Source organism: Aegilops tauschii, chromosome 7 (assembly GCF_002575655.3).
Source record: "Aegilops tauschii subsp. strangulata cultivar AL8/78 chromosome 7, Aet v6.0, whole genome shotgun sequence".
NCBI lineage: Eukaryota > Viridiplantae > Streptophyta > Magnoliopsida > Poales > Poaceae > Aegilops > Aegilops tauschii.
This window is the reverse complement of record NC_053041.3, coordinates 63,229,999-63,374,177: the sequence shown is the minus strand read 5'-3', so window position 1 is coordinate 63,374,177 and position 144,179 is coordinate 63,229,999. Positions and strand designations below refer to the sequence as shown.

Genomic DNA, 144,179 nt, shown 5'->3' with positions numbered 1-144,179 from the left:
TAGCCAAATTTCTCCGGTCCATTTGACGCATGTATTAACTCAATCAAATCGACACTTTTCCAAAAATCTCAACTCCTAAAGGGGAGTCGGTAGTCTCGGCTCACCTCCCACCACAGTTCATCAAACCCTATATTACGCCCGCGACGGTCTTACAGGCGACCTTTCGCTCAACCGTAGCCGAATTTTGCCGGTCCATTTGACGCATGCATTAGGTAGATGTCTTCAAATCATCCATTTATAATCTTTACTCCGAAAGAGGGAGTTGGTAGTCTCATCCCACCCTCCACCACCCTTCGTCAAACCATATATTATGCCCGCGAACGTCTTACGGGTGACCTTTCGCTCAACCGTAGCCAAATTTCTCCGGTCCATTTGACGCATGTATTAACTCAATCAAATCGACACTTTTCCAAAAATCTCAACTCCTAAAGGGGAGTCGGTAGTCTCGGCTCACCTCCCACCACAGTTCATCAAACCCTATATTACGCCCGCGATGGTCTTACAGGCGACCTTCGCTCAACCGTAGCCGAATTTTGCTGGTCCATTTGACTCATGCATTAGGTTGATGTCTTCAAATCATCCATTTATAATCTCTACTCCGAAAGGGGGAGTTGGTAGTCTCGTCCCACCTCCCACCACCCTTCGTCAAACCATGTATTATGCCCGCGAACGTCTTACGGGTGACCTTTCGCTCAACCGTAGCCAAATTTCTCCGGTCCATTTGACGCATGTATTAACTCAATCAAATCGACACTTTTCCAAAAATCTCTACTCCTAAAGGGGAGTCGGTAGTCTCGGCTCATCTCCCACCACCGTTCGTCAAACCCTATATTATGCCCGCCATGGTCTTACAGGCGACCTTTCGCTCAACCGTAGCCGAATTTCCACGGTCCATTTGACGCATGCATTAACTCAGGGGGTGTTTGTTTCCAGGGACTTTTTTGTGTAGGGACTAGAAAAAGTCCCTCTTAGAGACTTTTTAATCAAACGGGAGGGACTTTTTAGGGACTAAACTAGGCATTTGGGACTAAATGAAGAAGACTCTCAAGGAGAGTCTTTTTGGGACTTTTTGGGACTTTTCCAATAATGCCCCTCCATGCACCCATTGGCCTGCCACCACATGGTGTTGTTTGATTGTTATTTTTCTATATACTAGGGGCAACATGGTCATTTAATAACCTCTAGAAAGGGACTAGGGACTTTTTAGTCTCTGGAAACAAACAGGGAGGGACTTTTTAGGGACTAGGGACTTTTTAGTTGGGACTAGAAAAAGTCCTAGGACTAGAGAACCAAACACCACCTCAATCAAATCGGCACTTTCCCAAAAAAAGTCATGTATTAACTCGTTCTTATCAAATAACTTACCAAAACTTTAACTATAATTATAGTTGACAGGCCCATTTGGCGCATGCGCGTGTTTTATTTTTGGTTTCTCTGTTTCATTTTTTGGTTTTCTTTTTTTTTTTGTTTCATTTTTGTGCTCGACGTTGTGAGTTGGTGGAAAATTTGGCTGGCCCATTTTTTGTCTCATTTTTGTGCTGCACAATGGGCGCTAGAATTATCTTGTGTAATACAAGTGAACATTTATCTTAGAATAAAAAATGTATCAAAATGGTGTGTAAGACATGCAACATTTTGTTGCCAAGCATCTTTATATCTCTCCTGGTTTTATAATGTATTATATTGAATAAAAATGTATCAAAATGGTGTGTAGGACATGCAATATCTCGTTGCCAAGTATAAGTAAATCCGTTTTGGTAATATATAAATCTATCATACACGTACTCTGGCCAACCATTCGGTGGATATATTAAATAACATAAATGAAACACTTCCTTGCCTGTGATTGAAAGATAAGATGGCATGCAATCAGGAGATATGATTTTCCTAAGAAAAAGATAATGGGAGTGCGTACAGGGAACCAAGCATTCCCATATGCATCAGCCAGAGGATCATGGGGAGGAGGAAAAGGAAAGAATAATGTGTGGTGTTTCTTTCTAGATTTGGGACGTCCTCACCAGCGATTCTTTCCTTTTCATATTCTTCTACTACACAAGGCGAGAAATGGTCCAATTACTTTCTTTTCTTTTCTGCTTTATTACAAAGCAACAACTGGTCCAGGTGTGAGAATGCATGCGATTGCGAATAGGAAAAGCGCATGTTGCATGTAGGCATGCGCCCATACCTGTGAGATTGGAAAGAGATTATTTACTGGGCACAACAGTTAAATCAAAATGGTTCAAAGATCAATTATTGGGGAAAGATTAAATGCCTCCGCAGTTGAAAATCACGTGGAATCCAACACTGGCTTTGATTACATGACGGTAATTATGTGGAAGGCAATAATAAGTCTCCAGAAGAGATGCTTTCCCACACCGATAGGCGCTACCAAAAGTGAGGTCGAAGACGCTGGCTAATTAATCTCCAAGAAGATGCTACTTCCCAGAAATTTGCTATTTTATTACAAGTATCTTGCTTATGGGTTAATTTATTACTAGATCTTGCTTATGACTCTCTCTTAAGAACTGGAATATTTTGTGTTGGGATTTTCGTGGTCTGAATTTGGATGTGATAAATACTACTTCTTTCGTAATGCTATTGATACTTCTTTATATCGGCAATGCTATTGATGTTAACCAATATGTTGTTATTGCCTCCAGGAACCAAGAAGCAGTCCTTTGATCGTGCTTAAACTTTCTGATTAATTTATTTGCATTCTTTCACGTGGTGCATCCACTATTTGGAGCAGTGTATAGCTGCTCACAAAGATTTTCCATAACTATTTTGTTTATTCATTTGGCTCAATCTTACAATATCTATGATCCCTGACAAGGAGAAGATCGTGACCATTTTTCGATTGGACTTTTGGCGTACATAATACTTTGGACGACATTGGCTTCTATTCAGAGTTATTAATTTGACCCGGTCATCTGCTAACAAGAATAAAACCCTCTGTGTGTGTGGGTTGTGTGTGTGTGTGTGTGGGGGGGGGGGGGGGGGGGGGGTAGGGGGGTGAGGGGGGGAGGTTGATGCCTTGAAATCATCCATTTATAATCTCTACTCCGAAAGGGGGAGTTGGCAGTCTCGTCCCACCTCCCACCACCCTTCGTCAAACCATATATTATGCCCGTGAACGTCTTACAGGTGACCTTTCGCTCAACCATAGCCAAATTTCTCCGGTCCATTTGACGCATGTATTAACTGAGTCAAATCGACACTTTTCCAAAAATCTCTACTCCTAAAGGGGAGTCGGTAGTCCGTAGCCAAATTTTGCCGGTCCATTTGATGCATGCATTAACTCATTCAAATCAGCACTTTCCCAACAAAACGTCATGCATTAACTCGTTCGTATCAAATAACTTACCAAAACTTTAACTATAATAAAAGTTGACAGGCCCATTTGGCGCATGCGCGCGTTTTTAATTTTGGTTCCTCTGTTTCATTTTTGTGCTCGACATTGTGAGTTGGTGGAAAATTTGGCTGGCCCATTTTTTGTCTCATTTTGTGCTGCACAATCGGCGCTAAAATTATCGTGTGTAATACAAGTGAACATTTCATCTTAGAATAAAGAATGTATCAAAATGGTGTGTAAGACATGCAACATTTTGTTGCCAAGCATCTTTATATCTCTCCTGGTTTTATAATGTATTATATTGAATAAAAATGTATCAAAATGGTGTGTAGGACATGCAATATCTCGTTGCCAAGTATAAGTAAATCCCTTTTGGTAATATATAAATCTATCATCACTAGTAGAAAAAGAGGGTTCCATACGCCCCCATTAGTCCCCAAAATAATCGAACCGCGACCAAAGGGGTCTTTAGTCGCGGTTCGGGAGGAGACCCGCGACCAACTATCTGGGCCCAGCGCACTCGGTCGACAGCTGGCGGACGGGAGGGGCTTTTGGCCTGGCCAACCGGGACTAAAGGTCCTCAGGCTGGCCCGAAGGCCTTTAGTCGCGGTTGGCCAGACCAACCGAGACCTTTAGTCCCGGTTGGTCTGGCCAACCGCGACTAATGGGATTTGAGGCATTAGTACCGGTTCATGGCATGAATCGGTACTAAAGGCCTCATTTTCAAACTCTACCCCCCCCCCCCCCGATCGCCTTTTCAGTTTTAGAAAAAACAAAAGAAAATGATGGAAATGTCAAAAAAAATAAAAAAAATAAGTTTCCCATGTGATATGTGGTCTAGTTGTTGGGAAAATTAACAAATATGAATTTCGACTTTATTTGCAAAATCTCTCTGTAATTTCTTAAAATGGGCATAACTTTTGCATACGAACTCGGATGAAAAAGTTTTTTATATGACAAATCATCTACTCGAAAAGTTACATCCGAATTTACTTGGGGGAACCCCGTTAAACATTTTCAAAATCCTCAAAAACCTAACAGAAAAAAAGATACGGGGCTTTTAAGATCTGGAGAGGCAAAAAAATTCAAAAAATTTCAAATTGTGGTCAAACTGTGGTCAAACAATGGTCAAACTAATTATTCTAGAATATTAGTGTTACTAAATAATTATTTCAGTTTTTTTAAAACTTTGGTCAAATCTGGTCAAACTGTGGTCAAACTAATTATTCCAGAAATATTAGTGTTACTAAATAATTATTGTTTTTTAAAACAATAGTTTCAAACTCAAACAGTGAAATGTGTCACTTCGTGCTCAAGCTAAATTCCTGAGGGTTAATACAATTGACATCCTACTATTGTCAGGAAAACAACAAGTGCAGACTTGGAAACGAGGGAGAATAGAACCCGGAAGTTAAGCGTGCTCAGGCTGGAGTAGTGAGAGGATGGGTGACCGTCCGGGAAGTTAGATGATTTGGAATGATGAGGGGTGATTAGAGATTAGAGGATAAATTGAGCAGTGATGAGGGGTGGTGATTAGAGATTAGAGGTTAAAATAATTCAGAAATTTGAAAATAAAAAAAAATTAAAAAAATTCGCAAAGAAACCAGGTTTAGGGGGGCTAAAACCCTAAACCTGCGGAGGAGGCCTTTAGTCCCGGTTAGCCACGAGAACCGGGACTAAAGGTCCTCCGCCCCGACGGACCCCTGGCGCCCACGTCGCGGTTCTTAAGAGGCGCGACTAAAGGGGGGTCTTTAGTCACGCATATTTAGTCCCGGTTGCACAGCCGGGACTAAAGGCCTTTGCGAACCGGGACTAAAGGCCCATTTTTCTACCAGTGCATACACATACTTTGGCCAACCATTTGGTGGATACATTAAATAACAAAAATGAAATACTTCCTTGCCTGTGAGAGAAAGATAAGATAGCATGCAATCAGGAGATATGATTTTTCCTAAGAAAAAGATAATGGGAGTGCGTACAGGGAACCAAGCATTCCCATATGCATCAGCCAGAGGTTCATGGAGAGGAGGAAAAGGAAAGAAAAAATGTGTGGGGTTTCTTGGGACGCCCTCACCAGCGATTCTTTCCTTTTCATATTCTTCTACTACACAAGGCGAGAAATGGTCCAATTACTTTCTTTTCTTTTCTGATTTATTACAAAGCAACAATTGGTCCAGGTGTGAGAATGCATGCGATTGCGAATAGGAAAGCGCATGTAGTCATGCGCCCATACCTGTGAGATTGGAAAGAGATTATTTACAGGGCACAAAAGTTAAATCAAAATGGTTCAAATATCAATTATGGGGGAAAGATTAAATGCCTCTGCAGTTGAAAATCACGTGGAATCCAACACTGGCTTTGATTACATGACGGCAATTATTTGGAAGGCAATAATAACTCTCTAAAATTATGTGTCAAACAAGACGCGATCCTTCTTATAAACTCCGTCGGGCTCCTATTTTATCACCCACCTCAATCCACATATTCCCTCACGAATTTTCGTTCACCGATGACTGATGGAGGCTGTACCCACACCCCAGCAGGGTGTGGCAATGGATCTCAGGCTCGCACCACAGGAGGATGTGCTCGCACCACAGGGCAACGTGCATGCCATGGAAGATGCAGTCATGGAAGATGCAGTCGAATACATATTTGACTTTATAACTGTTGCCCAAGACGAAATGGCATTAGAGTAAGTTCTCTTGTTCTACATTTTTCCTATATAAATCATTGTCGAATATGATTCCTTGGAATTGATCCAAGTATCCAATTGGTAGGATTGAAATATAGAATCCCTACAGAGAAATTTTAGCTGATTGCTACCAAAAGGCATACATGATTGGCTCGGTTATCTTCAACCGTTGTCCGCGGGATGCAAATGTGATGGTGCACAATCTTGCTGGTTTGCTTAGCAAAACAAAACTACATTAGTCTTGGGATGGTAACCCCCTATCTTTATTCTCTCTTATATTGTAAGCGATGTAACAATTATTTGATTCAGAAACAAAGTGTGCTAGATGGCATTCCCCTAAAAAAATTAGCCGAGCTTCGTGGCGTTAGAATATTACCAAGTAATGCTCACTTTTGAATTGGAAAATTACTTAATGTAATGGAGTTGTCCCTGAGGTGCTTACGAATTGCCCATTATGGAGAGTATAAAAGTATTACCACTTAAAATATCCTCACTTTTTTGTAAAAAAACATCATGTAACATTATATCTAGGACAAATGCCAGTTTTGGATATTTCTTTGCCAGGTTTTGTGGTTATGTTCCTCACGCACTAATTAGAGTTGATGTCGTCCATGGTGCTTTAAAATTTCTGTGGTGGCACATTTCTATAAATGTGGTAGTTAAGCAGGACAAATGCCATTTTTGGCTATTTCTTTGCTAGGTTTTGTGGTTATGTTTCTCACACACTAATTAGATTTGATGTCGTGCATGATGCATTAAAATTCCTACGGTGGCACATTTCTATAAAATACGGTAGTTAAGTGATGTAGTGAATAATTCCGTAATGAACCAAATAATCTAAGTAGTTGCCTCTTTCATTTGCTTCCGTTAAACTACTGCTAAATGCCAAATTGCAATGCAGTAACTTGCTTAATATCCTTTATCGGTGTAGATTATGTCGCAAAGGGGCAAAGCGCTTTGCAATAGATACAAAAGTTTCCATATTTATATCGTTTCAATGATATGCCCTTGGGTAAATTCGTCATGTTTTATTCCATGGAAACGCACAGACATCCCTAACGACGGCTCATCAGGACCTCACCAAATGTGATGATGATGTGGCTAGCCACGTCGTCAGCGACGAAGGAGGGGCATGGGTTAACGGACTAGAATGCGGGGTGCAGGAGGTCATGGACGCTAGAGATGGTGTCATGGTTTAGAGGGCTAGCTGGTGGCGGAGGCGGCACTTCTTTTTTGCAGTGGGGGCTTCCACTCAGTAGAGGGAGATGAGGTAGCGCGTGGTAGCACTTGCAGACCCTAGATGGCGCTTTCAGGTGGTTGGACAGGTAGAGGTGGATGGGTTGATACAGCGGATAAAGAAAATGATAGGCAGTGAGAGGATGAAGAATTGTAGCAGCGGAGGGTTGTCGCGGGAGGAGGCGATACAAGGGGTTAATGGACTCAGATGTGGGATGCGGGAGGTTGAGAGCACCGAGATGGTGGAAGGGTTTAGAGGGATGCCTGGTGTCATCACTGGTGAAGGTGGCGACTTGAGCATGGGGCAACATACGACAACACCAGCTGGTTGAAGGGTGGCGGTGGCTGGTGGTTAGGAATGGGGAGGTAGGTGGGTCGACAAGATGAACGAAGAAAAGAGCAGCGGCGGGAGGAAGAAGATGCACTAGTCGTAGAGGATGGTTGTCGCTCACGGAGAAGGGGCAGGGGATTAATGGATTCGAGTGTGGGATATAGGTGGTCTCGGGCGGTGGAGATGGTGGTAGGGTTTAGAGGGATTGCCGGCGTAACATGCAATAGCATTTCGTTTGCACAATTCATCCCAAGCAATCATAGAAATAGAGAAAATAGGTGAGCCTATGTTAGAAAGATCTATTTGGGTGGAGATATGAGGAAGAATGCAGCTCATGACAATGACGTACAAACACCATGATAACTTTTTGACCCCCGTTATAAAAGTTGTTGAAAAGCATACCCCCCAGATAACTTATGTGCAAATAGCATCGTAATATGTGCACAACAGAGCTGATAACTCATGTACAAACACCGCGATAACTTTGACTAGAGGGAATTATTTTTCTTTCAAAACTTAACTCTGATAACCTTTATGTAAATGATATGGTAATATTCAACCAAATACCTGATAACTTACATACAAACACCATGGTAACTTTGGCCTGAGGAAAATAAGTTGTTGAAAAGCATACTCCCGGTAATTTCTAGGTAAATAGCATGGTATTTTACACATCACGGACGTGATCATAGGTGCCCAACGGGCCTGGCCCGACACGAGCTGCAAAGTTCTGTTGATAAGCAGGCCCTGCCCTGACTTCACGGTGACCTCACCTTGTGGCCCAAGCATGACACCGATGCTGGAAGGTGGTATTGCCAACCTAATAATTAACTTACAAATATCATGGTAATTTTTTACCTAGGCAAAAAAGTAGTCGAAAGATACCCTCGGTAGCTTCAGTGTAAACACTATAATAAATTAAATACTACAGGCATGATAGCTTACGTAGTCTAAGCGTGGTAATTTTTTACCAGAAAAAAGTCATCAAAACATACCAACATGGGATTTACACTAGTAGAAAAATGAGTTTACGTGAGGCGCATTAGTCCCAGTTTGGAAACGAACAGGTACTAATGTGACCATTAGTCCCGGTTTCAACGGCTTGGGCGCGGGCATCATTAGTCCCGGTTCGTGGTGTACCTATAGTCCCAGTTTGTGTCACAAACCGGGACTAAAGGGGTGGTGGCAGGCTGGCACTATAGGTTAGACCTTTAGTCCCGGTTGGAGCCACCAACACAAACCGGGACTAAAGGGGTTCTTTAATTTTCAAACTCTACCCCCTATCACCATTTTAGTTTTGAAAAAAAAACAAAAGAAAATGATAAAAACTTCAAAAATTAAAATCCTTCGAGATGTAGTTATGTTACTACATCTACTAGTTAGAGAAATTTAAAAACATAAATTTTGTCATGTTTTGCAAAAAAGTGTTATGAAAAAGTAAAACGACTATAACTTTTGCATATAATGTCGAGAAAATGTATAATATATCAAAATATTCAGCACGAAAAGCCGGTGCCGATTTCGACGGCCTTAGCTGAAAGGAAAAAAAGTTATGCTCAAATTTCAGTTTTTCTTTTGTATTTTGGTCAAACTCTGGTCAGACTGTGGTCAAACTATGTTCAAACACTTATTCAAGAAATATTAGTGTTACTAAATAATTATTGTTTTTTAGAATAATAGTTTCAAACTCAAACGGTGAAACGTGTGACTTCATGCTCAAGCTAAACTCCTAAGGGTTAATAGGATCGATAGCTTATTATTGTTAGGAAAAGAACAAGTGCGGACTTGGAAACTAGGGGGAATAAAACTCAGAAGTTAAGCGTGCTTAGGCTGGAGTATTGAGGGGATGGGCGATCGGCCGGGAAGTTAGACGATTTGGAATGAGTGCTCCACACTTGAGCAGTGATGAGGAGTGATTAGAGATTAAATTGTCAAATAATTCGGAAATTAGAAAATCGGAAAAAAGTCAAAAAAATTCAAAAAAATCAAAGAAAAAAATCAAAGAAATTCCTTTAGTCTCGGTTGGTGTTACCAATCGGGACTAAAGGTCCCCCAGCCCCCACCGCGGGCTCGTGCCACGTGGTGGGCCTTTGGTCCTGGGCCGTGATGAACCGGGACTAGGGGGGCTTTAGTCCCCACATTTAGTCCCGGTTTCTAAACCGGCACTGAAGGCTGAATCGGGACTAAAGCCCGATTCTGCCATAGTGTTAGTTTCAAAGATCTCATCGCGACGATTTTTTAACGTAAAAACAAATTTTCAATCGGAGTGACGGTTTGAGGTACAAACATTTTGAATTCGGTGAAATCTTTGCTGAAACCTGCATTTTCGTCTTATATGCATGAATGCAACAATTAAGGACAAGAACCGTTAGTATAATGCGTAAGCATCATTTTTCCTATCGCACGCATGGAACACACGATCATCCAATCCTTCACAAGGCCTCAGAAGAAACCTACTTGTTGGTATCTGTTACCAAATTCAAAACGTTCGATACTTAGTCCAGTCATTTAAATATTCCTTGTAGGTACTCCTATATATGCATTGGAAACTCCATGTGTTGCTAGTGTTGTGAAATAGTACTACATTAGATTATATGCGATGCGATCTATGTGTCGTCACATTCTTAGTAATGTGCCTTACAAGATTTAGTTATGATTCAGCTTAAATTTTTACTCGTGGGCACTGTCTTAAGAATACCAAAAAAAATGTATTTCATTAAGCGATGGACATCCGTGTGACACGTGTTGTGCCATACACATCATCTCGACATCGTTTAGAGGTGCATTGGGAGACCACATGGCAAATAGCACATCGCAGATTCTAGTGGCATTGCACGACCACGTAGCTAATAGCACATCACAGATTCTTGTCCTGCCGCCTCCATATGAAAAATGGTGACTAGAAGAGGCAGAAGCCGAGGTGGTGCTTCATCAGCGTGACGCGAGCGACAGCATGACACCTCTTCCAAAGCCCAATTTATCGCCTCCCATCAGTGCTCTTAATTAAAAACCTTGGCAGAGCAAAATCGTGCGCCGACACTCCTCCGGCTTGGTTTCCGACGCAATCCTTCCTGCAAATACGCTCATTTATTGTGCAGCCCTCCTCGGAAGCCAACGAACACACTCCTTACTAAGCGCCGACGTGAACCACCATGCAATGGTTGCTCAGGTGGCCTTTGTCTCCTGGTGCATTCTTGCCCACATCGCAACTAGGAGGCTCACCTTGCAAGCCCATTCCAACCTCTCCCAATCACCTCGTTCCATACCTGAGTTGAGGGGTGGATTGGGTCTGTGGAACGGTTGGAATGTAATGGATGGGGCTTTTCTAGGGGATCCCCGTTTTACCATGACCCAAATCGGTTGATGGGGGTACCACAGATGTAGAATTGGGTCAAACGAGTCTCCTCCCATGTGGCAAAGCGATGGGTCCACGTAAGGACGAATGGGTCGAAGGAATTGGCAATGAGAGTGGGATGACGTCAACTCGTGAAAACGGCGCCTAGGAGCTCATGCCCAAATTTTTTGCACTCGTTATTTGCATACTCACAATTCAAAATCTTAGTTGCGGCCATCAAATATCAGATCTGAGTAGTGGTATAACCTTAATTTTCCCTATTGTGTCGGCCTTAGTTTGGTGGCACCGCCTTTATTCTGTCAACCTCAATCTGCTTTTGGGTATAAGATGCTGCCTCAAAAGCTGGAATTAGTTCGGCCAACTTTTCTTAGGTTTTACAGTCTAAAATATCATGCATTCATGCATGGACGTGTTACGTGGGGATATCGCAAGAGTAATCATGGACCATCACTGCATGGTGCGAATTTTTTGGTGTCCCCATCGCTTTTGACATCGTACACTCACGAACCACCAGACCGATGCCGAGACCGACAACCCCGCGTTGCACGTTGTGTACAGTTCTTGCAGTTTTTTATCTCTCAAAATCAACAGGTCTGCACTTTTTTTTTTACCGAGTGTTCACTTTGTAATCAGTTTAAAGCATCTTGTTTATCGCAGCAACGAGCTAGAGCTTTTCGAAAAGCATATAAAAACTGTCAATTTTTTAAACCCCTCCAATATGTAAAACCTACCAATATTGAAATTCTAGCGTCAATAATTAGTTTGGTATGGTTTTTAAGTCAGCAGTAATTGTTATTTTTGGTCCAATAGCAAACATGTGTTGTGCTGCTGGAGTATATATGAATAAAAGGTTAAAAGAGTTCACCAGTCGTATTTGGTAAAATCAGTTAATCGACTTTGATGCTCAACAGTGGACAGAAGGTTTGATCCGTGACTTATTCAGTGCTAAGAGCATATCCAATAGGTCCCCTAACATAGCGCACACTTGGGGCCAAAAAATCCCCTCCATATCTGCCCTATCATAAAAAAAAATCCTCAATTTTTTTTTGGGTAAAATGCGGCAGCTGGTGCTGCAAATATACAACACCGCGGGCGGCCGCCACAAAATAGAATGGCCAGAAGCCGCCCCCGCAGCCTTCATCCACATCGACCCTTGACCGCCTCCCCTCACTCGCGCCGCCGCCACTGTACCCCTCCATGGTCGGATCCACTCACCTCTCTTCGTTGCCACCTGCTTCACCGATCAAATTGGTATCCCGCGCCGCACCGCTACCGTCAAATCCGCAGCATTCACCAAGCCGCCGTTGCATTCTTGTTGCCTCCATCCCCGGCTGTCCTTCATAGCCGGACCCACCGCATACTCATCGCCTCCATCCTCGGCTGACCTGCAGCAGCCGCCAGGCCTAAGGCCATGACCGGGTTCAAAGGGGTGCGGCCATGGTCATCCGGCCGGTTCGGTGTCTTGTTACGGCACATCAGCCGGCGGGTCAGGCTCGACACCTTCCCGACGGCGGACATTGCCGCCCGCGGCTATGATGCCGCGGCGTGGAGGCTTGGCTTGTCGCGTGAGAGGCTCAACTCTGCAGAGATCGAGTCTCAGCAGACGAAGGAGCTCGTTGGGCCCTAGTAACCATTGAGTCCATCCCGATCAGGTCGACGAACCGCATTGTTGTCGAGGAATGGGACAACACCTGGGAGAGTGATGAGGAGGTGATGGCGTGGTTTGCGCGGGAACACCCGGAGAACGTGCAAAATGGGGTTCTAGTAGAAGAGGGATCTCAACAAGTCGAAGCGCAAGAATGATGGCAAGGAAGGGACTTCACAGGTCAATGAAGAGGAGGATGCACGCCCCCTGGGTGTGGTCAACCTTGATTCCGACAACGGGAGTGACGTCTCCGACGAAATTGACTGGGACAGCCTGTAGTTTTTTAGTTCAAGTTTGCCTGTTTAAACTTTGAATGTTTAGAACTTTGATCGAAGTAGGAATATGAACGAAGTAGTATGAATGTTCGTTTAAAAAAAAGTAAGGTTTTGCTGTTCTGGGTGCCCTATTTTAGAGCAACTTTTGAAGACGCCACTTTGTGGTGCCAAAAAAAGAAACACTTTTCAATCTCCTAAGTTCTATTCCACACACGTTTTGGTGCCCTAAAATACTGCAGCTATTGGAGATGCTACAACGATGCGGATGCAATCTGCAACACTGGAATACCTGCTACAGAGACGTAGCCAATTTCATTGCGTGGCAGTGGCACCGTGAAAGGTGTTGGAATCTTTCTGCCAAGGGGTGCGTACGAGCTTTGCAGCCCAGCTCCAGCGCAGAGAGCAGTACTAGCAGGGACCCACCCCATTGAAAATCAGGGGGGATAGAATTATCCTAGAATTATTGTGGGAAGGTTACGTAAGAATTTACGTTAGCCTTCGTAGGTCTATCATTATCGGTACTAGCAGAGGGGATGAGACCGCAGTATCGGGAATATGATTCGGAAATCAAAATCCCACCCGAAAGTTGGTGGCATGGAACACGAAAACGCACGCTTGAACATGACGCTTCTACCTACCTGTACCTTGTGTGGGAATGCAGTGGAGGATGCCATCAGATCACCCACGCGCTCACTGTCTGCACCAAAGCCCGGACACTTCCACGTGAATACTCGTCGACAGTGGAATGCTTCGAAATGGAATTAATATTGACGCTTTTCGTGGAGGACTGGCTGTTGCTCCTATACTCTATCTATATACTATATAAAACCTAGCGTGTAGCACTCGCTCGTCATCCGGCAGCACGCACTGCATTAGTTAGCAATGGCTCACCTGCTGGGCATGGTGGCGCTTCTCCTCCTCCACGCAGCGTCGGCAGAGATAGCCCAGGCGCGTGCGGCGGAGGGGAAGTACGCCGTGATCTTGGACGCCGGCAGCACCGGGACGCGTATGCATGTCTTCCGGTTCGACAAGCGGATGGATCTAGTCAAGATCGGCAACGATATCGAGGTCTTCGCCAAGGTACGCACCATGCATCCATGATATACTCCATCAGAAAAAGAAGCCATGCATGCATGGTAAGGATGACACAGTCGATCTTCATCATCTCGTTGACAGCTAGTCTTTTCGTGTCTCTTCTTTGTTTGCAGGTGAATCCTGGTCTGAGTTCGTACGCTGGACGCCCCAAGGAGGCTAGCAAGTCCATGCTACCGCTGCTTCAAAAGGCCAACAGCGTTGTGCCTCAGAGGCTTATGAAAACAACTCCCGTTAAACTCGGGGTATGCAAAATTTAATACTCCCTCTAATCTGAATTAATTGACGCAGACTCTAGAGAATGTCCTGGGTCAAGATATATAGATCAGGCCTTGATTTAAATGTGCAGGCCACGGCCGGACTCAGGCTCATCGGAGATAAGCAAGCAAAGCAGATACTTGACGCGGTAATTACCTCAATGATCTTGTGATTTATATTTATCTCATGCATGTAGCTAGGACGCATGGATATACAGTAACCACGAGTTAAGTATTGATTCTCGAATTGATACGCCCAGGTCAGGGGCGCTGTCCACAGTAACACCAAGTTTCAGTACAATCCCAAGTGGATCAATGTTCTCGAGGGATCTCAGGAAGGATCCTACCTATGGGTATAATTCACATGACCGATCAACACATGAATTTATGCATGTGGCACGAATTCTTATTAGATACAAACACCGACACTTCATTGTGTCTAACCTCTTTTTGCATGGCATGAGGTGCTTGTAGGTTGCTCTGAATTACCTGCTGGATAAGTTGGGAGGAGACTACTCGAAAACGGTAGGTGTGATTGATCTTGGAGGTGGGTCTGTGCAAATGGCATATGCCATTTCTCCAGCCGCCTCTGCTTCCGCTCCACGAGTGCCTCACGGCAAGGATCCTTATGTTACAAAAGAGTATCTCAAGGGAAGAGATTACAACGTTTATGTTCACAGGTTTGAAGACCCTCTCATGCATGAATGTGCTTTGGTTTATATGTAGTACTTCTATACCTAAATAGCTAGTTTTCACTAATATATTTCTCTCAACATGCAACCATGCCATCTCAACATGCAACCATGCATAGAAAAGTGACACCTGAACATGCAAACATGCATGGTAATTTTCGTTTATTACGTTATTTTATATTTATTGAATATTTACAACTATACAATAATAATTAAACACAATGAATCATTTTGTAGTTTCAGTTTTTTTTAATATATTGCAAAACATTCTCCCAAGGTATCACCTAGTGTTCAATATGGCAAGACCCTGCATGTGCTGCCTTACTTTTGTGGTTAATTATTGAAAGTGTATCTTACCAGAAAACTACTCAATGAACAAAATAAAAGGGGTGTTGGTGTACTTCCCAAATGAAGCCTGTGTCGTCCTGAATGAACTTTGTAACAAACATTTTTGGGGCCTTTTCCAGTAGGACAAAGCCCTGCATTTTATTTTATTTTCTTTATCTAAAAGCAAAAGCAAAGGACATGTACAAGAGTTAGGTACGTGAAAAGAAAGATAAAGTAATACCAAGGCATCTAACCATTTCATGAGAAGAGGGACATATTGCTTTTTGATTTATAAAGCCATATGAGCAACTTTGTATTGTATATCAATTATAAAATGATCAGGGGAGGCCTTTTTCTTCTGTGCTTGCAGCTACTTACGCTACGGCGCCTTAGCTTCTCGTGTAGAGATCTTCAAGGCTACCGAAGGACCATTTAGCTACTGCATGCTTCGTGGCTTCAGTGGTAAGTGGCCTACGTATGATCCATAGTCATAGATCAGTATCAGTAGCCTTGGTATTCATCCATATAAGTAATATAACCAGAAACCCCATAACTGATTGATGTATTTTATTATTTCTCTTTCCATTCGTTCTCCAAGGCAAATACACCTACAACGGCGAGGAGTACAATGCTACCGCGTCAACGGGAGGTGCACAATACGGGAAGTGCAGAGGTGATGTACTGAAGGCACTCAAACTTGACGCGCCTTGCCAAGCCAAGAAGTGCACCTTCGAAGGCGTGTGGAACGGCGGGGGCGGCCCTGGCCAGGCCAACCTCTATGTCGCGTCTAGCTTCTACTACATGGCCTCGCAGGTACTCCCTCCGTTCTAAATTAACTGAAATATTGTTTTTCTTACGTCTATACATAAATATATCAACAGTTAGTTTTGTTAGAATTATCACAAAATATATTTTCACACTATATATATTCGATGTCGTGGATAGTTGCATATTTTTGTACAAACTCGCTCACACTTAAATTAGTTGACTTAGGACAAAACTAGAATTCAATTTATTTGGAATAATGTAGGGTTCAATTACTTGAAGACCCTTAAATTAGCTAGCTAGGAAAAATTAATTTGGTTATATCATATGTGTACTCCAGCTGGATGATTTGAACTTGTCTATGTCGATCTCCATCGTTCCTGGACAGGTTGGCCTCATCGACAACGATGCTCCAAGCGGGACGTCCACCCCAGTGGCTTTTAGAGCCATTGCCCAGAAGATATGTAGAATGAGCTTGAAAGAAGTGAAGGCTAAGTACCCCAAGGTCCGCGACATACCCTACGTTTGCATGGACCTCGTCTATCAATACTCCTTGCTCGTCGATGGGTTCGGTGAGTTTCTCTACCACTACTACGTACAAACATGTGTATATTATAAGAAAATGTGTGTAAAGATTTATTTACAGGTTTGGAGCCCACCAAGAATATCACACTTGTGGAGAAGGTGAAGCATGGGGAGTATTTCATTGAAGCGGCGTGGCCTCTAGGAGAAGCTATTGAGGCAGTTGCACCCAAAAAGGGCACTTGACAATGGATGTCACATGATACGGCTGGGTTCCCTTAGAATTACTAGTAAAAGAGCCCATGCGTTGCAACGGGAGAAAAAAACACAACACACACTCTTAACCGAACAACCATCACTCAAGACTACAATAAGTCCATCTCCTTTATTTTAGCGATGCATCATATATTTGTGTTGCCGCTTATCCTTCTTCTCACCCTCGCCGGCGATGGCCTTAGTGTTCACACAAACCAAAACGTGTTTGAATGTGGTTAATCCTAAGACGTCTCTCTCTCTCTCCTCCCTCCCCTCTCTCTCTCTCGCGCGCGCTTTCTCTCACACTCGCGATGAGAAATCTGTTGTTTTCCCCTGCGATGTATTCAGAGGTATGCATGTGTAGTTCTCGATGTTTTCTTTTACCTATATGACTATAGTGGGTGTTTATTTGCAACCCGGATCGCCGCCTGTACAAAAGAAAAATGGATCGTGCGCTATAGTTATATGTTTGCTTCCAAAACAATATCTAAAAAATATTTAACAGGTAAAATTAACATCATATTCAGATTTCACACTTTTTCTAATCAAATTCCATATATAACATGTTAAAATCGGAGTTACGGTTTAAAAGATACGTATAATTTAGAGAACCATTTGTTTGACTTAAATATCTTCCAAAATAATATTTATAAATACTTAACAGGTTAAAATAATCTTATATTCATATTACATATTTTTCTAATCAAATTTCATATATAAGATGTTTAAATCGGAGTTACGGTTTAAAAGATATGGATGGTTTAGAAAAGCATTTGCTTGACTTAAATATGATCTGTGCATGGAATACCTAAAAAGTCAGGGGGTTTTCGAAAAATTGTAAAATAACGGTTCAGTGTGACTTAAATCCGGATTGTGGGTTGATTTCATGAAAACTCAGGGGCTTTTTTGCAAAACGGTGCAACGGACGGGCAGAAACCCTACGTGCTTTATTATTAGGTAGAGATTGTTGGAGAATCACTAACGTATGCATCAAATCACACAACCATAAGCTTCCCATAGGATATATGCATCATGGCAGTTTGCTATTGTATTACTCCCTAGATTGATTCTCCTTTCTAAATTCTAATAATGGCTTTGATAACAAAAACAGTTAAGAGACCTGTGCCGGAGTTGATTCTGGCATATCTCGGGGTAGGGATCCTAAGCTAGGCATCTTGCAACGATGGTAACAATGACACATGGATTTTACCCAGATTCGGACTCTCTCGAAGAGATAATACCCTACATCATGCTTTTGATTTTATTGATATGAGGCATACTATAGAGTACAAGTATCTACCAAGAGATTGTTGTGTAAGATTCTAATGAATATGAGATGATCTATTGACTAGCCTAGCCTCGGTTTATATAATACACCAGAGGCATAGGATTTAGAAGAGTCCTCGTCTTGAGCGCCATGTTTTACGGAATCTTCTTTGTAGACGTCATGGGATAGCCGAAGTGGCACATTAGTGAACCGCCATGGGGTCATTGGCCCGACACGCCTAGTTGGGAGACGACGTGGTGAGTACCCACTAATCCAGGACTCCATCAACCCAGTCCTTAGTCGAGGATTGCTCGCTCGCTCCTAACTATATGAAGTGCAAACTTGGTTTCCAATACTCCTTTACAATACATGAATGCATTTGACAGAAACAGAATAACTCACCAGGTAGTGTGAGCCATCACTTGAAAAGAGTTGGTGCATGCGTTAACTATTCACATGGCTCAGGCTGACATATGGATCCCATAAGATATGACTAGCAATTTTTTTAAAGAAAGTTGTTTATCCATTACAGATTTCTGCTGACGTTCTTTGAAACAGTCATAGATGGGCTTAAATCTGTGATGAATCTAGAAGTTACATCACAAATCAAAAATGGGCTCTCGAGGCCAATTGGGCGATCTTGTTTACACTACAGGAAAGGTCGTGTACGCCGACTACCGAAAATACTCGACGAAGGTAGAAAAACACTCAACAAAGACCATACACATTTCTTTCTAGACTTTTTCTAGATGTTCATTATGCGACCACGTGGACAAAGCACATTGCAGGTTCTAGGCCCATCGTCACATTTCTTTCTAGGAGTTGCATACTTCTGAGGCTCCTACGACAAGCGGTGACTGGAGGAGGAGGAACCTGAGGCGGTCCTTCGCTCGCATAACGGGAGAAGTAGCATGACGTGGGGCAGGGTGGGATGCCGAGGGGGTGGGGGCACACTTGCAGTGGAAGCCTCCTAGGAGGCGGTACCAATGAGAGGGTGAGGATAACCACCTGCATCACTCCGGGGGCACCAACCATAGGCGATTCGATGCATCATTTGGCAGATGCGAAAGGTAATGCGGCAGGATGCACGAGAGGTGGGGAGAGGCCGACAGCAACAAGGAAATTATCGGCAAGAAGGCCATGGATCACAAAGGGGTGCACCGGCTAGTCTAAGACAGCAGCCCGAGTACAGCGTGGAGAGGCGCAGGAGCGTGAAGTTTAATTCACGCCAAGGCGGGAGAATACATTGGACAATCTATCCATGATCTTTTCGGCATGAATTAAACTTCACGCTCCTGCCTCTCCATGATCTAAATTTTTGGGGGATATGGGTTTTCAACAGCTCCACTTTTCCCAGTAATTTCCTGGTATTGCGATGGGGGTTGGGTCAAAAACCAAGCTCCAACAACTCTCTTCAATAAATTATTGGTTGTGTCTAGAATTAAGTCGACTGAGATTTAACGAAGTCTCCGTTGGCGTGGTTTTTTTTGCTACAAGCGGCACGGCAGGATGCTACAAACGGCGATGAAAAATGTTGCGACGGTATTGCAAGCAACAACAATAAATGCGACAACCGTTCTAACTGAAATGCTACAACAGTCAATGAAGGATGCTGCAACTGGTGAGATGACATGCTACAACCTATGAGAGACGACATGCTACAAACCAGCAAGACCGATGTAACCGTAGGAAAAAAATGTTGCAAGCGATGGCATAAAATGTTACATGGTCGGCTAAGACATAATTAAATCTCAGTCGACTGCATTTTCGTAGACCCGTAAATTATTGGTGATCACCAATAAAATTGTCCCTCTCCCTCCTATTTTGAGGAGTAGTTGGCTATCTCCCAATCCCCTCCCCAAAATTGTCATGTTCACACGTCGCCGTCGGAACACCATCGTGGGGCCGCGCCACCACCGTGCGTCAGCAGCGTGCGTCGCTGTATGTCAGATTGACAGTGAGTCCAGTATGCCAGGTTGGTTATTGTTGGTGGGGTTATTGGATGGAGCGTCCATGTCCAGTAACTAAATATAGTATCATTGGTTTCTTAACACTCATTCCGTTCCTTTATGTAAGGTGTATAATTTTTGGCACGACGACTAAGCATAGAATTATAGATATGATAGGACAAAATTACCCTTTGCAAATTAATTAGTTAAGTGCCAAGTAAATCAGTTAGTCCAGAAAAGTATCAGATACATGCAATCGACAGAGAGATATTTTTTCTTTTACTACAAGGAGAGATACACACAATCAGGAGAGAGATATTTTCCTTTTTTCTGTAGGGCTAACAAGGGAATTATGCGGAATTAGAAGAAACACACATTACAATTTGAAATTTTATCAAAAGGAAAATACACCTTATATAAAGGAACGAAGGGAGTATGTTGTTATTGTAAAGGTTTTTCTGGTAAGCCACTAAAGATGATTTTATTATTTGGTAATGCTACAATCTTATATCGTGTTTTTAAGGGAAATGTATATTTCTGATTCCTTAACTTTTTCGATAGTACAGCACTGATCCCTCAACACTAATACCAGCAAAATTTAGTCCCCCAATTGTTGAAACCAGATATTTTTCATCCTTTCGGTTGCTTCGGGTTGTTTTGTGCTGACGTGGCATGGTTTTGACCACTGACCTCATTACCATATTGTCCACCTCACTATCATCTTCTTCCCCTCACTTTTTCCCTTTGTCTATGCCCACAGTAAATGTTCGGACGTGTTGAGCCATCTAATATGGGTCTGTATCGGTCTGTGAAGCGGTCCGACGTATATTTATTATTTGGTAATGCCAAAATTTCACATCATTTTTTAACACAGTACAGACGAAAGCGCTCATATAAACGCGCATACACTTACCCCTATGAACGCACACACGCACACCCTACCCCTATGAGCACCTCTGAAAGACTGAGCCGGGATATCATCTTGAAATTTACGAAGTCACCGTAGGCACCTCGTCATCAACGGGAACGTCTCCTCCCACTGAATGCGCATTGCCGGAAATCCTGAAATAAATACAGGAATAAATGCGAGCGCCAGGACTTGAACCCTGATGGGCTGGGGATACCACAGTCCCTCTAACCATCCAACCACATGTTGGTTCACCACATATTTTTAAGCATGGCAAATTAAGCACGTTTTATTGCAGCGAAATTCCCGGCAAATGAAGATGCTGCTTATGCTGAGTCTATTTGTGCAACAGAAGATTTGAAGTTTTACAAAGATAATGTTGACCCGGCGGCGGGTTAACTCTTCTGTTGCACAAACAAACTTTAACTCATCATACTTTTAAGCATGGCAAATTAAGCACTTTTTATTGCAGCGAAATCCCCGGCAGTATTGACGATGTAGGATGCCAACGCTGCTTCCCCCTACGTCCAATCCCTGAGGTTCTCGGGTCCAGTCGAAGAGTAGAGAATGACAGTTATTGGGAAGAAATGGAAAGCGCCCATTCCGGAGGCAAAATCGCCTTGCGCCGTCGCGAGCCTTGCCTTGGAAGGAACCAGAGTAGTTCCCAGAAACCCTACCCGTGGGCCGTGACGATATATAAATACATCGTTCCCCAGACTCACCTCCCGATCTATATCGATCAGACAACCTTATCATCGATCGGTCGCTTGTGCTACTCCGTCATCATCGACATCCATCAGGGTAAAACATCTATGTACCTAAAACTGCCGTTGATCTCAATCTCTACAACTTGCATACTCTTTTATATTGCTTAATTATACCCATGACCATCCATCGATGGGTTAATCTGGGGAGATTGCATGGCTGATAAGATCTGTGCTTCCTGGGTTCAACTTATAATGTATCCATACGCGTATTGAGTTTGTTCGTCGGTTTAGTCTCTGATGAATTGACTTTTGTACTAGCTACTAGCCGTACTAATCTAAACAAATGTCATACTTGTTCAGATCTCTTCCCATGCATGCATGATTTTACTGTATGTCCCTGCAAACTGCTCTTGATCTTCGGTGCTCTCATTCAACAGATGAAGCTCTTTGTTAAGACCTTCATAGGCACCATGATCAGCATCAATGTCGACCCATCCGACACCATCAACGTTGTCAAGGCCAAGATCCAGGATCGGCAGCGCCTTACCTTTCGTGAGGACGAGCTGGAGGACAAGCATACCGTGGCCGATTACGGCATCACTTTTACAGTAGTTGGCATTTTTTGGAGCCGTTCGTTTGTCTCGATCTAACGGTGCACACATACGTAGTACTCGAAAGTATTCGGATGAAAGTACTCGAAAGTACTAATGACAAGGTGGGGACACCTTTTAATCTAGGGGCATTTTAGTCCTAGGAAAAATATGATAAGGTGGGGACACCTTTTAATCAAGGGGCATTTCAGTCCTAGGAAAAATGTGCACGCCCCTCTCGTCCAATACAAAACTGCCGCCCCTCTCGTCCAATGCAAAGCCGCCGCTGTGGTCCTTCCCCTCTTCCATCACCATTACAACCGCGGCCATCTCCTAGCCTTCTCCTCCTTCTCGCGGCCGCAACTTTGCTCTTCTCATCTTCCACATCCACCCCCCTCTTCCATCCACGCAAGAACCTCGATGGAGCAGAAGATCACCGGCGGCGAGAACGCCGACTTCGTGGAGATCGCCGGTGGCGAGAATGCCGACTTCATGGAGATCGCCAGCGGCGACCAGGTCAAGATGGCCAGGTTGACGGAGATCCGTTCTTGGTTTCACAACACACTGTAGATGAACTGGACGGCAATGGCCACTTTGAAGCAAATGGCGAGGAGGGAGAGGGCAAAGCTTCCCCCCCCCCCCCCCACCCGCACAACCGATGCACAAGGTCGAGATCCTCCTCTGGGCTATGGAGAAGGCCAATTCGTCCAGCCCGTGGACCAGGCAGAGGTGGTGGGTGTTCAAATCCAGGGTAGAGCATCCACTGGATCAGGAACCCACGGTGCGCGAGGTGCCGTTGCAGATTGTGGAGCCTCCAACTGAGTCGGAGACTCCGAAGCGCAAGAGGAGGAGGACAGTGGTCGCGACCTCACTTCCCCACCGTTCTCCACGCTTCCCTCGCCGCTCTCCTCGCCTGAACGACGACCGCAGATATGTTTAGGGTAAGATTGCTGATTTATAAATCATTACTTGCCACTTGCTTAATTTGATTCTCTGCAATATGTTCTTGCTACCTGTGTACTTCAATCCGTAGCCTCTGGATGGCAGCTTAGTTCGATCGACGAGGATGGAATGAGAGTAGGCATATATCATTAATATGTTTACTTGTATGTTTTGATGTGCTGGACTGGTATCCATGATAGGAAATTGTGTCTGTCACCTCAAGAGTTGTGTTCAAATTACGTGATGCAATCTGTGTAAATTGAACTTGCAATATTTTGGCTGCGAGAAGTGCCTCCAGACAAGTTCAGTACACAGTTTAATAGTGATAGACTCTGGGTTGACACTGAATTAATTCAATACTGCATGTTCAGTACATAGTTGTAGGCATTGAAATATTTCAGTACTGACCGGTTCACACTGAAATATTTGAGTAGTGCAATTGCAGTACACACGGGTACACACTGAAATATTTCAGTAGTGCAATGCAATTTCAGTACACACGGGTAGACACTGAAATATTTAGTACTGCAGTTTGAGTACACGCACGCAGCCCCTGAAATATTTCAGTGTAGCAGTTTCAGTACACACGCGTAGCCACTGAAATATTTCAGTGCTGCCATTTCAGTACAAGCACGTAGCCGCTGAAATATTTCGATGGTGCACTTTCAGTACACGCACGTATCCACTGAAATATTTCAGTGGTTCACTTTCAGTACACGCACGTACCAACTGAAATATTTTAGTGGTGTTGTTTCAGTACACGCATGTAGCAACTGAAATATTTCAGTGGTGTTGTTTTAGTACACACACGTAGCCACTGAAATATTTAAGTAATGCACTTTCAGTAGAGAGATGTAGACACTGAAATATTTCATTAGTGCCCTATCGGTGATCTTGCATCAAAATATTTAGGGCTTCCTAATGATTTAACAAAAAAACTAGACATAAGCAGTGAAATAATTTTAGTAGGGATGTTGGCTTACCCATGTTGCTGTGCTGTACAACCTTTTGCTTCACTTCCTGTAAGTGCTTCTTGCATCTGCTGTGGCCTACATGCTGTTTACTCACATCACAGCAGTGGTTTTGCATCTTGCAAAGGTCTTATTAATTCAACATTGACTTCTATGAACTTTGTATTCAAATTCGTATCCTCCTACAGTTGTTGTGACAGATTTCCTTGGCATCTTCAAATTACCGTACTGTCATTTTTCCAATACCAACTGCATTCAATCTGAAATTTTCAGTTACTTATATGCTATAGGTGGAAGCATGGATAGGTTGCTGAAGATGCTGCGCCTCACAATAAAAGTCCCTTGCTCAACCTCAACATCAGAAGCTGTTTTGCATTTCTAGTTGTCTCAGTATTTCATGTGATGTATTTGAATACCAAAAGTTGTTATGCATTAGAAGTTCACTCAGATAATCGTAGTACCTGCAGTCTGTGATTTGTGTTATCTGTTTTGTATTGTGTGGTGTTTGCATGTATGTGTGGGATCAAAATCTAATACGGTTCTGATTCCTGTTTTCATGGCCTTGATGCTAAGTTAAGTACATGCCGGTCAGAGTGATCAGAGGGAAGGGTGGCGCTGGTGGGAAATATTTTAGGGTTTTATCATCGTGATAACCCTAGAAAATTAATAAAAACGTCGAAAATCAATGGAACTAGTCATGGATGCTTCTCATGTTTGTACAAGGGTGTAGAAAGAATATAGGTCCATTTGAAGCATGTCGAGAAAAACCCGTCCTTCCACACGGACCCTTACCTCCTACCCGAACGGCCGCCGGCGAAGGATGTGAATTTTTTGCCATGTTAAGAATGACACAAAAAATTTCCTTGTTGTGGGCATGGACACCCCAGTGGATCGACAACGTGCGCTTGTCGCCTCACCTCCGAGAAGTATTTTAAGCATTTAATCGTATTAGAAAATCCATACAAATGCCGACAACCTTACCAAACTAGTCATGCTTCCTTCTCATGTTGATACAAAGAAGTAGAAATTTTTTGGGTCCATTTACATCATGTCATGCAAGTTTGTTTGTACGTGTTCTCCGTGTGTGTGAATGACATGTGGGATCCACATGTAAAAACCCCATAGGCAAAAAAGAGTGAACTAAACTGCCCGACGGAGTTTCGAACCAAGGGCATTAGTATGTGATTGGGAGGGTGTTACCGCTGGGCTGATGATGCATTTTGATACAAATTACGTGCCCTCAGATTTAAGAAAATCATTTACCATATCTGTCATGTCTAACCACTGCTGGTGTCCACGTGTCAGCAGTTTGAAGGGCGGCGCGGGGCAAACCGCACGCGAGGTGCACTGCGCGGGGCAAACCCCACGCGTCCTCATTGTGGAAGGCCCTGATAGGTGAGACAAATCACCCCCCCCCCCTCGACCCCTCGGTAACTCCAAGAGGGAGCAGCATTCATTTTCTTCCCCAAATCGGTAGAAAACCCTCGTCCTCTCCCACTCCAGCCATACCACCTCGTCCTCTCCCAAACCCTTGTCCCTTCCTCACCACCCCACTCCTCTCCTCCCTTCCAACACCTCCCTCCTCCTCTCGTCGACCGCCGATGAAGCGCGGCCGTGAAGATGCGGCAGATGAGCCGGAGGCAACCATCGGTGGAGAGCAGTTTGCTACCGTGGCTGCCGCCGCGGTTGCAGAGGCTGAGTCTGCCGTAGCGGCGACGGCTGGCGGTGCAGCAACTGTTGTGCTTCCTCCCGCTGCCATCCCAGCTGTTGACCTACCAGTCGGCGAGCCTGTGCATGAGAAGGTCGGGGAACATCTAGACGAGGAGAAGGCGAGGCTAAAGCGCGAGCTCTATGACAAAATCGAGGAGGAGTTCTACGGGGGGGGGGGGGGGCGACGTGGACGAGATAGAGTTCGAGATGGCTGTGGATCACAGGAAGGGCAGCGACTTCGACGAGGATGTCATCGACGAACTCTCAGAGGTGCTACTCTGATTTTTTCAGATTTATTTTTCCTTCAAGTACTCTGTTTTTTCTTGGCATTGGGGTTTTTCTTGTTAAGTACATGAGCATCAATTGCATATGGGTGTGCTAGTTGAATGGATCTAGCATAGATTTTCTTGCATCTTGAATGGCAGTTTTTGAATCTGAATCATTTTCTTCACGCATGGATGAGGTATTTCTACTCATGTACTGGCCCATCCATAATGTTTGCGTACATGTAGGATTGTAGGGATCTAGCATAGATTTTCTTGTTGGATGGTGGTTTTATAATCTGATTCATTTTGTGATTTGAATAGACAGAAGAAAAAAAACCACTAGTATAGCTAAAACAGAGATTCATTATCTGATTCCATCACTGCATGCTTTATTGATTAAGTAAACTTACATTATTCACAAGAGATACATGAATGAAAGAAGTGGGGTAATCAACCCAAATACAAGATAGATGATTCTCATAGCTATTTCTAGCGATATCATGTGCGACACCATTGGCTTCCCGAGGACAGTGAGAAAATGTGGCAGTTCCTATCTCCAGAACTAGATCGAAACAATCAGCAATAATACGTGATCCACCATGTGTTACCTCCAGTAAAAGCTTGAACAACTTGTAAGCAATCCCATTCTACAATAATTTGATGATAGCCTACAGATGCTACCAAAGATAGGCCTTCTTTCATTGCCACCCACTCCATCAAGCAGGAAGATGATGCGTTTGGAATATAATGGCAATTTACTGAATTGACACAGAGTTGCCATACTGATCTCTTAAAACACCACCCGTCGACTCATCTCCTTCTTAACTATCATATGATGCATCTACATTCAGTTTTAATTGGTAAGAATCCTGTTTTGACCACTTGATTATTTCTTTGACAACCCCTGTTTGCAAGACAACATTTCCTTTTCTGGCAATTGGTATGCCTTGTTGCATGAGGACAGAACCAATACCTTGACCTGATGCATCTGTTTAAAAAGTAAATGGTAGGGTCAAATAAGGCAAATCCATAACAAGAGCAGTGACCAGACAATTCTTCAATGTTGTGAAGGCCTCAATTTGACCATCTGACCAATGGAATGAATCTTTTTTTAGACAACATGCCCTAAATACTCAACTTGAGGGACAGGAAAACTGCATTTGCTAATCTTAGCATATATTTGTAAAACTAGAATTCAATTTCTGATTCCAATAAATAGACAAAAAAAACTTTGTTTTGCATGACATCATTTTCTTTTCCAAGTTAAGTTCCTCCAAAGTATTTTCCCCACCGGTATCATCAGAGTCACAAGATAAGGGATAAAGATAATAGCCCATAGCTCCTTTATCAATTTCCTTCTCATTAGTGCAGAACAGGCCTTTATCACCGGTTCGTAAGGGCCTTTAGTGCCGGTTCTGCAACCGGCACTATGGAGTGGAGACTAAAGGCCTCCCCCCTTTAGTACCGGTTCGGCACGAACCGGTGCTAAAGTGCCACCACGTGGCACGAGCCAGGCCCGGGTGCTGGTAGACCATTAGTACCGGTTGGTAGCACCAACCGGTACTAAATGTTTGGGGGGGTTTTGGTTTTAATTTTTATTTTTCCATTAATTTTGTGTTTTCCATTTAATTCTTTTTTGTTTGCTGGTATTTTACGATACTACATATTGTACACGTTATGCATATATATAAATAGATTTTCTCGTAGAACTGATCATATATATATAATCGAATGTCTCACAACCACCATTAATTATTCACACATACACATGTATATATATACAATTTCTCCTACATGTTGCCTTGGTGCCTTCGGAGCACGATGACAAGTGGTTCATGGGGGCGGTAGCGGGTAATAGTATTCTCCTTTGGGATCTATGACCTGGTCGAGCAAAAATCCCGCTATTTTCTCTTGAAGTGCTCGTATGCGCTCCTCTGATAGGAGCTTGTCCCGCACCTCTTTGAACTGTTAAGAAGGAGATCAATATGCATGTGTATTAGTTGTGTGACTAGATATCGACAATCATGTAAGATTTGTGAATAGTGTTCTGACAAACGTACCCAGTCCTGTCTATCAGATCTGCTCCTTTCGGACGCCATCATGCGAATGTTCTCGCAAATGTAGTATGCACACACTTCAGTCCCCGGCGCCTGCTTCAGGGCCTTTACGACAATAGAATTTAATCAGATAATAATTAATCAAGCATGTTAATTAATTAATGGTATTGAAACAAGAATTAAAGAGATGGTAGCTAGCTAGCTAGTACTACTTAATTACTTACCTTGGGTCGATAGCAACATAGCTTTTGTCGCCATTTTCCTGGAGTCACCTTGATGTACTTTGCCCAAGCCCTACCCGCCGGCAAAGAAAATTAATAAAGGAGTTATTAAACATAGTTCATATCAGGAAATGACGAACTAAATAGGCCAAGATATAGTTAATAATGATTGAAATAACATGTCGACTATCCCCTTCACGATGCTGTAGTCACTATTTTTTTAAGTAGTGAGTCCAGTACTTCAACTTTTCCTTCGTCAACTTTAATGTCTAACAAGATCCAGTGGAAGCTGCATGCGCATACGTTTGCATGTATAAATTAAGCGGGCGTGTGCATAACACTAATCAACTATAACCCTAAACCCTATACACTTATTAACATGTAGATACTAAGCAAAAACAGAATTTGTAGTACAAGACAGTGTGACTCAATCGAAGTTGTAAGGAAGTAGTATATCTTCATTGCTATTGAGGCGCTTCAAGAACTCTACCATGTTTTTCTCTACATCTTGTCTACACCATTCCAATTTCCATGTGTATTCATTAACGGTATTTGGGTCAATGAACCCAATGCCATAGTGTCCAGCTTTTTTCATTTCATACATCTTCATCCTGCATAATACCACAGAAAAAATATATAATGAGGATATATAATTACAGGTAATTAATGATCAATCAATGAGCACTAGAGCTAGCTTGAGACTTAAATTACAGAAAGAAATCACTTACAGACAATAGCAACTGACGATAGATTTGTCGAGTGCATCTTGATTGAATAACTGAAATAGTTCTGAATACTCAACGGCCAGAGCTTTCTTATGGAAGTAATGATCTTCCTCGACTTGCACCATGAGGGCTCTCGATTGTAAATCTTGGTAATTTTCATGTACCAATCATGCAATTCATACATTCTCGTTGGGAGGTTCTTGACCTCCTCGGACTCGACCAAAGGTTGGCCCCGGACATATTTCGTTTTATTTCCTCCTCTCTAAGCGGAGACATGGGCTCGATATCGAGGAGTTGTCCAACAGTGATGTTGAGCATTTCAGCCTGCATTATATGCTCCTCGGTTATTACCACATCGCCCAGCTCGGGAACGTAAACGGTTTGCCCACAATAATATTGGGCGTGCGTACTCTAATGTGTTGTTGGCACAACAAGCGGGGGGGTCGATTGCGCCGCCTGTTCTCCCAGCTGGGGAATGGTTTTCCCGCATTTTTTGACAGCTGCTTGTTGGCTCGAGCTCGAGCTCGCTTCTTTCTGTAGTCGTGCTCGATGTGCCTTCCTGATTTGGCGCTCATAGTCTGAGTCAACAGGCTTGGGAGCTGGTGGTCTAGCCATATGAATGAAGTGGTCAATCTTTTCCTCAGGCACTTTCTCCCTCGGCGGCGTTGCCGGTTTCGGTCGAAAATGAGCGTCCACTTCGGCCCGCACTATTGCATCATTTTTCTCCTCGGTCATGTCGTAAGGCCTCTGAGGAAGAGGAGCGAGGTTGCTTGGACCATATTTATATCGCTTGTCTCCGCCTGTACTTTCTGTACTACCTCGACTCGTACCGCTACGCACCATAGCTGCGGCGTGTCTCTTCTGTGATTGCTTAGGCGGCGGAGACAGCTGACGTGGCTTAGTTGGAGCAGGAGGAGTGGCCTGACGTTGTGCCGGACTTGAAGCAGGAGGTGTGGCCTGACACGGTGTGGGACTTGAAGCAGGAGGTGTGGCCTGACGCTGTGCCGGACTTCAAGCAGGAGGTGTGGCCTGACACGGTGTCAGACTTGAAACGGGACGAGTGGCTTGACGCTGTGCCGGACTTGAAGCAGGAGTCTGCTCACGCGTTCGTGGACTTGGAGGAGCGGGAGTCTGCTGACACGGTGGCGGACTTCGAGGAGGAGTCGGCAGACACGGTGTCGGTGGACTTCGAAAGATGATGCAATCCTTTTTCCATAGGATGAAACGATGTATGGCCTCTCCCAGTGTTTGCTCGTCGTCACCTCCAGGAATGTCAAGCTCTAGCCCCGAATATGGGCCCACCACCTCATCAACCAAGACACGAGCATAGCCCGCTGGAATCGGGGCGCAATGGAAGGTTGCTTCGGGGGTAATTGTAAAAGCAACGACGTTCGCCACCTTCATGGATATGTTCTTCATTTTGAAGTGTAGCTCACAGTTAGTGTTCTCTATGATGTCATCCACAGGGTATGTATCCAGCAGTGCGTCGCCCGGGGCGGAACCAACACTGCTTCTCGGCATGGATGGGATGGTGCTATCCAATGCTGGATGATCATCCGCTTGCTGCTGCCGCTGCTGAGACCCCCTTTCCTGGCTAAGTGAGTCGATCTGCTGCTGCTGCTGCTGGAATTTGAGTGCCAAGTCCGCGTGCCTTGCTTCTAGGCCTTGAAGGCGTTCCGCGTCCTGCTTCCTCTGCTCCTCCTCCAGCTTCCTCTTCTTCTCCTCCCCCATCTTCTTTCTTGCACGGGTCCTGTAGTCGTCGTTCCATTCCGAAAAGCCCTCATACCAGGGAATAACGCCCTTGCCTCGTGTTCTTCCCGTGTGTTCAGGATTTCCCAGGGCGCGCGTAAGCTCGTCGTTCTCTCTGTTGGGCGTGAACACCCCCTTTCGAGCATCTTTTATTGCGTCAAGTAACTTTTGTTCTGCTCCTTTTAGACTTGCCTTCTTCGAAACCAGGCCTGTCTTCGGGTCCAACGCCCCCCATGCGCATAGAACCAAGTTCTGCACCTGGGGGGCCAGCTCCTAGTAACCGGAGTGACCCCTGCATCCTCCATCTCTTGCTCAGACTTATCCCACTTAGGCATTGCCACCGCGTAGCCACCTAGACCCAGCCTATGGAACTGCGTCTTTTTTGCGGCATTGGCCTTGTTTTTTCTCGACCGTTCCTTAGATAATTCTGATTCCTTGAATTTCACGAAAGCGGGCCAGTGTTCTCTTTGCTTCTCCAGTGTTCCCTTGAATTCTGGAGTCTTCCTTTCTGCAGCGAGGTAGTTGGCCCATATAGTTTCCTTGTGTGTGTTGACTGCAATTGCCATCTTCTTAAGAGCGGCGTCCTTGACTTTCTGCACATCTGCATCAGTGAAATAATCTGGTAGGGTGAAATGTTCCATCAGAGATTCCAAAGCTTTTGTTTTGCTCTGTCGTCGACCCAAGTAACATCTGGGCGTTTAGTTTTTGGCTCTTTCCATTCTTGAATGGAGATCGGGAGTTGGTCCTTCACAAGAACTCCGCACTGACGAACGAACTTGCTCGCAATGTTCTTAGGCGTGAGGGGTTCGCCACTAGCTTTGATGGAATCGATGTTGTACTTTACACCCTCCTTCAACTTTTTGCTCGGGCCGCGCTTTGTCCTGCTGTCTGTAGAAGCAGATTTGCTCGATCCGGAGGGCTGAAAGAAGAAAGATCGATTCGTTAATATATCTTCAAATAAAAAAACATGTGATGATCACTAGATGCCTGCTTATATAAATATACCTCGCCGGTAGTCTTTGTTATTTCAAGATCAACATTGTATTCGTCATCATAATCATTGTCTGCGTCATCATAATCATAATCATAGTTCATGACTTCATCAGCTCGGTCGTCGAGATCGAATATCTTATCATCACCCTCCCCGGTATTGTTCAGATCTTGGGAGCCGTCATTTGCTTCATTCAGATCATCTGGCCTGCTAGGGCTGCGTATGATCTCGAACAGGGCCTCTTCTCCCTCTCTGCCGGTATTGTCCGCCATAGCTTTTATTTAACTAATACAGAAGAAATATAAAACAATTTATTATTCAAATTACAATGCATGGATGCAATCAATAAGGAAAAACTGAATCATATAGTACATAATATGCATTGTCTCGAATAATATATAATCTCGAATACATCGTCTCGAATAATATATAATCTCGAATACATCGTCTCGAATAATATATAATCTCGAATACATCGTCTCAAATAATATATAATCTCGAATACATCACTGGCTAGGTAGCTAATAAAGATCGAATACTATAGAAGAATCTAGGCCACTCGCGGTTCCTGGGCGCGGGCGATGGATGCCCAAAGACAAGGAACCATCACAGGATCATATCTCCGGTCATCTGCCCAAAGAACCTGCCAGGTATTGGAGAACTGGACGTCCATAGCATCCATGTAGCGATGGACGTGCTCGTCCTCCTCCCTGACACGACGACGCACCACCTCCGGCGGGGCCGGCTCCCTCTGCACCGAATGTGGCCCACGCGAACGCCACCAAAGGAGATCAGGGTCGACGACGGGACCCGAGGCCGGGTTCCTCACCAAGCGTCGCGCCCCTCCAGGTAGCACCTCCCAGTGCCAGCCCGGCGGAGCCCAATCCCGGACATGGGTCCTCTGAAGCAGGACGTCATCGCGAACGGGTCGACGACGAGGATGCGGGCCGGGCATCGTCGACAACAAATACTATATGCCGCAAAAGTAAAGTAACATTTTTTAAATGATTGGATTGTGATTTCTTATATGCAAATTCTAAATTTTATAACTAAAAATATAATAAACTAAAAAAACATCGACCATATCTAAAACTAACATTTCTAACATTTCTATAACTAAAATTGTATAACTAATTTTTCTTTAACATTTCTATATAACAAACATTTCTATAACATTAATACAGAAAAAACTAACATTTCTATATATAACTAACATTTCTATAACATTAATACAAAAAAACTGAAAAAACTAATAACTAATAACTAAAAACAGAAAAACTAAAAACTAAAAACACAAAAACTAAAAACTAAAAACAGAACAAAAATTGTGTATGGTGTGTGTGTGTGTGTGTATGTGTTGTGTGTGCTGGCGACGGCGACAGCGAGCCAAGGCGACGGCGCCGGCGGCGCGCGCGGGGGCTTCGATTGGAGGGAGAGGAGAGGGGGGGACAGAGGCTCACAGCGCGGGCGAGGTCGAGGTGACGGCGACGGCGACGCGGGCCGGTGCGGGGACGGGGACGCGGGCCGGTGTGGGGATGGGGACGGGCCGGCGATGCGGACGGCGCGCGGAGTCGACGGGGGCGGCGCGGAGTCGACGGGGACGGCGCGACGGCGGCGGCGACGGCGCCGGACGGGGCGGCGGCGACGAAGCAGAGAGAAGTGGGAGGAAACTGACGAAATTTTCGTAAGTGTTTCTTATATAGGATGGTCCTTTAGTACCAGTTGAAGGCACCAACCGGTACCAAGCGGCGGGAAGCGCCCACCTTTAGTACCGGGTGGTGGCACCAACCGGTACTAAATGCCCACCCTTTAGTACCGGTTGGTGCCACCACCCGGTACTAAAGGGTGTGCGCTGCCAGGCGAGGGGCGCAGAAGTTTAGTCCCACCTCGCTAGTTGAGGAGCGACAGGACCAGTTTATAAGCCCCGACGCGGGTACTGAATTGAGCTCCTCTCAATAGCGGGCCTTCTGGGCCTACCTCTCCTACTCTGCCTGTGGGCCTACTGGGCTTGCGGGCCTGCATCCTGGCCCAACTATAGGTTGGGTTTCTAGTCGTATGCAGGCCGCTCTGGCCCAGTAGGTGGGCTTTTTTATTTTTTTATTTTTTTTGCTTTATTTATTTTTGGTTTATTTATTTTTGAGTTTTTTTGCTGTATTTAGAGTTTCTTTGGGAATATTTTTGCTTTAGGTACAAAAAATTACAAACTTTTTGTTAGTGCCGGTAGTTTACAAATTTGAATAGTTTACATTTTGAATTATTTGAAATTTGTGTGAATCACTAGTTTGTGAATAACTTAACTTTGAAAATAGATTTTCAGTGATTCTTTTTTCTTATGTTTAATATTAGTGTGTTTTATCATTAATTCAATTTGGTAATGCTTAGGTTATTTAAAAAATGAAATCCCTTTGTAACGGATGAGTTTTCGTTCGAAGCCCTGATACTTCGAAAGAGATTGTCCATTTTATACACGAAGTGCATCCAGTTTTTGCGGTAACCCTCTCTACTTTTTTGCACATGCTATGTGGGTGAAATTATGATACCATGCCAACTTTCAACCTTTTCTGAGTTCATTTGAAATGCTTTTCAATTTCATGGTCATTTAGCTGAAAAAATCAGTAAATGCATGAAAGAATTTGTTTGCACATAAAATTTCTTCGCGTTTCAAATGCCAAAACACATAACTACCCTAACTATTAAAGAGATTCCCTCCTGGGGGTGAAACACAGAAGAAAGTGATGATAGTGAAGCCGGTCACATCCCAGATCTTTGGGTGTGAAACTTTTTCTTCGCGTATGTCCCTTTGCGCCGTAGCCATGGAAAATCTTCATCATTTAACTGGATGCTCGAGTCAATATTCACTGTGAATGGAGCAATTTCATCAAACTTTTCATAATCTTCTGACATGTCTGTCTTGTCATCCACTCCCACGATGTTTCTCTTCCCAGAAAGAACAATGTGGCGCTTTGGCTCATCGTATGATGCATTCGCTTCCTTATCTTTTCTTTTTCTCGGCTTGGTAGACATATCCTTCACATAGAAAACCTGTGCCACATCATTAGCTAGGACGAATGGTTCGTCTACATACGCATGATTGTTGAGATCCACTGTTGTCATTCCATACTGCGGGTCTTCCGTTACCCCATATCGTGTCATATTGACCCATTTGCACCGAAACAAAGGGACCTTCAAATCACGTCCATAGCCAAGTGCCCATATCTCCTCTATGTAACCATAATATGTTTCCTTTCCCGTCTTGGTTGTTGCATCAAAGCGGACACCACTGTTTTGGTTGGTGCTCTTCTTATCTTGGGCGATCGTGTAAAATGTATTACCATTTATCTCGTACCCTTTGAAAGTCATTATATTCGAAGATGGTAACTGGGACAGCGAGTACAGGTCATCTTCAATAGAGGCGTCATGCATGGTACGTGTCTGCAACCAGCCGGCGAAACTCCTGGTTTGTTCACGTGTAATCCAGTCATCAGACCGCTCCGGGTGTTTAGAGCGTAGAAAATTCTTGTGTTTGTCCATATACGGAGCCACCAAGGCGGAATATTATGTATAACTGTGTAGTGTGCTTCAGTGAGAGAATGTCCGTCCATACATATTTTTTGATTCCCTCCTAGCGTGCCTTTTCCATCCAGTCTGCCCTTATGCCGCGATTCAGGAACACCAATCGGCTTAAGGTCGGGAATAAAGTCAATACAAAACTCAATGACCTCCTCATTTTCATGGCCCTTGGAGATGCTTCCTTCTGGCCTAGCACGATTATGAACATATTTCTTTAAGACTCCCATGAACCTCTCAAAGGGGAACATATTGTGTAGAAATACAGGACCCAAAACACTAATCTCTTCACATAGGTGAACTAGGACGTGCATCATGATGTTGAAGAAGGATGGTGGGAACACCAACTCGAAACTGACAAGACATTGCACCAAATCATTCTCTAACCTTGGTATGATTTCTGGGTCAATTACCTTCTGAGAGATTGCATTGAGGAATGCACATAGCTTCACAATGGCTAATCGAACGTTATCCGGTAGAAGCCCCCTCAATGCAACCGGAAGCAGTTGCGTCATAATCACGTGGCAGTCATGAGACTTTAGGTTCTGGAACTTTTTCTCTGCCATGTTTATTATTCCCTTTATATTCGACGAGAAGCCAGACGGTACCTTAATACTGAGCAGGCATTCAAAGAAGATTTCCTTCTCTTCTTTGGTAAGAGCGTAGCTGGCATGACCCTGATGTATGCCGTCTTTTCCATGCATACGTTGCTGGTCCTCTCGTGCCTCAGGTGTATCTTTTGTCTTCCCATACACGCCCAAGAAGCCAAGCAGGGTCACGCAAAGATTCTTCGTCACGTGCATCATGTCGATTGCAGAGCGGACCTCTAGATCTTTCCAATAGGGCAGGTCCCAAAATATAGATTTCTTCTTCCACATGGGTGCACGTCCGTCAGCGTCATTCGGAACAGGTTGTCCGCCAGGACCCTTTCCAAAGACTACCTTCAAATCCTTGACCATATCATGTACATCAGCACCACTACGGAGGCGAGGCTTCGTCCGGTGATCCGCCTCACCTTTGAAATGCTTGCCTTTCTTTCTTACGGGATGCCTGCTCGGAAGAAATCGACGATGTCCCAGGTACACATTCTTCCTACAATTGTCCAAATATATACTGTCGGTATCATCCAAACAGTGCGTGCATGCGCGGTATCCCTTGTTTGTATGTCCTGAAAGGTTACTGAGAGCAGGCCAATCATTGATGATCACGAACAGCAAGGCCTTTAGGTCAAATTCTTCCCCCATGTGCTCATCCCACGCACGTACACCTGTTCCATTCCACAGCTGTAAGAGTTCTTCAACTAATGGCCTTAGGTACACATCAATGTCGTTGCCGGGTTGCTTAGGGCCTTGGATGAGCACTGGCATCATAATGAACTTCCGCTTCATGCACAACCAAGGAGGAAGGTTATACAAACATAGAGTCACAGGCCAGGTGCTATGGTTGCTGCTGTGCTCCCCAAAAGGATTAATGACATCTGCGCTTAGACCAAACCATACGTTCCTTGCGTCATCTGCAAACTCCTTCCCGTACTTTCTCTCAATTTTTCTCCACTGTGACCCGTCAGCGGGTACTCTCAACTTTCCGTCTTTCTTACGGTCTTCTCTGTGCCATCGCATCGCCTTGGCATGCTCTTTGTTTTGGAACAAACGTTTCAACCGTGGTATTATAGGAGCATACCACATCACCTTGGCAGGAATCTTCTTCCTGGGGCGCTCGCCCTCGACATCACCAGGGTCATCGCGCCTGATCTTATTGCGCAATGCACCGCATACAGGGCAAGCGTTCAAATCCTCGTACTCACCGCGGTAGAGGATGCAGTCATTAGGGCATGCATGTATCTTCTGCACCTCTAACCCTAGAGGGCAGACAACCTTCTTTGCTTCGTACGTACTCTCGGGCAATTCGTTGTCCTTTGGAAGCATATTCTTTATCATTACCAGCAACTTTCCAAATCCCTTGTCAGATACACCATTCTCTGCCTTCCATTGCAGCAATTCCAGTGTGGTGCCTAACATTTTCTTGTCAGGTTCGCAATTCGGGTACAACAATTTCTTATGATCCTCTAACATGCGCTGCAACTTCTTCTCCAAATCACTTGCGCGGTTTCTCTTTGCATCGGCAATGGCCCGACCTAGATCATCAACGGGCTCATCTGATGCCTCTTCTTCAGCTTCTTCCCGCATTGCCGGCTCAGCTTCTTCCCCCATTGTTGTATCATCGTATTCAGGGAACCCATGGCCAGGATAGTTGTCGTCGTCCTCTTCTTCTTCATTGTCTTCCATCATAACCCCTCTTTCTCCGTGCTTGGTCCAAACATTATAGTGGGGCATGAAACCGGACTTAAACAGGTGGACGTGAATGGTTCTTGACGTAGAGTAATTGTGATCATTCTTACAGACTAAACATGGACAAGGCATAAAACCATCCGCCCGCTTGTTTGCCTCAGCCGCAAGCAGAAAAGTTTGCACGCCATTAATGAACTCGGGAGAGCATCGGTCATCGTACATCCATTGTCGGCTAATCTTCATTACACAACACCGAATAGACCAAATTAATACAAGTTCATACATAAAGTTCATACATAAAGCTCATACAAGACTTAAATGCAACAAACAAATAACTCTCTAACTAAAGAATTTAAATGCAACAACAAATGCGATCAAGATCGCAACTAAGGTAACAATTGATCCAACAGCATAATGATACCAAGCCTCACTATCAATGGCATATTTTCTAATCTTTCTAATCTTCAAGCGCATTTTCTCCATCTTGATCTTGTGATCATCGACGACATCGGCGACATGCAACTTCAATTCCATCTTCTCCCCCTCAATTCTTTTCAATTTTTCTTTCAAATACTCGTTTTCTCTTTCAACTAAATTTAACCTCTTGACAATAGGGTCGGTTGGAATTTCCGGTTCACAAACCTCCTAGACAAAAATATCTATGTCAACTTGATGGGCATAATTTGTCATAAACACGAAATGCAACAACTAGTTTTAAAAGAGAATATACCACATCCGAATCATAACAAGGACGAGGGCCGACGGGGACGGATATCAAAACCATGGCACTATGTATAACAAACAACATACGGGTAAGATAATTATACGAGTAACTATATATCCAATCACACAAACATCAATTTGGTAATGTAAAACATTCATGAACAAGAGGCTCACCACAAGGTGGTGCCGGCGACGGAACGGTGCGGGCGATCGACTGTGGTTACGACGGAGATTTAGAAGGCACTAAGTAAACCACACCTAGATATGCAAACTAAGTGTTAGTTTTGACCACAAATTGCATATAAATCAAATACTAGCACATATATTTTCTACCAAATTACTAAACTCATAAATTAATCACTATACAAAGCATTGCAAGAGCTAATCTAGCAATGAGAGATGAAAGGACAAAGTTGCTAACCTTTGTGATCATTTGAATGGATGGGGGCCTTCAAATCTTGACAAATTTTGGGCAAAATGTGTGATGAGCTCGAGAGGAAGAGGGGAAGAACAGAGAGGAGAGGGGAAAGGGGAAGAACAGAGCGAGCTCGGGTGGACGAAGGGCTTATGTAGGACGACCTTTAGCACCGGTTCGTGCCATGAACCGGTACTAAAGGTGCTGGAGGGGCCCCGGACTGACAACATCCTACCACCACTCACTTTAGTACCGGTCCGTGGCACGAACCGGTGCTAAAGGTTGGCCACGAACCGATACTAATGAAAGCGGCTAATGCACACATTAGTGCCAGCTCAAAAGCAAACCGGCACTAATGTGCTTGACATTTGACCCTTTTTCTACTAGTGTCTGAAACTTATCAGGGGCTAACAATGTTGGAGAATTAGTATTGCTGCTCTCAGAAAGAATTATGGTTTCTTGATTCCAGTAGATAGAAGAAACCCCCCTTGTGTGTAACATGGAGGGGTATAAATGAAGCCTTTTTCTGATTCCAATCAGAATTACACCTATAACAAGTATCAAGTATCATTAAACCAAGCCACATCATGAATTCTTTCATGTGTTAATTATGTACTTCTTGTGTACTAATCTATCAATGCAACTATTCCACTGTCCATATTTATGCATGTCAAATTATTTGGCTCAATTATGTATGTGCATATACGCCTTATTTCCAGCAAATAGATAGTTGTCATGCTACACGTCTATACTTTTCAAACATTCTAATTAAGAGCAATGTAGCAGAATAGATTAACTGAGTTCTTCTTTGTGTACTAATTCACAGGAGGAGGACGATGATGTGGGGTATGACATGGACAGCAGGCACAACAAGAGCCGCTACATCATGAGGCAGCTGATTGCTGGAAAATTCAAGTGCCATTTCTATGGCATGCTTGGCTGCCCCTTCTGTGGCAAGGCGATCAAGGGCGGCATAGATGGCTTGATGCAGCATGCCGTCACCATTGGCAACTCCTACAGTAGGAAGCATAAGGTCAGTACTCTGGCTAAACATGCGGCCTACGGGCGCTTCCTAAAGATAGTCAAAGTCAATGAGCCCTACTACATCCCGCCGCGCCGCCGCTGAACAAGGGAGACAAGTGATGTGCTGCTAGACTGCTGCTGCTGCCCGAGGACCGCCGTGTCCTTTTATGTTATCTATATTCGATGGTCAACTCTAAAACTTATGGTCTATGGCGTGTAAGAAGTTATGTCCTATGGTCTATGGTGGGTGTGAACTTATGGTGTGCGGTGGTTAATCTGCCGTTTATCTAAGTGTTTGCTGCTAATTTGCTTAAGTTGTCTAAGTTGTTATTAGTACTATTTTGCTGATGCATGTTAGGCATTGTACAATGGTAGATGCTAAGGGTGGTGCTTAGAAAAATAAACCGGGTTTTTCTGAAGCACCATTGCCTATTTCTATTGGACATATGCCTAGTTAAGCGTCTACCCTGTACAAATAAGCACCGGTGCTTAAGAAAAGCCTGGCTATCTCTCTAAACACCTCGTCTAATCACCTTGCATTGTACAAGGCCATAGCAACTCAAGTGTCGTACGGTGGTCTATGTTATGTTTGTTGTGTTATTCTACCATTCTAGAATCGTACGGTGATGCATGCTAGGAACTCTACTACTATGACTATGGTAGTTATAGCTTGGCATGATTATGTTCAGTTTATAACTCAGGATGTTCCAGCCATATCTATGACCAGTTACAACTGAACTATGCATTAGTTTTTGCCAAAAGTAAATCATGCAAATGATTGCCAATTCTTCCTATTGCCAATTGAAGCTTTGTACTGAGGATGCATTAGTTGCAATAAGTAGAGGATGCTCATGTTTCCCAATAGTGCCTGTTTCCACTTTCTGGTAAGAACTGAACATGTATCAAATTATGCTAAAAGTAGAGCATGAGCATGAACATGTATCAATTGCTGCTTCCTATTTGTGTTTGAATGGGCTCAACATATCTGGTGATGGTTTAGGGTCTCTGCGTGACCATGATGATAACTCAAGATGTTCCAGCCATATCTATGACCAGTTATAACTCAACTATGCATCAGTTCTTGCCAAAAGTAAAGCATGCAAATGATTGCCAATACAACCGTATTGCCAATTCAATTTTTGTACTGAGGATGCATTAGTTATAGCAGTAAGTATAGGATGCTCATGATTGCCAAAAGTTCATATATCCACCTTATGATAAGAACTGAACATGTATCAAATGATGCTAAAAGTAGAGCATGAGCAAGATCATGTATCAATTGATGCTACCTATTTGTGTTTGAATGGGCTCAACATTTGTTTGGCTATGGTCTTGCTGTCAAATTTAAGTTTGAGTTCTACAAGGCTTTTCTCCGTTATGAAGACTTTTATATGAAACTGACATTGCTGGCTCATATGCAATGATGCAAACCGGGTCAATTAATCTGAAGACAATAATTCAAAGATGTATAACAAAATTAGCAGTCAACTAATATTAAAAAAAATAAGTGGGTCATTTAACATATGATCCACTTATGAGTTTAAGCACACAACCTATTTGGTCGTGCATAAAATAAGCGCAGTTTAACAAGGGTATCCAATTGCTTAACCACGTGAAGTTGTGCAAACCCTATGAGGGTTCAACTACTAAAAGAGCGGCCGACAACAATTAAAGAAAGCTACGATCAGGAAATACCTTCTCTCGGAGACGGCGGCGCCGAGTTGATGGCCGCGGATAGTGCGTCGCAAACTAGAAGTGCCCCTATAGCGCGGTAGACAGCGGCAAGGGTAAACAGCACGTTCACGCGAGGAGGGGGCGGTGAGAAGAACACTGAAGTCCCACACCTCATGGCGGTGGGCGGTGGCCGGCGACTCCTGTAATCCGTGTGAGCTCGGCGTCTCCGATCTGATCTTGCAGTGGTCGTGGGAGCTGCGGATGGCACGACCGGGTGGTTAGAATGAGGCGCTGTAATCGCGGGATTTAGGGAGGGGTGGGCCGCGTGAGTTATGTGAGATTTCAATAATATCACAATGATATCCCAAAAGATCTAGAAAATATTGTCCTTGCTTTTTGAGTATTAACAATGGTTTCTTCGTGTCGCATATGCCCGAAAAATGCCATACGTGACAAAACTTGCAATAAATGTTGAAAATGGTCCACATTGTACTAATGACCGAAAAAAATCACGCATGTGACGAAACTTCCAAAATTTGTTGAAGATGGTTGATTTGGAGATGGTCTACAAATTCACTGCAATATCTCAAATTTATTTTAAAATTAAAATTCAATGATGCAAGGTTTTACATGTATTTCAATTGTTTTCAAACTTAAACTTTTTACACATGTCCAAGAAAGGCAATGTGGCAAGGTTTTACATGTTTTTAATTGTTATCAAACATAAACTTGTCACATAAGACACGTGTACCTAAAAAAGGAAGTGTGATTTTAGTATAAGTCAACATGTCACATAGGCAAAAAAAAGATTTTATAGAAAAAAAGCCCACCTACCTAACATGATATTTCACACACCACGGCCCGCATACGACTACAAACCCAGTGATATGGGCCAGGATGCTGGCCCGTGGTGGGACTAAACTCAGACGCACGCCCACCCAGCAGTGCATAGAGCGCGGTTGCCACGACGGACTGCAACTGTGCCCCACCACCACTACCCCCACGTCATAGACGAACCGCCTCCCCCACGTCCCCATCCTGGGCGTGAAAAGCCCCAAATCGATCAACTACATCACTGCCTCATTCCGAGAACCTCCATTGCCGCTTCCATCTCTTCTACAAACAACCCACAAACATCTCTCTTCGAAGCCTGCAGTCGCAGGAGGAGGGCAATGGCGGAGGAAGCGTCTGCCAAGCGTCATTGTGGCCAGACGTCCGACCAAAGCGGCAACCTCGACGTCGTTCACGTTCCCGGTCAGAAGCACGAGTACACCGTAACCCTCAAAGGGGTTGAGCTCCACAGCAAGGAGACGCTGGAGGTCGTCTGCACCAACGAACCAGACAAGGCCGATGAGATAATCTTTAGGATCAGGAGGAGCACCTGCAGTTCGTATCCCCACATCATCGGCGTTGACACTACTAGGGAAAACCCTAGTAGTAGCGTGGGTTTTGAGGCTATCAGCAGCGCGGGCAACCGCGCTACCAATAAGGCGCTACAGCTAACTGTTAGTAGTAGCGCGGTCTGTACCCGCGCTACTACTATGGACTATATCAGTAGCGCGTTTCCGGAACGCGCTACTATTAATTAGCTGTAGCGATTTCCTGGCCCCGCGCTACTGCTATATCTTTCATCATTTCCCCCTGGCTTCCTACCCCATTTCAGCTTCAATAAACAGCAATTTCAGATACTAGGTACTACTAGATATCAATTTCATAAAGCATTATTGGTACTAGGTAGTACTCCCTCGGTTCCAAATTACTCGTCGTGGTTTTAGTTCAAATTTGAATTAAAACCACGATGAGTAATTTGGAACGGAGGGAGTACTAGATAATAATTTCATATATACTCAACATGCATCCTCAAGCAGTACAAGGTGATATCGACGACGGTCATCATATGTAGTTCTAGATAATATCGACGACGATCATCATATGTAGTTCTACATGATATCGACGACGATCATCATATGTAGTTCTAGATGATATAGCCACACACACATATGTGTAGTTCTAGATGATATCGACGACGATCATCATCCTCAAGCCTGGGTGGTGGGTGTTCCTGATAGTAATTAGGATGGCCTGTCCAACACGAAGATTCTTGCCAACGAGGAATCTCTTCCACCCAACCGAGTTTAAGTGTGTGCGACCGTCTGTGTCCATGCGGTAAGTACAGGTGGTGACGGAGCCCCTTGCGGTAAGGCGTAGTCCAGCTGAGCCTTCTTCATCAGGCTCGATACCACAACTCACAGATAGGTTCTTTGGCAATTTCTGAATAAGAAAAACATATCAATTAATAAATAGCCTCGCACATACTCTTGCAAATATATTTCTATTAAGTCTAGATTTCTACACTAGCAAAAGACACAGTACTATGCAAATATATTTCTATTAAGTATATATGGATTATCTACACTATTAATAGTTCCTTGGATTCTACACTAATAAGAGCATGTGATCAGACTCTACACTAAAGCATATCATCGACTAGATTCCATAAAGCATATCATTGGACTCTACACTAAGCATATCATCGATTAATTTGCATTTGTAAGTACAACAATAAAGCATATATATATATATATATATATATATATATATATATATATATATATATATATATATCATCAAATTAATATAGGCAGTACGTATAACATACCATTTCATGCCGATCGACCATGGTACTTGTCAGGCGGGTCACGAATGGCACCCTGACAAAGTCATCACGTGGCGGAATTATGTCCCATAGGTTGCACACCTCCTCCTTGCTCAGCCTCATACTTTGAGCTATGATGGCTTCATGAAGTGGGTTCTCATCATCTTCATCGAGTGGGTCCTCATTATCTTCATCATCTTCGTCATCTTCGTCATCTTCCACCAGGTTGAGATAAATGACAGCCAGCTTGGGTCTTTCTGCTCTGAAGGAGAAGCTGATCAACTCACCACCAGTAAGACGCATGTGGGCAAGGAAATGGGCCCATCCATCTCCTCCAATCTGTGACATATTGCGTCCTTTCTCGACCTCCATAGTGTACGGCCCCCCAGGAGCCTCAAATGTCACAGTGTCTCCTGTCAGCTTGTTGAATTTCAACCTCACATTGCATGGGACGATCTGTGTCAAAAAAGCAAAATGACACAATGCAGTAACGCCAATACTAAAAATAAAATAGTTGTTACATTTCATCTAATTTCTTACCGCCGCATGACGAAAACTCGGCTGGAAGTAGATGCCGAACAGCTTGCTAGTTGCAAGGCTGCTGGCGCACCTTGACTTGCACAGTCGACATAGTGGTGGTGGTGGTGGCGCCATTTTCCTAAAGCAATATGAGCAAAGGATTAACGATTCACTTCACAGGAAAGAAAAACAGTAGCATGTGATATTTTTGGTTCTTCCGCGAGAAGCAATTTTATGGACAAAGCATTTCGGTGGCACCTATTGCCGAAAAAACTTTCCACAAATATGTACCAAATAAGGGTACCACCTACCAAGACATTTCATCTCATTTGGCCCCTATTGCCTAAGATAATTGATTAAAAAACAAGTGGCAAATTTAACTAAATTGGCACCTACATTTTGCCAAAAAGTAACTTATTACAAAAAAACAAAAGCATCTACCTATCCATGTACAGAAAAAATAAGAATAAAATGGTGCATACTAAATCAACTAGCCTACTAAATCCACTAGCATACTAAATCAACTAAATCAAAATGTTCTAAATCAACTAGCCTACTAAATCAACTAAATCAACTAGCCTACTAAATCAACTAAATCAAGATGTTCTAAATCAACTAAATCAACTACATACTAAATCAACTAAATCAAAATGTTCTAAATCAACTAAATCAACTAGCCTACTAAATCAAAATGTAGCAGGGAGGAGTGGTTGTGGATGGAGGAGGGAGGAGGGAGAAGAGAGTAGGACGGAGGAGGAAGACGGAGCGAGGAGGGGCCAGCCGGCGGCGAGTAGAGGGAGGACGGAGGAGGAAGGCGGAGCGAGGAGGGACCGGCCAGCGGCGACTAGAGGGAGGACGGAGGAGGAGGCCGGTACCGAGTCCAGCGAGGAGGAGGAGGTGGCGGCGGCGCAGATCGGAGGAGGGGCGACGGGGGAGGACCGGCGTGGGGGTTGAGGGGGGAGATCGAGTGAGTGTGAGTGTGAGTGGATCGGATAGGTCGGAGGGGGGGAGATGGAATGGCTTAGCAGTAGCCCGCTATAGCAAAAGGCGCTACTGCTAAACGACCTAGCAGTAGCGCCTTTCGCAAAGCGCGCGCTACTGCTATGTGTCAGCATGTAAAAATAGACATCAAAAATACATTGATCATCAATGATCTTTTTGTGTACAATCTGATTTGTCAATATGAGCCCTCACCAGTTTAGGAACCGGTGAAGACTCATATTGCGGCCACAAATTCTACACATAGAGTTCAATGAAGACCAAGTGGTTGTGAAAGTTTGAGAAGTAACATATTTAAGGTGGTAAAAACTCTGTTCACAAAGCGAGGTGGGACTAAATTTTTTTAGTAAACTTAGCAGTAGCGGTTATTGTGTAAATGTGCTACTGCTATGGTCCCTAGCAGTAGCGCTCTTCATATTAGCGCGCTGCTGCTAGAACTAGCCCCGCGGCGGCGTCGTAGCAATTATAGCAGTAGCGCGTCTTATAGTGGGCGCGCTACTGATACATTTATTTCAGCAGCGAGGTCTGTGCGCGCGCGCTACTGCTAGTTAGCAGCAGCGCCTTATTTTAAAGCGCGCTGCTGGTAAGATTCTGTGTATAGGCTTTTCCCTAGTAGTGTGATGTGGGTTTTACCAAAGAAGATGAACCTCCGCAGATGGCAGCAGTTCTGCAGTTAAGCGTGGAGGGTCTCTGCCTCGTGTGCCACATCGCCGCGGCCACAAAATGGTGAAAAACCCTACTCATTCACCCTCTTCCATTCATCAATACTGCTCCCTCGAAATTTCATTTGACTAGTTTCCAACTAGATGTACTAGTGTAGTTTGTGAAAATGGATGCACTAGTGCAGTTCCTCAAAGTAGATGCACTAGAGTATATTTTGAACATGATGCATTTGATTAGTATCTGAAACTGTTGCACAAGATTAATTTGTGAGCTTGATGTACCAGTGTAGTTTCTCATCTTGATTCATTAGTATAGTTTCTGAACTTGATGTAGTGAAGTAGTTTCTGAACTTGGTCTGGTGTTATTTTCACCACCAAAAAAACTTAAGAACTTGGTGAAGTAGAGGTATATGTTATTTTATTCAACAAAATAAAACTAAATTGGCACTAAGAAAGCAAATAGATCATTGACTCAACTATATATTCCAAAAAGAAAAATAACATGGTGTACTTGATTTTAATATCAGAACTTTGTGTACTAGTGTCTGAACTACATTCATCCATGACTTATAATGTATAAGCATCTACTCCATGTATTCATCACTTGTAAACCGTAAAAACAGAAGATTAAATCTTGAAAAACAAACACTAGTACTCCATGTATTCATCACTTGTCTCTCCCCTAGCAGGCCAAAGCGCCTCAAAGTGCTCCTACAGGAGGAGAAGTTGTTCACCTTTGCCGGTTTCAGCATTCAAAATGACAAGGACAAGCTGAAGATGTATGGTTTGAAGATAAACCCCAACAAGCACATCGACATTCAGCGCAACTGGAGAGTTCCATACAACGGAAAACCGTACGACTCCTTGGCTGATGTTGCAGCCAGCTTCATCCACCCATTCTACAGCAAGATGAAAAAGAAGATCGATAAGAAGGCAGACCATAAACTGTGGGGGGTCAGCCCACTGCCAGATTACCTCATCGAGTACGCAGCAATAGATGCATACGCCACCTACAAGTCGTGGAAGATAATCGACAATATCAAAACAGGTCTGGAAATTTCAAAAGAGCAGGAAGAGGACCCCTTCTACCACTGCCACTATGCGGGATGAGGAGACATCGAAGTCTGTCTTCGTGTTGCTAGCGCTTGTGCTTGTCCTTTATCTTGTTGTTTGATATTTGTAGTTTGCTTTTCTTGGGTTAAACCAGCTTGTTTATGCCATGTGTGTCAGAGTTGAACCAGTTTGTTTATGTCCTATTTGTCAGGGTTGAACAAGTTTGCTTATGTCATCAAGTACATAGTTTGCTTATCTCGTTAAATAAGTTTGCTAGCTTCCTATTTTGTTTATCCATCAAAACAAAAATTCAAGTAAATTGTGAATGGAACTCTGTGGCTGCTCTTCAATACTTCCTCCGTAAACTAATATAAGAGCATTTAGATCACTATTTTAGTAATCTAAATGCTCTTATATTAGTTTACAGAGGGAGTACTAGTTATCAAAGGAACTAATCACAGAAGGTTGTGCCATGTGTAGTTTTGGTTCAGAATTGTATGGAAAAGAAAACAATTAGTACAATTAGAGTAAAATCCATTAACCGAACCTACGAAAAAGGGTCACCCAACCCCCCAGCTTTATACTATAAAGCAACAGCACCAAGCATCCAACAACAAGTCAAGACAGATTCAAGTTCAAGAAAGTCTCAAATAACCGCTGGGGCAACAGCAAAACAAGCCCCAAACATAACAAGTTCATTTCACATCAATACATGGCCCATTTACTGAACCTTGATATATATAGATAGGTACGGTAGTACCCGACAAGTACTCGGAAACAAGAGCTAACATACCAAGTTCATTTCACATCGAAACATGGCCCAACCAGTTCTAAATGAGGTTGATGGTGATCATAATCCTCAAGTCACTGCGACGGGTGTTCGCAACAGTGAGTAGGATGCCCTGACCTACCCGAAGATTCTTGCCATGAAGGAACTTCTTCCACCCCGCCCGGTTGAAGATAGTGCGACCATCTGTGTCCACTGCGTAGGCACAGGTGGTGTTGGAGTCCGTTCTGGTAAGGCGTAGTCCAGCAGCCATGCCTTCTTCATCCGGCTCGATGCCACAGCTAACAGATAACCTCTTAGGTAATTTCTGAAAACAGTTGATATGATATATGAGCATGTCACGTGCAATTATCAACAAAGCATACACTTCAAGACACATATATCATTGGATTCAACACTGAGCATATATATCATCACATCACTACACTACACGCTAATCATCAAATTGCTAAAGTACTTAAGCATATCATTAGATTACTACGTACACTAACCATATCATCGCATATTACTACACTACATAAGCATATATCGCATCTATAATACCTAAATAGTTCATCCCCACTATTTTATTTCCCTAGACATGCAAGCTATCCACGTCAGCAAGTCACTTTCCCACATCAAAAATGCTACGTAAAGGAAGAAATCAACAAGTGGTGTGATTTAATTTTTCTTTGGCCAAGTCTAGCGAGTGGCCGGCTGCTCGCTTAGCCTACGCGAGCGGCCGGCCTAAACTGGAAATTTTGTGTCCCCTTCCTAATTAACCATCCTAATTAAGAAAGCTTTTCACCTGGTTCTTAAATGTCTGCACAGCCATCCCTTTGGTGCATGTGTTTTATTCTTTGCTTTATTTAATTCGTGGTTTCAAAAACTAAAAAAAGCATAACTTTTAATCCGCGTGTCGGAATTAAGATCCGTTTTCACCGCTGGAATCCTCGCGACGCGCTCTTCGAAACTAGATCCCGCATGGGGATGTTTCGACGAACTAGTCTTTCTGCCAACTAAACATCAATGTGTGTGCAACTAGACTAGATTGCCGCGCCAACTGAGCACATGTGTGTGCAACTAGTGTTCTGCCAACTAAACATCAATGTGTGTGCAACTAGACTAGATTGCCGCACCAACTGAGCATATGTGTGTGTGCCAAAAAAGTCCTGCCAACTAAACATCAATGTGTGTGCAACTAGACTAGATTGCCGCACCAACTGAGCATATGTGTGTGTGCCAAAAAAGTCCTGCCAACTAAACATCAATGTGTGTGCAACTAGACTAGATTGCCGCGCCAACTGAGCATATGTGTGTGCAACTAGTGTCCTGCCAACTAAACATCAATGTGTGTGCAAGTAGACTATATTACAAGCCAACTGAGAATATGTGTGTGCAACTAGTCTTCCTACCAACTAAACATCAATGTGTGTGCAACTAGACTACATTACAAGCCAAGTAAACATCAATTTGTGTGCAACTAGACTATATTACAAGCCAACTAAACATCAATGTGTGTGCAACTAGACTACATTACAAGAGGAGGTTGCACATCGACTTTCGTCGAGGCAATAGACTAGTTGCACATCAAAGTTGTCGTGGTTACTATGTTGCAACCTCATACGAAGGTGCAGCTCCAAACATTAGTTTTGGAAAAAAGTTGCACGATGTAGTAATAAAGTTGCACAATACAGTAATGGAGTTGCACAATATAGCATCAAAGTTGGCATCAAAAAAAATTCGTCAAAACATATCCATGCGGGATCTAGTTTCAAAGATCTCGTTGCGAGGATTCCAATAGTGAAAACGGATCTAAATTTCGAAGCACGGTTTAAAAGATATGGCTTTTTAAAAATTAGAAAACCCGAATAAATGAACATGCGCATCCATGAAATAATGCGGTGTCTTGCCCATGTGACCATCCTAGTAGTACATGCCACGTCATAAATAAAGACAAAATTTAGACCACAAAATTACTTGCATGCGTGTGTAAGACGGGCCACTCGTTTCCTCTAATTAGTGTGTATGCACTTTTTAGAATTTAGGTTTTTCTTTTGTACTCCGAACAGAGCGGCCACATAGCAGAGCGATTCTCTTCCGCTTCCATAACGGAGAGACCATCCAATTCTCCAATATAGCAGTTTCCCTCTTCCATGGCGAAACGACTCCCCGTCCATAAAAACGCACCACCAGTCGCATCTGGTCATCGGCTCATCGCATCCTCATCCTGTCTCCACTCTCTCCATATCCCTCATCCCGATCTCTCCCGTCTTTCTCTGCTCAAGCCATCGATTGCCCCATGGTGTACCACGCCTCTGCCCTCATCTCCTTCTGTCCCCCTTTGCGCCTTGCTCTTACCGACGCGCCGAGTCGTCGACTTGCCATTGTGGAGAAGCTGCGACCTGGCCAGCTGCCCTGCGCGATTCAAATCCTGGGAGAGCGGCCCCACGCCCCCACCCTGCCTAGAGTGGTCGCCGGTGGTGCCATCTCCTCGCATTGCCGGCGTGGAAGGTGGGAGGGGCCAGATTTGGACTTCTTTTTTGCCCTTGTGGATTCAAAATTAAGCAGGTGAACCTTCAATCCTATTTCCGTTAGTGAGTTTAGCAATTGATGTCCTCGTTGATTCGTTTGGTAGTAATAATCAACAAACAGCAGATTGGTCGTCACAAGTCCACAACTCTGACTCGCAACAAGCCAACAAGTGCATCCACCATGGTAACCACAACACCGGCACCCAAGAAACCCTCCCGGCCGCGAGGCGCATGAATGGCTCTACGAGGCGAGGCCAGTGGAGGACAAGCGTGGTACATGTTCCTTACATACTGGCGTGGTATCATCTCGGCTGCGTTGTGCATTTGTCTGATTTGAGTTTGTCCAATGGAATTTATGCATGAGCACGTATTCATTGTTCAAGTATTACATTAACAATAAGTAATTTGTTCCTGTTGAATAGCTCTATGTGCCACCATCTGTAAGTAGCCTCTCTCAATCTTTTTTTTTGTTGTTAAATATCTTCCTGGATGTATATACAGGGAATCATAAATTATATTGCTGCTTTCTGAAAAGCGTACTGAAGACTGTCTTCTTTCCTGCTTCTGGTCACTGTCATCTTTCATGCTTCAGGTGGACTGATTGTAAGCCTTACGTCCTAGGTGGTAAATAAAACAACTCAACCAATTTCAAAGTGATGTGTTACTTGGTGCAGTCCAACTCTGAATGTTTTTCTACCTTTTATTTTCTTAATGAAGATTAATTCCCACACACGCTGCAATCTGAAGGTATATGCAAATTTTATATTTCTGAGTTGATGTACATGTTTTCCTACAGATCATGATGGCCTGCTTCCTTTTTAATTGAAATTCCACAATAGTTCCTCTCTACTTCCATCTATGTAAGTATTCCATGGCAGATCACACTGAAGAGTTTCTTTTGTTTGGTCGATGGCAGATCACCAAAACTGAATGTTCTGGAGTTTATATATTTCCTTAGTGAAGAAATTCCACAAAGGTAAAAAGCATATATGGATACATAAATAGAATATTATGGAGTTGATATATTTTCTTACTGAAGAAATTCCACAAAGTTAAAGAGCATATACTATGGGTGCATAAATAGAATAATCTGGAATTTCTTTTGTTTGGTCAATGACAGATCACCAAAACGGAATAGTGTTCTAGAAATTATGAACTTTTTTTGCAGGGAAAAAAATTATGAACACTATAGTCTCTTAAGATAAGGATTTAACTTTGTTGACTATTCATGTGCTAATTTTGCCCATTTTATTTGCTTAGCCACACTGAAGAGTTTCTGGTGTCACAAGCTTGTAACGACTATCTAGCCATCTAGGTACACCCCAGATCCCAAAATAATCATTTTGTTAGATGTGTATAGTCTTTTTTCGGTTTATCCCCATTGTATAAGGGGTTTCCTGCACTTTACCACACATGTATATGTATTGGCCTTTGGCCCTCAGTAAAGTAAGTTGCTCATTATCCAACATGGTATCAGATGTTAGGTTCCCCTCTCTCTCGCACGCTGCAACTCCGTGCTAGCTTCTCCCCCCGATCCGTCCCCTTGCCATCCGGCTGCCGCTACTCTTACTCGCCGTGGATCCGGTCGTCTCCCCTGCACGGCTCGCCCCCGGCCTCCCCGTCCCGTCTCCTGTCAGGACCGGCCCGGTCGCCGGCGTCTCCTGACCGGCCGACCGCCCCTCCACCTCGCTCCGCTGGCCCTCTTCGTCGCGGATCCGGCTGCCTCTGTTGCGGATCCGGTCTTCCTGACCCGTCCCGTCCGCTGACTCCACTCCCGGATGGTCGCCGTCGCCTCCTGCGGGTTGGCCGTCGCCGCCCCTTGGATCCGGCAGGGGCCAGCTCCCCTTCGCTCCCTCCTGCTGGCCCTCTTGCTTTGGATCCGGCCGGGGCCAGCTCATCCCGTGCCCCCTGCCTGGCTCGCTCCCTCGCCCGTGCGTGAGTGCGTGCACTTCTGCCGTTTCCTCGATCCAAATCGAGTCTTGAGCAGTTGACCTAAAAAAAACGATGGCCCCAATCCCACCAGTGCCGCCGGTCCTTGCTGCTGATGCTTCTCAGGCTGACCGGGATGCCGCCAAGGCACTCGATGATGCTGCGGTTGACGCTTATGATCAGCAGGTATCCGCATATTCTGATGCTCTTTCTGTCTACCGGGATGATCTGTCTGCTTACACTCAGTGGTGCAATGATGATGCTCGAGCTGCTGCTGTTCTCACTACGAGTGTCCTTCCTCAGTTTGCTTCGGAGTTTATGGGCCTCGGCACTGTTGCAGCAATGTGGTCCTACCTTTGTCAGCGCTATCAGCCCTCTGGCGATGCTCTATACCTCTCTGTGGTGCGTCAGGAGCATGCTCTTCAGCAGGGTGACCCGTCTGTTGATGAGTTCTATTCACAGTGCTCTGCCATCTGGCGTCAGCTTGACTCACTGAGGACAGTTGTTTGTGGCACTTGTCGTTGCTGTCAGACTACGCGGTCTGACTTGGAGTTTCAGAGGGTTCATGAGTTCTTATCTCGTCTCCGCTCCGAGTTTGAGCCCCGACGGGCTCACTTACTTGCTCGTGGTCGTGTTCCTATCTCGGAGGTACTTGCTGAGCTTCGTGCTGAGGAGACCCGTCTTCGCTCTGCTGGGTTACTTGTAGTTCCTTCCGTGTTGGCCACCCGGGCTCCTGTGTCATCTGCTCGCCTCACTTCTCCACCCACTACTAGGAAAAGGGCTATAGATGGAATGGCCACTAATGGCGCACTGTGCATGTGTTGGTGCGCCATTAGTGTGCAAATACTAATGGCGCACCACATCCACGGTGCGCCATTAGTAATTTTTTTTTTCAAAACTAGTAATGGCGCACCGTGGGAGTGGTGCGCCATTACTAAACCGTGGGAGTGGTGCGCCATTACTAAACTAGTAATGGCGCACGTAATGGCGCACCACTCCCACGGTGCGCCATTAGTAATTATGTTTCAAAAAAATTCAATTTTTTTATTTTATTTTTTAAACTACTAATGGCGCACCGTGGGAGTGGTGCTAGTAATGGCGCACCACTCCCACGGTGCGCCATTAGTAATTTGGCCCAAACATTTCCCCGAATGCACCCCCCCGGACCGCCTTTTCAGTTTCAAAAAATAAAAGAAAATGATAGAAATGTCAAAAAAATAAAAGAAAATAAGATTCCCATATGATATGTGGTCTAGTTGTTAGCAAAATTTACAAACATGAATTTTCGACTTTTTTGCAAAATCTCTCGAGAATTTGTAAAAATGGGCATAACTTTTGCATACGAACTCTGATGAAAACGTTTTTTATATGAAAAATCATCTACTCGAAAAGTTACATCCGAATTTAACGTGGGCTTCATACGTCTCCGCCTGTACAGCGGACATCAGTGCATTCGGTAGTGTCATGACACATGTGAATAAAATAAAATATCCATGCTTTTTCGCTAACTGTTATGGGGTACTTGTATGTTTCCATGCGAAGACTGTTGCAATCTGAACGCAGCAAGCTTGAAACTATTTTCCAGCTAAAAATATCTATCTATGACTACATTTGATAAGCGACACATATGTCAGCACATCGTTCAGTCATAAGATATTCTACAATAAAATATAGTGTTTGACTCACCTAATCCACTTTGTCGGTAAATACTTCACCGTTCCATGTCAACATGTACTTCAGTGTGAAGAACGCACATGAATGCCTGCAGTGTTTAGTTTAGGTTTTAGTAAACTTGGACATGTCGGCAAGGAATAATTTAGGAGGTCGTACGTACCCGTCATTTTGTTGCGGTATGTCGTCATAGCGTACTACTTCCCAGTCGGTAAATTTGATGGGCTTACCTGGTGTTACCAAGCCATCCTTCACCGCTTCGTCCATCACTACTAGGAAAAGGGCTACAGATGATATGGACATTAATGGCGCACCACACATGTGGTGCGCCACTACTATATACTAATGGCGCACCATGTGTTGGTGCGCCATTAGTGTCCAAATACTAATGGCGCACCACATCCACGGTGCGCCACTAGTAACAATTTTTTTTATTTTTTTTCAAAACTAGTAATGGCGCACCAGTGGATAGTGCGTCATTACTAGTTAAACTAGTAATGGCGCACCACATCCACGATGCGCCACTAGTAATTTTTTTTCAAATTTTTTTTATTTTTTTTCAAAACTAGTAATGGCGCACCGTGTGTGTGGTGCACCATTAATAACTTGGCCCAAAAATTCCACCGGATGCACCCCCCTATGGACCGCCTTTTCAGTTTTAAAAAAATAAAATAAAATGATGGAAATGTCAAAAAAATAAAAGAAAATAAGTTTCCCATGTGATATGTGGTCTACTTGTTGGGAAAATTTACAAATATGAATTTCGACTTTATTTGCAAAATCTCTCTGAAATTTGTAAAATGGGCATAACTTTTGCATACGAACTCGGATTAAAAAGTTTTTTATATGAAAAATCATCTACTCGAAAAGTTACATCCGAATTTAACCGGGGGAACCCCGTTAAACATTTTCAAAATCCTCAAAAACCTAACAGAAAAAAGTTACGGGGCTTTTAAGATCTAGAGAAGAAAAAAAATGGAAAAAATTTCAAACTTACTAGTGGCGCACCATTTAGTAGGTGCGCCACTAGTAACAGAAAAAAAATTGGTTTCGAACTTTTTTTTGGAATTTTTTTTCAAGAAATGATACGTAATATGACCGGGAAGTTTGAAATATTTTCCAAAATTTCATCGTACTCATGAACATGAACAAAGTCGTAGACATCAACAAGGTTTAATAGGATTGATATGATAGATATATCAACAAGTGCCTGTTAAGTGATGTGGTGCTGGGGTTGGATAGAACTACAAAGTTAAGCGTGCTCGGGCTGGAGTAGTGTGAGGATGGGTGACCTTCCGGAAAGTTTGACCACTTAGTGCGATTTGACTTGAGATTAAGCATATTGACCCAAGATTAAGCCATAGTGACCCGAGATTAAGAAAAAAACGAAAAAAAATTGAAAAAAAAATTCTGAAAAAAAATTGAAAAGAAATTCTTAGTAATGGCGCACTTCTATGTGGTGCGCCATTACTAAGTCAGATAGTAATGGCGCACCGTGTGATATACTAATGGCGCACTCCCTGGTGCGCGCGCACCAGGGGTGCGCCATTAGTATTAAATTCTAATGGCGTGATGCTAGTGGCGCACCTGTAGTGCGCCATTAGTAGCCAAAACAGGTGCGCCACTAGCAGGCCTTTTCCTAGTAGTGCATGCAGGCCTGAATCGACTCCACCTAGCATAATACGAGTATTACGAAGGGTTACGGTGATTTGGAAGTTCATGTGCCATGCGACAGTAAAGAGGCAGCAAGATAAAGCTTATAAGCGTAGTTTCCTTGGACTCGGAAAATGATTTTTCAAGGAGTTTAGGATTTGAATCTCTTCTTTGTCGAAATTGAACACCATTGTCATCCAGTGGTTATCATGCAAATTCAATGGGATGTGCACCTGCCGTAAACTCAAAGAGGACTCATTCCACATAATAATGTAGATAAGGTGACAATTATGGTTCGGGGGACCCCTGAAATATTTCATCTACACTATCTATTACGATATATGAAAGTGAGGAAAACGGGTACCTTCCGGTGTCCTACAAATTTATTTGCAACACGCTGAACCCACGAGCTTCCACGGCCCTTTGGAATAACCCCTTTTGTTTCTAAAAGCTTTCTGGTTTCATTGGGGGATATGACTGAGGTAGTATCAGTCTCAACTCCACTGATGTGAGCATACGCCATAATAACCTGCCAAATTTGTAATCATATAATGATGTGCCAACAGTTCAAATAGTTGATGTACAATGGAGTACAAGGGGCTTACATCACCACAGATGTATTTTTTATCGTAAATTGGCTTCATTTGTTCCGCTCTTAGGGGAATGTCTCTGATTTGAACGACTTAATCATTATTTAACAGAGGCTTCAACGGTGTGATTCGAGGATCGTCCTTGTTTGGCAGGACGTGTCTGGCACTTGGTGTTGGAGTCGAAGTATGTGGCGTGGATGCGTTGAACTTAGGATTCGCCATGAAGGGATCACTGCACACATTGACTTGTTCCTACAACAACAAAAAATGGTCAATTATAATTAGTTTGGTAATACTACTTATGTGGTGGGCCATAATTATTACCTCAACGCCTGCTTTCTGTGACTCGGATTGTCGGCTGACTTTAGTTTGGTTTTTTAATTCCTGTAACAATTATAACAATAATGAATATGGAGGAACATATTCATCACAATAAAAAATGCACAACATGACATACCTTCAGTTCCCTCCTTAAGTCCTTAATTTCGTCCTCGAGCAGCGAGAGCCTAGGATTACTGCCAGATTTACTCTTAATGTCGATTAACTCTTCGCTCAGGGTGAGGAATTTCGCGTCAAATCTATGCTGAAATTCCATTAACTATCTGCCTATCTTCTTTTCTTGCTCAGCACAACGTGCATTCAGGGCTGCAACTATCATTTCCACCTGTGCAAACGAACTAACACCCCGTTCAGAACAAAGCAAAATGAATGAGTTTCCATGCGACCTTTTACTGATCTTGGGAAATGAAAATTGTCTTTGTTGGGCTTACTTGGTGGCTACTCATATTTTGACCTTGTGATTGTGCTCGAGATGAATCGCCTTCGTCCACACGTACAAATTTTATGCTTCCTGGATCCTTTCTATTGTTGGCCTCTGGTTGTCGAGCACAAATTTCCATCACAACCTTTGAATCAGCTACAATGAATCAGTAGTAGCAAATAAATAACCGGATATATACATGGGTCAAATCTAGAAACACACCTGTCCTTTATGAAGAACTCCTGAGGTGTAAGCTTCTGCTCTTATTACGCACGTGCATTCGTCCCATCGTGCGACCAATGGTGGGGGTATAGGAGTATACATCAATTTGCCGGAACGCAGGTGCTCCCAGTACCAAATCTTCATAATAAATTACTTCGTCAATATAGAGAGATATAGAAAAGAAAAAACAATTGTAGAATGTTAACTAGTGATGTTGCACTAACCTGAAGCAGAGGTAGATTTCCCTGTAGAGATACTTGATCAAGAGAGTTAAATTTGTGTATGCACCTGAACAAGTGTTTCATTGTGAAACATCCCCAGTTCAATCTCCGAAGGCTTTTAATATCCGCAACAAGTTTAAGATATTTCGCGTCGACATAACATTGTGCTGTTGGTGCTAAAACTGTGCCAATAGAGAATAGAACGGACCACGCCAGGAAATCATTGTCCGGAGTTTTGGAACTTAAGATCGTTGTCTCAAGGTCAGCCAGATCAATGCTCCCATTGTTTTGAAATGTGTTAAACAAATTTGGATCCAGTGTGCTTTGCAGCTTTTCATCAATATCCTCCCCTTCTATCGCAAGGCCAAATATATGGTGCAAGTCTTCTGCGGTGATAGGAATGGGTGTTTTACCTATGGTAATGGACGATGTCTCACTATCGAAGCTCATTGCTAGTCTTATCAACATAATGCGCCGGAGTTTAAATTCATGAATCTTGTTTAGACACCCAAGACCGGTATCGCTTATGATTTTCTCTATGTGTTTTGCTGACAACAATTACATGAATTTGGCGAGCCTTGACGGTGAGCACACTAACTTCATATGGTCGTGCTTTGAAAAGATTTCCTGCAAAAGTGGCAATAGATTTTATCGAGTATGAAAGAAGTGTGTGCAAGTACAGTTTTCAAAAGAAATGTCAACTACGTACCTCATCGGTCATTTCGGAGATGTGTTTTTCTCCATTAGCAGCACTTTTAACAGTAGTTTCCATTTTACTGGCACCTATGGAACAGAAGCAAAACCGGTTCAATTTATTTGACCTTCACGTTGATAAAAATGTAACAAAAATAAAATCTTATACGCAGGCACGGATGAGTTTATTAAATAATATGAACTACATGTAACTTTAAGCACACTACAGATTTTGGTCATGCATAACATTGGCACAGTTCAACTAGGGTTTTGGGATTGCATAAACATACGACGTGTTATTTCATGAAAGAGATACCCTTGTTGTGGTATTACCTCTTCAACGTTCGTGTAGTGTGCCAAGATTGATTACAAGATAGTTATTAATGAGAGCTATGATCAGGTAATCTTGATGACTGGAATAACTTGTGGGAAACCTATTAGGGCTTTACTAGTAGATGTGCGTGTCTGAGAAAGATTAAAAAGAGCTATGGTCACGTAACCTTCTGTTGTCGACAGTGGCGGCCCAATGCTCCACGCGGATAGTGCGTCCCACACTAGATGTGGATGTGTGGTGCTCGACGACAACAACGGGAGCAGCGGTGTGTTGACGCGCGTAGGAGGCGGCGACAACACCACTGCCGTCCGACCCCTCAAGCCACGTTCCCGGTGGGCGATGGGTGGCGGGCGGCGGCTACAATCTGATCTTGAAGTGGTCGTGGGAGGTGGTACGGGACCTGGATGCCGTGGGTGGTTATGAGGGAGGAGCTGTAATCGTGGGATTTCGGGAGATCTGGGCGGTGTGAGTTATGGGAGGTTGAAACATTAGCATATAATTGGCCAAAACAAATGTAATGTTCCGAAGAAAAAAAATGTGTCGTCGAGAAAGGAATGCATTTTTTAAGTGGTAAAATATGTCGTTTGTTCTAAAAATGCCCAAAAATTGGCCGTACGTGACAAAACTTGCAACTTTGCTGAAAATGGTTGAAACTTGAACGTACCCCAATAATTACCATGGCTTGAAACCCTGCAAAGTTGGGTTGATTTCAGGTAGGTCAACAAACCAGCATGTGATTTCGGAGGGTGCCAGTCAAGGCCGCAAGGGCGTGTTTGGGGGCACCCCCATGTTTAGTAGATCATCTACAATACAAAATGATGTCTACTATTTCCCATGGAATCCCATGACCAAAACAAGCTGCCATGCGAAATGCTTCTCAGTTTAGACTAAGATTTACACATGAAAAAACTTGCAAACTTAGATGAAAATGGTTCAAACTTGGCATATGTATCCCTAACATGGCCATGGATTGTAACCCTACAAACTTGGCGGTCATTTAATATAGGTCAATAAACCAACATGTGCTTTCGGAGGGTACAAGGATAGCCCGGAAGGGCCCGTCTCGGGCCACCTCCTTCAATACACCATCTACATAGGATTCCAAGTTATTTTGATACCATCCCATGAACCAAATCAAGCATGCATGCATAGTGCGTTCAAGGTTACACATGATTTTCATGATATTTTCATTTCCTCTCGGTCTAAACCCCTAGACAACCATCGAAAGTGGTAGCACATGATGCCTTCAAGCTTCTTTGCCTAAGGGTGGACCTAATTGACACCATACCAGTGCGAACATTGGTTCAAACTAGATTCCATCCATGGAGTCGATGCGGTACACGCACTGCCTCCGTCGAGAACCTTCGTGCTACACTGTCGAATGTACAAACCAAGTAGATCATGCTTCATGTGGAATGAACCCAACTTATGACATGCAATGGAAAATGTTACATTACAGGCTTCCATGACAACATTAAAATGAGTTTCAGCAAAATTTGCAAGTTTTGGCAATTGCGGCCACTTTTCGGGCATTTATGACCGAAAAATGGAAGAAAATGGAAAATCTAGTAGAAACTTACAACCATTGTGCATGCATGCTTCATTTGGTCATGGGAGGCCATGAAATATATTTGACAAAATATGAAGATGGTGTGAACATGGAGGTTCCCCGACAAAAGCCCTTCCGGCCGAGCCTGGCGCCCTTTGAGAGCAGATGCTATAGTAGTATCCTGACCTGTATGAAATCAACCCAACTTTTTGGGGTGAGTATTGAAGGCCATGTTAGGCCTCCATGCCATGTTTGAACCATTTTTTTGTAAAGTTTGCAATATGATTCACGTGTGGCCAGTTTTAGAGTATTTTCGGCCGAAAAAATTACCATACATGCTAAATTTTGTGTAAACTAAATAACATTTTTGCATGCTTGCTTGAATTTGTCATGAGATGCACTTTAAAAGCTTGGCGGAATTTCACAAATTTCATGTTGTACTTGCTTCACAAAGTGGATAGTGCAGTTTGAAGGTTCTAGACGGGAGCAGTTGATGTGCCCGAGCTTTCGTACGACATGGAATCCGGTGTAGGCCAATGATCCAACTATGCTTGGTGTGTCAACTAGGTCCACCATAAGACAAACAAAGTGTAATGCATCATGTGCCCCCTGCTTTCGATGTGTGGCTAGGGGGTAGACCCTGCAGGTGATGTTTCTTTTTCGCTTCGACATTGCAGAAGGATTATAAATGTTGGCCAAATTAAAAACCATTGTGAATGCATTATTGATTTTCTCATGGGAGATCATGAAATAAAGTTGGCATCATTTGTGGATATTGTAAACACGGAGGTGCTCCAATACGCGCCCTTCCTTTGGGCTAACATGGCATCCTCTGAGAAGACACATGCTGGTTTGTTGACCTTCCTTAAATCAACACAAAAAATTTGGGGTAACAACTCATGGTCATGTTAGTCCTCCATGCCAAGTTTGAAGTATTCTTAGTAAAGTTTGCAACTAATGTCACGTGGGGCCAGTTTTCGGGCATTTTCTATATATAAAAATCCCAATACGTGGAGAAGTTGTCGAAACTGAGAACCATATTTGCATGTTTGCTTGATTTGCTCATGGGAGGGCATGAAAAAAAGTTGGAATCATTTGTATGTGGTGTTAACATGGAGGTGCTCCCAGACTCGCCCTTCCGGGCTAGCCTGGCACCCTCCGAAAATCCTCGATGGTTTGTTCACATATCTTAAGTCAACCGAACTTTTTTGCGGTGACAATTCATGGCCATTGTACACCTCCATGCCTAGTTTGAACCATTTTCGGCAATGATTGCAAGTGTTGTCACGTGCGGCCACATTCGGGCATTTTCGTCCGAAAATGAAAAACTTCGCTAAACTAAAAACCATTTTGCATGCTTGCTTGCATTGGTCATGGCATGTATAGTTGGACAGGAACGAGCGGAATCAATGTGTTCCAATTTCTGGCCTTGCACCGACCATCCAACGGACCATGGACTAAACAGCCACTGCCTGAAAGGACTATTTGGAAAATGGACAAGGCCAATTTTGGAATTATATATCGTTCATGCTTGTTTGGAACCAAAAACCTAGTTCACCCTTATGAAATGTATGTTTTAGCACAACATAATGTTTTTTTAATCTTGATGATATATGTTAAAAGATCCCATAACTCACGCACGCCACCTCTCCCAAAATCCCGTGATTGCACCGCCTTCCTCCTAACCACCCGTGGCATCGGGGCCTCCTACCACCACCACGACCGCTCCAATATAAGATCGGAGACGCCGGGTGTACGCGCTTTTCGAAATCTCCGGACACCGCCGCCGCCATCATCAGCTTAGGGGTCAAAAGTGACTGCTCTTTTCGCCCCCTCCTCCTCACGTCTCTCTCTCGAGCAAAAATGGTTAAGGAGATCAGCGCGGTACGTATTTGCACTATAGAATCTGTCAGATCTGAATTCAGCTGCTAGCACTAATCTTTAAGACTGTACGTACTAGTAATGAGATTGATCTCGATTCACGGTGTGGCATTTGTTTGGACACCAAGGGTTTGTGCCCCGGTGAGCATCGTATGAGGGAGTTTTGTACCGTCACCCAGCGCGCGGAATTTGCAAACATGATAGTAAGATCCAGTCTGACATCACCCATAGCAAATATCATGACAAATTTAGTACTCCGTCCTGTCCAAAATTAATGTGTTAGATTCATGTAGATACGCATGTATCTAGTCATGTTTTCTGCATAGATACATCTGTATGTACAATTCTTTGTCCACAAATGTTTGGACAGAGGCAGTAATATTGAACGAATATTGTACTCGGACCCTTTGAACTCAGTCAGTTGTTTATAATGTTTACTGCAAAAAGATTTATATCGCATGTTGATTTCTTAGATGATAAAATGGTTTTGTGTACGTGCATGTAAATTTAAATCTTCTATGGGGTTATATGATAATACTGCTAAGAAGTAGTGAACTACTATGCTAGTCATCTATGATTGGACAAATTCTTTAGATTAACAGGCAGTTCATATATATTAACAATCGTATGTATGCTACTCAGGTAATCCCCTGCTACGACAGATACAGTTTCACATAGAAATTTGGAGTGCCCTTGGGAAAATATGGGAACTTTGAAGCAAGTTTCAGTACCAATGAGGGGTTTGAATTCCCATGTGAGACTACCAATGACAATGAGTTGACATACATTTCAGGGGAGTCTTGGAAGGAATTTGTTAGAGTTTACACGCTACATGTGGGTTAGGAGATTACGTTCAGTACTGACAATTCAGAAGTAGCAAGTAGCGTTGTGACAACTGGGAATTTGCCTATCATACATCTAAGTAAGATACTTTTTTGCTCCTCCAAGTTTTATTACTCTAACTTTATCATATACCATATATAATAAATCAAATTGTCTGTGCTATAATATTGTAGCATACTACCAATTGTCCAATGAGAAAAGAGATATTATTGACAATGTCGCTGTAACTGAGGGGACAAGCTTAAACTGGAGAATGATGGAGTATGTCATACGCCAAGTGATGGACCTTGACAAGTTAGTGGAGCGTCATGATGCTGGAAACTATGATCAAGGAAGAGCATATGCATTCCTCCATACGTTGACATGGCCAGATTGCAACAAGAACTTCTTGGTAACCATCTTTTTGTTCTTCATTTACTTTGTGTCATTTCAGTATGTTTTTAGCTTTGTTCCAAATTAATTGTTCTTCCTTTACTACATAAGAATAAGTTGCCACGTGTTGATGTAACAAATATTGTTTTCAAACAGAAACTGCCTAATCGTGTTGTCCCCGAAGAAATGGAGGAATATGGTGCCATAACCATTGTTTGTCATCCACACAGTACTGTGTCAAGTACATACACCATTTCTGATATTGACGGTCATGTCTGCATCAACAAATGGAATGAGTTCATGAAGAAGGAAAAAATATTGTTGTTAGGACAGAAGGTGCTGATGTTGCTGTACCTGGGAGATCATAGGATTTATCTGTTTGTTTCCCATGTTCCTGATGTGCCTCTTGAGTAGTTTTGGCAAAACGTAGTGTGCGAAAATAAATTAAGGGATTTTTAAGTCATTGCTGTAATGGCGTACTTTATTTTTATTTCATGGTACTCTTGTGTTTGTGCACAACATAGTGGGCAAGAATTTAAATGGTTGTTTACGTTTTTCCATTCGATTGCCTTCATTGGAACTCGGTTTATTCATTCTTTTTTAGCAATTTTAACATGCTCCGTCTTACCCCTTATTTTCTCATAATAGTCAAGAAGGTAAGAAATAATCAAAACAACTATTTCATGCAATCATCGTGTAAGATTTATTTCTTACTCTTACCTGTCATGTTAAAAGAGGGGTGTGGGGGGAGGGGGTGTAAGAGGTATCATGTTAGAACACCTCTTCTTATTAAGCTGTTATTACATGTGACCATGAGAATCGCCTTGATATGATCACAAATATATCATTTCTTCACAGTCAACATCAAACACAACACACACAACACCATTACACTAGTCGTCAACAGCTTCGGCATGAAAACAATTTGTCTCCTTAGTCCTAACATCGTATAAGCTTGGTGCTTCGTAATGGTTGCCACATTGCTTTGACTGTAATTTGTCATGCCTCCAATGTTGCCACTCTTGGTACATGCATTCTTTTCCCACTGTTTTTTTGCGCGTTGTAACTGTTCCCTTCTATCCTGTGCCGCAGCAATTGCATCAAGGGCATAAGCACCAACAAGGACACTTGTACCAACAAGATGATCCATGTACTCTAGTTCCCAGCGCCAGAAATCACATGGATCCTATGAATCAAGTGAACACAAATCAAACCAGCACTAACGAAACAGTAGAAAAAATTACTCATGCAGTAAATGTCAACCCAAAGTGTAAAGGGATTGTACATCGTGGTGCTTGCACTTGTAGAACACCCAACTATCGTGCTCTTCGGTACTGGAGAGATAGAATCTAACCGTTTCGCCACAGTCAGGGCAAGGGATCAGGGGCACATCAACTGATCGGCCCCTCAGCACGCACCTAATCGAGCTCGACGACGACATGGTTGATTTGGTGTCAGCCGACTGCGGCAATGACAAACGGTGGTCGTAATCCTTTGGGTAGGAGAAGAACTAGGGACTTCTCCGCTGGGCTAACAAACCCTAACACCAGCACCAGAGGATCATGCTCCCTCTAAATAGGCTAACTAACAAATCTTCCAACCGACTAACCGACCCTAAAATCACGGACGGACCATCCATGCGCATTACTTGTAAATATATCTTCAGATATCACGGGAGATATGTACCCTTCCATCGTACCGCATATCCCTCCCATCTTTTCTTTTCGCATATCGCTCCTTCCTTAACCGCCTAGAAAGTTTTGGTGTCCAGAGGTAGCCGTCGCCGGGAGTCGCGCCATCGCTCTGCGGAAGCCCACGCCGACGCCGGAGTAAAAAGAAAAAGGTATCATCCTCCACGTCTCCTCCCATCTCTTGAAACGTTCATACTTTTTTCCGTTGATTGGACCAAAAAGGAGGTTCTGATGAGATTAGAGATGCCATATTTGTGTGCACACTACAAGAAATGTGTCAACTTGTGACCTTGACTATTGGTCACTGAAAGGTCATTGTTTTTCATTTGTGACCTTTTTGTGACCAAAAACAGAAGGTCAAAAGCTGGCAGTCGTAAACTGAGAAGGTCGTAGACGTTTACGACCAAAACAGAAGGTCGTTGAACCCATGACCTTTTGTTTTGGTCACTGGTTGTCTGCCCAGGCCACGTCGGATCCGACGTAGCAATCTGACGTGGCAAAATTACGACCAATTGCAAAGGTCGTTACTTAGAATCAGCCCGGTCCATTTCGGTGCTTTAGATGGGCCGAGCCCATTAATTCAGCCTTTTTATATATTTTTTCTTATTAATTTTGGCCGGCTATATGGGCCAAGACCTACAATTCAGCCTTCTTATTTTATGGGCCTAGGCCATTTCACAGTCCGTTTCATTAAGCCTTTTGTTACCGGTTTTTCATAAATGCACAATATTCCAGCCCAATATTGTTTGGGCCATAGCCTTTTTAGAGCCCAAATATTATTCGACCCAATAGAACAATCAATCCTTTTCATTCACAGATTTTAATTTTACACATTTCAACAGCAAACAATCAATAATTCTCTCAATTAAATGATCAAATCCAGAAATCTCTCAATGAAACTCACAACAGCACATACATGTTTGCACGATCCAACAAGTGTACGAACAATCAAAAACAAATACACAGGCACCAAAACATGGTGGCAACATCAACTAAAACTAAGGTGCACATCTCTAGGCTTCTTCTAATCTTCGGTAAGAGCAGCAGCCACCTCGACAACATTAGATCCTGATCAACATAAATTAGTAGTGAGATATAGTGGAAGTTAAATGATTGACAATAAAATATATCCATTCAAGAGAATAAAATTTATACATAAATGCCCAAATGCCTCAGATCAATAAACAAGAAGCATGGCATAGCAAAACTTCTAACCTGATGATGTTCTACTAAGATATTCAAGTTCAGAAAACTTATAGCACCAACTGTAAATCACTACAGAGAACATAAAGGTTCCATTTTAACTTCAATTTTATTAAGTACCGGACATCTCAACGAAAGCACTATAATCATACATGACACCTTGTTGTGATGTAACAGCATGCTACAACTGACTGCTTCCAGAACAAAGTGTTGATTATATAGAAGAGTAGAGATATGTGTCCCTTGGAAGCACATCAAATGTAAAAAATCTGGACTGGTTAAATAATAATTGTATCCCTCTCTACAAGCACATGAGTAGTTAATAAGTACTAATCCTATCATGTATGGCAGGCTTGCAAGATGGAGATTCATACATGACTAAACGCTAACATATTATGGTATGACCAGGGCGAGAAAATCAACAACTCGGTCGACCCAACATTGAAATCAGACATGATATCCTAAAATAGCAAGAAACAGGAAAAGTAGGCTCATACATCAAGACCACATCACAACCATGGTCCAGGCTCATACCATAGTATAGCTGGAAAGAAAAACAACTTCAAGGTGCAGGCTCTCCTGCGCCGATCGTGACCATCTAGCTGATCATACAGCTTCGTGTACAAGTCACCTGCGCCAAAAAAACACCCAGCCGCCACAGGCCGTTGTTAGTCAGCAGCTAACACAACATAATTAACATCCAGCTAAAGCTTAATACAAGATCTTTTCATAGCTGGCATGCATCAATACATGAATCTACAATGTTGGATAAGGTGATAAAGAAAAATAGAAATAGTGGAGTTGGAAACATATGCAGCATAATGATAAAACAGAACAATGGATTTATTGTGGCATCCATGCAACACACAAGATATGTGATCCCTCATCCAAAAATATACGTAATAATAGTTTCCAAGTACTTGCAGCTAGAGCAAGTATGCAATAGAAGCGACTGCATTACTCCTAATTGCTATCTCTAAAGACAAAGTGCACCTACTATATACACTACTTTAATACAACAAAAGGCTAGCACTAGAAATAACATCTTGCTTGCTCTGGCCATGGAATATTATACTCTGGACAAGAAATACACAGCACATTTTCTGGACAGAGAAAGAGACTAGTATCTCAGCACAAGTAACTGCAAACTAACAAAAATGCTCAGGGCAGAACTATCAAAGTGTTTTATTAACCTCTAGGTTGAAACAACCACATTTTTATTGTCACTTGTTAGTCAGAAAATCTAGCTATCTCTCCTGTGTAAATATGTACATGTTGGCATTAATTGAAAAAATGGGTATGAACAAGCATGCGCTGCTGCACAATAATGAATGAGAACAATCAGGTACTGGCAGGGGTATATGGCTGCACCATCAGTCAATGCAGGACACTGCCAGGAGCGTAAATGCAGTAGCAACCCTTCTGATGTTTGAGAGCACTCTCACTGTGCTATAATTAACTGCATTTTCATATTCAGCAACACTTATGAAGCACTTAGTTCTAAATAGCAGTCATGAAACTAGGGAGACCCATCTATGTGAGATTTGGCAAACCAGAAACACAGATAGAGCATCAGTCAACTTCAGGTTTACAGTGAATTACAAAGGTACTATACACTGTAACTGAAAGCAAACAAACATAAAGAAGGACTAAAACAATAAACCTTTGTAACAAAGTAACTAGAATTAGCACCAACTGCAAGATGACATGTGGTGCAGCAACTAATTATAGCTAAATGGGTTGTCCAAATACATAGATTATCATTAGATGGATGAAACCAACAAGATCCGATCATACAAATATTCCAGGGTATCCGACTTTGTTATCCAGAAATATCGCATGGGTGTAGTGCACACCAGGATAAATTGCAAGACGGAAACACTGGGAGCAAGCAACTGATGTAGTAATAAGCTTTCATGGAATTTTATTTTATGTCATGCTAAATGCAGCAGGCATGCATAACTTGATTCACAAGGCGGCACGCAACATACACAATGAACTCTCATGAACAAACACACCACAGCTTTAAAAACGAAATTTCAAGCATCACAGTGCACCATACGGATCAACAATAAAACACTATAGTTCATCAATATCACTAGGCCCAACTAGTGTGTGGTGGGATATCGAACCATTTAGAATTTTTTTCAGTGGATTCCATACAGCAAGGGGAATTTTCCACAACTAGCTCTCAAGAACAAACACGCCAAAACAAGGAGACGGTGAGGGTGATCCCCTTTGCCGAAGTCAAACCCACGGCTCCTGCATAACAATGCCCAAATACCGTCAGGAGAGAGACAAAATCAATAGCAATACAACATGAACGAATGTGTCATCACGATGGCATAGCAACAACAGTAAATAAATGCAACTAGGTGATCGGCTGTAAATATAGCGAAGTGAATCGCCCACAAACAGCGGATGTCGTTTCTCCTCGGGGACTAGCCGATCAGCGATGATGCTCGGCTAACACAAGTACTACAAATTGAAAACATTTATACCACAGGAACAAAGCTAACACAAGTACTACAAATTGAAATCCTTTATTCAACAAGTGCAGAACACAAGTGACAAGTGTAACTAATTACCACACATAAGAACAGAGAGTCATATGCCATGATTCAGTTCACGGATCAGCAATTTAAAACCACACATCACAAGTCTAAAACTGAACATATCATATCGTTATACAGTACTAGTTCTATTGAATTACAGAGAAAGAGATAGAGAGAGAGAGAGAGAGAGAGAGAGGGAGGGAGAGAGATAGATAGGGAGAGAGCGCAGCAGCAGCAGTAGGGGGTTCAGACTTCAGAGAAGATCAGCAGCGAGGTTAGGAGAAGAAGAAGCAAGCGTGGGGATGGAGAGATGAGTAGCAGCGAGCAGCAAGAAAGAAGTTCAGAGAAGAAGTGAAGCAGCAGGTTTAGTGGATTCAGAGAAGAGGCAAGCAGCGGGAGGGAGGTGTGGGGCACACGCGCACGCGCACTCGCGGAGCCCAGTGCTACCAACCCCGTGCAGAAATCGCCACCGCGGCGGAAGCAAATCCCAGGCTTGACGCTGGAAGTTTGACACGCAGCGCCACCGCCGTCGTCGCAAGAATCAAGCACAATATCTCTACGACTGTGACTGCACCAGAACTTCCGTCGATGAACAAGTCGATCGATTCACCACGAGGGAGGGGAGGGCATGGGCGCTGGGGTCTCACCTTGGGCAGGCGACGTCGACGGTGGCGACGGCGGCGGCCGCGAGGTGACCGTTTCCGAGGTCGACATCCCGCCGAACCCGGAGGAAGACCCGTCCTCGTCCCCGACCTCCTCCTCATCGCGGCCGCAGGACTCCTTCACCTCCACGCAGCACCGGATCCATGCCATCTGCAAAGAGAGAGTGGGGATTCAGATAGAGAAATCGAGAGAAAGAGGCAGTGGGGGAAGACAGAGAGAGGGAGAGGAAGGAGGCTAGATCCGGCGAGGTTCGATCCCACGCGGGTCAAATTTGTCAGAGAGGTCGATACGGGTTGCAGCGGCGGTTGGATCCGGATGGGGATGGCCGTGTGGCTGTGTGGCCGTGTGGCCATGTGGCTGCGGAGGCAGACGTGGCCGCGCGATGAGGCGCGCATCCAGCTCGACGGCGGCGCGAATCCAGAAGGCCCGCTGTGGCCCTGACGGATCTGGCCGCGGACAGACCCCGTCGGCTCAATCTGGCGCCATGGGAGAGAGGGAGAGGTACAGCTGGAGAGCGGCACGGAAAACTTGGAAGCGAGGGCGGAGGCGACGGTGGCGACGAGGTGGTCACGGAGAGGGTGGTCGGCGGGGAAGGAGAGGAGCGAGGCGATGAGGAGGGGAGGTGGCGTGCATGCGCGAGCTGCGGGAGCAGGTGGTCGTCGACGAAGGCGGGAGGAGCGGCTTGAGGTGGGAGTGAAGGTCGCGGCGGGATCGGCCGCCGTAGGTGGCGGTGGCGGCGGCGGTCCAATCGGGGGAGAGGGGTCCGACGGGAGGGTTAGGGTTTTGGATGCGGGTCGTGGGGGAGGAGTGGTGTGCTGGGGAGAGGGGGAGGGGGAGGAGTGGTGTGCGGTGGGTGAGTGGTGTGCGGGGGAGAGGGTGGTATTCGGCCACTGACAGGTGGGCCCGCGAGGAATTAGGCCCACATGTCAGTGCCCTCAACGGCATGTGGTGTACGTGAGGGGAGCAGCTTCCGGTTGGGTGTGGGTGGGGGAGAGGGTGAGGGGTGTGGGCCGTTGGATCTGGTAGTATCCGACGGTCTCTAATGCTTGATCCGCGTGACATGCCCATAGACTAATCAGAACAAAGTGCAGGCTTATGACCATCTAAAATAGTCGTAATTATTAACAATAGGCGCTACCAACGCAGCACCACGGCGCCCAGCGAAACTCCATTACAGTGTGAGCTCCAACGCAGCACCACGACGCCTAATGGTAAGTTTCCTTCTCTTTTTATGACAATGTTTGTTAAGTTTCCAAATAATTAGTAGTGTTATTCCTCGAATAACGAAAAATCAATTTTTCATTTTTCGAGTGCCCCAAATGAGGTTTTTTGTGAAGAACCTACCAAATAATTGTTGCAAAATTGGACCAAATCATTTTTCTAAAATACTAGGCCATATTTAATGCACAATTGACCAAATGGTTGGGTGTAAAAAGTTTTGATCCACCTCTGGTGAAAAAGACAAATTTCCGCTGATTCAGTTGGAAGCGGGTCAAATTTGAACTGCGGCTGCCTCATCGTTTGCTCTTTATTTTTTCCAAAAATCATTTCTAGGTACATAAGTATCTATTTAATTAGAGAAACATCAAAAAAATTCCAAGATTCAACCACTAGCTAGGAACGGTCAAGCCCGCTGTTTTGACCGCATTTTGAAACGGGCATAAAAAATTCAAAAAAATAAAAAAAATTGGGAAACCTTCGCATTGTGTCATTATATGTGGCCAAGTTCCCAGGAAAAATAACAAACTTGTAATACGGCAATTATTTTAAAAAAAGTGTTCTCAGAAACGAGCTATCACGTGTGGAGATCAATGGCTTTCAAGCCAAATGATCAATCTTATGGCCACATTCATGGCATAGTTTGTTCAAATGATCTCATATTGTGCACAAGGGTGCATATTGGAATGGCAAAAAAAGTTGCCTAAGGAAGTTTTCATTTTCTTTGGACGAAAAAACCATTTTCCATTTTTCGAGTGCCCAAAAGAAGGTTTTTTTGTGAAGGACCTCCCAAATAATTGTTGCAAAATTGGACCAAATCATTTTTGTAAAATACTAGGCCATATTTAATGCACAATTGACCAAATGGTTGGGTGTAAAAAGTTTTGATCCACCTCTCGTGAAAAAGACAAATTTCTGCCGATTCAGCTGGAAGCGGGTCAAATTTGAACTGTAGCTGCCTTGTAGTTTGCTCTTTATTTTTTCCAAAAATCATTTCTAGGTACATAAGTATCTATTTAATGAGTGAAACACCAAAAAAATTCCAAGATTCAACCACTAGCTAGGAACGGTCATTCCTGCCGTTTTGACCGCATTTTGAAACGGGCATAGAAAATTCAAAAAAAATCAAAAAATTGGGAAACCTTCGCATTGTGTCATTATATGTGGCCAAGTTCCCAGGAAAAATAACAAACTTGTAATACGGCAATTATTTTAAAAAAGTGTTCTTAGAAACGAGCTATCACGTGTGGAGATCAATGGCTTTCAAGCCAAATGATCAATCTTATGGCCACATTCATGGCATAGTTTGTTCAAATGATCTCATATTGTGCACAAGGGTGCATATTGGAATGGCAAACAATGTCGCCTAAGGAAGTTTTCATTTTGTTTGGACGAAAAAACCATTTTCCATTTTTCGAGTGCCCAAAAGGAGGGTTCTTTGTGAAGGACCTCCCAAATAATTGTTGCAAAATTGGACCAAATCAATTTTATAAAATACTAGGCCATATTTAATGCACAATTGACAAAATGGTTGGGTGTAAAAAGTTTTGATCCACCTCTCGTGAAAAAGACAAATTTCCGCCGATTCAGTTGGAAGTGGGTCAAATTTGAACTGTAGCTGCCTCATAGTTTGCTATTTATTTTTTCCAAAAATCGTTTCTAGGTATATAAGTATCTATTTAATCAGAGAAACATCAAAAAATTCCAAGATTCAACATCTAGCTAGGAACGGTCATTCCCGCCGTTTTGACCACATTTTGAAACGGGCATAAAAAAATCAAAAAATTGGAAAACCTTCGCATTGTTTCATTATATGTGACCAAGTTTCCAGGAAAAATAATAAACTTGTAATACGGAAATTATTTTAAAAAAGTGTTCTCAAAAATGAGCTATCATGCGTGAAGATTCATTGCTATCAAACCAAATGATCAATCTTATGGCCACATTCATGGCATAGTTTGTTCAAATGATCTCATATTGTGCACAAGGGTGCATCTTGGAATGGCAAACAATGTTGCCTAAGGGAGTTTTCACTTTCATTGCACAAAAGAGCCATTTTCCATTTTTCTGAGTGCCCCAAATGAGGTTTTTTTATGAAGGACCTACCAAATAATTATTGTAAAATTGGGCCAAATCATTTTTCTAAAATACTAGGCCATATTTAATTCACAATTGACCAAATTGTTGGGTGTAAAAAGTTTTGATCCACCTTTGGTGAAAAAGACAAATTCCCGCCGATTCAGGTGGAAGCGGGTCAAATTTGAACTGCAGCTGCCTCATAGTTTGCTATTTATTTTTTCCAAAAATCATTTCTAGGTACATAAGTATCTATTTAATAAGAGAAACAGCAAAAGTTTTCCAAGATTCAACCACTAGCTAGGAACGGTCAAGCCCGCCGTTTTGACCGCATTTTGAAACGGGCATAAAAAATTGAAAAAATTGGAAAACCTTCGCATTGTGTCATTATATGTGACCAAGTTTCCAGAAAAATAATAAACTTGTAATACAGAAATTATTTTAAAAAAAGTGTTCTAAAAAATGAGCTATCATGCGTGAAGATTTATGGCTTTCAAACCAAATGATCAATCTTATGGCCACATTCATGGCATAGTTTGTTCAAATGATCTCATATTGTGCACAAGGGTGCATCTTGGAATGGCAAACAATGTTGCCTAAGGAAGTTTTCATTTTCTTTGCACGGAAAATTCATTTTCCATTTTCTGAGTGCCTGAAATGAGTTTTTTTTTGAAGGACCTACCATATATTTGTTGCAAAATTGGACCAAATCAATTTTATAAAATACTAGGCCATATTTAATGAACAATTGACAAAATGGTTGGGTGTCAAAAGTTTTGATCCACCTCTGGTGAAAAAGAAAAATTCCCGTCGATTCAGGTGGAAGGGGGTCAAATTTGAACTACAGCTGCCTCATAGTTTGCTATTTATTTTTTCCAAAAATCATTTCTAGTTACATAAGTACCTATTTAATCATAAATACATGGTTTGGTGGCGATACGTCGAGGTTTGGACGGTGGCCGAGGGCCCCAACTCTAGAGCGCGTAAACTCGCATGTCCGCCGCGTGGTCACCGCATGACCGTGGCGTTGCCATGTGTTCCGGGCGGCCTAGGCATGTCTAGTGGGTTGGGCACTCCCCAGGTAGGTGCTAGGAAGAATATCACAACATAAGATTCTCACGAGGAGACCGATCGATGCTCAAACATGAATAAGCAGCCAAGTGTTTGATTGGCGGTACAGGAAATGCACATGGCTAATGGGCGTGAGTTTTGGTTGAGCATGATCAGTTACTAAGAAGACCGTCTTCACAAATTTTCAGCTCAAAAGGAGGAGCCTAGGTGGTACTTGCTTTGCAAAGTACCACACTGGACATAAATACGAATGTTGAAGCTGGGCTCAAAATAATGAATGGATTGAGCTGGCATTTGGTGGAGGATGGTTATTTGAGTAGAGGAAAGCACTGTAGAAAATGGATACCATTTGGACATGCCAAAGTGGTACTTCCTTCACAAAGTGTTTTTCTGAACAGAATAGGAAAATGAATATTTTTGAATTATGTTTGAACTAGGCAAGGAAGGTTTTTTACATATTTGACGAAGATATGACCCAAAGAATTTATGAGAATTTTTTGGGAATTTTGGGAATGACAGAAATATAGGTTGCTTCACAACTTAGGGCAAAAACTGCCACATGGACATGACACATAGCTAAAACTGATGAGGTGGCGCCTAGTCATAGCAACCCACCACAATTTACAAGGTTATGACCATCTATATTGGTCATGATCAGCTAGAAATAAGGTAGCGGACCAGTGCTATCTGCTTTATGACCATTTCGTGTAAGGAAATTACGACCTTTCTGACCAAAATGGTCGTTATAGTTTAGGGTTTGGAGCCCCCCGAACAGCTTTTGACCAATTGGTCTGAAATGGTCATAGATCTATGACCAATTCTTCCAGGGTCACTGACAGAAGGTCACTAGTTGACATATTTCTTGTAGTGGCAAGATCTTTGGTATTTGTTCCTGGCGGATTAGTTTTTCGTCGAAGGTACTATTTTGGTGCAAGATTGTGTGTGCTTGTCTTTCCTTGGAGTAAAGGTCGTTATTAGATTAGGTGTGATTGCAAGTTCACAGTATTTCATAATACGATCTGGTTATGGAAATATTATGTTGGTGGAGCTAATTTTCTAGCCCTTTCTGCTATACTGGATTACTATGAATGATTTGCATAAGGTTGGAGTGAAGAATTTTATGCAAGAGCTTGGCTATTGGTTGTTAGAGGATCCTGATCATACGATCTAGTTATGGATATATTTTTTTTTGTCGTTGGAGTTTCTTTACTAGACCTTTAGGCTATGTTGCATTGGTAGGAATGATTTGGATGATGTTTGATTTAGCCACTTAGATGTGGCGTACAAAGACTTGTTCTCAATACTACAGTAAAGGAGGTGTTGTTGAAGGAGTTGCTGGAATATTTAGGACTGATTTGGATGAGGTTGTTCATACCGAATTAGGAATACGAATTTTAAGAGATTAGAGCTTTTGCTGGAAATTCAGGACTCAGTTTGTCTCACACATACCACGCTATTCTATATTACGAGGTATTTAAATAGTCCTATGTTTTAGTGAGAATCGGTATATTTTGACAATCTGGATCTCATTAATTGCATTCTACTATCTGGTGTTGTAGGCACCATGGATTCACACGTGCATGGCAATAAGCGTGCGGAGTACGACAGGTTGTTGCGTGAAGCCCGCTGGGAGATCGACGCGAAGGTCCAACACGAACTTGATGAGATGGATAGGGCACTCAAACAAGAACGTGTGTATGTCAATAGGATGCTTAAGGATGAGCGTGCTGATATGTCTCAAAAGATTAAGCAGATGCGTGAAGAGATGGAAAAAAAAGTTAAAGCAGAACCGCGAGGTCATGGAAAATAAATTCCAGCTGACGTACAAGGAGATGCAGCTTAAATTGCAAAAGGACCAGAAGGTTGTCGACGGCCTTATACAGACAGAGCGTGTCAACATGGACGCGAATGTGTTGTAGGCACGTGCCAATATGGACATTAGGCTGCAACAGGAGCGCAAGGACATGGACTACAAGGCTATGGTGGAGCAGGTCATGATGGAAGGAAAGATGTTGGAAGACCGTGCGATGTTTCAATCCCACGTTCAATGCCACAGCAGTCAACCGCAAGAGCATGTCTTCAGTACTCCCCCTGTGAGTACCTTGCAACGATGCTACTCAGTCATGATCACGACCGATATTGTGTATGAATAGTTTTTCTGTGAGTAACTTTGTGTAAGCTATTCATATGCAGTCCAAGAAGCGTTACGCGGCACAATCTCCAAACACTAAAGGCCTAGTGATGTCGGTGTCACCCGTTGAATGCCACAGTTCTCCACTCGAAGAACATGTCTTCAATTCTCCCCCTGTAAGTACCTCGCACCCATGGTAAACATTCACATCCAACATTTTGTATGACCATCTTTAATTCATGTGTAACTCTATGTCGGTGATTCATACATAGGCTAAGCATCCAGTGACGGAACAATCCCGAATCCTCGCAGATGAAGATTACATCCCATATAATAATGAGGTAACTTTGTTGCGATGTTGCTACGCACATCCAAAATTATTTATGAAACTTTGGTGATTGCAATGTATTAAATTTGACGTGAGATACTCGTATGTAGGTGTTGGTAATGGAATTTTTCATTCATAGGGATTGTGAGCTTTCGCATGTCCCGACAGGATACTTTGACGAAAGACCCATTGAGATGAGATTGTTTGAACCCAGCGTATTGGACTATGATTTTCTCATGAAAGAAGTGGCTATATATGGTTATAAAAAGGATTCAGATTTGTACCACTTCTTACCTGAGTATGCGTGCAAACTACCAGAAGGAATGTTCCTGATATCAGGACCAGGTGATTTCCCGTCTGAACGGCAGCAAGACATGTCATTTGTATTTGGTGTATAATCGTCCACCGAAAGATGATTATAAGTGGTGGTCGGACATGGATTCAGAGGTTCCTATTCTTCATGTTACATCAATTTTACGGCTTCATCATCCTTAAGTTTGTCCTAATAAGTTCGTATGATTTTTGATAGGAACTGCGCATCCAAGACATGCAGCATGAGGAGGCTCTGGCTAGAGAGATTGAGGCAAAGGAACAACTGAACTCCTTAGGTTACATTGATGTGCCATGTAAAAATATGGGAGAAGGTGGGTTGTCGCCAATCCTGACGCAAACTCCAACGACCAATACGAAGAAGTCATTGGATTTTGGCACCGGAGACGAGCTTCCGTACGATGGCTAATGTTATTTGAAATGTTTTAAGCTAGAGACAACATTTTTTTGGTTTTTTTATGAATGTTTGCAGTTATGGAACAATTCATTCACGATGGAGGTCTTGTAACAACATTTTTGCTAGAATGTGATTTCCATTTCCGACACGACATACATGTGTTTATACCCAACTGTACACTCCGTCCGTTCCTAAATATATGTCTTTTAAGATATTTCAGTATGAACTACATACGGATATATATAGACGTATTTTAGAGTGTAGATTCACTCATTTTGCTCCGTACGTATTTCATGCTGAAATCTCAAAAAAGACTTATATTTACGAACGGAGGGAGTAGTTGTTAGTGAGCAGGCCTTTTGTGGAAAAAAATCTGCAGTCACTTCAGAACATTTATGTGCATTCATGCTACGTGGCCGTCGATCTATCCGCACATGTGCTAGCGATGTTTGTGTACACAGTAGAAGACCCCATGACAGGTGCTGCAGGATCATGTACAACTGCGACTGAAAAAAATTTCTTTGCAGGAAATAAACCAAACGGACATTTTATGTGGCACAACGTGACAAAAGTGCTGGCGAATCATCCTCGGGATCCGTGGAGTCAGACCTGACGAGATCTGCTCCGGGATCGGTGCGGTGTCAGGGCGCATGGAAGCGCAGGCGGATCCCCGCCAAAGCGCACGAGAAAGGACCGTCACGCGCGCGCGCGTCGTCACCCGGAGACAGCGGACTGAATTAATCGATGCGGGCCCTGTACATGTACGCCTGTTGGGTCCGGTTCAATAATCCCGCGCGATCCGCCTGCTATGGAGTTCGTTCGTGCAGGCGTGATTACCGACGCCATGCATGCACGTAGGTTTCCCACGTCCGCCATGCCTCCTCCCCCAAAGCCCGACCCATTCAAGCAATTCAGCGCGGGCCGGCCCACATCATGCCGATCTCGTGCCAGGATCACGTCTTAATATTTTTAGTCCCACCTCGCCCCCGAGCAAGTGCTGCACCGGCTTAAATACCTTCATCTATTTGCTTATTACAAGCGCGGGTCTTCCTTGCACTCTATCTGGTGGATATGCAGGATTAATATGATTCATCATCTGTATTCATCATGTATATTCTTCAATTGGAGAGCATGGATGACTGATGTATTTTTCGGATTTATAGAAAATTCAAACCAAATATCGCAAACTCATACTGTTACAAGGGTGTGGACTATTAAAAAGAAAAGAACTAACACAACTTTTATTTCATTTTTGGATTTTAAAACGGTAACAAATTAAAAAGAAAAAATATTTGATTTTAAAATATTTTAAATATATAAAAGAAAAGAAATATTGGATAAGTGAAATAACACACGATAAAGAACAGAAAATAATTGGGCCCAAGCCAGAGCGTGGGTGAGGCTGGCCTGGGTCAGCCCACCCGAATTGGGCCCAAGCCAGAGCCGTGGCGGGCACAGCCGAGTTGTGGTGGGAGTTTAGTCCCACCTCGCCAAGCGAGAGGAGCTCGCACCGGTTTAAATACGCGGCTGAGAGCTCTCTCACAAGTTCCTCTCTAAATCATGCATGACAACCTGGTCCCTCTCTGCCCTTGGGGCCTTCTAGGAAGTTCATTCATGCAACACGGGCCTGCATCCTGGCCCAAATGTTGTTGGGTTTCTAGTCGTATGCAGGCCGTGTTCAGTGAGCATACTAGTAGGCCGGCATTTTTTCATTTTCATTTTCATTTTTGCATATGTCACAAGTCAATATTTTTTACCTTCTTCAAATAACCCCCTATCTCCTATCCATTTTTATACATGCTCACTTACATGTAATACACATGAGTGTTCTGTGAGACTAGTAGTAGGCGGGCATTTTTCAACTTTTTATTTTATTTTTTGCATATGTCTCAAGTCAATATTTTTACCTTCTTCAAATAACCTCCTATAAATCACCTCTAATTTTACACACTTGATATGTTGCACAAATAACCTCCTGTAGAACAAATTTGGGGTGATTTGGATGTGGTGGAAAAAATCACATTTTCTACAAAAAACTGGCTTAAGTGAGACCAAATGGTCCCTCGTGTTTAAGCGTGATTTTTTCGACCTTCTCTTAATCACCTATAATTTTACACACTTGATATGTTGCACAAACATAGCTAGTTTTTCAAGGTTTTACAATTTTTTTAATTTTTTTGAATTTATTCTGCCCTATAGACTGACTGACCAAAACATCGGTCTACACCTTAAGGGGGACTTGTAAGATACATTTTTTCCAAATTTCTTTCATAAATATGCTTGGCACATCTATTTGAGCATTTAGAACAAATTTGGGGTGATCTGGAGGTGGTGGAAAAACCACATTTTCTACAAAAACTGGATTAAGTGAGACCAAATGGTCCCTCGTGTTTAAGCGTGATTTTTTCGACCTTCTCTAAATCACATATAATTTTGCACACTTGATATGTTGCACAAACATAGCTAGGTTTTCAAGGTTTTACAATTTTTTAATTTTTTTCAATTTATTCTGCCCTCTAGACTGACTGATCAAACCATTTGGTCTTAACTTAAGCCAGTTTTTGAACAAAGGTGATTTTTTCCACCACCTCCAAATCACCCAAAATTTCTTTTACACGGTGACCAACATGTGCCAAACATGTCTATGAAAGAAAATTTGGAAAAAAGTATTTTACAATGCCCCCTTGAGGTATAGACCGATGTTTTGATCAGTCAGTCTAGAGGGCAGTATAAATTCAAAAAAATATAAAACCTTGGAAACCTAGCTTTGTTTGTGCAAGAGATCATGTGTGCAAAAATTGAGGTGATTTGGAGGTGGTCGAAAAAATCACCGCATTTCGGAGGGACCATTTGGTCTAACTTAAGCCAGTTTTCGAACAAAAGTGATTTTTTCCACCACTTCCAAATCACCCAAATTTTCCTTTACATGGTGACCTACTTGTGCCAAACATGGCTATGAAAGAAAATTTGGAAACCATATATTTTACAATGCCCCCTTGAGGTATAGACCGATGTTTTGACCAGTCAGTTTAGAGGGCAGTATAAATAGAAAACAATTCAAAAAATAATATAAAACCTTGGAAACCTAGCTTTGTTTGTGCAATAGATCGTGTGTGCAAAAATTTAGGTGATTTGGAGGTGGTCCCTCCGGAATGCGGTGATTTGGAGGTGGTGGAAAAAATCACCTTTTCTCGTGCCAGGACTTAACATTTTTAGTCCCACCTCGCCCCCCCCCCCAGCAAGTCCTGCTCCTGCTTAAATATCTTCATCTATTTGATTATTACAAGCGTTGGTCTTCCTTGCACTCTACATGGAGGATATGTAGGATGAGTATGATTCATCATCTGTATTCATCCTGTATATTCTTCAATTGGAGAGCATGGATGACTAATGTATTTTTCAGATTTATCGGCTTTTATTTTGTTTTCGGGAGCGAAATATAATTCCTCCATTACAACTATTTCTAAATTGTACCGTGCAACATAAACAAGCTACACGCTGGCCACGAAGAAACCATGATTCTTGAGGTTGCACTTCAAAAACTCACATATAAAATGAAAAAAAATATCCCAAACTCATACTGTTACAAGGGAGTGGGCAACCAAATAGCTGAGTCATACATTATGAGGAAGTCACTAACTGACGGAATGAAGTATTTTAGAGAAAAGGTCACACGATACTAGACATAGACAACAATGCACACGCCAACATCAGGTTGATCATCGACGTACTTGTTGTCCGACCGTGCGCACAATGTTGTAGCTATCATAGTTCTGCTTTGAGATCCTACACGTAAGGATATTATTAATGCCATGGAATATATTTAGACACATTAAAACATTAAATTATGGCATATTATGTACCTCTGTCAATTTGGCGCACGTACGTCGATTGTGACCATCTGCCTCATGACAATAGCTACATCTACCCATTGTTCTTGTTTTCTTCGTATTTGCATGTAGCCTTTTCTTCGGAGCACCTCGGCCTGGCACATGCACGGGATCCAGAACCTTTTCGAAACCTTCACCATCAAGGTTAGCCGGTTGTGGCATCAACGGGCCAAACCTAATGTAGTTACCCTGAGCATTAGTTGATCCCTTGCTATCAGCTTGTTCACTTGTTGATCCCTTGCAAACATCTTGTCCTTCCAAAACCCTTTTTAGATGCTGAAACGCCTCATCAGAGTGGCATGCCTTAAAACATGATGCGGGACTAAAATTCCTTAGCTTACGGTACCTTTGTAGGGCTGCAGAGTATGCATACATCTCGCTCTTTCTGGTCGGTGCGAATGCACATTTTGCACTCATTGTCCACCTAGTGGGAACACAACACCTGGGCAGTGTTTTTCTTGTAACATTCCCAATATGTAAAATATGTGGGAACATGGTGTGCCTGCGCATTCCAATTTGCGGCAAGAACAACTGATACTGCGAAGCAGACCTTCCATCGACTCCGTGCGCACTTCGATCTTTTTATCCATTCTTTCCTTCTTAGACACAACGTATGCGGTAACTTCTGCTGCATCAAGTACCTCTCTGATCTCACATTTTTTTTGACAGCATCTATGCTCCATAAGACCAACTTAAACACAGCAGGAGTGAAAACTTTTGCGGCGTGTTTCTCAAGAACTGAAGCATTTTCCTGGCCTCGACGTCTTGGAGATCCTCGTTCAAGCGTCGCGACGCAAGGCAACGCTCATAGTGCTCTAGCATTTGAAACAACGTCATCTTAGCCTCAAAATGCGTATGTAGCACCGAGTTTAAACTCTCACTCCGCTGATTGCTGCTCAATCCTAGGAAACAACGGCCCTCAAGATATGGAGCACACCACATTTTTCTCATCTTATACATCTGATGCAGCCAGGGGTCCTCACTTTTTAATTTATTCCGTTGTAAGAAGTGTAACCATTTTCTCTCATGCTCTTCAATGGAAGATGTATCATATATGAAAGATCTGAATTCCTCCTTTACCGCGTCATCATGTAGATGGCGTACAATGTTCTGCTGAATGTGCCATATACAGAGCCTATGGTTTGAGTCAAGCCACACCACCCTGATCGCTCTCTGCATTGCAAGGTCCCCATCCGTGATCACAGATATAGGATGCTTTTGTCCCATAGCATCAGAAAAGGTCCGCAACATCCACTCGTATGCCTGGCTTGTTTCATGTGAAATGATACCACATGCAAAAATAACGGTGTTGCAGTGGTGATTCAACCTGACAAACGGCACAAATGGCAGATTGTACTTATTGGTTCTGTATGTGCTATCAAAAACAATAACGTCTCCGAAAGCCTCGTAGTCAAGTCGGGATTGACTATCACACCAGAACAGACCCTTCAGATGGCCAGCTTCATCAACCAAGTACCTGAAGAAAAAATCTGAATCTCGCTCTTGCCCCGCCACCATGTGATTGATCACCGTTTGAGCATCCCCGGAAGAAATTGTTTCCTGCTTGTTAGCATGGAAGAAATTGTAAATGTCCCTCATAATGCATCCAACCTCATCATATCCACTGTATTGCATGCACATAATATCCATAATATAGTGTTGTCTGATCCCAGATTTTTCCATGTCTGCAATGTCCGCTTTCTGCTCATCGCTAATTCTTCTGTGTGAATGCAAAATACACGACAGATCCCGTGGGCCTAGAGGATGGTTGTGTTCATCGATGAAATCCTTCACAAACCACTGACATGTTTCCTCCTGTCTTGCAATCACTAATTTAGCTTTACACCCTACACGGGTTATACTCCGTGGCCTCCTCTTTCTATCTTCCATCTTCCTCTTTATGTGCTTCTCTTCACGAACCCCTTCACGACTACACACAAATTTTCTTAAAATTATATGGCAGTTGGATCCATCCCACTCGACATAGCTTCTCCGGACACTAAAACCTTTCTCAAGACCATATTTGTTATAGAATGTATAACCTTCATCCTCACATTTAAACATCTTGTTGGCAATATGATAGTACTCCATCATTGACTCATGACTTACATCCGCCATGTCTTCCTGCATCACAGTTCAGACGAATAAAAATCTGAAAGGACAAACATAAATGTATGCAAAACCCAGTACGAAATCTTGCGTGGAATTTTAAACTTTGCTCCTTGTACATGTTATGGCAAGCGATCATAAACGTCCATAAACTGGGTCCCCCATAAACTAGTGAAGTGACCATCGATGATGAAAAATTCTAAATTGAATTCCATGCACTAGGGAAACCTAAACCGATGATGACTAAACAAATCTAAGTAGGAAGTGCAGGCTACGAAACAAAGTAAGTTTATGGCGATATCTCCCGCAGGCATTGATATCTCCTGCTGCATCAAGAAAAACAAGCCTACTTTCAGAACAAGCATTGATATCTCCCGGCGGCCTAACCGAGGGGCCAACCGCAGATTATAGATCCATCTACGAGGAAGTTGGAGTTCCTGCCAAGAGTCACTTCCAACGGGCCAATCAAACAGGGAGGAGTTGAGATTCGGGCGATTCGTACCTTAGGATGCAAACCCGAAAGCGATGTGATCGGCGGGGCGAGTTCCTATAGCGCCGCCGTCGTCGCCGCCGACACTGCCGCCGCAGATGTCGCGCCTTAATCTTCTTGCTGCCGCCGGGCACGTTGTTTATAGTGAAGGGGACGAGGTGGAGGACGAGGACGAAGCCGACGACGGTGTTGGTTCCTCTCGCCGGGCTCGTCGGACAGAAGGAAGAGGACGAGAACGAGGACTGGATCTAGACGTCGTGGACGTGATCGGTTCAAAACATAATATTTTACCCTGGACCATTATGCCCTTCTCTGATTAAACTAATTAGGTTAATTCATTTTTAATCCCCCACCAGATCGGACGGCTAATAAAAATCGAAGGGGTAAATACTCAAAAGTACTCCCGGTACTGCCACAATCGCCATAAAGGAGCTCCAAGGATGAATCCACTATTCGCCTCCACCTGCGCCTCATGAGAAGGAAGATCCGTATCTTTGTCAAAATGCTTACCGGCAAAACCACTGTCCTTGTTGTTGAAAACTTGGATACCGTCCGTTGTGTCAAGGGCAAGATTCGTGATGTATGGGGTGTTCCCGTGGGACTCCAGAGAATACTCTATCACGGAAAACTCTCCGCACCATGGATGACTATGCCATCAAGGATGATGACACGTTTCAACTCGTGCTCCGCCTCCTATGTGGGCATGTGGCATTCGATGCCCCACCATGAGTACCTAACACAAGACTGCTAATTAACCTAGTTTTCTTGATATTCTTCATTTGTTCTCGAAACCTGTTCCATATATATGGCATTTCTTGTTTTTTTTTGCGGGTCATATATCATATATGGCATTTCTTGAGTACCGTAGTTTTCTTTGTTCCTTTGATTTGAGGACGTCTAGTCCTGTGGTGCAGACCGGTGATTACCAAAGCATAAGAGTGCGTTCCAAAGTATTTACCATCACTTCTGCTTCGGTACACCCTCTATAAACACAAGGACGGCTCAGATTGTGTGGCTTTTGTCCCCGTGGGTCAGAACCGAGATATCAAGAAAGTTTTCAAGGACTTACTCTATGGCCTTGACAATGAAAAGTTCAGTGACATTCATAATACAACACGGGATGAAAATCTACTCATCAAGCAAATCAGTGATTACCTTGTGGATAAGAGGTATGCATCACGTAGGGCTTGTGTCCTTTTGTATATATTTTGGAAATGTGTGAAGTAGTGAGATGTATACTGAATTTCATATCTTCATTCCTTGTTTGTTATACTTTTATATCTGTAGTAGTTTTGTTCTTTTTTAGCAAATTCTACTTCTTTCTTTTTGCGCACACGCCTTATTTTTGTTATTCATGTATACTTTTAAGCAATTTCTGTTGCATTTTTTTAATATTTTTGCATGCATATCCTTGGTGGTTATATAAGCCTTTGGTTTGCTTTAGTACCTTACAGTTTATCCTTGTTACAAACTTCAGTTGCATATAGATGACTTGCCAATTAATGATATCAAAATATTTGGCATAGGTACCTCATCGTAATCGATGATATATGGGAAGAAGAAATATGGAGATGTATAAATTGTGCTTTGTATAAAAACAAACTCCATAGTCGGGTACTCACAACAACCCGAAATGTGAGTGTGTCTGAAGCATGTCTCTCTTCCAGTGATGACATAATTCACAAAATGAAACATCTTTCTGATGAAGACTCGCAGATACTCTTTCACTAGTAGAAAAGGGGGCTTTTGTCCCGGTTGGTAAGGGCCTTTAGTCCCGGTTTTTGAACCGGGACTAAAGGGTCGTTACTAATGCCTCCCCCTTTAGTCCCGGTTCGTGTTACACGAACCGGGACTAAAGGCCGTCCACGTGGACGGAGCCTGGAGCTCCACCTGACTAAAGGAAATTTTATGATGTTTTTTTTTTGAAAAAAAATTTTGCGAATTTTTTTTAAATTTTTTTTATTTTCAAATTTCTGAATTATTTTAACCTCTAATCTCTAATCACCACCCCTCATCACTGCTCAATTTATCCTCTAATCTCTAATCACCCCTCATCATTCCAAATCATCTAACTTCCCGGACGGTCACCCATCCTCTCACTACTTCATCCTGAGCACGCTTAACTTCCGGGTTCTATTCTCCCTCGTTTCCAAGTCTGCACTTGTTGTTTTCCTGACAATAGTAAGATGTCAATTCTATTAACCCTCAGGAATTTAGCTTGAGCATGAAGTGACACATTTCACTGTTTGAGTTTGAAACTATTGTTTTAAAAAACAATAATTATTTAGTAACACTAATATTTCTGGAATAATTAGTTTGACCACAGTTTGACCACAGTTTGACCAGATTTGACCAAAATTCAAAAAAACTGAAATAATTATTTAGTAACACTAATATTCTAGAATAATTAGTTTGACCATTGTTTGACCATAGTTTGACCACAATATGAATTTTTTTGAATTTTTTTGCCTCTCTAGATCTTAAAAGCCCCGTATCTTTTTTTCTGTTAGGTTTTTGAGGATTTTGAAAATGTTTACAAGGTTATCCAGTTAAATTCGGATGTAACTTTTCGAGTAGATGATTTTTCATATAAAAAACTTTTTCATCCGAGTTCGTATGCAAAAGTTATGCCCATTTTAAGAAATTCCAGAGAGATTTTGCAAATAAAGTCGAAATTCATATTTGTTAATTTTCCCAACAACTAGACCACATATCACATGGGGAAACTTCTTTTATTTTATTTTTTTGACATATCCATCATTTTCTTTTGTTTTTTCTAAAACTGAAAAGGCGGTCAGGGGGGTAGAGTTTGATGGGCCCTTTAGTACCGGTTCGTGCCATGAACCGGTACTAATGCCTCCAAGCCCATTAGTACCGGTTGGTGGCACCAACCGGGACTAAAGGTCCTTTAGTCCCGGTTGGTGCCACGAACCGGGACTAAAGGAATCGCATCCTTTAGTCCCGGTTCGTGGCACCAACCGGGACTAAAGGGCCCAGGTGAACCGGGACTAATGCCTTAGCCGCACATTGGTCCCGGTTCGTGACTGAACCGGGACTAATGTGAATATTGCCCTGTGACGAAAGCCCTGTTTTGTACTAGTGTTTCATAGAAGAATATTTGAAAGCGAGGAGAAATGTCCAGAAGATTTGCAAGTAGTATCAAGAGAGATATTGAAGAAATGTCGGGGTGTACCATTAGCCATCATTATAATAGCTAGCCTTCTAGTCAGTAACCAAAGGATAAAGCAGAAAGAAGAATGGATGCATGTGCATAGTTCGATGGGCCGTGGAGTTACAGAAGGTGGTATTGTGAAGGACATGAAGAGGATATTATCACTCGGCTATTATGATTTGCCTGCGCATCTAAAGACTTGTTTGTTATACCTAAGCATCTTTCCTGAAGACCTTGAGATTAAGAGAGATTGGCTGATATGGAGGTGGCTTGCCGAAGGTTTTATCCAGCGTGACAAAAAAGAAAGCGAACTCATGAATAGAAGCTTGCTCCAGCCAGCGTATATCAATAAGGAAGGGACAGTAGTAACTTTCCGTATACATGATATGGTTCTTGATCTTATATGCTCATTGTCAAGTGAAGAGAATTTTATCTCCATATTGTATAATGATGAGTGGCATGCACCTAATCTGCAAAGGAAATTCCGCAGGTTATCACTTCATAATATCAAGGCAAAGGTTCAGAACCATCAGTTTGAGAGCACTAGCCTGTCAAAAGTGAGGACCTTTGCTGTTTTCTCTCCCGTTACCTGTGATTGGTTGCCATCTCTCTCAAGCTTCCAATTTTTACGTGTGCTGGACCTTGGAAATTGTGGCGGGCATGAAAGTAGCTCTGGTATCAGCCTCAAGTATCTAGGGAATTTAATTCACCTAAGATACCTAAGGCTATATAATGCAGATGTTCGTGAACTCCCGGTGGACATAAACAAGTTGCAGCTTTTGTAGACCCTGGATATACAACGTACTAGAATAGAAGAATTACCTGCAAGTGTTGTTCAGCTAAGAAATTTGTTATGCCTATGTTTCGACTTGTCCGAGCGAGTGTTCTTCAGTTTAGGGAGCCTGACTTCCCTCGAAGTGCTGAAAACTGTTAGGTTACCCTCATATCCTCACCTTTTTAAAGAGCTGGGCCATCTGACAGAGCTTAGGACGCTCTATATTATCTGTGATGGGATGGACAAGGATCTGAGCAACATATTAGCCGAGTCTCTAGGCAACCTGCAGAAACTGCAAAATCTGAATATTGGTAATGGTGGCAGCGTGATAGATCGCATGCGTGAAATTTGGGTGCCTCCTCCACACCTCCGTAGTTTTGAGTCATGGCACGGGTTGTTCTTGAGACTTCCAAAGTGGGTCAATTCAAGGTCGCTTCCTCACCTCTCCACCCTGAGAATAGAGGTGGAAGAACTGCAAGCGGATGACTTTCAGATCATTGGGATGCTGCCTGCTCTTCGGTGTCTGGAGCTGGGTGCGCACCGCCTGATGGAAACGTTGGTTGTGAGCGCCGACGCATTCCCATATGCGACAAGCTGCAAGTTCGAAAGGTTTCTGTCGCCACCGAGCCTTTTTCCACCTGGAGCTATGTCAAGGGTTGAGCACCTTCAGTTCGAGGTCTCTGCGCCGTCGATCGCAAATGGTGAGCTTGACTGTGGCCTGGGCCATCTCCCTTCTCTCGAGTATGTCAAGGTTATTCTGCGGATTGGGAAGTCCAGTGTTGAAGACAAAGAGACAGCCAAGGCTTGGCTGAGGCGCGCAGCAGAAGCCCATCCAAACTGTCCCACCATTGAATTCGAGTTATTAATAGCGAGAGGTGATCAGCGCCTCTGAATGTCATCCGCTTAAGGTTCGGTCTACTCATCTGAGCAACAATGGATTATCTTTTCCTGAATATATGCTCGTTACCATGTTTGTCTGACTTTCCCTCTTACTTTCCCAATTTCAGGCCTTCAGTGATTTCATCAGTTGCAGTGGATGCTGCTGTTCTAGCATTTCAATAGGCAACTGGAGGTAGCAGCATCTCCTTTGATTCGTGTCCAAGTTACCAGGGCTCATTCTCTCCAACGTATGTTGGGATTCTGTCTTTTTCTAGACGGAGGCTTCCCTGTGTTGTTCATGATGAACTATTTATTTTGCCTGCATATATGCTTTCAGCAATGCAGTACTCATGTCCTTTATTCAGTCAAGACTCAGTACAAGTTAATGTTGCATTCAGTTGGCACTATTTGTAACAGTACCTCCTCTACGTTTTAGTTTCTTTATTATTTCCTTGTTCACATAGAACATTGTTTTGTTTCTATTGGCCTGTTAATGAAGAGTTGATTGAACTCGGCCTGTTGGCTTGTTTTGCTTTGCTTGGCACTAGCTTATTCAGTCAAGACTCATAAAATAAAAGAATAGTTGATTAAACTCCTGTCGAAGGTCCAGATTTACTTCGAGCTCGTGCTTGTTCCTGGGTGTTTACATGTGCATGTGTTACGCCACAGAGCATAGATTTGTGTCAACTGTTCATAGCGATGGTGCATGCATACCACCACTATTGATCTTCATGCCTCAAGGTTACTACACAAGTGCAAAACCGATGACTAAAATGTAAGAAATTTTGTAGCATTCTGTATGCAAAAGCCCACAACAGCCGACCACCGCTCACCCGCTCCTGTTTCGCATAACATCAACAGTTGCAATTGCTCCCTCTGTTTCGGTTGGTTTGGAACATATTTTCTAGATTATCAATTGGAGTGATGAAATCAATTCAATGGTATGGTTCGTGTGACATATAATAGATATTGGGAGGGTAGTACTAATTAATCAGGAGCTCAAGAATTGGGCCATCAGGCAGTGCTCACAAGAGGAGAGTGCAACCCAATGCAGAGGAATTCGAGAGCAACATATATGGCTATGCTGCTTTCGCAACCAACTGGTAGGAAGTATGTTAATTCCGATCGGAGTTGGAGCCGCTTGTCGCACAACCCGGGGGGAGGATTTGGCATTGTTTGTTGCAGAGCAGCCCAAGGCCGCCAGGGAACCAGTTTTACTTGAGTTGAGGAGAGACGTGAGAAGTAATTCTGAATCTATGCTATCACGTCACTGGTGTTCCTTTGGAGTTGGTTCAGTTTTAGGTTGCCACTTATCATAAGCAGTTACTAGTGTAGCTTCTCAACATACTTAACCAAGTTTGGATTTGTCATCCATTTGGAAGAGATTTGCTAGGAGTAGCAGCCAAGGAGTGCTCTTGTTTGGTGCTCGGAATTCAGTGGATGGTGTGGTGTGGAGCTCTCTACAGGCAACGGCCACAAGCATTTTCCCTTACCAGGGATGTCGCAGCTGTAGCGGCCTTCAATTAAGCGAGTTTTGAGGAGAGGGGAATGTTAGAAATACCGAGGAATATCACTTGGGATGCTGGCATTCGCCTCGGTTAGTGCTCCATCAGTAAACTTTTGAGCAACTTGTGCTTGCCAGCTTTTCCTAAGCACACAAAGGTTTTGCCAATATTCAAAGATACAGTAAGCCATAAGTTGTTTGCTGAAGTTTAACTGCTTGTCAGCCTGTTGCTTCCATGCCTGTATATGTTCTTCATCTCTCACGAAGAAATGTATTTGTGCTGCAGATCTACAGGAATCAGTGACACATTTTGTTGCAGACGGTTCGCAAATCAGATGTAGAGGCAGGTACCGGCACAAACTGAAAATGGAAAAAGAGAATGGGATGATATTATTCATTCAGATGATTGCCTCGATTTATGTTGGAAGCAAGGATACCACTATTGATCTTCATGCTACAGTAATATTTTAGAGAAGCCCTGCTGGAAATGTACCGCTCAAATATCTCAAGGTTATACTTGTAGACTAGTGCAAAGCTGATGAATTCCTTCGGTTCCAAATTTCCATTCCAAATTAATCGATCTTCTTGGTTTATCCTAGGTCAAACTTCTTTAAGTGGCTCAAAATTTCCGTCAGGATCCAGTTTTTGTGTGGCTGCTGTCTCTGACCGAAGGAGAAGGGGAATACCAAAACAACTTGAATGTTGCTAGTGTACTGAAACTGAATGCGCGCATCATCTTTATCTTTGAGTGCAGACTACGTAGCTGGAGTAATACTTTGTGGGACGATGTGCATTGAAAAACAGAACACCGATGTTAAGGCAGGGTATGGTCTGTATGTTGCTTAAAATGTTGACAACCTGAAGTAAGCAGCATATATACATTCATGTATGTGAATAACTGAATATGTTAGAAACCTGAAAAACATTGAAGCTTGATCATATTGAGGTTCTGCCTTTCGTGCTGATCTAACAAGAATGAACTTATGGTTTTACTGAGATTTGATGAATTCTGAAGCAATGCGATCATTCGTGTTGGTCAGGTTGCTCCATTGACCATTCCACACTGAACTTGAAGCACTGTGTGAGAAAGGACGAAGGAGCAGCACTCCAGTAGCTCACAAGCAAGGGAGTGAATACAATCTGAATTCTGAGCTAGCTGACCGCTGTGATCAGTGCAATGGCCCGGACAGAAGGGAGGACCACAGGTTTTATATATTTATAACAAGAAAAATAGTTAAGTAAGTCATATATTTAAATAAAAGAGGGAAAATCCTTTTTTTGGAAAGAAATATGCATGAGGAAAACTCTATAAAAAATCAGGACAATTATAAAACAAAAAAACATGACAATTCGGATACTAAATAGAATATTCTAGAAAGGGCTACAAACCAAAAATGACATAAATATTGTACAAATCTTTACCTAATCTCTACCTAATAATAATAAAGGGGCTATTGCTTCTGGCGGTATGTCACGGAAATTGCCCCCAGAGTTGCCTATAAATTACCCACTCTGCCACCCGTAAGTGAAGAAAAATGATTCGATTTTATTTCAAGATCACCACGGAGTACGGTTCTTATACCGTGATATCTTCATATTTCACAAGCACGAAAGCGCCCCAATGATTAAGCACTCAACCTTCCACGCTCGAGACCTGGTTTGATCCCTAGGTCTACCCACCTTTTTTCTCGCCTTTTCTCACCTCGCTGCACGAGCTCATGGGCTGGCCCATGCGCGCTGTGTGACGCCCTTTTTTCCATTTTGTAGTTTGCTTTTTCTATTCTCATTTGTTTTTTATTTTTCGTTCTTTAAATTATTTCAGGATTTTGAAAAATTCCAAATTTTTAAAAGTTGCAAGTTTTTTAAAAAAGGTCATAATATGTTCGTCAATTAAAAAAATACTCGGGGAACTGTAAAATGTTTGTCATTTTAAAAAGCTGTCCACATATTATAAAAAATCATTATTTCCAAAAAAATCTCGTGAAAAATTAAATTTTCATGATTTTCTAAAATGGTCGTGCATTCCAATCATATCCAGGAATTTGAAAAAAATGTCCATGAAATTTGAAAAATACAATCTTGAATGATTTGGAAAAAATGGTCGGGAATACAATAATGTTCATGATTTTGAAAAAAATGATCGCATATTCAAAACATATTCGTGAATCTGAAAAACTGTCCATGAAATTTTAGAAGATGTTCACAAAAAATTCAAAAACATATCACGAATTTCAAAATTTGTTCCCCTATTTTTTTAAAAGCTCATGAATTCAAAAAATGTTTGTTGAGTCAAAAACTGTTCATGAATTTGAAAACTGCTCATGCATTTCAAAAAATGTCTTCCCAACCTAACAAATGTTCGTAGTAGGCATTCATGAAGTCTTTTATGTCTAGGATTTGATTACTTTTTGGGAAGTCTTTATATGTCTAGGTGTTGGTAGTAGTTTGTGCTCGATGAATTTGCTTTTAGAGTTTTAAGCATTCCCTTGCGCAGCATGATGACAAGTGCTCCATGCAGTGGGAAGCTCATAGCCTTAGGATTTATCACGTCGAATGCATTGTCATCATGTGGACATCGGGGCCGTTATCAGCGACTGTGAGGGTGGGAAGAAAGATAAATGGCAAAACGGTGGACCACCATGCTAAATAGAGGATGCTCATATGTTAGGGTATTGAGACATACTTATTTGGCTAGGGCGTAATATTTTTGTCTCTCGTTGCAACGCACGGGCATGTTTCTATAATAAATCGGCTAACTCTTCTGGTCGTACGTCAGTGTCATTTTTGCAAAAAAAAATTCCTCTGTTTCTGAGAATTCAACCCGCGGTCCTATTTTAAGTGAGAATGAATCATTTTTCGCATTTTACACAAACCCCCTAATGTTTATCCTAATTAGCCCGACATCCATACTTGAATCACAACGAATCGTTATTTCGCAGTTTTACATACCTTATGCGTTAATCACCCCGAAGTGTATTAAGAATAAATATTTCCTTTTAAAATAACCATATATTTTAAACTGTAACTTCAATTTTAACATGTTATATACGAAGATTGATTAAAAATTGTGGAGAATATGAATATGATGTTATTTTACATGTCAATCATCTTTAAATTCGGTTTAGGGATAGATTTCAATGCTTTAAAAATATTCATATCTTTTAAATTATAATTCCAAGTTTAGCATGTTATATATGAAAAATGATTAAAAAATATGTATAATATTAATATGACGTATTTTTACCAGCTAACCATTTTAAAATATTATTTAGCTACATATTCAAATTCTTTAAAAATATATTTATATCTTTTAAATCCTAACTTTAATTTTAACATGTTATATTTTTATTTTTTATTTTTAGAAAATGAGGATTACCCATGGCCTTTGCATCTGGGCATTATTAATTATTCATAAAGACCTTACAAAGGAGTACATCAGCTAATCTGAAGCCATCATCTTAGCAGCAACTGTCGCTACTCCTATCCACTTGATTAAGGGGTGCCGATAGTCCGAGTCTAATACCAAATAGATATCACACCAAAGCGTAACATCTAAAGCCGGAGGCCTCAACCAAGCCATATACTGGGTATGGGGTACAAACCGGTCCGACGTACTCTCATGTGTCGTCGCCGCCGTCTTCTCCACCAACCATCTTCAGAGCAGAAACTAACGCACTGACCTTGTCAGGCCTCTTTGCCATTGACGCCACCACGACGTCAGACAGCATCCTCCTCCTGCACGAGTTCATCTTCGTGCATCGGATGCCGAGTCTCCACTGTGCCATGCTGCCGAAATCCGCCGCCATCAATGTGTAAGATGAAGCACCGCTCCATCAAAGAAGCCGTCCACTGGTCCCTCAAACCTGTGTACACCTCAATTGATTAGAAAATGTGTACAATCTAAATATGATGTTTGTTTCACATGTGGTTTTTTTTCTCCCGTTACAATGTATGGGCTCTTTTGCTAGTATTAGGGAAACATGATCAAGTTTGGAATATATTGTTGTACTGTGTCCAAGTTTTCTACATACTTAATTCTGAAGTTCCCTAGCTTTTTTGTCGACAATGTTGGTCTTGTACAACTCGGTTTCCTACTTATGTCCCAGTTTTGATTTGTTTACTTGATAAGAGCATCTACAATCGGGCACCTCAAACCCGCCCCATATGCTCGGGCGGGCCGCCCGGTCACGTTTTTTAACCCAGATGGCCCCCTCGAACAGCCCTCAAACGATCGGACTGACCAGCACCCCTCATATCCAACCCAAATATGGGACGGATATGGGGGCGCCCGGGCACGCCCGCCACGTCGGATCCGAGAGCCCGGCCCCACCTCAAATTGCATCAAGTTCACCCCCCAGAGCTATCGGATCCATTTGATCTCTCATCTCTTCTTCCTCCTCCGCGTTGTCCGGCTCGCAGCTCCGTCGCCACGGCACTCCACAGCCGTCCCTAGCCTCTGCGCCGGCAGCTCCGGCAGAGCAGTCCTCTCTCCCGTCTTCGCCGCGGGAGACGTCGTCTCTAGCCCGGATGCCACCGCAGTACGTCCGGCAACTCTCTGGCTCTGCCTGGCGCTTGATGTGTTTGACACATTGTCTTTTTTTTTGTAATTTTGTTAGGGAAAAGGATGGATTCTGATGCTTCCTCGGATGAGGAGTATGGACCCACAGAGCTTGACCAAATGATTGAAGATGAGTTCTTCGATTCCTCAGATTCGGATGAAGAAGTGGACATGATTATGCTCATGAGCATGCAAGAGGAAATGGACCACCAAGTGAAGCATATTCTCAACTTCAAGTACTTGGAGAACAAGTTGAAATCCCGGAAGATCAAGATGTGGCTCAGCTGATGAACTTTCTGCAAATGCATCAGAATCTTCGAGATCAGCAGGTGCACACGCAACTACTCAATGATCTTGTGAAACACATGTGGATGGCAAGCAAGAAGCCAATGCTTGAGTTTGTCACTTAAAATAAATTTTATGTAAACACTATCTATGCTTCGTACCAACATTTCATATTTACGTGCGACATTGGCTTGTATGATTCACGTGCATGTATTTACATGAATTTAAGAGTTCGGATTTAAGATACGTGAATGCCGGAATCAAAATACGAGGGCCACACACGTCGGTTGAAATAGTGATCGCAACTGTTCCAATTGAAGGCTGCTGTCTGCACAGTGCCCAATAATGTACCGATGTGCTGAGTGAATGAGATGAGCACAGCCACAGATCACTCCAGATCCACAACACCACTCCTACTCGGTGCTTCTTTCGTTCGTCTCTGGCTCTCTGCGGCGACTTTTAGCGGTGGTCTCCTCCCAATCGGCGACGGCGACGGCGCCAAAGGTACTCTTCCTCCTCTGCTGTTCAATACATTCAGTTGAGCTCTCGATCTAGTTAGTGCACAGCTCTCTTCTTTTCCTGTTCTGATTTGGATCCGTGATGTGTAGAGTTGGATCTATTGAACACTCTCGCTCAGCAGAGGGATTTGCTAACTGGAGGTGCAGAGTTGCTGTGTAGTGTTGAAGGTGCTCTTCTTCAACTTGTGCCACCTGTGTTTGTTTCCATTACAGCCATATGTGTAGATCCAGAGCAAGGAGAGGGTCAACTCTTGGCCATCTGTTCTCCCCTCCTTAATCTTTTGTTGCTATTTTCATTTAAATTTTTTATAGTGAAAAGGTTAAAATATCAAAGTAAAACGGTTAAAATATGTAGATCAGGGAATTTTTGTAAAGAATAAGAACAAAAAATAAAGCAAAGGGAAAATGGTCAATGGTCAAAGCTTAGTACCTATCCATGTTCTGAGGGGTGCTGCATTTTTTCCTTTTCACTCTGTGACCAACCAAAATCAGATCATGCTTTTCCAAAATCAGATCTCTTGTTGTTTCACTCTTTAGTTTCATTCCATCACGTGTTGTTATTCAATTTATTGGAAAGGTAATGCAATGCATATACATGAGCTCTTACTTTCACAAACCAAAATATCCAGCTTTTGCTCATCCAGTGGTTCTGTGAAAACAGTTAGCTCCTCTGTACAACTTTCTTCCTTTTTAGTCATTTTGATGATTCTGATGTGGATTTATGACGTGCAGAACTGGATCTATTCTCCACTAGTTCATCTTGGGTAGCTGTTGCAAAGGATTCTGCAAATTGGATTTGAAGGAGCTGATATTCAGGGTACACTTCTACTTCTGCTTTGGATAGCCAAAGCGGCAATGCATATGTGCACAGTTTGCTGTTACTCGCACCAACCACCAAGTTCAGGTTTTGCCCATTATGTCTTCTGAAAACCTTTATGTTTGCATTACAGAAGTTCAACCCAAGGACAGTGGTATAGTGGTGCGTAGATCGGGAGCAAAGACAAATAAAGGATTGTGATATGGAGGCTGCTGCTCGGGCATTGACCCCTGTCCTCCGTAAGCTCGGTGAGCTGCTCGCCAGAGAATACAACCTGGAGAACCGAGTAAAGAAAGGTGTACAGTCACTCCTTATAGAGTTGGAGATGATGCACGCCGTACTTCGTGAGGTTGGCAAGGTGCCGCTGTATCAGCTCCAGGAGCCGGTCCGGATTTGGGCTGGCAAGGTGAGAGACCTGTCTTGTGACATGGAAGACGCTGTTGACGACTTCCTGGTGCGTGTTGGTGAGGGTTCAGGCAGTAAGCCAACGGACATGAGGACTCGAGTCAAGAAGTTCCTCAAGAAGACCACCAAACTGTTTGTTAAGGGCAAAGCACTTCATCAAATATGTGATGCCATTGAAGAAGCTCAGGATCTTGCCAAGGAGTTGGCGGACCTACGTAAAAGGTATGAGCTTGACATGTGTAGCACTACCAGCGGTGCTACCATTGACCCTCGTGTGTTAGCTCTACACAAAAATGTAGAGGAGCTTGTTGGGGTTGACCGCACAAGGGATGAGCTTATCAAAACACTGATTTGTGAGGACGGGAGTCCCAAGGAGCAATTGAAGACGATCTCTATTGTTGGTGTTGGTGGGCTAGGCAAGACAACGCTCACCAAAGCAGTCTATGAGAAGATCAAAACCCAATTTGATTGTGTGGCTTTTGTCCTCGTGGGTCAGAACCCAGATATCAAGAAAGTTTTCAAGGACTTACTCTATGGCCTTGACACTGAAAAGTTCAGTGACATTCATAATACAACACGGGATGAAAATCTACTCATCAAGCAAATCAGTGATTACCTTGTGGATAAGAGGTATGCATCACGTAGTGCTTGTGTCCTTTTGTATATATTTCGGAAATGTGTGAAGTAGTGAGATGTATACTGAGTTTCATATCTTCATTCCTTATTTGTTATACTTTTATACTATGTTTTAAAGGCGACGCCTTGCTTTAAGGCGCTGGGGGCGCGCTTCGACGCCTAGGCGCCTAAAGCGGGCATATTTGCAAAGCGCTGGGGGGCGCCTCGACGCCTAGGCGTCGCCTTAGAGACGCCTTTAAAACATAGCTTTTATATCTGTAGTAGTTTTGTTCTTTTTTACCAAATTCTACTTCTTTCTTTTTTGCGCACACGCCTTATTTTTGTTATTCATGTATACTTTTAAGCAATTTCTGTTGCATTTCTTAATATTTTTACATGCATATCCTTAGTGGTTATATAAGCCTATGGTTTGCTTTAGTACCTTACAGTTTATCCTTGTTACAAACTTTAGTTGTATATAGATGACTTGCCAACTAATGATATCAAAATATTTGACATAGGTACCTCATCGTAATCGATGATATATGGGAAGAACAAATATGGAGATGTATAAATTGTGCTTTGTATAAAAACAAACTTCATAGTCGGGTAATCACAACAACCCGCAATATGAGTGTGTCTGAAGCATGTCTCTCTTCCAGTGATGACATGATTCACAAAATGAAACCTCTTTCCGATGAAGAGTCGCAGATACTCTTGCATAGAAGAATATTTCAAAGCGAGGAGAAATGTCCAGAAGATTTGCGAGCAGTATCAAGAGAGATACTGAAGAAATGTGGTGGAGTACCATTAGCCATCATTACAATAGCTAGCCTTCTAGTCAGTAACCAAAGGATAAAGCAGAAAGAAGAATGGATGCATGTGCACAGTTCGATGGGCCGTGGAGTTACAGAAGGTGGTATTGTGAAGGACATGAAGAGGATATTATCACTCAGCTATTATGATTTGCCTTCGCATCTGAAGGCTTGTTTGTTATACCTAAGCATCTTTCCTGAAGACTTTGAGATTAACAGAGATTTGCTGATATGGAGGTGGCTTGCTGAAGGGTTTATCCAATGTGACAAAGATGAAACCAGGCTGTTTGAGATCGGAAAGAGCTACTTCAACGAGCTTATGAACAGGAGCTTGATCCAGCCAGCGGAAACCAATTATGAAGGAACAGTAGTAACTTGCCGTATACATGATATGGTGCTTGACCTTATATGCTCGCTGTCAAGTGAGGAGAATTTTATCTCCATATTGGATAATGCGGAGTGGAATGCACCTAATCCGCAAAGAAAATTTCGCAGGTTATCACTTCATAATATCAAGGCAAAGGTTCAGAACCATCAGATTGAAAGCACTAGCCTGTCAAAAGTGAGGACCTTTGCTGTTTTTTCTCCTGTTACCTGTGATTGGTTGCCATCTCTCTCAAGCTTTCAATTTTTGCGTGTGCTGGATCTTGGAAATTGTGGCAGCCATGAAAGTAGCTCTGGCATCAGCCTCAAGTATGTAGGGAATTTAATTCACCTAAGGTACCTAGGGCTCAAGGATGCAGATGTTCGCGAACTCCCAATGGACATAGGCAAGTTGCAGCTTTTGCAGACACTGGATATAAGAGACACTAGTATAAAAGAATTACCTGCAAGTGTTGTTCAGCTCAGAAATTTGATATGCCTACGTGTCAATTATAGGGTGAGGCCGCCAAAAGGAATGGGGAGCTTGATGTCCCTTGAAGTGCTGGAACAAGTAGGCTTACCCTCATCTCCTCACATTGCGGAAGAGCTGATTCATCTGACAGAGGTTAGGACACTCAGTATTGACTGTGCTAACATGAACGAGGATTTGATTGATATATTAATCAAGTCTCTAGGCAACCTGCACAAATTGCAAAATTTGTCTATTATTTATGGTGGCGGATTGATAGATCGCATGCGTGAAAGCTGGGTGCCCCCTCCAAACCTCCGTAGTTTTTATTCATGGTGTCCCTCTTTTCCTGCGTGGTTCTCGAGACTTCCAAAGTGGGTTAATTCAAGTTCGCTTCCCCACCTCTCCACCATGAAAATAGATGTGGAAGAACTGCAAGGGGATGACATTCGGATCATTGGGATGCTGCCTGCTCTTCGGTTTCTGCGACTTGCTGCAAAACGCGTGATGGGAAGGTTGGTTGTGAGGGCCAATGCATTCCCATCTGCGAGAAGCTGCGTATTCAGAGGGTTTCTGACACCGCCGTGCCTTTTTCCACCTGGAGCTATGCCAAGGGTTCAACGCCTTGACTTCAAGGTCTCTGCGCGGTCGATCGCGAGTGGTCAGGTTGACTGCGGCATGGGCCACCTCCCTTCTCTCGAGCATGTCCGGGTTTCTCTGTGGTGTGAGAATTCCAGCGATGAAGAGATGGAGACAGCCAAGGCTTGGCTGAGGCGCGCAGCAGAAGCCCATCCAAAATGTCCCACCATTCAAATCCATGTCAGCCAAGGCTTGGAAGACCATGAATCCTCTTTCCCTGAATACGCTAGTTATCACATTGTTTAATCTATCCTTCTTACTTCCCCAATTTCAGGGCTTGAACAAAATCCTGGAGTCAGGTACTGTAATTCCATCAGTTGCTGTGAATGTTGTTCCAACATTCCGATAGGCAACAAACAATTCTCTGTGCCGTCGCCCGTCGCAGTCACCAACAATCACTGTACCACCGCAGCTCCCAATAAACGACGGCACAATCCCTCCAACGTATGTTCAGATTCTGGCCTTTGCTAGACGGAGGCCTCCGCATGATTGTTCATGACAAACTACTGTATTTGCTATTCTTTCTGCATATGCTTTCAGAAACTATTTGTCAAGACTCGTACAATAAATGGCTGCCTCTACGTTTATTTGATTGTTCACATACAGCATCGTTTTGTTTCTACTGGCTTATTAATTAAGAGTTGATTGAACTCATGCTGGCTTGTTTTGCTTTGCTTGGCACTTGCTTATTCAGTCAAGGCTCGTACAATGAAAGGCAGTTTGTTCAACTCCTGTTGTAGCTCCAGATTTGCTTCATCCTATTCGTTAAGCTTTCTCTTCTTGCTGCAACTCCTGCTTTCGAGCTCGTGAGAGATAGAGCCACAAACGCTCAGATGTTCATATTGTTCTTCATGCCTCAAGGTTACATACACAAGTGCAAAACTGATGGCTACATGAAACATAAGATAAATTATAAGTAGCATTTTGTATGCAAAAAGCCCACAAAAACAACCAACCACCGCTCACTCGCTCCTTTTTCGCATAACATCAACGGTCGCAATTATTGCCTCTCTTTCGGTTCCTGGAAAATATTTTCTTTCAAGATTATCAATTGTACTAAGAAAATCAATTCAACGGTAGATTATCAATTGGACTAGCAATATCGATTGTCTGTAACTGACAACCAATCTAATGGTATAATTGAGCGAGCCGAGCAGTGGGTTGCTAACAGGATTCCCAAGCTGAAAATCTACAGAGAAATAGACCTACAAAATCCTCACCAAGGAATGAGATCGAGAACTGCTACGAACTGCTTTAGCTTCCTCAGATATTCTTCACAGATGATTGCCTCGGCTTGTTGCAAGCAAATGTGATTAGGTTCGTGATGAACTGGAGTAGTTGTTTTCTCTGCATATGCTTTCAGCAATGCAGTGCCTTAATTCGTTCCTAATTGTACAGCTTGATTTCCTTTCGCCGCTTTAATTAGGACCCCATTTCCTTTTATTCAACGTTATTATGAGGCCCCTCTTCATTTCTGCCTCTACGTTATAATCTCTTCAGTTGCTTGCTCACATCACATGCAGCGTTGTTTTGTTATGATCAGCTTAATGAAGAGCACCTCAGTAGTTGGTTGGACTCCTCCTGTCCTAGCTTCAGATTTGCTTCATGTTGTTCGTTGAGTTTTCTCTTTTATTACTGCAAATGGGTCTATGTGCCGAGCTTCTGTCTCGAGCTTGTGATAGATCCTCCAAGGTGGTAAGGAATGCTGTTCCATCGGGGTAACAGGAAACAATTCTGTGATGGATGAGCAGGCACACAAGAGAGAGTGCAATCCAATTGGTAGGAAGTATGTCCATTCTGATCGAGTTGGACGAGTTGAGGAGCTTCAGTTTCAGGTTCTGAATCTCTGCACGTCACTGGGGTTCCTTTGGAGTTGAATTCAGTTTTTGGTTGGTACGTGTACTTACTTATCGTTGAGTTACCTCCGCCCAACCGCCGGTCGTCCGCGGCGAATCCAACGGCCGGCGGTGACAAAAACGATCAAGGGACCCCAGTTTCAGAAACGGACATACGAGTGCTACAAAAACGATTTCCAGGTGCTCTTGCTCTTGCTTGGGGACAAGCAAGTTCTTCAGAGGGAGGCAATGTGTTACCATGACGTCCGAAGCAGAAACAGAGAATACGCCTTTGACTGACAAGGGAAAGACTCCCCTGGATGCTAGTAGTATATGCCATCGAGTGGCTGAGCGTGTGTGTAGTTGGGCTTGCGGGATTATATATATAATCAGCTGTAAGGAGATTAGTAATTAAGAAACGAAATGAATTAGGTTTGGGGAATCGCTTCTGTGTGGTTCCTCTGCTTATCCACAAAGCGGTGCTTATTATCTTTCCTCACGTCTCGTCTCGGCTACCGCCGGCGGCCACGGGGTGACCAGGCATCACATAATAGATACAGCATCTCTGCATACAGAAATGGTGGTGTGTCTGAATTCTCATATGTCACTCAAATAATGTGACATTCCTTAGCAATCCTCGGCATATACAGGGACCCGGCCCATTTTTATAGTCGGTGGTGGTGTGCCAACTTCGATCACTTTGTCTGAATGAATGAATTAGATGCTCGGGGCCTATTAATTGGAGTAGTAGTCTTTCACCAAGTACATATGCATTTCGCGTGCTGGTTTAGTAAAAGTGTGCTGACACTCCTCACTGTTTTATGTTTATGCAGGATTGAACACCACAAAGTTCCATCGTGCCCACCCAATGTCCACCGGCAGGGGCTGTCCTGCATCACGTTCGTTCATGGAAGCATCCAACGGCAAGCAAGGACCAGAACATCTCATTGTCCTGGTTCATGGTATCATGGCAAGTTAGCACCCAAATAGTGATTCTAGTCCTAACACAGTATAGTTTATAAAAATAGGATGAGCTGCATCATGCAGTTACATATCAAATAACATTAACTGCACTGTTCCTCTTTCTCGAGGACTCAATTCCATTGTTACGGTTTACGTATTTCATTTTCTATGTGGCCTGAATTTTGGTTTGATAGAAATTACAATTCAGAACACCACCTTGCTCATTGATGGTACTGCTACATTATAATGTACGGATATGGGTGCTTATAGCTATTGCTGTCTGCTTCCTTTGATTTTCCTCCCGGATTTTAAGCTGCACCATAAATTTTTCAAGTGTAAATGTGAACTTTGATCAGTAAGTTACATCTGTACTTAACTGTCAAAACTAAAAATACACAACCGTATGTGTAAAAATAATAGGCAATTGTAAAAGCTCTGCGAAAAACTAAAGGTGTATGTACGTTGACCCAATTAACTTAACAATTTTTTTAGTCAAGCTGTACTTATTGACATTTTTACTGATAGCCTTTGTTCTCCTTTGAATATAGCCCCAGTGACTGGACATATGGGGAAGCAGTGTTGAAGAGATTTGTTCCTGTTCGCACATATGAAAATCAGTGCTCCCCTAATTTTTAAGGCCCCCGCGTCGCCCTTCCGCTAGGGCGGCTCGGGTGGAAACACTAGCCCCCGCCGCCGGGCACGTCCATCCTCCCCCTCCCCTCCGCCGCCGCTAGAGGAGGTCGCCGGACGAAGCCCCAGGCGGCTGATTGCGACGGCGGAGGCTCCCTTCCCTCCCACGCCAGATCAGGTGAGGCGGGTCACCCATGGCGCCGGGGCGCTTTTCTCCCCTGATCTGCATCGCGGCGGCGCAAGGTGGCGGCGTGGTGCTGGGAGGGGCTGGCGGAGCTGCTAGGCTTCGAGGAAGATCTGGTGGCACCGGTCGTTCGATGGGCTCGCGGGGTCATGGCGGCCTTGGTCGCGGTGGCCGGCGGCTCGACCCGTCGGCAGCGGCCCTGGAAGGTGGCGGCGGGTGAAGCTCGGGCTTCCCGCGGCGGCATGGTGTGGTGCTATCCCTATCCAAGGCGGATCTGCATCGCCGATCTCGTGGTGATCTCCGGGAATTTAAGAACGGTGAAAGGGCAGAATCAGGAACGCAGAAACAGAGAGAGACAGAGAGACAGATCCAATCTCGGAGGGGCTCTCGCCCCTCCCGTGCCATGGAGGCCATGGACCAGAGGGGAAACCCTTCTCCCATCTAGGGAGAAGGTCAAGGAAGAAGAAGAAGAAGAAGGGGGGCTCTCTCTCTCCCTCTCTCCCGGTGGCGCCGAACGCCGCCGGGGCCATCATCGTCACCGCAATCTACACCAACAACTTCACCGCCATCATCACCAACTCTTCCCCCCTCTATGCAGCGGTGTAACCCCTCTTTTACCCGTTGTAATCTCTACTTAAACATGGTGCTCAACGCTATATATTATTTTCCAATGATGTATGGCTATCCTATGATGTTTGAGTAGATCTGTTTTGTCCTATGGGTTAATTGATGATCGTGATTGGTTTGAGTTGCATGTTTTATTATTGGTGCTGTCCTATGGTGCTCTCCGTGTCACGCAAGCGTGAGGGATCCCCACTGTAGGGTTTGCAATATGTTCATGATTTGCTTATGGTGGGTGGCGTGAGTGACAGAAGCACAGACCCGAGTAAGTAGGTTGTTTGCGTATGGGATAAAGGGGACTTGATATGTTAATGCTATGGTTGGGTTTTACCTTAATGATCTTTAGTAGTTGCGGATGCTTGCTAGAGTTCCAATCATAAGTGCATATGATCCAAGAAGAGAAAGTATGTTAGCTTATGCCTCTCCCTCAAATAAAATTGCAATAATGATTACCGGTCTAGTTACCGATTGCCTAGGGACAAATAACTTTCTTGTGTGACAACAAGCTCTCTACTAAAACTAACTTAGTTATTTCTTTATCTAAACAGCCCCTATCTTTTATTTACATGCTCTTTATTATCTTGCAAACCTATCCAACAACACCTACAAAGTACTTCTAGTTTCATACTTGTTCTAGGTAAAGCGAACGTTAAGCGTGCGTAGAGTTGTATCGGTGGTCGATAGAACTTGAGGGAATATTTGTTCTACCTTTATCTCCTCGTTGGGTTCGACACTCTTACTTATCGAAAGAGGCTACAATTGATCCCCTATACTTGTGGGTTATCATGCGCCTTCCAGTTTTCCTCAATCATATGGTCATAATCAAAGGCTCTCATCCATATGCTGCTTCGAACTTGAAAGACTGCTGGACTGGTTCGCTGCGGACCTTTTCATCTCTTCTCGCTATTGTCACCAAAAGGGCATAATGATCTGAAGTGGTGGCGATGATGTTCTCTATTGTGCAATCATCAAAAATCTGCATAAAGTCCCCATTAGCGACAGCCCTATCCAATCTGACCCTGGTATTATGTCCACCCTCTTGTCTATTGAACCATGTAAATTTAGGACTAATGTATCCCTAATCTACTAGGCCACAATCATCAAGGCATCCGAAACATCGTCATCTGGTTATCATTTCGGTCCTTTGTCCCCATATGCTCCTCTGCACTCAATGCTTCATTGAAATCACCAGCACATATCCACGGTCCTGACCAAGTTGTTCTTAAGAATCGAAGCCGGTCCCAAAAGTTATGTCTTAATTCCTTTCTTGGTTTCCCATACACAAGAGTTGTTCTCCATTCAATGCCCTCTTCTAATGTAACAATGATGTCAATAATCTGCTTGGAGAAAGCTTTCAAGGTGACTGACAGGGCAGAGGTCCAAAAAAGAACTAGCCCCCCACTTAGTTCATCACTGCTTATCGCATGACAACCATTAAATCCCAGTGACCACATGAAATTCCGAGCTCTGGAGTCCCTCATCTTCGTCTCAGATAAGAAGAGGAGGGAGGGTCGATGTCTGTTTACAAGTCATCTTAGCTCGCCCACTATCGCGTGCGTCCCCAAGCCGCGACAGTTCCAGCATAGAAGATTCATTGCATGTGGCGGGGCTGCCCTATTGCAGCCTCCGCCTGATCCGTCGATCCTGTTGGGAGAGCACCTAGTTCCATTATCAATTTTTTGTGTGAGTCACTCAAAACATCATCCATGCTGGTTGCTAAAGATGGAGTAGGGTAGGCACTGCTTGCATCCTGCCTTGCTAAGATTGATGGCAAATTTGGTACCTCATGGATATTCTTGTCTCCCGAGGCCTGCACCTGCCTTTCGGTCTATACACCTTCACTTGTTTCCTCTTCTGCCCAGTGATCTTTGCACCACTTAGTTGTACAGACAATAACTCTTTATTTGCTTTGCCCTCCTCCATCTTTCCTTTTTGTTTGTAAATTTGCTCCTTTTGTTTCCTTGGTGATGTAACCTCATCCAGAGCACTGGCCGCCTCTAAATTCCTTTCTCCATCATTGGATTTTGGAGTGGCAATTGAATCCCCATTTTTGTCTTCATAATATGTGCTTTTGCGACCGTATGCAAGTTGTGACATGTTAGACCATTTTATCGGTCTTCTTTTACTAAGAAAACTCCAGAAAATGCAGAATTTGTCGAAAACCAAATCAACTTGGCATGGTGCCTTGAATTGCTCATAAAAGGCCATGGAAAAAAATTGGGTCCATTTCTTCTTCTTTTTTTGTTGGGGAAATTGGGGCTATTTCAAAGATATTGGAATATAACATGCGCTTAGAAGAACCGTTCTAACCTTACCGAATAATCTCCCTTGAACATGGTGTTTTTTCGACATCCTTGAAATGACGCCAACTAATAAATACAAAGGAATAAAGTTGAAAACAATAAGTGTTTCTTTAAAAGCATTTAATAAAAAAATTATAGAAAAAAGAATTTAAAATCATTAGTTTAAAAAGTTAATTAAAACTTGTATTTGGTATTAAAAAAGAGGAAAAGGAATTAACAAAACTAAGAAATGAAATGAAAAATGGAAAAGAAAATAAAATGCTTAGGCCTTGGCCTAACTAGGCAACGACATTGCTCCCGTCAGGCGCGTGTGGGCCCGGTCCAAGAGCTCACGGATTTGAAAAAAGTTCATCAATTTTTTACAAAATATTCATGGATTTGAAAATTTTCGCAAAATTTCAAAAAAAAAGAGTTCACTAAGGAAATTTGCAAAAAAAAAATCTAAGTTTTGGGAACCTCGGCTTCCCAGCCTTTTTTTTTCTGGTTTTGGGACCTTCTCGGAGGTCGTCAACCGTGTTTTTTATTTTTCTTTTTTATCTTCTCTCTTTTTTATTTTTTTGTCTTCTTCGACTTTTCATTTATTCTGTTTATTGTTTCTATTTCTCATAAATTTAATTTTGCAGAATTCAAAATTTGTCCATATTTTTCTGTTTTCCTGGAATTCCTAATTTGTTACTGTTTTTCAAAAAATGTTCGTGTTTAAAATTTTGTTCTTTTATGAAACAAATTGTTCGTGTCTTGACATTCTGAGCAAGTTTGAAAGGCATGAACTTTTTTTTTGAAATTTATGTATAATTTAAAAAAAAGAAATATTTGTATTTTATGAACAGAACAGGAAAACTAGAAACCCTAACGAAAACCATGCAAAAAAAATAAATCATAAACCAAAGAGTGAAGGTGCTGCTTTTTTTTCTTGGCGTTATGTCTCTCGAACAAGAAGAAGAAAACAAGGTTAGTAGGCAAATCAGATATGCTATCCCAAATGGTTTGTGTGGTTACACGTAGTGAGTGAGGGCTGTACTTTGAATCCAGCCAAGGACATCTATTTTTGATTATTAAAACTAAAAAACCTAAATGGGTTGAGCCCATGAGGGAGGACTGTTCGCCGGATATTATACGAACCTACAGCGTATATGTAGGAAAGTGAGTACAATTTGTGAAAAGTCTATACTACCCTTTATACGTTTTGTGAGAAGGGGGGAGGGGGTACCAAAGCCCCAGTGACTGGACATATGGGGAAGCAGTGCTGAAGAGATTTGTTCCTGTTTGCACTTTTTTTTTTGAAAAGGGGGGACTCCCCGGCCTCTGCATCAAAACGATGCATACGGCCAACTTTATTAAAAAGCAAATAGGTTCAACAAAGGTCTTAAAGTCATAAAGAAAGTAAAGAAAAGCTCACAAAGAGCCTAAAATAAGGTAACCATAGCGCCACAACCGGCCGGCATAAACAAGATAAGGAAACTAATTGCCTATCCTATTACATGACCGCCATCCAAACCGGTTGAATATATCCCGTGCTACCATCTCCCACCGAATAGATCCAGTAACCAAATGCTCCCTCGCCTCCGTCGGAGTGAGTAGCGACCACATACGGATCAAAGCAATGGCTCGGAAGATAACCTGCAAAAAATGAAAATTTGTTTTTCTGTTAAAAACCAAATCATTTCTGCAATTCCAGACTGCCCACAATAAAGCACATACTCCTACGCGAATGTGTCTCGCTGTTTCGGCCTTTATCCCGTTAAGCCACGTTCCAAATAACGTGCTGACAGAATTCGGAGGAGTAATATTAAAGGCTATTTGCACCGTCCACCATAGCACTTTTGCCATCGGGCAGTCAAGAAAAAGGTGTTTGATAGTTTCATCCCGATCACAAGAACTACACCTAGTAGGTCCTGTCCAGCTGCGCTTTGCCAAATTGTCCTTGGTTAAGATGACTTGTTTATGTACAAACCACATAAACACTTTAATTTTCAAAGGAACTTTGACTTTCCAAACATGTTTGGAACTAGGAATGGAGCTAGAGTTGATAACATCGAGATACATCGATTTAACTGTAAACTCCCCAGTCCTAGTAAGCTTCCAACGCAACTGATCAAGTTGTTGAGACAGCTGGACCTCCATCAGTCTACTCACTAAATGGAGCCAAGCTTCCTAACGATTACCAGCTAGCGTTCTCCTGAATTGAATATTAAGGGGTATGGACTGAAATACTGTAGCAACGTACGCGTCGCGTCGTTGAACAATACTATAAAGAGACGGGTATTGAAGTGCGAGGGGTGTCTCTCCTAGCCAAGTATCCTCCCAGAAACGCGTGTTGGTGCCATTTCCGATTATAAACTTTGTCCTATTAAAAAGGCTGATTTGACTCTCATCAGCCCTTTCCAAAAAGGCGAATTCGTCGGCCTTGCTGTCACCTGGGACAAAGTTTTGTAGTGAAGGTACTTACTACGGAGAATCTGCGCCCATGTGGCCTCTGTCTCTACAGATAATTTAGACAACCACTTGTTGAGAAGACATCTGTTCTTGACTTCAAGATTTTCAATGCCAAGACCCCCTTGGTCTTTTGGTCAACAAATAATGTCCTATTTGGCAAGTCTGTATTTTCTTTTTAGTTCATCACTCTGCCAGAATAAACGGGATCGATAGAAGTCCAGCCTTTTCCTAACTCCAACTGGAACCTCAAAAAAAGACAAGAGAAACATAGGCATACTCGTGAGAACCGAATTAATAAGAATTAATCGGCCTCCGTATGACATGAGCTTGCCCTTCCAGCAACTCAATTTCTTCTCAAATCGATCCTCAATGCACTTCCATTCTCTGTTTGTTAGCTTACGATGGTGGATTGGTATACCTAGACACGTAAAAGGTAAAACCCCCAATTCGCACCCAAACATTTGCCTATAAGCCTCTTGTTCCTCATTGGCTCTTCCAAAGCAGAACAATTCACTTTTATGAAAGTTAATCTTTAACCCGGTCAATTTTTCAAATAAGCATAACACCAGCTTCATATTTCTCTCCATAAAGATGATAGTATCATCGGCGTACTGTAGGATGGACACACCTCCATCCACTAGATGAGGCACCAAGCCACCCACCTGACCAGCGTCCTTAGCCCTTCCTATTAGAATTGCCAACATATCAACTACAATGTTGAACAAAATAGGAGACATCGGATCCCCTTGTCTCAGGCCCTTATGTGTCTGGAAATAACGACCTGTGTCGTCATTCACTTTAATTCCAACACTCCCCTTTTGTGTGAAGGACTCTACCTGTCGTCGCCAGGATTCATCAAAACTTTTCATACGCAAGGCCTGTTGAAGGAAGGGCCATTTGACTTTATCATATGCTTTCTCGAAATCCACCTTGAAAACAACTCCGTCTAGTTTTTTCGTGTGAATTTCGTGGAGAGTTTCATGAATGACCATAACCCCTTCTAGGATGTTTCTGTCCGGCATGAAAGCAGTTTGGGAGTGCTGCACCACAGAATGCGCAATCTGTGTGAGCCTATTAGTCCCGACCTTGGTGAAAATTTTGAAACTAACGTTAAGAAGACAGATCGGCCTGAACTGCTCAATTCTCACAGCCTCTGTTTTCTTAGGAAGCAAAGTTATCGTTCCAAAATTCAGGTGAAATAACTGAAGTTGTCTAGAGGATAAATCATGGAACATCGATAACAAATCCCCCTTAATAATATGTCAGCACTTTTTATAGAACTCCGCCGGAAATCCACACGGCCCTGGAGCCTTATTATTTTTCATCTGTGAAATGGCTTCAAACACCTCGTTCTCCGAAAATGGGCCAGTCAAAATATCATTCTCATCTGCAGCCAGTTGAGGAACATCCTCAATCCTAGACTCATCCAGGGATACACAATTATCCTCCGGAGGCCCAAACAACTGCTTGTAGTATTCGGTCATGTATAATTTTAGGTTTTCCTGTCCTAAAATCGTTCCTTCGTCTTGTTCAAGCTGAAAGATTCTTTTCTTTCTGTGCTTGCCATTAGCGATCATGTGAAAGAATTGAGTGTTCGCGTCCCCCTGGACAACTTTGCGAACCTTAGCCCGCAGCGCCCACTTCAATTCCTCTTCACGGAGAAGCTCTTTCAATCACATCTCTGCCTCAAGTTTAGCATTAAGCTCCGTAGTCTGAAGGATTGTGGACTTGACTTTTAAATCTAGGGACTGAATACGTGTAAGGAGCCTTTCCTTTTCAACCTTATAAATCCCACTAAGATGCTTAGCCCACTGATACGTCTCCAACGTATCTATAATTTTCGTTTGTTCCATGATATTATATTATCAACCTTGGATGTTTTATATGCATTTATATCCTATTTTATATGATATTTGGGACTAACCTATTAACCTAGAGCCCAGTGCCAGTTTCTGTTTTTTCCTTGTTTTTGAGTATCGCAGAAAAGGAAAACCAAACGGAGCCAATTGACCCGAAACTTCACGGAACTTATTTTTGGACCAGAAGAAGCCCACGGAGCATCGAAGATGGACCAGAAGAGTCCCGGGCTGCCCACGAGGGTGGGGGGCGCGCCCACCCCCCTGGGCGCGCCTCCCTGCCTCGTGGACAGCCTGGAGACCCCCCTGACTTGTTCCCGACTCTAACACCTCTTATATATACCCAAACTTCCAGAAAGAAACCTAGATCGGGAGTTCCGCCGCCGTAAGCCTCTGTAGCCACCGAAAACCAATCTAGACCCGTTCCGGCACCCTGCTGGAGGGCGAATCCCTCACCGGTGGCCATCTTCATCATCCCGGCACTCTCCATGACGAGGAGGGAGTAGTTCACCCTCGGGGCTGAGGGTATGTACCAGTAGCTATGTGTTTGATCTCTATCTCTCTCATGTTCTTGAGGTGGTACGATCTTGATTTATAGTGAGCTTTGCTATTATAGTTGGATCTTATGATGTTTCTCCCCCTCTACTCTCTTGTAATGGATTGAGTTTTCCCTTTGAAGTTATCTTATCGGATTGAGTCTTTAAGGATTTGAGAACACTTTATGTATGTCTTGCATGTGCTTATCTGTGGTGACAATGGGATATCACGTGATCTACTTGATGAATGTTTTGGTGATCAACTTGCGGGTTCCGTGACCTCGTGAACTTATGCATAGGGGTTGGCACACATTTTCGTCTTGACTCTCCGGTAGAAACTTTGGGGCACTCATTGAAGTTCTTTGTGTTGGTTGAATAGATGAATTTGAGATTGTGTGATGCATATCGTATAATCATACATGGATACTTCAGGTGACATTGTAGTATCTAGGTGACATTAGGGTTTTGGTTGATTTGTGTCTTAAGGTGTTATTCTAGTACAAACTCTATGATAGATCGAACGGAAAGAATAGCTTCGTGTTATTTTACTACGGACTCTTGAATAGATCGATCAGAAAGGATAACTTTGAGGTGGTTTCATACCCTACCATAATCTCTTCGTTTGTTCTCCGCTATTAGTGACTTTGGAGTGACTCTTTGTTGCATGTTGAGGGATAGTTATATGATCCAATTATGTTATATTGCTGAGAGAACTTGCACTAGTGAAAGTATGAACCCTAGGCCTTGTTTCAATGCATTGCAATACCGTTTGTGCTCACTTTTATCATTAGTTACCTTGCTGTTTTTATATTTTCAGATTACAAAAACCTATACCTACCATCCATATTGCACTTGTATCACCATCTCTTCGCCGAACTAGTGCACCTATACAATTTACCATTGTATTGGGTGTGTTGGGGACACAAGAGACTCTTTGTTATTTGGTTGCAGGGTTGCTTGAGAGAGACCATCTTCATCCTACGCCTCCCACAGATTGATAAACCTTAGGTCATCCACTTGAGAGAAATTTGCTACTGTCCTACAAACATCTGCACTTGGAGGCCCAACAACGTCTACACGAAGAAGGTTGTGTAGTAGACATCAAGCAGTTTCTGGCGCCGTTGCTGGGGAGGTGAGTGCTTGAAGGTATATATTTAGATCTTGCAATCAAATCTTTTAGTTTCTTGTTTTATCACTAGTTTAGTTTATAAAAGAAAACTACAAAAAAATGGAATTGAGGATGCCTCATATGCTTCATCTTTTTAATGTCCTTCGTGAAAATAAGGATTCTGATAATTGTGCTCAAGTGCTAGAAGAAGAATGCATTAGAATGTTTGGCACTAAATCTTTGAATGATGAGCATGATTGCAATGTTGTTAGTATGAATTCTTTGAATATCCATAGTACTAATGATGATTGCACTAGTCATGATGAAAATGTCTCTTATAAGCATGTCAACTTTTGTGGAATACATAGAGCTTGCAAGTACACACCAAATAGGGAAGATAGATTTTGCAAGAGGCATAAGTATGTGGAAACTAAATGGTTGCAAGAAAGTCTAGATGATTGTGCTGAAAGATTCAATATTTATCGCCATCCTTGTGAACTTTGCAATAAACATGGTCATTTAAAGCTCTAATGCTATTTGTTTCATGATCAAATCGTGTCCAAAAATTGTGATAACTTGATTACCCTTGAGCATCAAAAAGAGCTTAGTCTTCTTTCGGGGTATGAAGAAATGAAACGTATAACTGAGGGTATTCCAAAATTTAATCTTGATACATTTCTTGATTTTGATCTGGAAGAAATTTTTATATATTGTGCGGTGAATTGCATTGAAAATCCTTATATTGCCAATTACATAAATACAAGAAAACAAATAGAAGATGAAGAGAATACTAATGAAAGGGAAGAGACTTCCCAATATCCTCCTATTATTTCTTATGATGAATCAGGTAACGAGGAGGAGCTTTCTATCCAACCAATCTCATTAATAAGGAGCTCAAAAAAGAGGGTTAAACCCACACATGATGTGAAGAAGAAGAAAAAAAGACGGAGAAGCAAAGGTAGAAAGGTATCCCTCCCAAATGATGTTGCTCCTAGTACTCATTGTGATGATGATAATTGCTATACTATTGGTGCTATCCATACTATTAATGATGAGAGTGATTATGCTTATGATATTAAAAGGCCCAAGCTTGGGGATGCTATGTTTGATGAGAATGACAAGTTTGAAAATATATTTTCTGCAATTAATGTTTGTCCCAAGCTTGGGGATGCTATGTTTAATGAAGATGATATTTTTAGTCTCCCAAGTTTTAATATGCAAATTTATTATGATGATAGGATGCCTCCTACTTATGATGATTATATTGATGAAAGTGGGTTTGGAAGAGTGTCAACTTTAGGAAGTAATGATCCCACTATTTTGGAGGGTGTTGAATCTTATTGTGACAATTATGAAAGTGGATTTGGAGAGGTCATGACTTTATTTAGTAATAATTCCACCATCTTGGAAGAAGTTTCAATCGATTATGATGAGAACAAAGTTGCTACTTATGATGATTATTGTGATGACACTTATGCTATAAAAAGTAGTGATGATTATATTTATAAAACTTGTCATGATTATGATTACCCTTTTCTGAACATTACTCTTTTAATGTGGAAACAATTTATAGTATTCGAGTTTCTACTCCCACTATTCTGAATGAGAAGAATTTTGCTTATGTGGAGAGTAATAAAATTTCTATGCTTGTAGATCATGAATAGAATGCCTTAGGTGCTGGTTATATTGTTTAATTAATTCATGATGCTACTGAAAATTATTATGAGGGAGGAATATATGCTTGTAGGAATTGCAATAATACCAAGTTTCCTCTCTATGTGCTTAAAGTTTAAAGTTATGCTTGTTTTGCCTTCCTATGCTAGTTGATTATTGTTCCCATAAGTTGTTTGCTCACAAAATCCCTATGCATAGGAAGTGGGTTAGACTTAAATGTGCTATTCATATTCTTCATGATGCTCCCTTTATGTTTCAATTCTTATCTTTTATGAGAGCATCATTGAAATCATCATGCCTAGCTAGGGGCGTTAAACGTTAGCGCTTGTTGGGAGGCAACCCAATTTTATTTTTGTCCTTTGCTTTTGCTCCTGTTTAGTAATAAATAATCTATCTAGCCTCTGGTTAGATGTGGTTTTATGTTTAATTAGTTTTTGTGCCAAGTAGAACCTTTGGGAAGACTTGGGTGAAGTCTTTATGATCTTGCTGTAAAAATTAGAAACTTTAGCGCTCACGAGATTAGCTGCCATTTTTTACTGGAGAGTGCTTCTAGGTTGATTATTTTTTAAGATGATTAATAGAAAAATTCCTCAGGTCCACCATTTTATTTCAGAATTTTTGGAGTTAGAGAAGTATTCGAATGATACAGATTACTACAGACTGTTCTGTTTTTGACAGATTCTGTTTTCATTGTGTTGTTTGCTTATTTTGATGAATCTATGAGTAGTATCGGAGGGTATGAACCATAGAGAAGTTGGAATACAGTAGATATTAAACCAATATGAATTTAGGATGAGTTCACAACAGTACCTAAGTGGTGGTTTTATTTTCTTATACTAACGGAGCTTACGAGTTTTCTGTTGAGTTTTGTGTTGTGAAGTTTTCAAGTTTTGGGTAAAGATTCGATGGACTATGGAATAAGGAGTGGCAAGAGCCTAAGCTTGGGGATGCCCAAGGCACCCCAAGGCAATATTAAAGGATAACCAAGAGCCTAAGCTTGGGGATGCCCCGGATGGCATCCCCTCTTTCGTCTTCGTTCTTCGGTAACTTTACTTGGAGCTATATTCTTATTCACCACATGATATGTGTTTTGCTTGGAGCGTCATTTTCTTTTCTTTTGCTTTGCTTGCTGTTTGAATAAAATACCAAGATCTGAAATTCTTAAATGTTAGAGAGTCTTCACATAGTTGCATAATTATTCGACTACTCATTGATCTTCACTCATATCTTTCGGAGTAGTTTGTTGTTTCCTCTAGTGCTGCACTTATATCTTTTAAAGCACGGCGGTGGATTTATTTTGAAGAAATAGATGAACTCTCATGTTTCACTTATATTATTTTGAGAGTCCTAAACAGCATGGTAATTTGCTTTGGTTATGAATTTAGTCCTAATATGATGGGCATCCAAGAGGGATATAATAAAAACTTTCATATAAGTGCATTGAATACTATGAGAAGTTTGATTCCTTAAGATTGTTTTGAGATATGGAGATAGTGATATTAATGTTGTGCTAGTTGAGTAATTGTGAATTTGAGAAATACTTGTGTTGAAGTTTGCAAGTCCCATAGCATGCACGTATGGTAAACGTTGTGTGAAAAATTTGAAACATGAGGTGTTCTTTGATTGTCATCCTTGTGAGTGGCGGTCAAGGACGAGCGATGGTCTTTTCCTACCAATCTATCCCCCTAGGAACATGCGCGTAGTGCTTGGTTTTTGATGACTTGTAGATTTTTGCAATAAGTATGTGAGTTCTTTATGACTAATGTTGAGTCCATAGATTATACGCACTCTCAACCTTCCACCATTGCTAGCCTCTTCAGTACCATGCATTGCCCTTTCTCACCTTGAGAGTTGGTGCAAACTTCGCTGGTTCATCCAAACCCCGTGATACGATACGCTCTATCACACATAAACCTCCTTATATCTTCCTCAAAACAGCCACCATACCTACCTATTATGGCATTTCCATAGCCATTCCGAGATATATTGCCATGCAACTTTCCACCGTTCCGTTTATCATGACATGCTTCATCATTGTCATATTGCCTTGCATGATCATGTAGTTGACATCGTATTTGTGGCAAAGCCACCATGCATATTATTTCATACATGTCACTCTTGATTCATTGCCCATCCCGGTACACCGCCGGAGGCATTCATATAGAGTCATACTTTTGTTCTAGTATTGAGTTGTAATCATTGAGTTGTAAATAAATAGAGGTGTGATGATCATCATTAATAGAGCATTGTCCCAAAAAAAGGCCAAATAAAAAAAGGAAAGGCCAAATAAAAAAAGGAGAAAGGCCAAAAAAAAGAAAGCCCCCCAAAAAAGGGACAATGCTACTATCCTTTTTCCACACTTGTGCTTCAAAGTAGCACCATGATCTTTATGATAGAGAGTCTCTTGTTTTGTCACTTTCATATACTAGTGGGAATTTTTCTTTATAGAACTTGGCTTGTATATTTCAACAATGGGCTTCCTCAAATGCCCTAGGTCTTCGTGAGCAAGAAAGTTGGATGCACACCCACTTAGTTTCTTTTGTTGAGCTTTCATACATTTATAGCTCTAGTGCATCCGTTGCATGGCAATCCCTACTCCTTGCATTGACATCAATTGATGGGCATCTCCCTATCCCGTCGATTAGCCGCATCAATGTGATACTTTCTCTCTTTTTGTCTTCTCCACACAACCTCCATCATCATACTCTATTCCACCCATAGTGCTATATCCATGGCTCACGCTCATGTATTGCGTGAAAGTTGAAAAAAAGTTTGAGATTACTAAAGTATGAAACAATTGCTTGGCTTTTCATCGGGGTTGTGCATGATGAGAGCATTTTGTGCGACGAAAATGAAGCATGGCCAAACTATATGATTTTGTAGGGATAAGCTATCTTTGGCTATGTTATTTTGAGAAGACATGATTGCTTTATTAGTATGCTTGAAGTATTATTATTTTTATGTCAATATTAAACTTTTGTCTTGAATCTTATGAATCTGAATACTCTTGCCACAATAAAGGAAATTACATTAATAAATATGTCAGGTAGCATTCCACATCAAAAATTCTGTTTTTATCATTTACCTACTCGAGGACGAGCAGGAATTAAGCTTGGGGATGCTTGATACGTCTCCAACGTATCTATAATTTTTGATTGTTCCATGCTATTATATTATCAACCTTGGATGTTTTATATGCTATTTTATATGATTTTTGGGACTAACCTATTGAAAGATCGTGGATGTCGCCTAGAGGGGGGGGTGAATAGGCGCTTTAAAATAATTACGGTTGAGGCTTGAACAAATGCGGAATAAACCTAGCGGTTAATTTGTCACGCACAAAACCTACAACAACTAGGCTCACCTATGTGCACCAACAACTTATGCTAAGCAAGAAAAACTACTTAGGTGATAGCAAGATATATGACAAGAAACAATATGGCTATCACAAAGTAAAGTGCATAAGTAAAGGGCTCGGGCAAGAGATAACCGAGGCACGCGGAGGCGACGATGTATCCCGAAGTTCACACCCTTGCGGATGCTAATCTCCGTTTGGAGCGGTGTGGAGGCACAATGCTCCCCAAGAAGCCACTAGGGCCACCGTAATCTCCTCACGCCCTCGCACAATGCAAGATGTCGTGATTCCACTAAGGGACCCTTGAGGGCGGTCACCGAACCCGTACAAATGGCAACCCTTGGGGGCGGTCACCGAACCCGTACACTTTGGCAACCCTTGGGGGCGGTCACCGGAACCCGTCAAATTGCTCGGGGCGATCTCCAGAACCTAATTCAAGACCCCGACGCTTGCCCGGAGCTTTACACCACAATGATTGAGCTCCGAACACCACCAACCGTCTAGGGCGCCCAAGCACCCAAGAGGAACAAGCTCAAGGGTACCAAGCACCCAAGAGTAATAAGCTTCTCAACTTGTAACTTCCACGTATCACCGTGGAGAACTCAAACCGATGCACCAAATGCAATGGCAAGGGCACACGGAGTGCCCAAGTCCTTCTCTCTCAAATCCCACCGAAGCAACTAATCCTAGGGAGGAAAATGAGAGGAAGAACAAGAAGGAGAACACCGAGAACTCCAAGATCTAGATCCAAGGGGTTCCCCTCACATAGAGGAGAAAGTGATTGGTGGAAATGTGGATCTAGATCTCCTCTCTCTTTTCCCTCAAAAACTAGCAAGAATCCATGGAGGGATTGAGAGTTAGCAAGCTCGAAGAAGGTCAACAATGGGGGAAGAACATGAGCTCAAAGGATAAGGTTCAATGGGGAAGAAGACCCCCTTTTATAGGTGGGGAAAAATCCAACCGTTATGCTCACAGCCCGCACAGAGCGGTACTACCGCTCCAAGGAGCGGTACTACCGCTAGGGCGGTAGTACCCCTTTGAAAAACAACAGCGAGGAGGCAAAAGGCCAGTAGAACCGCCGGAGCGGTACTACCGCTCGTCCCCACGGTACTACCGCTCGACCTCACGGTACTACCGCTAGGGATAGCGGTACTACCGCAAGTGGTAGCGGTACTACTGCTTGCGAGCGGTACAAAAAAAATACTTCCGTGCCTACTTCCGCTGAGCAAAACACGAGATTTTGGTCCGGAGCGGTACTACCGCTCAGGAGCCGCGGTAGTACAGCTCTGGAGCGGTACTACCGCTCAGGAGCCGCGGTAGTACCGCTCCAAGCGGTAGTACCGCTCCCAAGAGCGGTACTGAAAAAATTACATCCGCAACAGCCCCTTTAAAGGACACCAAAACTGACACAACTTCTGCAAACGGACTCCGAATTCGACGAAACCAAGTTTGTTGGAAAGCTAGCGACAAGGGCTAACACAATCTTGATAGAAATACCAATAAGAAGCAAATGAGAAAAGGCCCAAAATAAAATGGTGAGAACCCTTCCTCGGATAAGACCGGTAAAACCTCCAACATCGAAAACATCATAGAAGACGCATGCAAACTCCGTTTTCGATGAACTCAAGCTTGTCATCAAGATGACCATAAGATCTAAGACTCACAAAGAGAACCAAACAAGAACCAAGAAACATGATGCAAGGATGCAATGGTTTGAGCTCTCGACGAACGATACGATCAAGCTACTCACTTGAGAGCCCCCCTTGATAGTACGGCTATCGATCCTATAACACGGTCTCCCAACTACCACCATGAGACCGGTAAAATAGAAAACCTATCAAGGGCAAACGTTTGCCTTGCACATGGTCCACTTGAGCTAGATGATGACGATCTTGACACCCTCAAGTTGGACCACATTTCTTGATTGCGTTGGCTCGATGAAGACTAGATGATTACTCCCCCATAGTCCACTATGGGTGAGCCACTCTTCGGCACATCTTCACAAGTCCATTGTCACCACAATGGACGACAAGCTTCAAGCACTTGATCTCTTCGTGATGCTCCACTTGAACTTGCACACGGCAATCTTGATGACGATCACCACTTGATGTCATCCTCTCCATGGGTTGAGTGATATCTTCCTCTTGACGCAAGCCCATGAACACGTACCTAACCCCACATAGAACTCTCACATAGACCATGGGTTAGTAAACAAAGCACAATGGACAATGCTTACCATACCATGGGATCACTTGATCCCTCTCGGTACATCTTCTACGCTTTGTGAGTTGATCAACTTGATTCACTCTTGACTTAGTCTTGATCAACCTAGAATCTTTCCAACTCTCTTCATTTGGATGATGTCTTGAAGGTAAAGATGAATGATCACACAATCTTCTTCTTCAAGACATGCTTGCAATAAGCTCAACTCTCGCATGACCAATCTTTGGATAATTCCTTAATAGCACCTTGGTCAACACAAACTCTCCTTGAAACCAACACATGTACTCCAAGAAAAGCCTATGGACAAAACCTTCAAATATAACTCAAGGCAACCAATAGTCCATAGAGATTGTCATCAATTACCAAAACCAAACATGGGGGCACCACATGTTCTTTCACCTATTAACCTAGAGCCCAGTGCCAGTTTCTGTTTTTTCCTTGTTTTTGAGTATCGCAGAAAAGGAAAACCAAACGGAGTCCAATTGACCTGAAACTTCACGGAACTTATTTTTGGACCAGAAGAAGCCCACGGAGCATCGGATATGGACCAGAAGAGTCCCGGGCTGCCCACGAGGGTGGGGGCGCGCCCACCCCCCTGGGCATGCCTCCCTGCCTCGTGGACAGCCCGGAGACCCCCCTGACTTGTTCCCGACTCCAACACCTCTTATATATACCCAAACTTCCAGAAAGAAACCTAGATCGGGAGTTCTGCCGCTGTAAGCCTCTGCAGCCACCGAAAACCAATCTAGACCCGTTCCGGCACCCTGCCGGAGGGGGAATCCCTCACCGGTGGCCATCTTCATCATCCCGGCGCTCTCCATGACGAGGAGGAAGTAGTTCACCCTCGGGGCTGAGGGTATGTACCAGTAGCTATGTGTTTGATCTGTCTCTCTCTCTCTCTCTCTCTCGTGTTCTTGAGGTGGTACGATCTTGATGTATCGTGAGCTTTGCTATTATAGTTGGATCTTATGATGTTTCTCCCCCTTTATGTATGTCTTGCATGTGCTTATCTGTGGTGACAATGGGATATCATGTGATCTACTTGATGTATGTTTTGGTGATCAACTTGCGGGTTCGGTGACCTCGTGAACTTATGCATAGGGGTTGGCACACGTTTTCGTCTTGACTCTTCGGTAGAAACTTCTGGGCACTCTTTGAAGCTTTGTGTTGGTTGAATAGATGAATTTGAGATTGTGTGATGCCTATCGTATAATCATACCCACAGATACTTGAGGTGACATTGGAGTATCTAGGTGACATTAGGGTTTTGGTTGATTTGTGTCTTAAGGTGTTATTCTAGTACAAACTCTATGATAGATCGAACGGAAAGAATAGCTTCGTGTTATTTTACTACGGACTCTTGAATAGATCGATCAGAAAGGATAACTTTGAGGTGGTTTCATACCCTACCATAATCTCTTCGTTTGTTCTCCGCTATTAGTGACTTTGGAGTGACTCTTTGTTGCATGTTGAGGGATAGTTATATGATCCAATTATGTTATATTGCTGAGAGAACTTGCACTAGTGAAAGTATGAACCCTAGGCCTTGTTTCAATGCATTGCAATACCGTTTGTGCTCACTTTTATCATTAGTTACCTTGCTGTTTTTATATTTTCAGATTACAAAAACCTATACCTACCATCCATATTGCACTTGTATCACCATCTCTTCGCCGAACTAGTGCACCTATACAATTTACCATTGTATTGGGTGTGTTGGGGACACAAGAGACTCTTTGTTATTTGGTTGCAGGGTTGCTTGAGAGAGACCATCTTCATCCTACGCCTCCCACAGATTGATAAACCTTAGGTCATCCACTTGAGAGAAATTTGCTACTGTCCTACAAACATCTGCACTTGGAGGCCCAACAACGTCTACACGAAGAAGGTTGTGTAGTAGACATCACCCACCCACGCAAAAAACTCCTCAAGTGCGTTATCTTATTCTGCCAGCGCTCAATCGAAGTCCTACCTCCTGCATCCTTAGCCCATTCCCTGGCTACCAGATCGAAGAAGCCTTCTCTTTCAAACCATGCCAGTTCGAACGAAAAAGAGTTTTTGTTCCCCATGTGGGTTGCCTCATTGGAGTCCACCAGTAAAGGCGTGTGGTCAGAAATTCCGCGCGAAAGCACCTGGACCGTTACCAAGGAAAATTTCTGTTCCCATTCGACGCTCGCAAGGACTCGATCCAACTTCTCAAACGTCGGGTTTGGCAAGGTATTAGCCCAGGTGAATTTTCTACCCAAAAGCTCTATCTCTCTCAGATCCAAGCTTTCAATAATGGTATTAAACATAAACGACCACCCGCCATCGAAATTATCATTGTTGTTTTCCTCTCTCCTTCTAATTATGTTAAAATCACCCCCAACCAAGATTGGAAGCTGCTCAGAACCACAAATTTGAACTAGATCTGCCAAAAACTCCGGTTTGTGTTCGGGCTGTGTGGCACCATATACCGCCACCAGTGCCCAATTGAACCCATCGGCCTTCAACCTAACCCGAAATTTAACTGCGAAATCTCCCATCACTACGCTTCGCACTTCTAGCGATTCGCATCTAACTCCAAGTAAGATCCCACCCGATCTTCCTCTTGGAGGAAGGCAGTGCCAATCAAAATCAACACCTCCCGATAAAGTACTGAGAAATTGTGGAGAAAAATTGTCTCTACCAGTTTCCGATAGAGCAATAAAATCCAACCTATACTCGATGGAAGCATCTGCAAGAAACCTTCTTTTAGCCAAGTCTTTTAGACCTCTGCTATTCCAAAATATTCCTCTCATACTTCGTCATGAAATTTTTTAGTAGTACGGATCCTAGCACTCCTGCGCACCGCCGAAGCAGGGTAAATCTTCCGCTTCCACTTGCGTTTAGGTTTGTTTTGATCCTCCACCCGGTCCTCACAACCGGGTTTCGTGGATCTAACTACTTCAGCCTCAAAAGTGTCATCCTCTTCCTCTGACTCAGGAAGGGATGGTGCAAGATCCGCACAAAAATTATCGAGCACCCTAACTCCAAATGCATCAATATCGGAGTCATTCATGGGCTTGACCGCTGCTATGTTTCGAATCATTTCTAAAGCGCGTTCCGCTTCCAAATCCAGGATATCATTTACCGAGTTAGAGATTTCACTATCATTACTACCTAGTGAAACTCCTAACTGATTTGCATTATTAATAATCTCATTATTAGAAAAATGCAAAATGGTATTAGAAGTGTTGACCGACATACCAGTAGTGACCTCAATGTCACGAAGCTTGGCCGCCCGCATGGCGCACCACTGCTGCATGTTGTCAACCTCCGGAAGATCCTGGAGGCGGCAGCTCATCCGCCGCCCCACAGATACCGGACCCGGAATCCCTCCAAACGCGATGACCTCCTCCCGAGTGGCCCCGCACGAAGTAAGGCCTCCAGCCTCACCCCGAGCACACTGCGGGGCTGCACCCCTCGAGGAGACTGCAGGAGCTGCCGTGAGCAGCGGAGGGGAACTCCAAGGCCCTGTCGACGTCGGCGTCGAACCGACGCCCTGGGGCGCAGGCCCACAAGGGGAGGGGAATACGTGGGCCGCCTGCCCGTACTCCCCGCCCGCCCCGGCCCTCTGGCTAGAGGGGGTCGCTGGCGCCACAAGTGGTGCGGCCACCCTAGCCGCTGGAGGAGAAGAAGGAGCCGAGGCCTCCTGCCCCGAACCCCCCCAGGCTCAACCACCGTCGTCGGCTCCGTCGCCTTGGATGAGACAACGGTCAGAGCGGGAGAAAGAGGGGCCTCCTGCCCAAGCTCCTCCCCCCTCCATCGACCGAGGTCATCACAGAGACAATCACCTCCGAGCCCCCGAACACGGGACCATCAACAACATCAAAATCCAGAGGAGGTAGTGTGCGCTCAAGCACGTCATCGGACTCCATCCAGTCACTCCAGAGTCTGGGAGGAGCAGAAGCTGGCTCAAACGACCCAAATCTCAGAGCGTTCATCGGCACCGAAGAGGATGGTGCCGTCCCGTCCCCGGGCGTCTGAGAGACGAACCCCGAACCGTTGGACAACTTTCGTCCAACATCATCCGCTGGCGCCTCCTTAGCACCAAAAGTATCATCTCCCTCGTGCATGTCTACACCAGTTCCAGCGATGGCCTTAGCGAAAAGCTCGGTATCCTCAAACTCAATCTCGAGGTTGAATATTTCGTCCCTATATGTCCACTTAACCACATCAGGCATAAACTCAATATCCAGAACACTCACCAACAGTCGGGCCACCCCATGAGCTCGGGTAAAGGCCATATCCACTCTCTCAGTTCTTTGTTCGACCATCCTGTTTGCACATATGAAAATCAGTTCTTTGTTCGAAAACAGAGGAGATGATTCTTGTGTTGCAGAGAGTGGGTTGGAAGAAAGTACTGTAGATGTCAACTTCCATGCGTCACTGTGGCCTCACTCTGCTCACAACAACATGCATGTATGTAGATGTGCACCCCCAGGTGTCCCCTGAGGACATACATTTTCTGCTTGAATACATCATTTTCATATTCCTGAGAATGCATGGTACGTATCGATGCAGGTTAAGACGGAGTGGCTTCACAATGCTGGTGCCGGCGTTATCGCCCACGTCGCGGACAGCATGAAACAAACATGCTTGCCTGCCAACCTGTAAGATTTGCACTTGGGATGCTGACATTCACCACGGTTACTACTCTGTCAGTGAACTTTTGAGCCTGCCAGTTTTGCCCCTAAGCAACATAGATGTTTTACCAGTCTCAGTAAGCCATAAATTGATGAGATTGCTAAAGGTTAATTGCTTGTCAGCTTGTTGCTTCGACGCCTGTATATGTTGTTCATCTCTCAGGAAGCTGTATTTGTGCTGCAGATCTACAGGAATTGGTGATACACTTTGTTGCAGACAGTTTGCAGATCAGATGTAGAGGTAGAGGTTGGCACAAACTGAAAATGAAAAAAAAAAGAGAACAGGAGGATATTTTTCATCCATATGATTGCCTCGACTTCTGTTGGAAGCAAATGCTATTAGAAGGGGAATAATGAGAAGGGGAATATCAAAACCCCTGTTCAATCTGTGCATCAACTAGCAAATACTTTATGTACATGAAAAAAGAAAAAGACCCACCTCGGTACAACCCCCTTCACAAAACGTAGAAAGGGTAATATGAACCTTTGACACACCGTATTCATTTTTGTATGTATGATGGGTCACCGTCTGAACGTATAAGCCGTATGGAGACCTCTTGTACGAGGCAAAGCGTCTGGGCCGGCCCATTAAATCACGTCCATCAGTTCTGTATGTAGAGAAATAACGCAAAAAGGAAAACAGGACCAGGAATCGAACACAGATCCTCATACTCTTTGGAACCGCTGTCCACAACCCGACCTAGCGGCTACTTTTGATTTCCTACAGCGCGCACTCTATAAGAACAAATAACACGTTTATATATAAAAACATCTGATAAAAAACGGAACTTTTCTTCAAAAAAATGTGAACGACTTGGAAATGTCGAATATTTCTTGGAAAGCAAATAATTTATAAAACTCCAAACTTTTTTGAAATTTTGAACAATTTTGTAGAATTTTCGGGGTTCCTTATGTTTCTTTAAAAAAATGTGAACTGTTTATAAAGATACAAAAAAATTACAAATTTTAAAAATATATAAAAACACGACAAGGTTTCAAAAACACGATTTGTATAAAGAACACAAATTTTTTTTTAAACTTCGACAAAAATTTGGAAAAAGCAAACATTTTCTGGATGTGTGAACTTTTTTGGATGCGGGAACATTTTTCCAAATGTAGATATTTTAATTTGTGAATACTTTTGACAATAGGACTATTTTTTTAACTTCTGATCTTTTTAAAGCACGACAAGTTTTGAAACAAATAAATATGAAAATATGAGAATTTTTTGAAATTTGAAAAGAATTTTAATAACATGTATATTTTTTGAAAATGTGAACAAATTTGTAAAATACGAGGCCTAAATGTTTTTTCCTTCTATTTTTTATTCTTCTCTTTTTACGTTAATTCATTTTTCTCCCTTTTGAAATTTATAATAGTTTTTGAAATCTAGTCAAAAAATTGAAATATTGTTTGGAATACAAAAATAACAGTTTCAAGCAAATGTTTTAAATTATGGTTCAAAATACTTTTTTCATAAATGATTTTTTTCATGAACTTATATAAGCAATTCAAGGTACCATGCCAAGCTGTTTGAGTTTTCGACAATTTCTACAATTTTTAGAGTTTTCTCGGCGAAAAATGGCCAGTAAATGGTTGGACATGAGGCAACTTGCATATTGTGTCAGAAAGTGTTCAAACCTAGCATGGATGCCTATCATGGGCATGCCCGCCTGCTAGAAAAAGTTGAGATCATTTCATGCATGTACAAAAATAGACCATGTTCGACGGAGGTGTTTGCGTATGCTAGAAGAGTCCGTTTGAGAGCGGGTCGCATCCATCAAATGATCCCAAATTTTCCTTGAGCTTATATGACCATTTCAAGGTACCATGCCAAGTTGTTTGAGTTTTCGATTATTCTTGCATTTTCTGGAGTTTTCTCGGTGAAAAATGGGAGATAAATGGCCAAACGTGACACAACTTGCATACGGTGTTGAAAATAGTTCAAATCTGGCATGAATATCTATCATCCGCATGCCCACCAACTCGCAAAACTTGGGGTCATTTTAAGAATGTCCAAAACTAGACCATGTTTAGCGGAGGGTGTACGGGAAGCCAGACTGCTTTGTCTGAGTGCACATTATTTCTCGACATCCTTGAAATGGCTCCAAATGTTTTTTCATGTCCTTGTATGATCAATTTGAGGCACCATGCAAAGTTTTTTGGTTTTTGACATTTTTTGTATTTTCTGGTGTTTTCTCTGTGAAAAATGGCCGGACGTGACGCATCTTGCGTACTGTGTCAGAAATCCTTCAAACCTGGCAGGGATGCATACCATGGGCATGCCTATATTTTGAAAAAAATTGGGTCATTTCATTTATGTCCAAAATAGACCATGTTCAACACCGGGTGTCCGAGTAGGCCAGAAGGTCTGTATGAGAGCATGTTTTTTCGGCATCATCAAATGTATCCAATTTTTTTGCATGAGCTTATATGACCCATTCAAGGCACTATGCCGGACGTGATGCAACTTGCATACCGTGTCGAAAATCATTCAAACCTGCATGGATGCCTGCCATGGACATGCCCGTCTGCTGGCAAAAGTTAGGGTCATTTCATTTATGTCCAAAGTTAGACCATGTTTCACGTTGGTTGTCCGGGTAGGCCAGGAGGGTCCGTATCCATAGTCCGGAAAAATCATCAGTTGAGAGGAGTGTGCCACACTAGGGCATACTGGTCCATTCGTGAGCATGTAATTTTCCCTAATTAGAATGCTTTTGTTATTTGCCAGTTTGTTAATCGATGAAAATTAATTTCAAGCAGTTAAGAGAAAGTTGCGGTCTGATTGGGCCATGGCCCATGCGCCATGCAGCCAATATATGCGTGTTTGGGCAGCAATGCATGCAGGAGCGTTGATGGATGCGAGGAGGTTTGACAATTAATTTACGGTAGTTAAAACCATTCAATCCTGGTCACTAAATTCGGCAGATTCAAAACAAAAAATCGGCCCTGATGTGCCTTGGTTTTGGCAATACTGTGGGTAGGCACAATAAATCCGGACAATGTAATTCTTAAGCTTGTACGTTCATAATTTTCCATAGACACTAGTCATCTCAACCGGTTAGCCACTCACCCTCATGTGCAAGAGGTCCAAGGTTCGATTCTTAGTATGTGCATGTACTTATTCTGGAAAGCTCGGGCATTTTAAGTTTTAACACTAAATGCCAGTTGATGGATGCTGAAGCAATGTAAACGTTCTTCAAGACACTTTGTTGTATATAGACTATTCCACGCTGCCGAGTGCCGACTCAACTCAAGCGTGAGAAAGGAGGGAGCAGCAGTGTAGTAGTAGTAGCTCACATGTGAGAGGCTGCTGCTGCATGTGCCGCACTGTGTGACGGCCGCTCCTATGTCAATTTAAAACTCCTAGATTCCTGTTCCCGCTCTGTCCAAGCAAGCAGGCTGTAAGTGCACACGAAACGACGAGTTGACCATAGAGCCACAAATCACTCCGGCCGGATCCACAATACTCACTCGCTGCTTCTTTCCTTCCGTCTCCGGCTCTCTGCGGTGGCGACAGCCCACTTCATTCGATCTAGGTACGTACTGCACAGCCAGCTCTCTTTCTTTTTCCGTTCGTTGTGGATTTGACGTACGTGGATCTGTGATGTGCGGAGCTAGATCTGTTCAAATTCGCTCAGCAGAGGGCATTGCAAACTGGAGGTGGAGGGCTGCTGTTCTTCAACCTGTGCTCTTGATTGACCCAAGCAAGGTAATGCTTTTGCTCATCATGAAAACGATTTTTTTTCACATCACAGCCGCGTGGGTAGATCCAGAGCAAGGAGAACACCAGCTTTTGCTCGATCTGTCCCCTCGTTAATCTCTTGTTCTGACTTGCTATTCCATTGATTGAAAAGGCCATTCCTGAGCTGTTTTCTTTCACGAGCAAATTTTTTTTTTAAATCAACTTTTGCTCAGCCGGTGGTTTTCTGAAACTGATTTGTGTCTTCCAGATGTCTTCTCTTCCTCCTGTGTACAACGTCCATTATTTTTTATGATTTCCGGTGATTCTGATGTGAATTTATGATGTGCAGAGTTGGATCTATTCTCCACTAGTTCATCTTTGGTAGCTGTTGCAAACGACTCTGCAAACTGGATTTGAAGAGCTGTTATTCAGGTTGCCCTTCTTCTACTTCCTTTAGATATGCGCCTTCTGTGTATTATTACTTTCACGAAGCAAAATCAGCTTCAGGTTTTGCTCCTTCTGTCTTCTGAAAACCATTATGTTTGTGTTGCAGAGTTTCAACCCAAGGGCAATTCTATAAAGGTGTGTTGATTGAGAGACAAGACAAATAAAGGTTGAGACGATATGGAGGTTTCTGCTGGGGAGATGGGCCCCGTAATTTGTAAGCTCGCTGAGCTCCTTGTTGGAGAATACAACCTGGAGAAGCGTGTAAAGAAAGGCGTGCAATCACTCCTAACAGAGCTCGAGATGATGCACGCCGTACTTCGCAAGGTTGGCGAGGTGCCATCCGAACAGCTCGAGGAGCCGGTCCGGATTTGGGCTGGCAAGGTGAGAGACCTCTCTTGTGACATGGAAGATGCTGTTGACGATTTCCTCGTGCGTGTGGATGAGGGTTCAAGCATCCAGCCAATGAACATGAGAAATCGAGTCAAGAAGTTCCTCAAGAAGACCACCAAACTGTTTAGTAAGGGCAAAGCACTTCATCAAATCTGTGATGCCATTGAAGAAGCTCAGGATCTTGCCAAGGAGTTGGCCGAGCTGCGTAAAAGGTACAAGCTTGACATGTTTACCCCTACCAACGGCGCTACCATTGACCCTCGTGTGTTAGCTCTGCAAAAAGATGTAGGGGAGCTTGTTGGACTTGACGGCACAAGGGACGACCTTATTAAAACACTAATTTGTGAGGACGGGAGTTGCAAGGAACAATTGAAGATAATATCTATTGTTGGTGTTGGTGGGCTGGACAAGACAACCCTCACCAAAGCATTTTTTGAGAAGATCAAAGCCCAATTTGATCGTGCAGCTTTTGTCCCAGTGGGTCAGAACCCAGATATCAGGAAAATTTTCAAAGACCTACTCTATGGCCTCGACAAAGAGAAGTTCAAAGACATTCATAAAACAACAAGAGATGAGAAACTACTAATGGAGGAAATCAGTGAATTCCTTCTGGATAAGAGGTATGCATCACATAGTGCTTGTCTTTTTGTATATATTTCTGAAATGTGTGAAGTAGTCAGATGTATGCTGAATTTCGTATTTTTATTTCCATTTTTGTTGTAGTTTTATATCTGTTGTAGTCCGTTTCTTTTAAGTAAATTCTACTTCTTACTTTTTTGTGCACACGCCTTATTTTTGTTAGTCTTAGTGTTTTAAGCAATTTCTGTGGCATTTCTTAATATTTTTGCATGCATATCATTAGTGGTTATATAATCCTATGGTCCGCTTAGTACCTTACAGTTTATCCTTTTTACAAATTCAGTTGTATATTGATGACTTGCCAACTAATGATATCAAAATAATTGGCATAGGTACCTTATCATAATTGATGATATATGGGAAGAGGAAATATGGAGATATATAAATTGTGCTTTGTATAAAAACAAACTCCACAGTCGGATAATCATAACAACCCGCAATGTGAGTGTGTCTGAAGCATGTCTCTCTTTCGGTGATGGTATGATTCAGAGAATGAAACCTCTTTCTGATGAAGACTCGCAAATACTCTTCCATAGAAGAATATTTCAAAGCAAACAGAAATGTCCGGAAGATCTGCAGGTGGTGTCAAGAGATATCTTGAAGAAATATGCTGGTGTACCATTAGCCATCGTTACAATAGCTAGCCTTCTAGTTAGTAGTCAACGGGTAAAGCCAAAACATGAGTGGATGCATGTGTATAATTCGATGGGCTGTGGAGTTACACAAAATGGTATTGCGAAGGACATGAAGAGGATATTATCACTCAGCTATTATGATTTGCCTCCTCATCTGAAGACTTGTTTATTATACCTAAGCATCTTTCCTGAAGACTTTGAGGTTGAGAGAGATTGGTTGATATGGAGGTGGCTTGCCGAAGGTTTTATCCAGTGCAACCAAAAAGAAAGCAGCCTATTTGAGATTGGGAAGAGCTACTTCAACGAACTCATGAATAGAAGCTTGCTCCAGCCAGCGTATATAGAAGCTTTCAATTTTTGCGTGTGCTGGATCTTGGAAATTCTAGCTTCCGGAAGAGGAGCTTTGGCATCAGCCTCAAGTATGTTGGGAATTTAATTCACCTAAGGTACTTGGGGCTCAGGAATGCAGACTATGATGAACTCCCAGTTGACATAGGAAGTTGCAGCTTTTGCAGACACTGGACATACAAGGAAATTGCGAGGGAGTCGGAGAATTACCTACAAGTGTTGTTCAGCTAAGAAATTTGTTATGCCTATGTTTGGACTCGTCCCTGCAAGTGTTGTTCAGTTTAGGGAGCCTGACTTCCCTTGAAGTGCTGAAAAGAGTTAGGTTACCCTCATGTCCTTACATTTTTAAAGAGCTGAGGCATCTGACAGAGCTTAGGGCGCTCTATATTATTTGTGATGAGATGGACAAGGATCTGAGCAATATATTAGCTGAGTCTCTAGGCAACCTGCGGAAACTGCAAAATCTGAAAATTGGTAATGTTGGCAGCGTGATAGATCGCATGCGTGAAATATGGGTGCCTCCTTCACACCTCCGTACTTTTGAGACATGGAGCGGGTTGTTCTTGAGACTTCCAAAGTGGGTTAATTCAACATCGCTTCCCCAACTCTCCACCCTGGAAATAGAGGTGGAAGAACTGCAAGCGGATGACATTCAGATCATTGGGATGCTGCCTGCTCTTCTGTGTCTGGTTCTGTCCGCACGTCACGTGATGGGAACGTTGGTTGTGGGCGCCGATGCATTCCCAAATGTGACATGCTGCAAGTTCGAAAGGTTTCTGACTTCGCCATGCCTTTTTCCACCTGGAGCCATGCCAAGGGTTGAGCACCTTCAGTTCGAGGTCTCTGCGCCGTCAATCACAAGTGGTGAGGTTGACTGCGGCCTGGGGCACCTCCCTTCTGTCGAACAAATCAAGGTTATTCTGCGGGTTGGGAATTTCAGCTATGAAGAGAGAGGCAGCCCAGGCATTGCTGAGGCGTGCAACAGAAGCCCATCCAAAACGTCACACCATTGAATTCGAGTTATTATTATGGAGAAGTGATCAGCCCTTCTGAATGTGTGATCTGCTTAAGGTTCGATCCAATCATCCGTGCAAAGATGAATTCTCTTTTCCTAAATATATATGCTCGTTACCATGTTGTCTTATTTTCTCTCTTTTTAATTTCCCAATTTCAGGCCTTCAGTGATATCATTAGTTGCCGCAGATGCTGTTCTAGCATCTCGTTTGATTCGTGCAGAGGCTCATTCTCTCCAACGTATGTTGGGATGCTAGACGGAGGCTTTCCCTGCCCCGCGTTGTTCACGGTGGACTATTTATTTTGTCTGCATATGCTTTCAGCAATGCAGTACTCATGTTCTTTATTCAGTCATTACTCAGTACAAGTTAATGTTGCATTCAGTTGGCAGTATGAACATTGTTCACATAGAACATTGTTTGTTTTTATTTGGCTTATTAATGAAGAGTTGATCGAACTCCTGTTGGCTTGTTTTGCTTTGCTTGGCGCTAGCTTATTCAGTCAAGACTCGTGCAATAAAAGAATAGTTGATCAAACTCCTGTTGTAGGTCCAGATTTCCTTCGTGTTGTTTGTCAACTTTTCTCTTCTTGCTGCAACTCTTGTTTCGAGCTCGTCCTTGTTCCTGGGTGTTTACATGTGCATGTGTTACGCCACAGAACATAGATTTGTTTCAACTGATACCACCACTATTGATCTTCATGCCTCACAAGTGCAAAACTGATGACTAAAATATAAGAAAATTTGTAGCATTCTGTATGCAAAAGCTTCCTCTGTTTCGGTTGGTTTGGGACATATTTTCTAGATTATCAATTGGAGTGACGATCAATTCAATGGTATGATTCGTGTGACATATAATACATATTGAGAGGGTAGTACTAATTAATCAGGAGGTCAAGAATTCGGCCATCAGGCAGTGCTCACAAGAGGAGAGTGCAATCCAGTGCAGAGGAATTCGAGAGCAACATATATGGCTATGCTGCTTTCGCATCCAACTGGTAGGAAGTATGTTAATTCCGATCGGAGTTGGAGCCGCTTGTCGCACAATCTGGGGGGAGGATTTGCCATTGTTTGTTGCAGAGCAGCCCAAGGCCCCAAGGGAACCAGTTTTACTCAAGTTGAGGAGAGATGTGAGAACTAATTCTGAATCTATGCTGTCACGTCACTGGTGTTCCTTTGGAGTTGGTGTTACTAGTGTACCTTCTCAACATAATTAACCCAGTTTGGATTTGTCATCCATTGGAAGAGGTTTGATAGGAGTAGCAGCCAAGAAGTGCTCTTGGTTGGTGGTCGGAACTCAGTTGTTGGTGCTCTTGGTTGGTGACAAGCAATGGCCACAAGCCTTTTCCCTTACCGAGGGATATCGCAACTGTAGCTGCCTTAAAGCCGAGTTTCCAGGAGGGGAATGTCAGGAATACCGAGCTATACTGAGGAATATCACTTGGGATGCTGGCATTCGCCTCGGTTAGTACTTTATCAGTGAAATTTTGAGCAACTTGTGCTTGCCGGCTTTTCCTAAGCAACACAAAGGTTTGGCCAATATTCGAAGATACAGTAAGCCATAAATTTATTGCTAAAGTTTAACTGCTTGTCAGCCTGTTGCTTCCATGCCTGTATATGTTCTTCATGTCTCTCGAAGAAATATATTTGTGCTGCAGATCTACAGGAATCAGTGATACATTTTGTTGCAGACGGTTCGCAGATCAGATGTAGAGGCAGGTACCGGCACAAACTGAAAATGAAAAAAAAGGAGAACAGGACGATATTTTTCATTCAGATGATTGCCTCGATTTCTGTTGGAAGCAAGGATACCACTATTGATCTTCATGCTAATATTTTAGAGAAGCCCTGCTGGAAAAGTACCGCTCACATATCTCAAGCTTATACCTGTTGACTAGTGCAGAACTGATGAATTCTCTCCGTTCCAAATTTCCAGTCCAAATTAATCAAACTTCTAGGTTTATTTAATTTCAAACTTCTTTAATTTTGACCGAGCCTGTGGCTCAAAATTGCCGTCAGGGTCCAGTTTTTGTGTGTCTGATCTCTCAGACCGAAGAAGGGGACTACCAAAATCACTTGAATGCAGGGCCGGCTCAAGGATTTCGAAGGCCCTGGGGCGAACTTCACCAATGGGCCCAACAGAGATTTTTTTTTGGTCGATACACGAACAAATACATATATTATAAAGTCATAAACAGTAGTATATTTTCATTAGAACCAAATACCTGATATATTTTTCTTGCCTTTGTTCGAACTCAAGTATCATAGAAGCTACAATGCAAAAACGAATATAGAAATAGCATGCTAGCAAACCTCCAGAATTCATGAGAAGCGAGATTTTCGTGCATTTTTTGACGCAAAATCATCAATGACAATGTCACGATCAATACTGTCCAACATATTCTTCTCGATGCAGCACATGGCCAAACCATTCAGTCTTTCTTGGGACATTGTTGACCTCAAATAATTTTTCAGTAATTTCAGTTTTGAGAAACTCCTTTCAGCTGATGCAACAGTGACAGGTACAGTCAAGAGGATACGATAAGCAATTGAGACATTTGGATAAAAATCCGCAGCTCTAACAAACTCAAATATCTGATCCGCTGACATGAGTGTGTTTAGCAAGAAATTTCACAGCAGCAACAATTCTAATCAAAACTTGTCTCCATCGCTTCTTCTCCCTTGCAATCTCTTCTTGCAAATCTTTATCAATTGTTTCCTTCTTACTTAGCCTCAACCTTACCTCATTCCAAGTATTCATGTTAGTGATGTGCTCAGCACCATTCTCATGTAATTTGAGCTTCTCACTAAGATGTTTCCAATCCATCAATCCCTCGGATGCTAGCAAACTTTTGCTGTTCTCAGATTTGAACAATTTGCAGCAAAAACAATAAACTTTATTCACATGTTTAGAGTACACTAACCACCTCCGATCACTGGCCTCACCATTCCTTAGCTGTCTTGAGTAGTAAGCATATGAAAAATGCCTGCCTTTCTTATCCACGGGAAACACAAGATTGTACTCCCTTGTAGGTCCTTTTTCAATGAGAATATCTCTTGATTTATTGTCAAGAATATTCCAAGTTCTAGGATAAAAAATATCAAAAGAAGAATCCTGCTCATCTATGTTTCCATGGCCACTAAATTTTCCGGTGCTCTGATTGGCATCAACATCGGCACAATTTTCCTCAACTGCATTAAAAGAAGAGAGACCACTTTAAGAAAGGCTGTCCACAAAAGAAGTTGCTCAAGCAAAGAGCTCGTAAGTCGGGCATAGAGAAAGCGACTCCTGAGATTGAGGGGATTCTCAGTCTGATCTGGTTGTTCGCCATTGGTGATATATAATTGCGCAGAATTCGTAGCAGCATCCTTCCTCAGCACGAATTTATTCATAGCCCCTTTCTGAGATCGAACTAACTTCTCTACTCGTTTCTTGTTAGTTCTTTTCTGATGACCATATAGATGCTTTTTAGGCAACATGACTACACTACCAATGGATGCAGCTGCAAGTGATGAGTGATGCAAAGAAAGAATCAGACACCGGATTGAGATTTTAGACTAAGAACATATAGCACGAGAAAATAGAGTCGCCCATCAGGGTTTCATAGAAATAGAATTTTGATCTGAGATTACCTCTTGATCTTGATCTTTCTGACAATTTCTTGCCTGAGACGGACACAACATGATCAGGGACCTAGCGATTTCAGTGATGCAGTCAGGCCATCGGCCGGTCAGGGACTCCGTGTTGGGGAACGTAGTAATTTCAAAAAATTTCCTACGCACACGCAAGATCATGGTGATGCATAGCAACGAGAGGGGAGAGTGTTGTCCACGTACCCTCATAGACCGAAAGCGGAAGCGTTAACACAACTCGGTTGATGTAGTCGTACGTCTTCACGATCCGACTGATCAAGTACCGAACGCACGGCACCTCCGAGTTCAGCACACGTTCAGCTCGATGACGTCCCTCGAACTCCAATCCAGCTGAGTGTTGAGGGAGAGTTTCGTCAGCACGACGGCATGGTGACGATGATGATGTTCTACCGACGCAGGGCTTCGCCTAAGCACCGCTACGATATTATCGAGGTGTAATATGGTGGAGGGGGGCACCGCACACGGCTAAGAGATCAATGATTAATTGTTGTGTCTATGGGGTTCCCCCTGCCCCGTATATAAAGGATCAAAGGGGGGAGGTGCGGCCAGCCTTGGGGCGCGCCAGGAGGAGTCCTACTCCCACCGGGAGTAGGACTCCCCCCCCCTTTCCTAGTTGGATTAGGACTTGGGAGGGGGGAAAGAGGAGAGGGAGAAGAAGGAAGGGGGGCGCCGCCCCCTTCTCCTTGTCGTATTCGGACTAGGGGGGAGGGGCGCGCGGCCCAGACCTAGCCGCCTCTCTTCTCTTCCACCTAGGCCCACTAAGGCCCATTATGTTGCCGAGGGGTTCCGGTAACCTCCCGGTACTTCGGTAAAATCCCGACTTCACCCGGAACACTTCCGATATCCAAACATAGGCTTCCAATATATCAATCTTTATGTCTCAACCATTTCGAGACTCCTCGTCATGTCCGTGATCACATCCGGGACTCCGAACAACCTTAGGTACATCAAAACATATAAACTCATAATATAACTGTCATCGAAACGTTAAGCGTGCGGACCCTACGGGTTCGAGAACTATGTAGACATGACCGAGACACGTCTCCGGTCAATAACCAATAGCGTAACCTGGATGCTCATATTGGCTCCCACATATTCTACGAAGATCTTTATCGGTCAGACCGCATAACAACATACGTTGTTCCCTTTGTCATCGGTATGTTACTTGCCCGAGATTCGATCATCGGTATCTCAATACCTAGTTCAATCTCGTTACCGGCAAGTCTCTTTACTCGTTCTGTAATACATCATCTCGCAACAAACTCATTAGTTGCAATGCTTGCAAGGCTTAAGTGATGTGTATTACCGAGAGGGCCCAGAGATACCTCTCCGACAATCAGAGTGACAAATCCTAATCTCGAAATACGCCAACCCAACAAGTACCTTCGGAGACACCTGTAGAGCACCTTTATAATCACCCAGTTACGTTGTGACGTTTGGTAGCACACAAAGTGTTCCTCCGGTAAACGGGAGTTGCATAATCTCATAGTCATAGGAGCATGTATAAGTCATGAAGAAAGCAATAGCAACATACTAAACGATCGAGTGCTAAGCTAACGGAATGGGTCAAGTCAATCACATCATTCTCCTAATGTTGTGATCCCGTTAATCAAATGACAACTCATGTCAATGGCTAGGAAACATAGCCATCTTTGATCAACGAGCTAGTCAAGTAGAGGCATACTAGTGACACTTTGTTTGTCTATCTATTCACACAAGTAGTATGTTTCCGGTTAATACAATTCTAGCATGAATAATAAACATTTATCATGATATAAGGAAATAAATAATAACTTTATTATTCCCTCTAGGGCATATTTCCTTCAGTCTCCCACTTGCACTAGAGTCAATAATCTAGATTACACAGTAATGATTCTTACACCCATGGAGCCTTGGTGCTGATCATGTTTTGCTCGTGGAAGAGGCTTAGTCAACGGGTTTGCAACATTCAGATCCGTATGTATCTTGCAAATTTCTATGTCTCCCACCTGGACTAAATCCCGGATGGAATTGAAGCATTTTTTGATGTGCTTGGTTCTCTTGTGAAATCTGGATTCCTTTGCTAAGGCAATTGCACCAGTATTGTCACAAAAGATTTTCATTGGACCCGATGCACTAGGTATGACACCTAGATCGGATATGAACTCCTTCATCCAGACTCCTTCATTTGCTGCTTCCGAAGCAGCTATGTACTCCGCTTCACACGTAGATCCCGCCACGACGCTTTGTTTAGAACTGCACCAACTGACAGCTCCACCGTTCAATGTAAACACGTATCCGGTTTGCGATTTAGAATCGTCCGGATCAGTGTCAAAGCTTGCATCGACGTAACCATTTACGATGAGCTCTTTGTCACCTCCATAAACAAGAAACATATCCTTAGTCCTTTTCAGGTATTTTAGGATGTTCTTGACCGCTGTCCAGTGATGCACTCCTGGATTACTTTGGTACCTTCCTGCTAGACTTATAGCAAGGCATACATCAGGTCTGGTACACAGCATTGCATACATGATAGAGCCTATGGCTGAAGCATAGGGAACATCTTTCATCTTCTCTCTATCTTCTGCAGTGGTCGGGCATTGAGTCTTACTCAACTTCACACCTTGTAACACAGGCAAGAACCCTTTCTTTGCTTGATCCATTTTGAACTGCTTCAAAACTTTGTCAAGGTATGTGCTTTGTGAAAGTCCAATTAAGCGTCTTGATCTATCTCTATAGATCTTGATGCCCAATATATACGCAGCTTCACCGAGGTCTTTCATTGAAAAACTCTTATTCAAGTATCCCTTTATGCTATCCAGAAATTCTATATCATTTCCAATCAGCAATATGTCATCCACATATAATATCAGAAATGCTACAGAGCTCCCACTCACTTTCTTGTAAATACAGGCTTCTCCAAAAGTCTGTACAAAACCAAATGCTTTGATCACACTATCAAAGCATTTATTCCAACTCCGAGAAGCTTGCACCAGTCCATAAATGGATCGCTGGAGCTTGCACACTTTGTTAGCTCCCTTTGGATCGACAAAACCTTCTGGTTGCATCATATACAATTCTTCTTCCAGAAATCCATTCAGGAATGCAGTTTTGACATCCATTTGCCAAATTTCATAATCATAAAATGCGGCAATTGCTAACATGATTCGGACAGACTTAAGCATCGCTACAGGTGAGAAGGTCTCATCGTAGTCAATCCATTGAACTTGTCGAAAACCTTTCGCAACAAGTCGAGCTTTATAGACAGTAACATTACCGTCAGCGTCAGTCTTCTTCTTGAAGATCCATTTATTTTCAATGGCTTGCCGATCATCGGGCAAGTCAACCAAAGTCCATACTTTGTTCTGATACATGGATCCCATCTCGGATTTCATGGCCTCAAGCCATTTTGCGGAATCTGGGCTCACCATCGCTTCTTCATAGTTCGTAGGTTCGTCATGATCTAGTAACATAACCTCCAGAACAGGATTACCGTACCACTCTGGTGCGGATCTTACTCTGGTTGACCTATGAGGTTCAGTAACAACTTGATCTGAAGTTCCATGATCATCATCATTAACTTCCTCACTAATTGGTGTAGGCATCACAGGAACCTGTTTCTGTGATGAACTATTTTCCAATAAGGGAGCAGGTACTGTTACCTCATCAAGTTCTACTTTCCTCCCACTCACTTCTTTCGAGAGAAACTCCTTCTCTAGAAAGGATCCATTCTTAGCAACGAATGTCTTGCCTTCGGATCTGTGATAGAAGGTGTACCCAACAGTCTCCTTTGGATATCCTATGAAGACACATTTCTCCGATTTAGGTTCGAGCTTATCAGGTTGAAGCTTCTTCACATAAGCATCGCAGCCCCAAACTTTAAGAAACGACAACTTTGGTTTCTTGCCAAACCACAGTTCATAAGGCGTCGTCTCAACCGATTTTGATGGTGCCCTATTTAACGTGAATGCAGCCGTCTCTAAAGCATAACCCCAAAACGATAGCGGTAAATCAGTAAGAGACATCATAGATCGCACCATATCTAGTAAAGTACGATTAAGACGTTCGGACACACCATTACGTTGTGGTGTTCCGGGTGGCGTGAGTTGTGAAACTATTCCGCATTGTTTCAAATGTAGACCAAACTCGTAACTCAAATATTCTCCTCCACGATCTGATCGTAGAAACTTTATTTTCTTGTTACGATGATTTTCAACTTCACTCTGAAATTCTTTGAACTTTTCAAATGTTTCAGACTTATGTTTCATTAAGTAGATATACCCATATCTGCTTAAATCATCTGTGAAGGTGAGAAAATAACGATATCCGCCACGAGCCTCAATATTCATCGGACCACATACATCTGTATGTATGATTTCCAACAAATCTGTTGCTCTCTTCATAGTTCCGGAGAACGGCGTTTTAGTCATCTTGCCCATGAGGCACGGTTCGCAAGTACCAAGTGATTCATAATCAAGTGATTCCAAAAGTCCATCAGTATGGAGTTTCTTCATGCGCTTTACACCGATATGACCTAAACGGCAGTGCCACAAATAAGTTGCACTATCATTATCAACTCTGCATCTTTTGGCTTCGACATTATGAATATGTGTATCACTACTATCGAGATTCATTAAAAATAGACCACTCTTCAAGGGTGCATGACCATAAAAGATATTACTCATATAAATAGAACAACCATTATTCTCTGATTTAAGTGAATAACCGTCTCGCATCAAACAAGATCCAGATATAATGTTCATGCTCAACGCTGGCACCAAATAACAATTATTTAGGTCTAATACTAATCCCGAAGGTAGATGTAGAGGTAGCGTGCCGACGGCGATCACATCGACTTTGGAACCGTTTCCCACGCACATCGCCACCTCGTCCTTGGCCAGTGTTCGCTTAATCCGTAGTCCCTGTTTCGAGTTGCAGATATTAGCAACAGAACCAGTATCAAATACCCAGGTGCTACTGCGAGCTCTAGTAAGGTACACATCAATAACATGTATATCACATATACCTTTGTTCACCTTGCCATCCTTCTTATCCGCCAAATACTTGGGGCAGTTCCGCTTCCAGTGACCAGTCTGCTTGCAGTAGAAGCACTCAGTCTCAGGCTTAGGTCCAGACTTGGGTTTCTTCTCCTGAACAGCAACTTGCTTGCTGTTCTTCTTGAAGTTCCCCTTCTTCTTCCCTTTGCCCTTTTTCTTGAAACTAGTGGTCTTATTGACCATCAACACTTGATGCTCCTTTTTGATTTCTACCTCCGCAGCCTTTAGCATTGCGAAGAGCTCGGGAATCGTCTTATCCATCCCTTGCATGTTATAGTTCATCACGAAGCTCTTGTAGCTTGGTGGCAGTGATTGAAGAATTCTGTCAATGACGCTATCGTCCGGAAGATTAACTCCCAGTTGAATCAAGTGATTGTTATACCCAGACATTTTGAGTATATGCTCACTGACAGAACTATTCTCTTCCATCTTGCAGCTGTAGAACTTATTGGAGACTTCATATCTCTCAATCCGGGCATTTGCTTGAAATATTAACTTCAACTCCTGGAACATCTCATATGCTCCATGACGTTCAAAACGTCGTTGAAGACCCGGTTCTAAGCCGTAAAGCATGGCACACTGAACTATCGAGTAGTCATCAGCTTTGCTCTGCCAGACGTTCATAACATCTGGTGTTGCTCCTGCAGCAGGCCTGGCACCCAACGGTGCTTCCAGGACGTAATTCTTCTGTGCAGCAATGAGGATAATCCTCAAGTTACGGACCCAGTCCGTGTAATTGCTACCATCATCTTTCAACTTTGCTTTCTCAAGGAACGCATTAAAATTCAACGGAACAACAGCACGGGCCATCTATCTACAATTAACATAGACAAGCAAGATACTATCAGGTACTAAGTTCATGATAAATTTAAGTTCAATTAATCATATTACTTAAGAACTCCCACTTAGATAGACATCCCTCTAATCATCTAAGTGATCACATGATCCAAATCAACTAAACCATAACCGATCATCACGTGAAATGGAGTAGTTTTCAATGGTGAACATCACTATGTTGATCATATCCATTATATGATTCACGCTCGACCTTTTGGTCTCAGTGTTCCGAGGCCATATCTGCATATGCTAGGCTCGTCAAGTTTAACCTGAGTATTCTGCGTGTGCAAAACTGGCTTGCACCCGTTGTAGATGGACGTAGAGCTTATCACACCCGATCATCACGTGGTGTCTGGGCACGACGAACTTTGGCAACGGTGCATACTCAGGAAGAACACTTTTATCTTGAAATTTAGTGAGAGATCATCTTATAATGCTACCGTCAATCAAAGCAAGATAAGATGCATAAAAGATAAACATCACATGCAATCAATATAAGTGATATGATATGGCCATCATCATCTTGTGCTTGTGATCTCCATCTCCGAAGCACCGTCATGATCCCCATCGGCACCGGCGCGACACCTTGATCTCCATCGTAGCATCGTTGTCGTCTCGCCAACTATTGCTTCTACGACTATCGCTACCGCTTAGTGATAAAGTAAAACAATTACATGGCGATTGCATTGCATACAATAAAGCGACAACCATATGGCTCCTGTCAGTTGCCGATAACTCGGTTACAAAACATGATCATCTCATACAATAAAATATAGCATCATGCCTTGACCATATCACATCACAACATGCCCTGCAAAAACAAGTTAGACGTCCTCTACTTTGTTGTTGCAAGTTTTACGTGGCTGCTACGGGCTGAGCAAGAACCGTTCTTACCTATGCATCAAAACCACAACGATAGTTTGTCAAGTTGGTGCTGTTTTAACCTTCGCAAGGACCGGACGTAGCCACACTCGGTTCAACTAAAGTTGGAGAAACTGACACCCGCCAGCCACCTCTGTGCAAAGCACGTCGGAAGAACCAGTCTCGCGTAAGCGTACGCGTAATGTCGGTTTGGGCCGCTTCATCCAACAATACCGCCGAACCAAAGTATGACATGCTGGTAAGCAGTATGACTTATATCGCCCACAACTCACTTGTGTTCTACTCGTGCATAGGACATCTACGCATAAAACCAGGCTCGGATGCCACTGTTGGGGAACGTAGTAATTTAAAAAAAATTCCTACGCGCACGCAAGATCATGGTGATGCATAGCAACGAGAGGGGAGAGTGTTGTCCACGTACCCTCGTAGACCGAAAGCGGAAGCGTTAACATAACGCGGTTGATGTAGTCGTACGTCTTCACGATCCGACTGATCAAGTACCGAACGCACGGCACCTCCGAGTTCAACACACGTTCAGCTCGATGATGTCCCTCGAACTCCGATCCAGCCGAGTGTTGAGGGAGAGTTTCGTCAGCACGACGGCGTGGTGACGATGATGATGTTCTACCGACGCAGGGCTTCGCCTAAGCACCGCTACGATATTATCGAGGTGTAATATGGTGGAGGGGGGCACCGCACACGGCTAAGAGATCAATGATCAATTGTTGTGTCTATGGGGTGCCCCCCTGCCCCCGTATAGAGGTGCGGCCAGCCTTGGGGCGCGCCAGGAGGAGTCCTACTCCCCCTTTTCCTAGTTGGATTAGGACTTGGGAGGGGAGAAAGAGGAGAGGGAGAAGAAGGAAGGGGGGCGCCGCCCCCTTCTCCTTGTCCTATTCGGACTAGGGGGGAGGGGCGCGCGGCCCAGCCCTAGCCGCCTCTCCTCTCTTCCACCTAGGCCCACTAAGGCCCATTATGTTGCCGGGGGGTTCCGGTAAACTCCCTGTACTCCGGTAAAATCCCGATTTCACCCGGAACACTTCCGATATCCAAACATAGGCTTCCAATATGTCAATCTTTATGTCTCGGCCATTTCGAGACTCCTCGTCATGTCCGTGATCACATCCGGGACTCCAAACAACCTTCGGTACATCAAAACATATAAACTCATAATATAACTGTCATCGAAACGTTAAGCGTGCGGACCCTACGGGTTCGAGAACTATGTAGACATGACCGAGACACGTCTCCAGTCAATAACCAATAGCGGAACCTGGATGCTCATATTGGCTCCCACATATTCTACGAAGATCTTTATCAGTCAGACCGCATAACAACATACGTTGTTCCCTTTGTCATCGGTATGTTACTTGCCCGCGATTCGATCATCGGTATCTCAATACCTAGTTCAATCTCGTTACCGGCAAGTCTCTTTACTCGTTCTGTAATACATCATCTCGCAACAAACTCATTAGTTGCAATGCTTGCAAGGCTTAAGTGATGTGTATTACCGAGAGGGCCCAGAGATACCTCTCCGACAATCAAAGTGACAAATCCTAATCTCGAAATACGCCAACCCAACAAGTACCTTCGGAGACACCTGTAGAGCACCTTTATAATCACCCAGTTACGTTGTGACGTTTGGTAGCACACGAAGTGTTCCTCCGGTAAACGGGAGTTGCATAATCTCATAGTCATAGGAGCATGTATAAGTCATGAAGAAAGCAATAGCAACATACTAAACGATCGAGTGCTAAGCTAACGGAATGGGTCAAGTCAATCACATCATTCTCCTAATGTTGTGATCCCGTTAATCAAATGACAACTCATGTCAATGGCTAGGAAACATAGCCATCATTGATCAACGAGCTAGTCAAGTAGAGGCATACTAGTGACACTTTGTTTGTCTATCTATTCACACAAGTAGTATGTTTCCGGTTAATACAATTCTAGCATGAATAATAAACATTTATCATGATATAAGGAAATAAATAATAACTTTATTATTCCCTCTAGGGCATATTTCCTTCACTCCGGACTGGATCAGGACGACCGGACGAGACGGTGACTGGGCGACGGTTCAGTGCGTGAATCATATCGAGAATCGCTAGAAAGAAAAGGAAAAGACGATTCATGACGATTCTTTTCCATGCGTGGCTGGCTACCTTCCTGGGCTTGCTGTGCGCCTTGGGCAGATGGGCCTTTTTTCTTGGGCACAAGAAGTGGAAAAGAGACATAAACTAAGGAGTGCCCAAAAAAAAAGAGACATAAACTAAAGAGTGGAGGTGCTGTGTTTTTTTCTTGGGCACAAGAAGTGGAAAACAAGCCAAGAAAGCAAATTTGATGTGCTGTCCCGGATGGTTTGTTTGGTTACACGTCTCGCGTGGGGGCTGTGGTTCGAATCCAGCCGAGGGCATCCATTTTTTTGACAATTAAAACTAAAGAAACGTAAATGGGCTGAGCCCACGAGGGAGGGCTGTTCGCCGGGTATTATACGAACCTACAGCATATATACGTTCTATGTAGGAAAGTGAATACAATTTGTGAAAAGTCCATACTACCTTTTATACGTTTTAGGAGGGGGGGTGTGTGTGTGTGTGTGTACCGAAGCACTTCTCATTTACCATAAGCACCATGTACATGTTTTCGTTCTCTGCCACCGCTGCTATTTTTACATTTGGTTGCTTTGTGTTACAGTATATGCAGCCCGAGATAAATTATATATGTTGTCACATACTCACTTACGATTGGTTTAGCTACCACATTTTCAGATATTGTTGTATTGCTTTCACGCTACCCACAACAATGGTCCATG

General features: G+C 43.0%; 3 protein-coding genes and 1 pseudogene across 6 annotated transcripts; all 4 read left to right on the top strand.

Moving 5' to 3' along the window:
• The first annotated feature begins 13,676 nt into the window (after nucleotides 1–13,676).
• On the top strand, nucleotides 13,677–16,837 carry LOC109735821 (probable apyrase 3). The gene is made up of 9 exons (XM_020295026.3): nucleotides 13,677–13,966; nucleotides 14,095–14,223; nucleotides 14,328–14,384; nucleotides 14,496–14,588; nucleotides 14,710–14,915; nucleotides 15,625–15,716; nucleotides 15,853–16,067; nucleotides 16,408–16,591; nucleotides 16,666–16,837. Exons 1-9 carry the CDS (start codon nucleotides 13,769–13,771, stop codon nucleotides 16,785–16,787), a joined length of 1,296 nt encoding a protein of 431 aa, XP_020150615.1. The 5' UTR covers nucleotides 13,677–13,768; the 3' UTR covers nucleotides 16,788–16,837.
• Nucleotides 16,838–33,214: 16,377 nt separating this feature from the next.
• On the top strand, nucleotides 33,215–100,065 carry LOC109776181 (disease resistance protein RGA5). 4 transcript variants are annotated; one of them, XM_073505650.1, is made up of 6 exons: nucleotides 95,101–95,274; nucleotides 95,379–95,456; nucleotides 96,021–96,105; nucleotides 96,239–97,140; nucleotides 97,647–99,636; nucleotides 99,686–100,065. In XM_073505650.1, the coding sequence occupies exons 4-6, from the start codon at nucleotides 96,308–96,310 to the stop codon at nucleotides 99,758–99,760; spliced, it is 2,898 nt and encodes a 965-aa protein (XP_073361751.1). In that variant the 5' UTR covers nucleotides 95,101–95,274; nucleotides 95,379–95,456; nucleotides 96,021–96,105; nucleotides 96,239–96,307; the 3' UTR covers nucleotides 99,761–100,065. The 4 variants fall into 4 exon arrangements, with proteins under 4 accessions (XP_073361752.1, XP_073361754.1, XP_073361753.1 ...); XM_073505651.1 differs by lacking the exons at nucleotides 95,101–95,274; nucleotides 95,379–95,456 and adding an exon at nucleotides 33,215–33,239; XM_073505653.1 differs by lacking the exons at nucleotides 95,101–95,274; nucleotides 95,379–95,456 and adding an exon at nucleotides 33,217–33,239 and having other exon boundaries at nucleotides 96,021–96,121; nucleotides 96,276–97,140.
• Nucleotides 83,696–88,553, top strand: LOC123494837 (disease resistance protein RGA5-like; annotated as a pseudogene).
• A 27,182-nt stretch (nucleotides 100,066–127,247) lies between the features above and the next one.
• On the top strand, nucleotides 127,248–131,012 carry LOC109739563 (disease resistance protein RGA5). The gene is given in 7 exon segments (XM_045231699.2): nucleotides 127,248–127,514; nucleotides 127,837–127,919; nucleotides 128,041–128,944; nucleotides 129,296–129,945; nucleotides 129,948–130,091; nucleotides 130,094–130,895; nucleotides 130,897–131,012. Coding segments are annotated over 5 exon segments (2,532 nt in total). The 5' UTR covers nucleotides 127,248–127,514; nucleotides 127,837–127,919; nucleotides 128,041–128,111; the 3' UTR covers nucleotides 131,000–131,012.
• Nucleotides 131,013–144,179: the final 13,167 nt, after the last annotated feature.

Excerpts from the sequence above, each read along its gene's own strand:
- LOC109735821 (XM_020295026.3), top strand. The coding sequence starts at position 13,769 with ATGGCTCACCTGCTGGGCATGGTGGCGCTTCTCCTCCTCCACGCAGCG. Across the intron at positions 13,967-14,094 it reads ATATCGAGGTCTTCGCCAAG|GTGAATCCTGGTCTGAGTTC; the intron begins GTACGCACCATG and ends CTTTGTTTGCAG. Across the intron at positions 14,916-15,624 it reads TACAACGTTTATGTTCACAG|CTACTTACGCTACGGCGCCT; the intron begins GTTTGAAGACCC and ends CTGTGCTTGCAG.
- LOC109776181 (XM_073505651.1), top strand. The coding sequence starts at position 96,308 with ATGGAGGCTGCTGCTCGGGCATTGACCCCTGTCCTCCGTAAGCTCGGT. Across the intron at positions 97,141-97,646 it reads GATTACCTTGTGGATAAGAG|GTACCTCATCGTAATCGATG; the intron begins GTATGCATCACG and ends TATTTGACATAG. Across the intron at positions 99,637-99,685 it reads AATCCTCTTTCCCTGAATAC|GGCTTGAACAAAATCCTGGA; the intron begins GCTAGTTATCAC and ends CCCCAATTTCAG.